At 41.5% G+C, this 133,431-nt stretch overlaps 3 protein-coding genes across 3 annotated transcripts; 2 read left to right on the forward strand and 1 right to left on the reverse strand.

Moving 5' to 3' along the window:
- Positions 1-2,296: 2,296 nt before the first annotated feature.
- Positions 2,297-83,386, forward strand: LOC142936662 (uncharacterized). Its single transcript, XM_076080083.1, is given in 8 exon segments — positions 2,297-2,862; positions 16,953-16,998; positions 17,001-17,054; positions 17,056-17,087; positions 35,099-35,214; positions 42,488-42,610; positions 73,870-73,986; positions 82,399-83,386. Coding segments are annotated over 8 exon segments (1,560 nt in total). The 3' UTR covers positions 82,905-83,386.
- A 29,016-nt stretch (positions 83,387-112,402) lies between these two features.
- desi1a (desumoylating isopeptidase 1a) lies at positions 112,403-118,118 on the reverse strand. The gene is made up of 6 exons (XM_076085281.1): positions 117,949-118,118; positions 117,580-117,601; positions 116,993-117,062; positions 116,176-116,285; positions 115,873-115,995; positions 112,403-115,404 (listed from the first exon to the last, which is right to left on the reverse strand). Exons 1-6 carry the CDS (start codon positions 118,100-118,102, stop codon positions 115,314-115,316), a joined length of 570 nt encoding a protein of 189 aa, XP_075941396.1. The 5' UTR covers positions 118,103-118,118; the 3' UTR covers positions 112,403-115,313.
- Positions 118,119-118,762: 644 nt separating this feature from the next.
- Positions 118,763-132,555, forward strand: flii (FLII actin remodeling protein). Its single transcript, XM_076085293.1, has 31 exons — positions 118,763-118,909; positions 120,082-120,192; positions 120,909-120,980; positions 121,145-121,225; positions 121,351-121,598; positions 121,745-121,848; positions 122,056-122,231; positions 122,542-122,699; positions 123,015-123,099; positions 123,600-123,747; positions 123,889-124,019; positions 124,128-124,235; positions 124,509-124,613; positions 124,748-124,927; positions 125,168-125,250; positions 125,537-125,611; positions 125,799-125,882; positions 126,021-126,192; positions 126,693-126,800; positions 126,931-127,122; positions 127,745-127,843; positions 128,091-128,180; positions 128,270-128,409; positions 128,525-128,759; positions 128,879-129,033; positions 129,151-129,211; positions 129,344-129,472; positions 129,600-129,706; positions 129,900-130,005; positions 130,131-130,196; positions 130,392-132,555. Exons 1-31 carry the CDS (start codon positions 118,847-118,849, stop codon positions 130,524-130,526), a joined length of 3,807 nt encoding a protein of 1,268 aa, XP_075941408.1. The 5' UTR covers positions 118,763-118,846; the 3' UTR covers positions 130,527-132,555.
- The last annotated feature ends 876 nt before the right edge of the window (positions 132,556-133,431 follow it).

Below are 133,431 nucleotides of genomic sequence, written 5' to 3' on the forward strand. Positions count from 1 at the left end.
TTTTTGTCCGTTTCTTTTTGCTCAGAGGTGGGGGGGCGGGGGGCAAAGACAAAAAAAATACATTGATGCAAATGGAAAATTTGGGAAAAAGGCAACCGAGTTGTTGAACAACAAAGAGCTTCTGCTCCAGGCAGTCCTATATTTCCAAGGGGGCTTCTTTTGAAAACAGGATATTTTTTGATTTGCCCTCATTGCCACACGGCTGTTTTTGGCTGTCGCATCTCCACTTGTCTCTGTCGTCCGAATGGGCCGGGAGAGTATTATTCCGATGGGGCTTTCACAAGTGCGACACTGAAAGTGCAGAGGGCAGTCCACGGGCTCTCTGACCCCACGCTGGTATTTCCTCAGCAACGACAAAAGCCCCGCACAGCCCGGCTCGAGCTGAGAGGAAAAGGGGGGAGGTAAGTTGTGGGGGAGAGAAAGAGGCAAAAAATATCAAAGGGAGTTTAAAGGGAGATTATGATCAGAGAGTAAACAAAGAGAGATAATCTAAAACTGAGCCAAGAGCAAATCAAGAAAGGAGAGAAAAATCCCATCAAATCCACGATCCATTACGTGGGACACTCTGGTCAAGTCATCCCAGCATCTCTTTTTACAGCTTCTCTTGAGTTGTGAATGCAGCAACACTAAGACATTAAGATCAGAGATTCAGTGTCACAACATCAGCCCCCCCCCCCCCCCCCCCCCCACCCCACCCCACCCCCTCCCCTCCCACCTCTCCCCTTTAGTCTTAGCACTTGTAGGGCAGGACTGAGCAGGCTGACAGATAGCGCACCCAGCTGGTGTCCCGGGTCTGTGAGAGACCCTGGGATCCGAGCAAAGGAGGGGTTCCGGTGGAGTGTGCAGCAGCAACAGGAGCCCCACACACGGCGAGGACAAAAAGCCCATTGGACTCCTTCTGTGTCGCTTAAAAGCTACAGACTGACACTGACAGAGCACTGTCACCAGGGGGATTTCAGCCGTTTTGTGATTGTGCGTGTGTGTGTGTGTGTGTGTGTTTGTGTGTGTGTGTGTGTGTGTGTGTGTGTGAGAGCGCGTGTGTATGTGTGTGTGCGTGAGAGAAAACACGCCTCAGGTGCAAGAGCTTTTGGACCGTAATCATCAAAGGATTTCAGCTTGACGAGAGCCTGGAGCAATGTTTTGAAGAACACTGCTCAGCTGCTGTTACCTGTTGGGTCTTTGGCTGGAAATAGGAAGGAAATATCCTGCGCAACCTTTTACAAAAATAAAAGCTCAATATTTAATATCGCTCATAAAGGCTGAATCTTCACATCTCACGGAGGGAGTAACATTCACCACAGTGGAGCAAGGTGGCGGCGAAAAAGATGCCCACCACAAAGATAAAAAAGCTCCCTTTGAACAGTGACATTGAGAGTAAGGGGATGATAGATGCAAGTTAAGCTCTGAGAGGGACCGACAATTCCCGAAGAGAACCCTGCACTCTGGTCAGAGTATTTCCAGGACATCAGAACTGATTTGACTCCAACGTTGAGCATTAGAGTTGTTATCCACTCAGGAATATGAGTCCGTCTCCAGAGTAAAAAAGCCTTTCATGTGAGGAGCCCGTGACTATCTGCAAGTCTGAGAGGAACCTGCCTTCTTTTTCTGCAAGCGCCGTCAGGAACCAAGAGTTCTCACTTTTCACGGATTATTCAGCCACTCAGCAGGGGAGCTTAGTGCAGGAAATGCCAGAGGCAAGTTCATTCGTAGGTAACAAGCCCTCCTAAACTAGATTGCCTCCAAGCCACCGGATTTGGATTTGTCTACAACCCCCGCTCTGCTGTCTGCTGGTGACGTATGGCTTTGTGAAAGGTGACTTTTCCTGAATTTTGGAATATTTATCTGCTTTGCTAAACACACACACCTACACACACATACTGTAAACAGCCAGGGTGGTGTGTCTGTGCATGTGAGTGCCTGCTCACAAGGAACTCATCCACTCCTGTTGAGATGTGAGATTGATTTCTTTCACTCTCTTGTTCCTCTGCCCCTTGAAGACAATTCAGCCCTCAGTAACTCTGTGCGTTAATAACTCCCACAGCGCTATGTGAATGCTCCCCCCCCCCCCCCTTCTCCCAGGCATGCATATGGGCTAAAACTTCTCTATTTATGGAAATTGCTCTCAATGATTTCTCATACCTGAAAAGCTCACATTTTCATTCAGTGACTATACTTTGAAGATCTGGATAAGAAGGATATATAACTCTCCATTTCTTTGTTGTTTTTTTAAAACCCAGAAGCTTTAAAACGTACACATCGGCATTGAGCCACCATGAGATACTGGAGTAAGTCTAAGATGGCCACCCCCGTGCATCCACTCTTGATTAGCTTCTCCCTGGCCATCCTGCTGGGGTTGACCTCTCTGGGTGGACTGAACTCTTGGCCGTCAGGTCAGGCTTCGGCCCAGGTCTCTACCGACAACCAGACGACGGAGCCCTCCATGATACCGGAGGCCGCGCTGGCAACCCCTACACCAGAAGCGGAGGACAAAACGGCTCCCTCTAACGGTAACCGTTGCTGGGGTTACTATGATGTCATGGGCCAGTGGGACCCGCCTTTCAACTGTAACGCAGGTATCTACCTGTTCTGCTGTGGCTCCTGCTTCTACCGCTTCTGCTGCCAGTTCAAAATCCACAGTTTGGACCAGACTTCCTGTTCCAACTATGACACACCCGTGTGGGCAAACACCGGGAAGCCGGAGAAACCCGTCACGGAGGTCCAAGAGGAACCGGACAAGGATCGGACCCACATGATCGTGTACATTATCTGTGGAGTGGTGGCCATCATGGTGTTGGTCGGGATTTTCACCAAGCTCGGCCTGGAGAAGAGTCAGGGAGGACAGACGGACATGACCAACTCCAGGTATGAACTGAGAAAGGTGGACGTATGGATGATGTTGGGCACAGAAGGGAGAGATGATTAATGTGTAGATGATAGATGTGGTAATGATTAGCAGGGGAATAGATGATGATGATGACAATGATAATGATGTTGATGTTGCCAACAGTCATTATGATATTGATGCATTTAGTTTCATAAGATTATCTTGAATTGGTTGCTGGCTTGCTGGATGGAAAAAAAGAGTCAATCGGCTCATTTAAAAATATGTGTAAGAAGCTTTCTATTTTAGTAAATGTCTAAATGTTTATATTAATTCCATACAATACATGTGTATTTACGTGTTTTACATTTTCTAGAATCAACGTTGTTGGGATGAGAGGATAAAACGAAGAGTTGCGAAGTGGCCATGGGGGAGTAAAGGTCCCATTCATTTGTACCATAGACAATGTTAATGTGACTCACTGTTTTGAGTTCTTCTATGGCTACAGCCTACCCGTTGGAGGCATTTACTGGCACACTTCTCTTTTAGTACATGCTAACGTCCTCCCCACACCTGCAGCCTCTGCACCAAGCTAACGCAGTTTCTCCAATGAGACAGTGCAGACTGAAGACAACTACTAATTGTAAGCATCACAGAATGGTCAAATGATTGTACATGGTGGCACTATTGGGCATTACTGATTGTACGTTGGACACAGAGCAAAAATTATGAAATCTTGTCTGTATATTGGTGTGTTTATGCTTGTACATGTACATGCGTAAATTCCTGCATGTCTGAATGGACGTGTGTGCGTCTGTCTACCCGTTTCTGCATATGTGTGAGAAGGTCACCAGCTGGGTAATGAATCAAGTGACTGAATCACAGAGTGATAATGGGTGTGATGTCTGTATGTAACCATGAGAGAGAGGGAGAGGGAGAGAGAGAGAGAGAGAGAGAGAGAGAGAGAGAGAGAGAGAGAGAGAGGGAGAGAGAGAGTAAGAGAGAGGGAGGTCAGACAGTGGATGGATGGAGATTCCTGTGGACTGATGTCGGGGGATAGCAGGGGAGCAGTTTGGGGGAAATTACCGTGCAGTTGTGTGGTGTTTTCTCTGTATCAGTGTAGCGGTTTCACATTGATGGGTGATTGATTGCTGTGACACAACTATGACTGTGGCAATGTGTGGCCTCCAGTGAACAATGAGATGGGAGAGGGTGGTTTTTTGGAAGGGTGGAATATTGAGCGGATCTGACTGGAGTGCAGCCAACGGCTAATTCTAGTGTAGAGAACAGGGTTGTGTGTGTGTTTGTTTGTGTGTGTGTGAGAGAGGGGGAGAGGTAGAGATGGAGACAGTGTGTGCTGGGTGTGACCGACCAGCCCATAGGGTGTTAAGAGTCGGGCCATGGGGTCTCCTTTAAAACCCTGTCATTACCAGACCTCCTCTCAACCTTCCAGGGGAGGATGAGAAAAGGAGGAGGAGGAGGATGAGGAGGATGAGGAAGAGGAGGATGAGGAGGAAGAGGAGGACAGCGGTGGACATCAGTGCTCATTAGTGTTATACTTCACTGAGCCACGCATGACACAATGAAGGCTGGCAGCTCTTGGCACGTTTTCTCCCCTGAATCAAACAATTATGTGTGACGCTCTGTACTAGAAACAAGAGGTAGTTTGGGGAGATATTTCTGAAATCTGGTTGGCTGTCTTCCCCACATGCAGGTCAAACACTGTCAAAAGATACTCGGCATCTTTCTCGAAGTTTTCTCAGAAGCGACATGTGAACGCCTCAAATCAGCAGGACAGATGTTGGCAAGCGTCCTGCTGAAGCGTCCTGGAGCAGGACGCTCTGCTCACTTCACCGTTTACTTTCACCTTCCTGGATGGAAACAGTTTTTTCCCCACAATGAAAATAAATAAGATAGCTGATTAAAATGTATTATTATTACCAGTCCTTAAAATCAAGCTGTTAGATAAGGAGCAATCATGCAGAGAACAATTTTATTTCAGCAATTAAAGCAACACATTTATCACTAATGTTATTTCCGTATTCGCAAATCCGAAATGACCTACCCCACTCCTCTTTTGTGACACACTGTTGTACGATAAAGAACATCTTTATTTTTTTGTGTATAGCCTTCATCAGGGTCATAAAACACATCACAATTAACAGTTGAATACGATGGGTATGAAGAAAACCCCTTTTTTTAAAAGGTAAAAAAATAAATAAGACAATCTTATACAAAAAACATGCATATCAGCCAACTGGGCACCCACACATAGATGGGATATTCGCAAACTGGCAGAGGGGCAAGGGGAGTTTGCCTCTGTGTTTAAACCACTGTGGCTCGGACCAATAAGCGTCCTGTGAGGCTCTACTGGCAGCTACAGGTGAAGTTTAGGTGTGTGCGAGAAGACACAGAGAGGCCACTGTTCATTCTAAACAACAATGGTTCAGCTCCAGAAGAGGTAAGCGTAGATGCTGCAAGAGATTTCCAAACTGGAGGGTTTTTCTTAATATAAAAGAAGAGCAAAGAACGGCACTAAAGGCTTTAATTGATGGAGATGATGTTTTTTTTTTTGCTCTTCTCCCAGCTTCGGCAAGAGTTTGATTGACGCCCAATCTGACTTATTTTTGCAACTAAGAGTTATCTGCCTTCTGTCTGCCTTGCAAAATTTCATACCCAAAATACAAAAGAAGTACTGTGACAAAAGCTGAATCGTTACGAAGGTGCCCCCTTTTTTCTTTTTTTTGTACCACCATGGCATAGTCCCATGGAAGTGCCTCATAACTCATAAGAGAGGACGGTATGAAGGGTCAGTGACAGAATAAAGCAAATGTGAAAAGTGAAAGACAGAACAGAGAAATGGGAGAAGGCTATGTTTGGGAAACAAAGCCAATGAGGACAGAGCTAACCACTGTGGTGATGTGGTATCCTGGACAGTCCACTGGAGCATGAGGAAGGGAGAAAGTTACAAAAGAGAGAAGGAGGTGCTGATGAGTGAAGGGCTTAGCTGTTGTAATTCTGCTGATTTGCCACTGAGAGCTGTGGATGACCGGTTAGCGTCGTGGCCAGGCTGCATGGATAATGATTGTCGATTCTTTCAAAACTTGCTTAGAAGACATTTTCACTCCCGAGGGCTTGTTTTAACACCTTCGGACTACTCTCGACTTCTTTTAGGATGAAACTTGGCTGGTTTTGTTTAAACTGCTGTGGTGTCTGGGTTATTAAATCTTATTAAAAGCCTATTTCGAGTTTTCTGAGCAGTCGTTGGAAGATTTCATCCTGTTCACTGCTTTGCAGATAATCAGTTTTCATAGGAGTTTGGTAATCCATCCGTGTTCTGTGGGTCTGGGGAAAAACAGGTCTGGGAAAGATTTTGGGGGATTATGGTGTGGGTAGACTGAGTGAGAAATGTGATTTCATGAATCGTTAGTTATTCCCATCATGATTGTCTTTTAAGAAAGAAACGTCACTGCAGCACAGTCTCCCTGACAGAAAGGGTGTGTTCAGCCTAAACACTTTGAAGAGGCAGCGCTTTGCACACAAAGTAGGTGAAACGACACAAGTGGAAGCAAATAGACATATGCTAACAGAATTGAAAATGTTTAAAATTAAGAAGAAAAGAAAATGTCATGAGCGTACTGAGACAAAAAGGAAAAGAGACGATGTTGGAGGAAAAAACAGAAAGAACAGAAACAGAAACCGCTGATTGTTAGTTGTCACCTAAAATGTAAATATCCCAAAAAATGCATTCCGTTTGAGACCCCGATTATGAAAAGTGAATTGATAATCTTGGATAGTGTTTCTGTTTCCCTGTGAGAAACAGAGACACTGTGCAGACCGGATGAGCCCATGCAGGTCAAATCATAAATCGTAAAAAAAACAGCCTCATTTTAAAATTCATTCTCAACCTGCATACGTTTGACAGCAAGACACTTCCACCCAGGTATGAGCGAGAAAGTGTAGTGGCTCTGCGTGTAAACGCGTGTGTGTGTGTGTGTGTGTGTGTGTGTGTGTGTGTGTTTGTGTATGTGTCTTGTGTGTGCACTGAACGCATAAATCCAGCCACAAAGCTGTTAAGGTGGTAATGCGCTGAAACCCTGGGTCAGGCAATCACAACAGGCAGCGGTGCAATGATGTATAGCACCAAACACACATGCACACATGTGCACACACACATGCGCGCACACACACACACACACACACACAACCACACACACACATAAACCTCTCATTATAAGACTACTGCCCCCCCCCCACACTGCTTCTCCTCCCATGCGGCTGTTTGTGTTTTTGTTTTGCTCTCACTCTGTCTGCTGCTGCGTCTGTTGTGTGGAAACTGCTGCAAAGCCAAATTAAAAATGAATCATATCCTTTGATAACGCGATTCAGCCGTGGGAATTATTAGGCCAGATCAAGCTTTTATTTTTTTTTTTAAATAACGACAGCTCATCATATTGTGGACTGTAGCTTCATTGAAGGTGAAGAGGGAATACAGAGGGAGGAAAAGGGATGAAGGACGTACAGGAGGACCTTTCAAGTAAATAAACAGGTTAATATCACCACAAATGCTTTAAAGCTGACACCTCACATCATTGAGGCAAATCGGTAGAAATCAGCTCGGCTAACATGTCGACAAGGTGCCAAAAAGCCCAGGGCAGCAACGTCCTGTCATGAGACCAACATGTAATCTGTAGCTGTAATAATCAGTTCCAGTGCAATTAAGGTGTTGGCCAATACATATCTGGCATATACACCTTCATAAAATCTAACTACAAAAAATACCCTTGTACAGCATAACTGAAAACACTGCTTCTGGTGCATTAAGCACTTTAAAGACAATAAAACAACACTTAACCGCCAACCGCATAAATAATCTAAATGCCAGGCAGGAATTAATGCCGGTGTTAGAAGCACCAAATAAGCACAGGCTGTCTTGTGCACAGTTTTAATAAATACATACAACCACCATATATCTGGGCAGTGGAAGAACTCATTTCTTACTCTTAAGGAAAAGTATCAATACCAAACGGTGAAAATACTCCACAACTCTCTGTCCGTGAGAACCACGTCTCTCTAAAGAAATCAGGAAACCCCTCTGTGTCAACAGGCAGCTTGTCCCAGAGATCAGGACCAGAGTACCTGAAGGCACCTGAATCTAATTCTGGGTTTAGCTCGAAGACGTCTGCCTGATGACCTGAAAAGGCCTGATCAGCTTTTAATCGGAGAGCAAGTCAGAAATGTGCTGAGGAGCCGAACCATCGAGAGCTTTATAGACTATTAGCAGGATTGTGAAAGTGATTCTGTGTTGTGCCAGAAGCCAGTGAAGTCATTTCAGTATCGGAGTAATATGTTTAAATGTCCATGTCGGTTTAAGGATTCTGTCATTTTGAATAATGCAAATCACACAGGAAAGGTGTGAAAATTTGTAATTTGAAAAGTAAAAAGTACAATATTTGCCTCCGAGATATCGGTAGAAGTTTAAAGTTGCATGAAATAAAAATACTCGCGTCATGTAAAACTACCTCAAATTTGTACTCAAGTCCAGTACTTGAGTAAATGTACTTTTTACTTTTCACCGCTGTGAATAGGTCATACTGTCTCCATGGGGGATGCATGTCTGTCACCAATGTAAACAAAATGATTTACTACACAGCAGAAAACCACTGTGCTTAATCAGATTAACCCTTATGAACTCACATAGCTAATCCTGCAAGCTCATGTGTTATGCACCGGCAAGTGCTGACAAGGAAGGATTACTCAAAACAAGCATTGTGTCCGTTACCTTCCTCAGTCACCGTGTTAACACGGCTGATCGCGTCCAGAATGTCACAGCGATTATGGCGACACATCACGCGGCTCAATTGCCTCTTGTGTTTTTGTTTTGGGGAAGAAGTGACCACTTGATACCTAGATCTGATGCACACACACACACACACACACACACACACACACACACACACACACACACACACACACAAACTCCCTTTATTACCATTGTACCACTTATCCTAAGTTATTCCACTGACAAGCCATGTGTTCAAGGGCACAGGCGATTGAATGACCCACTGGGGATCCGAACAACCATTTCCATCGGCCATTCTGTTCCTCTACTGTATTGTGTTTCATCAACAGCGCTTTCTATTTCCTTTATTGTTCAGCCGCAGTGGCGCTTTCCATCATCGGCTTTGACAGGTGTTTAGAGCCAAGAGATAAACGTGTGCACACGGCTCCGCTTTCCTGAAACTGTTGCGGGCAGTGGCCAGCCATTCATCTAGCATTTTAAAGTGAGGTGTGCAGTCCAAACTAAGTTTTTCGCGTCAAGGACTGTGGGGTCGTATAAATTGATGATGTGGGGTTTAGTTGCTTTTTCATTTAGACCAAACGCTTTCAGGTACCGCAAGCAAAAAAAATAATTTAAAAATCAATTAAAATATCAAATGGAAAATGACATGAAGCAGATCAAACAATTCTTCAAAAAAGACTTCACAATGAAAGTTGTCGTTGATGTAAAACGGGTCTTCAGGCTTCGGTGCTTGTGTCCCCTTTATTGTTGGAGCGATTTCTAAACTCGCCTTGCATGAAAAAGAGCTTGTGTGTTTTTTCTTTTTGCTAAAGCAGTGTGAGGCTTGTTAAGCACACGTACTCCTCCTCCTCCTCCTCCTCCTCCTCCTCCTCCTCCATGCTCGATCTGGACCCCGAAAATACCTCTTTCAGGCTTCAGCAGTATAAAATACAAACTTTGACCCGACCAAAGTGCACTCGAATAAACAAGGAATTATTGTTTCTGCATTTTATTAGCATCTGTGCACGCTGAGGGAAGAATAGTGAATATATAGTCAACCTAAACATTTCATTACTGACTTCACTTCATGCTTCCCTTGGCCAGTACATCTGCTCTTTAAAATGAAGGCCAGAGTGATCTTTGGCAGTTGTACTGCAAAAGTGATTACATTATTTTCAGCACTAAAACACAATCTTAGCTCTTAGCCGACTGCTGGCTTTCATGCACCAGCCTGACGTTTTCTTTGATGCATTTTACTCGTTGTGACTTCTTCTTCGAAATAAAGGGTTTAACCGGTTAAACCAGTGAAGTCGAGGTTAACAGCTCAGAGAAGCAGCGCAGCACTGGGGGATGACAGTTCAGTGTGTTTTATACATCCGACCAAACTAGCTTGTTCAATCCAAACAATGCGTTTCTGCTCTACTATGTTGCTATTCGGGGTACTCCAGCAAGTGCCCTGCTTTGAAATATATAAGTTTGTTTGGAGTTGTTGTCTTGACCTACATATCTTGTTCACCTATGATCAATAAAGTGCAGTAGTGCAGTGCCCGTTCATGGCTCGTGGACTCATTTAGATAGTCAGATATACAGTTAATGCAAGAAAGAAATGATAAATGATGGTAATCAGACACAATTTAATCCAGTCACTGGCTGTTTTAATAACTATTTTTATTTTTTTAGCAATACTCAGGATCAGATATTGAAAGAGAAATAAGAAAACCTTGTTAATGAGTTTTTTGCAGATGTATTTAATATTACATTAATATGTTGTGTCGGGCAGTGGTGGAATGTAACTAATTGCATTTCTAAGTACTGTAAGCAAGTACATTTATTTAAGTATCTCCTAATACAATTATTTCCATTTTATGCCACTTTATACCTCTACTGTACGACTTTACTTATCTGACTGCTACTTTGCAGATAAAGATGTTTGCTAGCACACTTATGATTAGTTTATAGAATGTGATGGATATCTGTATATTAAATTACCCAACAGTATGTAAATTCGTTACAATTACCTTAATCTTGACCAGGTACAACATAGCCAGTAATAATAATCCAATTATACCTCTGACCGGTGCTTTAATAACATCTGTACTTCTTCTTAAGTCAAATTATGAATGCAAGACTTCTCAATCTCAATACTTCCCCCCCCCCAGATGTATGCATACTGTGCTGTATTTCTGTGCATACAGACAGAGATGTGTCTCCACATGCATGTCCGATAGATGCTGCTGTGTCAGCTGTGTTACGATTGTAACTCCACACCACACCTCAGTGCAGCAGAGCCCAGAGAGACAGATTGCTGCAGAGCCCTGAAGTTGCTCAGCTCAACTGTTGCTGCAGTGACTCCACGACACGTTTTCTGTCTCCTGTCCAATTCGTGGGCAAATGGTCCATTTCGTCCTCTTTTCTCCCTCCTCCAGTCAACCAAGTTTACTTGTGTAGCACGCCTCCTCATCATCAATGTACGTCCATTAAATGTGCTTCTTTTAGCCACTGACAGGCTCAGACTGTTATCGTAAGCGTTTCGCAGCATTATGTAACGGACCAAACAGAGAAATAAAACCTTTTTCTTACCTTCTGTGGAGAAGTCTCCTTCTGAAATCTCGCTGAACATCCACGTTGTCGAAAATCAGCTTAATATTCAGCAATATTGAAAATCTTCTCGATAACACTGAGCTACGCTTTCTGTACTCCGACAAAACAAACTCGTACAACACCAGCACTGCTTGCTTCAACTCTCATTCAAGTTTTTAGTATTGTCATCCGGCAACAAGTCACATGACAAAAAAAACTAAGAAGAGAAAGTGAAAAGTAAGAAAAATGTTTTATTTCTCTGTGACACTAATAATATCAATTGGAGCCTGTCAGTTGCCCTACGTGATTACATTAGCGACTGCTGTCTGCAGTGGTTGTCCCCATTAGTTACTTAGACACAGAAACATGGGAAAATAGGGTCCAGCTAGGATTAGAGATGAAAAATAGCCTCTTGTCTAACTCTGGTGCATTTACAGCAATGTTGTATTAATGTGCACTGTCCCTAACCAAATAAACCAATAAATACATAAAGCTGGAAAAATACCAAAGTTACCCCATAACCTTTCCCACATCTTCCCTTTCTTCCCAGCCACTTACATAACGCATCAAAATTGCAAAAGCCCAGTTGCCTCCTCTCGTCTCCTCTCCTCTGCTCTCTGGTTTGCCTTTTAATTCAGTTACTTGCACTCGTCCTACTTATTCCGTGTGATATTTTCTTCAAAGCCAAATCACCCAAATTAGCCAAACCAGATATCTACCATAAGTTACGTAGTTTAAACACCACATGCCACTTTATGTTTGAAAAGATGACAAATTATAGATCAATGAAGTGTGAGGTTTATTTTTGATCAGGGCTGTGGGCTGTTGACAAGGATCTGTGTCCTTTTTTAACTTTCCGATCTGAAGGCATTGTAGGAGGTTAGTGGGAGGCTCCATTGTTAAAGTGTGTGAATATATCCCCGTCTACATTCAGTCGAACAATGTTTTGCGAACTCCTCAGAACTACAGACTGTATGTGTGTGTGTGTTACTGTGAGACTCTCTGTGACCGTGTACGTTTGTGTGTATAGTCCACATCGAGTTTGGGAACAGGCCGTCCAACATGGGCTCCATTTTCACTCCAGTGATCCCGGTAATGGTCTTGTCCCAGTGTGGATTGATGCTGGCTCCGAGTCGCCTTGACAGAAAATCAACTGCTTACGTGTAGTTGTTTGCTGAAGCGCGCACTGTAGCAAGCGTTATCGCTCCCTGTGCACTGTAGCTGGTCATCTCTCTTTCTCTTGCTCCTCTGTCTCACCACTGACTCAACATTTTCAAATCTATCTGTATATCTCTTTGTCCGTCCGTCCGTCTGTCCGGCTCATTATTATTCATCGCCATCTCACCGTTCTCGGCTACTATGCATTATCTTCATTTCTTTTGCAATCTGCCCTTCAACCTTCTGTTTCTTTCCCATCTTTTAATATCTTTCAGTCAGAGGAGAGACGAATACTGAACCATCTACCATCAGGTAGAAATACTGTTACCTGAACCACGTATACAAGTATCAAGTAAAGTAGCCTGCCGATCAAGTAATTAGTGTTCGTAAATAAATACAAATAGTCACAAGCTAATTAAAACACAAAACATTCATATTTATTTACAATGTGTCAATTACAAATGATTTGTAAATACATACATACATCCCCAGGCCAAAGCACTCGCCAACTGACAGCATATGTTAGCTTGGTCGCTAGCCAGTCAATACGTTTGCATTTTATTCAAAAGAAGTATTTGTACCATTGATTTATAACTGTCTTTTTGGAGCGGCTTATTACACTACAGAGGAGACTGCATACAAATGGTTGGTGTAACAGAAAGCTCGTTAGCTTTCTTAATTTTGGGCTCACTGATTATCGTCCATTCTTCTAAAGGGCAGCACTGTAACAATGGTCAGTGACGCAGGTCCGCGTGGCGAGGTTCACCAAAGTTGAACCTGGCGTGAAAATGTTTCACTGATCCATTGAAGTAAACAGATTTTGATGCAAAATTCCACCATTTCAAACCCTTCATAACTGATCCCTATTATACATCCTGTGTACGATCATCCAACACTTTCTATCGCTGTTCTCATCATCGTGTATCTGCAGATCATGACAGCACTCTTGCTAATGAGACACTACAGCTCTTATCTCTCGCAGTGTATGCAATCATTTCATACAGGTTGTTATTAGTGATGGACCTCAACCGATTTGCTTTGCTGCATGTAGCTGTACGTCTGTGTTGTTGTTGTTCTCCCTCTCTCCCTCTCTTTCCCACCCTTCCCCTCTCATCCTCTACCCATCGTGGCTCTTTGCTTTAGTAATCACATCTCAGCTCTAATCTCTAAACACCATCGCACCCACAGGAAAGCTTAAACTTAACCACAGAGATTAAACAAGAGAAAGAGCTCCATCCCCTTTGACATTCATCTCCCCCCCCCCCCCCCCCCCCCTCTTCTCTTCCTTCAGCCTTCACCATCCATCCCTATCCTCCCATCTCCAGCCATTCCCTTTCTTTATAGTCCAAAAAATAATTACCTGCTAGCTAGTATCGCCCAAAACCGCCGTACATCTTCAGCATTGCGCAGGGACGGGGATGAAACAAGAGTGTGGATGAGGGGGAAACTCAGAAGGGGGAACAGGATGGCGCAGCGAGGAGGATTTCACTTCATTACTTTGCTCTTTACTTTCATCTCTTACCATCATCCTCGTTCATGTTCTGTTTGCTTTTGATATTCATATGCTTGTGCTTGTCTCGTTCCCTGTTGGTCTCTCTTTGCCGCTAACATGCTCTGTCTCTCTCTTTTCTCTCTCTCTCTCTCTGTCTCTCTGTCTGTCTCTCTGTCTCTCTGTCTCACCATTCTTTCTCTTGTCCTCTCGCCCCATTTCTTTTCCAATGTTTTTTGTTGTGCTATGATAGGAGAACATACACGGTACAGTGTGTAGCACGTAAGATGCAGCCATTGTCAAATAATCAAATAAATGAGTGTTTTTTTCAGCATGTATCATTCATAATTGTCAAATTTTTCTAAACTAGCACCAGCAAGCGCACGCACACACACACACACACACACACACACACACACACACACACACACACACACACACACACACACACACACGCACACACATTTTTCACCTATACGCACAATACAGTAACACACAGAAACTTGTAGCGACAAGCTGCAGAGTGCAGTGCCTATATATGCTGAGACCAGTCTCAGCAGTCGTTTCTCACCTTTCGAACAAAAAGCTGCGTTATTCATCTTCTCATACCAGCCGATAGACGGAGAGAAAAGGAGACAGAGAGGGAAAGTAAAAGTTGAACAAGAAAGTTTCCATCTTTTTCCAGCTGGTTAAAATAGGAAGTTGACAAGCTACCCAGCACATATAAAATAAAATGATCACAACATTTACCAGCTGCAACGTTAGGGTGACATACACATCAATAATCATCATTTTGATGCTGTTATATTCATGCAGTGTTACTTAAATACAATTTGATATGCATGACTTTTACTTGTAAAAGAGCGTCCCTAAACTGTGGCACTGCTACTTTTACTTAAATGAAAGATTTGAGCACTTCTTCCACTGCTGTTCCTTATACATTCGGTTGAATATTTTAACCTTGTTTCAGAGAACCTTGTTCTTATTTGCTCAGTTTGTTTGTTTCTTGCAAAAGGGTCTAAATCAGTACCCATGACACGGAGAATAATACATCAGTGTAATTCCAATTGCTTTGTTGTTGCAGTCAGAAACAAAACACCACTATAGTTGCTGTACTCATCCAAAATTGACCCAGAATGCAAAACTGAACCAATTCAAACGGCTGAATGTATTACAGTGCGAGTATCCCACACATTACACCAGTTAATAAATAAATAGATAATTTACAGTCCTCGTTTTAAATGTGGATTATTACCATGTGTGTCTGGTTCAGGTAGGATTTGCCTTAAACAATATGTTACTGGCATTCCACGGCAGCTCGTTGGGGTTTTACTCTGTATGTTGTTGTGTGTAACATGTGTCACATGATTGATGACACCGTGGTGGGTTCAGGGTCTACAGTCGATACCACCACTTTATAATTTTGTCGTCTGCTCGCCTCCCTTGAATACCCCACCTCCGACCCACACACATGCTCATTCTCATACTAACACACACGGTAACATCCACAATAACTGCAACAACAACAACAACACAGAGCTGTGCTTAACATTTGCTATCTCGAAATAGAAGTTTTATGTTACACTCAAGGCAGCAGTTAGTTCAAATCAGACTAGGAGAGTACAACATAATAAATAATGTATCTGACACTTACTCGCCCTCACTTCCAGTATTGTATTATAGTAAAACATGCCACAAAAGCCGAGTGTATCTCTGCTATCTGTATACAGGATTGTGTTTGTTCTTTGCACTAGGGATTAATAACACAGTGCCTGAGCTATAATGAAAATCAATCATGATTCAGGCCTGCAGTTACAACACGTGATGACACTGTCATCATAGTACACAAGAGCCACCGTGCTGTCTGCAGAGTCAACAGCAAATATTGAATTCAATATTTTACCTGTGCCTCTCTAAGTACTTTGGAAGCATCCCATCATCACTGGAGATATGCCCGGTTTTCTAATACTCTTGACTGTCAACTCTTTCCAATTTTAATATTTCTTTCAGCTGGTCACACTGATGCCAGTGATGTGCCAAGTACTGTCTTCATTTATCGTTTTTTTTTTTGTAAGCCAGTGAATCATGCACTTTTGTAGTGTAATAATTGCACCAAATACTAATAACACCAGATTTTAGTGTGACAAAATATTGTTTTTTTTAAAACACCAGATGCAAGATTGCAACAAACAAAATGTTTATTAACTCGGGGGGACTATAATGCAATTGTAAAAAAGTCAGAGTTCCTCAAAACCTTTGCATCGTGATTGCTCTCAGGGTCATTAGTCTGAATTTGAGTCGTACTGCACACATGCCCAAACACACATACGCACACTCACATTTGGCAGCAGTGACACAGTCAATATGTGTTCTAATTATACCGATGCTCTATCAACGTTTTAAATGTCTTCATGATGCAACACTGACGCTACACGAGGGACAGAAAGAGAGAATAATAGCCGAATAGGTGGACAGGGGAGCAAGAGAGGAAAATAGAGTTTGATTTCCTGTCCTTGAGCTGCACTGAAAACAATATAGCATCCCCGATGGGCCACTGTGAAATAACAGAGTGGACAGAAAATGACAGGGGAAGTGAGATTCCTCATCTCTCTACATGACAGCAATGATGGTCAAAATGCAACTCATCTTATCCGTCCGCTCCTCCCTCTCTCCAGTCATCTCTCTTTCCATCATCTTCATCCCCATTTTTACGCTTCTTCCGCTGCTCTCCTTTCCCCTCCTCTGCTATCTTCCTCGTAAACTCCCCAGCCTGCCTGACCCCCTCTGGTTTCTAACCCCACATTACTTGCTAATATAACACTGAAGAGCTGCGATTCTGTTCAGTAATATTGATATCCAGCTGCAGCTGTAGAAACACCTGGTGTGTTTACGTCAATGGCCATATTGTGTCCTTGTCTTTCAAAAAATATACAGTCTGTGCTTGTCTAGATGCTAAATAAAAGAGTCTAATCCGCTGTATCCAGCTAGTTTGACTGATGACCCTGGTTATATAGAGAGACCACCCTTCAACAGATGATCGTCGGGCTCTGTTGCCCTCAGGCTCTCTGGCAGGTTGCTCTGAGGGGTGCAAACAGAGATATTAAATGCTCTTTCTACTGCAGATCCTGGCCTTCTAACATCCAAAAGGCCAACACTAGAGGACAGAATGGGTGCACCAGGAGCGTAATCTTGAAAAGAAAACAGCATGTCTGGGATATACTGAGGCTGCAGTGTGTTAAGCCATTTGAAAATAATTGGCAAGTAGAAAGGGAAAGGGTTTTTTCTGACATTTGCATGTGTGGGAATACCCTAAATATTCCCCTGTAGATACATGTTGATTTGGTAATCACCTTACATTAGTCCTGGTTTTCAAAGAGCCTTATAAATATTTATATTCCTACACGCCAGCGACAGCGACGAAGCATTTTATTTCCGTCCGTCTATTCTTGTGAATGCGATATCTCACAAACACCTGGAGGGATTTTCTTCAAATTTGGCAGAAAGCGTCCACTTGGACTCAGTGGTGAATTAATTAGATCCCGTCTCAGGAACAGTGCTTACAAGTTTTGTTCAGCGAGATAATCTTCACAAATGAACACCACTTTCAGATTTTTGAAGTGTAAATACAATCGCGACAAGGTTACTAATAACAAACTGCCCCACCGTCGCATGATGTCACCACCAGTAAGCTTAAGGTAACCCAGAGCTTATATCAGGCATCTAACCAAAAATACAATCCAAAAACCCCATCGACTATTAGACAAAGGAACCGGAAGTGCAAACATGTCACCTCATTTCCGGGCTTTAGGACTCATTCCTGCAGGACTCTACTCCGGTGTTTTTTTTACGTAACTTAACCGCACTTTCCTGTGTCGTTGTAAGTCACAGCATGCAGGTGTTTAGGGAAAAGCTCTGATAAATGCATTGACCCGGTTAGCACAACATTTCAAACAAACAGTAACCAAAGTGAGCAACTTTAAGAGGTGATGACATGTCAATGCTGTGTTTACAGTTTGTTGTGCTGCCCCCAAGTGGCCCCAAAAAACCTTTTGATATTAAAGCAGGTTGTTTAAGTCGTACGGCAAGTATAACCTCTATTACTTTCCACAGTGCCAACTGTTATCATAACCAATGTGTTATTAGCAACTTTCTTTCCTTTCTTGAATTTCTATTTACTGCCAGTAAAACAGAGAGCACCAATGCATTAGCAAGGACTAAACCCTGTAGGACGTTCTCTACTGTGATTATGGGAGAGCTGGCAGTGGTAACCACACTAAAGAATGTCCACTCAGGTACAATGGCAACAAAAGAGCCATTAATGTTAAGACTGTTCAGTCAAGTTACACAGTGGCTGATGTGAAACAAGCACTCTAGAGTTCATCTATTGCTCCAGGAAACAAAGTCACTTTGTGTACGCTTGTTCATTCCTGCTCTGTCCTCAGCGCAGGGATAAAAACACTGCTGAGTGTTTGGTCCCCATAAACCAACAAACCCAGCACTCTGTCCCAGTGCTCAGCTGCACTGTTTAACCACACAGAGTCCTTTTAATCTCCTTACCAAAGTGGAGCACTGAGGCACAGCAACATGGTTACATAACATAAGCCAACAGGTGCGAGATTTTGGGGAAAACACAGGCCGAAAGCTTCAGACGCAAATGGAGAACGCAAAGATAAAATAATGAGGTAGATGGGAAGAGAATGAGAGGAGAAGGGGGTAGGTTTGTAAAATATAGAAGGAAAGTGGAAAAGGGACATACATGGTTGATTCATTTTTACAATCCTGAACGGATGTTAATAAAGAGAGCCTCTGTCTTGAGTCTACATTAAGGCACAGCCAGCACTGACATCCAGACGGTGACAACGCTTTGTCACCAGGATCCCGAGACCAAAAAAAACCCCAGCCTGCCTTAATTATTGGTTTTTCTAGTAAATGAGACAGGTTGTGAATTGACAGAATGATTAATTCAGTAGAAGCATGAGAACGCAAACTAATGCGGGGATGCACATTTGATGACATTAGCCAAGAAGTCCTGCGCTCTAAATGAACAAAAAAGGTCATTTGTCATCCAGGAGAACAATCCACACCATTTTGACTCAATATTGTTGTTGACACCACATGATTCTGCCTTTATTTTAAAGTGGCAACATCATTTTCCTCATATATTTACCTGAAATATCCTCTATGTATCTCCAAATGTTTTAAGGAAGCATCCCTCAGATGTATACAGTAAATTCTAGCTACTTATTTTAGAGTACTCCTGAGTCCTTTCCCATCTATTTCTAATGTGTTTTTCCTCCATTTTCAGGCTGTATGGGCCCTATTATAGTTTAGAGTCAATTTAAAGGTCAAATCAACCCTTAATTACAGACGTATGCCCTACGAGATGTAATGTAAATGATCAAACGATGCAAGTAATGTTTGATTTGCAGCCAGCTGGGTCTCTGAGGAATCTTCCTCTTATTTTCTTTCTGTGCAGATGTAAATTTGTGAAAGACGCAACCCACAAAACCATAATTACACAATATGTATTCTTGACAGACTAACTCCCAGCAGCTGCAGCAACTTACACATTTCAGCCATTGGGAACACTGAGGAAGACTGAGGGCTGAAACGTGTATACGAAATCCTTTTTTTCCGTATGCATTAGGAGTAGAATATAAAAGACAGACACGGGGGAAGTTGTGGGACCTCCTCCTCTTGTTCTCTCATGATTTTTGATGAGCAGGCAGCCCTCCTGTGTCCTTCGCTTCTTGCTTTCAGTGTGACTCCCTTCCAGCCACGCTAGCTGTGTGAATCTCTTTGTTCTTTCCTCTCATTTCCTCTTTTATTACCTTCTTTTATCCTTTTTTTTACCTCCTCAGTCCACTCATTTGTCAGCCTCTCCTTCTCTCCTCCATTCGGTGTGTTTAGCGTTATGAACCACTGTGAAGTGAAATGTAAAGGGGACATTAACATTCCAGCCACACGCTTCCTCTCCTCCTTGCTTTTGTTCAAATGATGTGATAAATCTTAAGGGAGGGGAGGATCGCCATATATGCTGCATACATATTGTGGCAGAAAGGAACTAGATGGCAAACCAGATGTTGACTGGTTTCAGTTAGAAAACAATAGTAAACACTGCCAGCTGAGATAGCCACCTGATGCACCCACGACTCGTTTAATATCCTGTCATGCCATGAAAGTGAAAGAGGATGTTTGGAAATCTATTGGACAACCGACTGTTAGAAGTGACAGAAAAATTGGAGAGATGGAAGCAAATGGCATGCTACAAGGCTTCAAAGTCATTTGCCCGAGTTTAGCAAAAGGGATTTATGTTACCAAACATGTCTTTTTTTGGGGTTTATTCAACAAAAAATTCAAACACAAACTGCTTTAACCGTTCATAATGCATTAAGGCATGCATTTTGTTTAACACAACATGCCTTGTTCCCTCCATGTAAAAAAACAGAGCTAATATGCAATGAAATGATGAGAAGCATCAGGGGAAATATCCGAAATGACCAGTGAAGTAGATTAGTCAGGAGAGAGCAGGAAGTGCGACTAAAAAAAACGATGTATTGCAATTGTACTATTTAGCTTAGTTATGTTTATTCCTGCCTCTTATTCAGTCAGAGGGGAAATCAATAGACATCCTGAAATGATAAATAGAAACAAAGAAGGCTGTTTAAAGCAAGCATTTATATTGTGCCGGTATGTAATAATTGGTCAGTGTTTCGTTGAGCATTATCACCGTGACAAAGTGGAGACAATTTGTCATTGCAGAGCCCTGACGTCCCACAATACAAACTGACGTGGCTTTTCAGGCTACAATTGTCACCCCGCTCCCCGTCTGTTGCTTGCTGACTTGTCTTTTTACATTCCCTCGTCTTTCTTCCATCTCCAGCCGTGGAGGACACTCACAGAAGAGTTTCAGAAGCACTTCTGCCCTGTTGACAGCCCTCCGACACTCAAATAAAAGTCTGCATCACACTCAAAACACTACAGATTGTCAGCAGGAAAAACCTGTTGTTTAATGGCATGGTGGGATTTGTAGTTTTCCGTCACACTTTACTGTGCCCTAACGTTGTGCTTATGCTTCTGAATGTAGCAAACCACAACAGGAACCCAATCTAATCTCTCATCTCTCTCAACACGCATGAGGCTGTGTGTGTATATGCACACAATGTGTTTTGCTGAGGTAAACGTTTGTTTGTTTAGAAGAAACTCCACAGGGTACCTTTTAATCGGGACCACATGCATGTTTGTATTCATATGCACGCTTGTTCCTTTGTTGATGACCCATTTAGTCGTTTTTTATGGAAATCGTATTCGTTCACACGTTCATACTGTATCATCACAGATATGGATGAAAGGTTATTTTGTATGTTTCTCAACTTATCATAATTGTAAATATGCTCTTTTTTACCTTAATGTCTTCGCTGTTGTGTACAACAGAACCTGAAAGAATTACACACATATTTAGTTCTAATTATAGTTGTTGTTTAGTAATGGTCCATGTATTAGATAAAGAGAATATCTTGCTGCCAAATACATCTGAGAGTAGACAAGCGGCAAACTTTTGAATTTTGGTGATGGGCAACATTTTGTACGATTCAGTCCAGCCTCTGCGTGTCTGTATGCAGAGACCTCTGTGTGTGTGTGTGTGTGTGTGTGTGTGTGTGTGTGTGTGTGTGTGTGTGTTTAGCTTCATCAATATGTTTACAGGCCTTCATTTACATGCACATAAGCACTCAACATATAATAAACCACGCTTCCGCTGTTCTTATCCCCTCTTCGTCTGTCTGTGTCCCTCCCTCCATCCATCTCCACCTTCCTCTTCCCTCTAAGTGATGACTACCCCACCACCTTAGCTCATGCTAATATCTCCAGCCATTAAGTCGATTTATGGCCCTGCCTTTCTGTGAGCGCTATAGGACCCTTTCTAAGACTCCCGATCAATGGTCTTTCTCCCAGCATGTCTCCCTGTTTTCATGTTTTGTTTGTGCCGGCAACATGTCGCACGTACATAATCTAGATTCTTATCCAGATTGAATTTTTATGAGATATTCAGAGCATTAATATAGGCAAAAAAATATATATTTTATGTGAAGATATATTGGAGTATTGTTTACCTGAGCAGAGAATGAAGTCACTCTGTGTGTGTGTGTGTGTGTGTGTGTGTGTGCGCTGTTGTCCTAAGCTTCTCTGTGCTTTGTTGACATAGTTGGAGCGGCCTTGTGTGTCTTTTAATGCACATTAGTGCATGTGAGCGTGTCCCACTAGCTATCTGACTGACATTGCTCTGCGCTGCGCTTACATGGCAGTTACAACAAAGCTCCGGTTCCCCCCTCATGTCAACACTGTTAGCTCCGTCAGCGCTGTTGCCGTTGTTTCCACCGTTAACTGCAAGCCGCCGCATGGAGGCAATAGTTGTTGCTCTGAATTTTTTATTTATTACCTTTTCTAAGCCACCTGCGTAATGGTGTGTTAGACTGTAAAACCCACAAACCAGCTTCAAAACAGAGTTTGTACACTGGAAACAAACACGTTTGTATTTTTTTTTATGTTACTTGTGTCTCTATCGTCGCAAATCAAGCAGAAGCCGTTGCTGCATTTGGGGCATTTAGCTTGTTTTGTCGTGGATGGATAAAGAGCAGCTTCCACACAATCATCCACAGTACACACTCTTACAGCTTTAAAACGTGAGGTATGGTCTGTTGTTTGTAGTTAATTCAAAAGACAAATATATTAACAAAACTGCTTATGCAGTACATGAACATTTTTCACTTCAAATATCAGCCCATAGCAGACCATGACCTCTGTGCCTCTGAGGCCTTAGGACACCATGTTATTTACATAAAAACGTGGTGATTATGGTGTGTGTGTGTGTGTGTGTGTGTGTGTGTTATTGACTTAAAAAACAACTGCTCAGTAAACAGTTTTAGTTTACCATACTCATTCAGTGTCCTTATGACTTAAAGGGGTAGGCTACCCAAGAGACCTAGTGTTGTCCTTCCATTAGGTCACAGTCACTTGCAAAGTTGCGAGAGACAAACTCAAAGCAGCAGCCGCTGAGGTATCCTGACTTCTATTCCCTAGTACTGTATGTGTCAACCCACATACAGTACACCCATCCTGCCACATAAATTCACAGAGAGATAGACAGAGAGATAGATAGATAAGTACTTCATTTTTTGCTACAGCAGCATTTATGGTACAGGGAAACAGCAAAAAAAAAGCAATAAAAATAACAGAGTAAAAATATGAAATATGAAAATGCACAATATAAACAATAAAATAGAAATACAATGTGCCCAAAACACTTTTTTATCAAATTGCAATAAAGTGTTTGTATCATAACATAACTTTTTTCTCCCACAAAATTTGCCAAATATCATCTGAGATAATACACTCACTGTTACCACAAGCTGCATTTGTTGCTGTTTCTAGCTGAACATTGAGTGCACACGATCCAGGCACGCGTTTTGGTGTCTGTTTTCACACCTAGATAAATTGACCAATAGGCCAATTGGAAAAACCAAAAAACACCGTATATTCCTTTAAATTGTTTGTACGAAGACAGACCTCTGTGTAACTGCGAGCTAAAGCCATGCCTGTGCATCAACAAAGCAATAAGCCAGTCAAAGACACAGAGATAAGGAAAAGGATGGGGGGTGGGGGGATGTTTCTGAGAAGACGCTACAAGTGTGTGCGCTCATATATGTGTGTCTGTGTGTGTGTGTGTGTGTGTGTGTAAGTGAATCAGAGGGCAGTTTGTCATGTTGCTGCTCCACAGCCCTGATCCAAGCTGACAGGTGAAGCTAAGCGCAGCTAAACAGCACACGTAACAGAGAGAGAGAGAGAGAGAGAGAGAGAGAGAGAGACAGAGAGAGAGAGAGAGAGAGGCACCGGAGATAAGGAGAAACCAAAAAAAATAGAGAGTGGAAGGTGAGGAAAGAGCGATGGACATAAAATAAATGTAGAGGGATGGGAGATAGTCGTCAGTGTTAGAGAGCCATTAAAAAGAGAAACAAGCAGACGACAGAAGAAAACGGGGGCAGAAAGTGAGAGAGAGAGAATTTGAGCAAAATAGAAAGCTTGGGAAAAGAGATTGAGATGAACCAGTGAAATAGATCGGTTAATTGGCATTTTATCAAAAGAGTGGACTGAGCGAGTTCATTTTTTTTATACGATCACATTAATCTATTCTTCCCTCGTCTCTTCTCTCCACTTCCCCTGAAATGGCTGTTTGTCAGTATGGGACATCGAGGACACGGGAATTGATTTAATGTTTTTTTAGCATAAAAAAAAAAGAAAAGAGAAACATGATTTAAGTACAGTAAAATCAATGGGAATCAAGGTTATTGTCTGCTGAAGGAATATATGCAGCGGTTGTGGAGAAAGACAGGAGAAGCAGGGAGTGGTACAGATAGACATGTGGAAGAAAAGTCTTGGAAATGATCAACACCATCTAAGCAAAATGTCCAGCAAGCACCGATTGGAAATGCATCATTGTTAAAGCGAGGCAAGAGAAAACAAAACTCTCTCCTGGAAAGTTTGCTAAATGACTGAAAATGAAAATGATATCTAAACTTTCATAGGCGGTGGGGAAAAAAAGGACAAAGAGAGTCTGCCAAGTATGAAGAGAGAAACAATAGTTTGCTGGCTGAAAGAGTTCAAAAGTGAAAGTGGCACAAGTGAAATGGACCACTTCAACACTTGATGTCTCAAAGATGATGCGGAAGAAGACAGAGGTAGATGGGTCGTATAGAGACAGAGAAATAAACAGAGAGAGAGAGAGATATGTGTGTGTGGTAGGAATTAGAAGCAGTCAAGTGGGACAGGTTGATAGATTACAGTCATTGATATGACCCAGCCCGTAGGTACGCACTCACTCATGTCAAGGGAAAAGCCAAGATCGAACTTACTGTACACGTGTGTGAGTGTTTGATTTTAATGAAAAAATGAGGAGCAAAAATTGGCTGTCTGACTTGCTTATCCATTAGTGTATTATACCGCATTGTCAGAGTGTCCTTGCACTCTCTGTAAGTGTTTGTGTGTGTGTTTGTGTGTGTGTGTGTGTGTGTGTGTGTGTGTGTGTGTGACAAACTACATATTGCGCATATCTTTGATGTCAAGGCTGAACTTTGAGCTGAATGCAGTGTGACGGGAATATCCGTGCTTGAGCGAATACGTGTTATGAGCTAAACACAGGTTGACTCCTGGCTCCCACTTCTGTTGCGCTGCATTGCAAAGCTTTTTATAGTGCTGCTTTCTGTTACATTACATTGCATTGCATCAATTTTATTGTACTGCGTCAAACAGATTAGCAATGAGTTGTTTTTGTTTCAGCTGTGTGAACAATACAGCTACAGCGATCAGACAAAGTTGGGTTCGTCTTTGGAGATTAAGGGCAACAACAAAGAAAAGATAACACAGGGTTATAACCACAGACTGTTTAAATATGGAGGACAAGACAGCTCCCCGAAAAGTGAAGACAAAACATCTCGATCAACCACTGGTGGCTGGCTGCAGTATGAGACTGCTGTTAAACCTCTGATGTTAAGTGCATGCTTTCTGGGGTAAAGTATCCAAAACCTTTTAAATAATAATATTAGAAACAATCTTTACTGATGTGGCTGGAATTCTAAACTGTCAGCTAGTTCTTACCAGGATGTATAAAGATTGTTGAAAAATATACACATTTCGAAGGGCTGTTTTAAAAGATTATTTTTGGGTATAAGCTTATTCACTTTCTTGAGGAAAGTTAATAATAACCGTCCGCCAAATGTGAAGCTACAGCCAGCAGCAGGGGAGATTAGCTTAGCATAAAGCCTGGAAACAGCTAGCCTGGCTCCGTCGGAAAAAAACAAGATTCACCTATAAGCTTACTGATTAACCTTTGTTTGGAGTCTTTTTTTGTTTTTAACATTTGGATGGAGTCAGGCATGTTCGTCTACCCTCGTTTCCAGACTTTATGCTCAGCAAAGCTAACCAGCTGCTGCCTGTAGCTTCCTATTTAGCTCACCGACATGTGAGTGGTATTGATAGAGTTTGAGAGTGTTCTATGTTCACATATTGATTTTATATAGGGCCTACATCAATTCAACACCACTAAAAAAAAAAAAAAAAAAGTTATTGAATCATTAATCTGACATGATGAACTAACATGAACCTGAAATAGGATCTGTAGATGTGTACTCATGCATCACAGTGTCTACTCAAACTGTTTGCATGTCCATTGATGGTTCACATTGCTGGCTGACCAGCTGCATCCCCTCATCCACTAATAGCACCCATCAGGGAGACGCAGAGCTGCCAATTGCTCATGTAAACTGCATCCAAATTGAGCACAGTTAAGATCTTCCATTCATCCATCCATCCTGTAGTTTCTTTTGAATTGTGCATGTCTGTGTGTGTGTGTGTGTGTGTGTGTGTCTCACCTTCCAGAATCGAGCAAACAGCTCCCTGAGCGAATGAACACCGCACTGGCCATGGCAGCGCCATGTGTCAGCGCCTGCGGTCGTAATCCAAGGTCACTTAACTCTGCCGTTCACACACCACTAACGCCATTTACCAGAGCCTGTCCCAGTGCACTGATGACAGAGTGCTGTGGTATTGCTAATTCATCAACGCTGCCCTGACCATAACCTGATATTATGGCATGTACAGGTTGTGTGTTCGGCCCACATGGGTGCGTCCATAGCACGCGTAAAAAAGGGTGAATTGATCCCATTGTCCGTGTCAAAAGGATGGCCGGTTGGGATGTCGATCTCACTGGCTGCATCAAATGTTAGGATGAAGGAACTGTTATATTTAGCCCCATAATAAATTGAATTCAAGATGCAGAGTCTACCACCATAAATTATGGAAAACTCTTTCCAACATACAAAATAATGTCCGCTTCAGCACATGTATGCCTAAATAGTCTCAATTTGAATTATGACAAAAAGTCAAAACAGCCACATGCTGGTTGAAATAATGGCAGATTAGTAAAAAATTGCATAAATCTACTGTATCTATTCTATTTGATGGACCCCTATGTGGGCTTTCCTAATGAGTGGTTCAGACATTGATAGATATCTGATAAAACAGATCAATAACATTCCGGTCTATCTCAGTGTAATGATGGACGAGGGTGGGATCACAGCGCACTGAGTACCTGCGCATCACCAATACTCTCAAAGGCTGCACACAGGATGATAAATATTCTGCTGACAAATGTGTGTCTGAGTGTAGGTGTATTCATGCGTGGGTTATGTGTGCGTCACACTGATGAATGTTTGAGAACAAATCCCTTGAGGAGAGTGAATCTTTGCGTGTGCGTGTGCGTGTGTGTTTTGTTGTTTCTAAAATAAAGACGGCCCAAATATAATGAGTGCAGGCAGTGACTCAGAGGTTGACATATGGTATTTTCTGTGACATCATCTTTAGCAACACACAGCGCTGAGATCCTGCCAGCAACTGGTTCATGCCGCCTCCAGCATGCTGGCTTTGAATTCGTTCATTTTATTATTATTTTACTGCTAAAATCCAGGCACCGTGGTCTATAAATCTACGTAGCAAAATTCTTGTGAATCAAACTCGGCCAGGATCTTTGTCGTCCCTGTAACATTTTCGGATGTTTATGAAATGGAGATGAGAGGAGGGCTAATGACGGACAACATACGGTGACCTTATTAATTCAGGCTTCTCCTTATCAGACACGACGAACAAAGTAAAAACTGCGTTTGTATAGAACGTTTCAAGTCCTTGAAGGCATAATATTGATACATACTTCTCATTTTTAAAAGCTACTGCTTTCATCATGGTGTTGATTGACTGCTCCACTGGGATTGTTTTCTGTTGACCCAGCATGAGCCGTGCTGATCTATTAAAAAACGTTTCTGCCTCTTAACTGGGGCTGAAATCAACACTTTGCCGTAACACATATTTTAGGTAGTATATCTCTATTTGTGAATATTAAGGCACCACTTTTGGTTCAAAAAGCTCTTCCGGCGTGAGGTTATACACACGTAAACACACTCGTGAAAGTGGATGAGAGGCTAGTATGCATGAACACAAACCGGCCCTGGCATGGCAGGCGCTCAGCCATGCCAAGGGACATTATTTGGCAGCTGTCAGCTCTAATAGGGGTATAGCAGGGTGGGAGACAGATCCAGGCTCTGTACCAAGCCTACAAGGGTGCACTATCTGGCAGCCACAACATATCTGTGTGTGTGTGTGTGTGTGTGTGTGTGTGCGCACACACAAACGTACACGTACGTACAAGTATGCAAATGTTTGTGTGTCTGAGGGACTGGTGTAACAGACCCCCTTTGAGAAAATACATGCTTCCACTTGTGCCGCTACAGTGTCCATTTAGCCTATTATCTGCGTGTGGGAATCTGGCTGTGTGTGCGTGTGTGTGTGTGTGTGTGTGTGTGTGTATTGCCTCCCTCTGATAGCAGTGGTGGGATATAGTGCAGTGAATTACTGATGAAGAGTGTTTGCTCCATCACTTCATGACATCATAAGACAAAAAGAAGGAGGGAGAGATGAAGAGACTCCCACACACACACACACACACACACACACACACACACACACACACACACACACACACACACACACACACGCACACTGTGCTACATGTGAATATATCTTGCTGCCTCTCCTCTTACATACAAAAGGCTTCATTTGTCATTCTAGTTCAAACTGCCCATTTAGAGGCAACAGTTTTGGAAGAATGACTGTGAACTTTAATTTAATTTACATAACAATCACACTCTTCAAAAAAGCTGCTCATCGCAATTAACATGAAGAAGAATGGATGCCAACTTCATTGTATCATTGGTGAAGTAGAAAAACAAAACACTCAGGCGCAGTATGTAATATTGCAACAAGTAGGTGGAAAATCAGATCATTCGGTCATAATGAAGAAGGCCTTTTTTTTTGTTTATTTGTTTAGTGTTATGGGGGTCTCACATATCTAATTAATAGTGAAATACGAGAGACGGGACAGAGAAAATACAGCCCCCACATGGGTCATAAACTCTTATTCATCCTCCTAGCTTGCTCATTCGCTAATTTTATAATTCCCTTGCCCTGCCTCAGAGGATTCAACATGAAATCATTGTTAACCACTACAAACACACACACACACACACACACACACACACACACACACACACACACACACACACACACACACACACACACACACACACACAACAATTCCCTCCCACTGTAACCCTTCTAGTTTACCACCAAAGAGAATGAAAGGTGAGTCACTTAACTCCCTCTACGCACAACTGTAGGTAGGACGCCCGCAGCTGTGTGTGTGTGTGTGTGTGTGTGTGTGTGTCTGAAGCTTCCGTTCAGCGTGCATGTGCGGGTGTGTGAGCACGATCTGTGTCTTTGTGTTTGTGTGTCGGTTGGTCGGGTGGGGAGCCGCGTCACAAACAATTATACACCGCCCCCTGTTTGGAAACAGCAGGGTTGTATCTCCATGCTCGGTCCCATGCTAGGTTACAGGGCCCTGGAATCATCTATGGGGGGCCTTGTAATATAAACTAACCTGCTGTGACAGTGAAGAGTGATTCAGCTACAAAATGCTGTGCTACAGACCCAGGGGAGTAAATGTGTTTGTATGCAGAACAATACTGAATGTCTTATTACATGACCGTGGGGCGTTTTTCTCACTTTATTTTTAGAACGAAACGCACTTTGACAATTGAAAGCAATAGTGCACATTTAGTTATACAACCAGGACCGGGGCCACTGCAAGACTGCGCTACACCGACGAACGCAAAGTGATTCGGTTTCAGCATTGATTTGCAAATTTGACCGTGAAAAAATAGTTGCCCTCTCCTCTCGTCTGGAGTTGGCAAAATGTGTTTGGGCCAAACGTTACAAAATGTGTTTCTTTATTACTTGCAGATTGAATTCTTTCACAATCCACTCACTCAACTGACATTGCATTTGCAAATTTGCATGCAGCAGAGTGTGCGAACAAAGTGAGCGAGTGACTTATGCTGGAACCCTTAATCACCGTTTTGAGTTTATTGTTATTTCACAACAACAGAACAATGAGCGCTTACATGAGCTCATGACGTTAGCCTTTAGCTGCTCTCGTGGAGTACTTACTGATGACAGAACAGCGTTCAACATTCACAGCCACGTCTCGTGCTTTCAGATGATTAGATTATTTGTTCTTTTGATAATGGTATCTAATGAAGCAGTTTGACATACAACACATTACACAATTTATCACAATTATCAGTTTTTTTAATACTCTGATTTTGTATTTAATTGCATTAGCTCAAGTGTACAGTAACTAATGAACTGAGTGTAAATGATATTTATATCATGAAGACTGCTGCTCAGTTTATTATGTGATTTCAAGCCATGTTAGCGGTAAGGCCCTGGAGATGACAATGTTGGTGTGTGGGACGATAGAGATCCGCATCTTTGTTCCAGATCCTCCCTATACTATTTTTACAGAAGACACGTAAATATGGGGAATCAAACAGCACTCATGCTCACCCTTTCATGGGAACTTTAAGCTTGTCAGACTGCCCGGATATGTTTCTGTGGAGTTTTCCAGAAGTTCCAACAAACCACACAGGATTAAAACTCTCTGTGGCGGAGCATTTTACAGCCTTTGGCTGAATCATTTTTGTTTATGACTTTTTTGAAAAATACAGTCCCTGTACATCTGTTCATTATTCAATTCATCTCCTCTTGCATGAAATACATTTTTCAAAGTAATTTAACAGGAAATTAGGCTCATCTGGTATTGTGTGAATGCAAACCTCATGAAACTAATTAACAATACTTAATCTAGAAAACAACGCTCCATAAAATGTAACAGTTGAGAGTTTTCCATATGAAGAAAGTTGACACATTTTTTTGCAAAATAGCCTGTTTTTACTGTATAAACATGAGAAAGATGTTATAAGTGAATAAAGTAAGTTGTATTATGATTTAAAAAAAAGATTGCAATATGGGCAAAAAGTAAGAGCCCCTGTTTTAAAAGTCATAATGAAATTCAATGTGAAAAACTGACTTATACAAAGATCGCATTACTGTAGTCTGACTTTGGGGTGTGAAACTACATAGTGGGCTGTCCCAGCATGCACTGCATGGTGAGAGGCAGGGTACATCCTGGACTGGTGCTGTTTAGAGGCCAGCTGTTGTTTGACTTAATGTAGGTGTTTGGGGCACAATGACATTGTACCAATTACGCATAATAAAAATACACCTATATACAGGGTTAAGCAAAATTAGATACAAATAATAAATTCCTAGAACGTAGTAGCCATAAATCTGTCAGACGCCACTAATAAATACTTTGTGCTTGTACATCCTTCCAGCATAATCTTCTCACTCCCATGAAGCTGGGCTATTTATAAGAGACAGATTTTAAAACAATGGTTCAAACTAAAGCAACACAGGTGGAGATATCCTGTTTTTTAGTCGCTGCTATAGAGTGCTGCAGGGATGATGTATTTGTGTTTCTAACCCCAGAAGTTGGATTTTGGATAAGTGCAGAAAATAAGCTCTATGGCAAACACAAATTCATGACACATTTTGCTCAGCAACATTATCTTCGCAAATGAATACCACTTTTATGAATTTTGAAGCGTGAATGCAATTGTCAGAAATAAACAAGTTAACGTAAACAAACTGGCATGAGTGTACACAACAAGGCTGTGAAGCCGTGATGACGTGTTGTACCTTAGAAACTGCCTTTTTAAAGACACTTAAGAAGCTTCAAAATTCACTCAATATTCATTCACTATTTTTTTTAGAAAAAAACGTTAAAACCTAATATTATTTTAACCACAGATGCCTCTTAGAAAAAAAAACCTTCAACTACGGTAACTCATTGACTTCAAGACTAACTCAATTCCGGATTGTATGACTCATTCCTGCAGCACTCTATGGCCAAGCTGCAAAATCAATAAATCCTACATTTACCTTAATGCAACCAATAGCATAATTTCCCTTCAGGGATATTTTCAAAAGCTTGACAAAGGCCATCATAAAACTGTTTTCAAAGATTAAAATGCCAGTAACATCAGCTCAACCACAACAGCCTAGTTTCAAGTCCAGAGGCTGTGCAACTACTTGACACTTTTTTTTTAAAGAGAAGCATCTTATAACATGCCCATCTTTTAGAAAAAAAGACAGCATTTGAATACAAGTTCTTCCAGAATTTAGAGGGCCTGTGGTGTATACTGAACGCATTGCTGTGTGTGGGCCTGTGCTAGAAGTGTGTGTTGTGTGAAGTGCTGCGTGTCAACCTCACGGAAGAGCCAGACATCCTCGGCATATACACTGGGTGGATGCTATTCTGAAGTGGGGTACACGCAGTGTCTGAATTTCTCCACAACGTAAGCGGCCATTTGTCAGAACGATGTGGTGAAGAGCTGGTAGAGATGAAAGCTGTTGCTATATGCATGCCATTACTTTATTATTTATCATATTCTGGAGTCATTTATTGATTATGTTTGTGTGTGTGTGTGTGTGTGTGTGTTTGTGTGTGTGCACCAACATGGGGGCTTTGATGTCCTCATATCACTCTGTATTATTTCATGAGTGCTAATATTGCAAAGTTAAAATAGTTTATGTGACAGTTTCCTCTGGGAGGGGGAAAGAAACGAGGGAGGAAGGGCTGAGAATACTAAAGGGGACGAGAGAAAGAGAGAAGAGGGAGGACAGAGAAACTGGGCCAAAGGGTGAGACGGACCAGGCGCAACGACGCGACCGTGCAAGAGCGTCAGAATGAAAGGGCTAAGAGGAGATGAAAGAGAGACGGAGGGTCGAGGAAGCGATACAGGGAGACTGTAGCGACGAAGAAGGGGGGCAAAGATAAGAGAAGGGGAATGGAGTCAGACGCAGGACGTTGAGAAGATAAGACAGACGGGATTAGAAGAGGAGAAAAAGAAAGAGAAGATGTTTCCGGGGAGATTGAGGGTGTAGAGAACAACAGGCACTGAACAATAGCGCTCTTGAGCATTCTCGAGGGGACAAAAGCAAGACGGCGAGAGAGTGACGAGGGATACGGCCTACAGAATGGGGGGCTGGGGGAGTGGAAGACAAATGAAGTAATGCAATGTAAGTGGACAGATATTAATGAGACGGGAGAGAGAGAGAGAATGGATTAGCTGGCAAGCAGAAACTGCAAAAGGGCAACTGAGATGCATGTGTGGGTACAGCATATGTGTTCCTGTGGCACATACTGCCCATGCTATACAGTACGAGGACACATTTTATGGGTACTTATCGCCCTTGCATGTCCCATTAATGCACTAATTTCCAAATGGAAATCGTTAAAAGTTTCATTGTATCCTTCAAACCTCAAATGTTGCGGTTTCAAGAATAAACTCCAATACTAAGCGTGTACGTATATACACAGCATTTGCCAGAGGAGAGAGGACTTGTCACGTCAGCATGGAGTGTAATATCAAACTTCAAACTTTTCTCCTGACGTTAATTTATTTAAGTTTTTGCTGAACCGTTTTTTTTGTTTGTTTTTTCACATGCACACCAGGGATCTGCCCAGTACAACCACAGTCCACTGGAGAAGCTGAGGATTGCTTCATAGCGCCTCAGCAGTGAGAAGAATGTCAAGGGAGTGGAAAGAAATACCAATTTAATTTCAGATTTCTCCTGCCTGATGCTTCTGATTCGGGGCTGTGCTCTCAACAGCATCAGTGAGCATTTCGTTGGTGTTTCGTATGAAATTGATTTGTACCGTCTAATTTCCTGAGCCAAGGAGAGCATGTTTCTATACCCTGTCAGGTAATTTGTTAGCTTTCGCCTCGGTGGATTTTTTTCAAGAGCTCCTGAATTGATTGCTTCTCATATTTGGTGGATAAATAGCCCATAAAGATAAAAACAGCTGATCGTTTTCATGTTATCTTGTCGCTTCATTTGGGATCAAATTACACAAACATGCAAAAAAAAAAAAAAGAAACTTTCACTCTGGCACCTTGTACTAAGTGCCTATTGCAAGTCGACTGTGTTGAATTACATTATAAAGTACAGGGGTTCATGTGTTTATGCATACTGCTCCCAATGACCACAGGCAATCATCTCACAGCGGGCTAATACAAAGACATTTGCTCTGCTGCATTTTAGGAGGCTGCGTTCGGGGTTTCAACAGTGAGATTAACAGTGAGGAAATATTTATGGGTCTCTTGATAGCTAACTCTCAGGTCACAGCTGATTTGTTGACTATGTTGCTGTAATTTCCTTCGTCAATGGCTGCATGTTGACGCTGAGCGTTCCCCTGTTTTTAGTCCTTGTTGTTGTGAGCAAATACTGGAAAGTTTTAAAAACTAATTAACGAGGTCAAAGAGGAGGGAATAGAATCCAGCTTTTTATACGAGTGACCTATTTACAGCAGGTTTTTGATGTGTGTTCTTTTTTTCATTGCTTTATTAAAAAAAAACATTTGGTAGCTGACTCCCAAAAAAGGGCATTTGATATCCTTTCGGTTTCCACCAGTGTTGGTGCAATCACTCATGTGACAGTGATGCAGCTTTGTACGAGACACACTTTGACGAATCAGATTACTTGGCTGAAACCACCACTTGTAAAAAAAACAACAACAACAACACCTTTTCCTCTTCCATCTTGCACAGAACAGACAAAATAATCTGTCCAGAATAAAATCGACCAAACTACTTTTTGTCTGATTAACAAAAGCACTGCACTACTGCAGGTTGTGTTTGCTCTGCATGTCGGAAGGCTGTTTCCTGCCTGTGTTCCAGTTTTGAGGACGCATCAGAACTTGTTCAAAGGCATCAAACAATAGAAGATGGCAAGGGGGAGTTGTTTTATTTATTTTTTTATATATAAATGATTGATGCTCCCTGTTGGCAAACATCCAGAGACTCGTGCTTTTCATCCTCGATTCCACTTTCTTGAATTTCATTCCGAGCGGTTTCTGTTTGGGTTAGTTCTTATAGACGTGAACAATCTGCCTCAAACTTGTCTTTGTCCTCAGGTAGAGCTATTAAGCTGTTTGGCTACTTTTACTAATGGCTTTTCACATTATGTCTCATGAACATGTGTTTCTTTTTCCAATCTTTTATCATCTTTCTCATTCTGTTCCATCACATCTCTTTAAACACTAATTGCGTCTCACAGGGTCTCTCATCTACCAGACAGCACTCTCTCTCTCTCTTCTCTCCCTGCCTTTCCTTTTGTGAGGACACTTGTTATTACTATTCTGTTTGTACGCAGGATGATTTTGTAAGTGAGCAAATGTGTGTTTTTCCTTCCTTCCCTCCAGGACTCTGACAGAGCTTATGAAGCAGCCAGGGGAGGCAGGACTGGTGGATGGAGCAGGGGTTCATCATCCTATAGGGACCAACGGCATCTCCACCAGATCACTACGCTCCAACAACGGTCAGTCCTCTGTGTGTGTGTGTGTGTGTGTGTGTGTGTGTGTGTGCGCGTGTGTGTGTGTGTGTCTGTGCATTTGAATGGGTTTGCATTAGGACAAGGTACTGTTTAAAAAATGACACCTGCAGTATATCAGTACCCACAATTATGATACTGATACCAAGAGAGTACTTTTATTTGTTATGCTTTTGTACTTCAATCGATACCCATTGTATGTATGGAAGCATGCACTTGCATAAAATGCCACCACCACCACGTTTGTTTATGTCAGTCGCCACAGGCGTTTAGTACAGCCATACATCTCTAACTTAATGCTGAACTGAACTGAAAATGGATGCTTTGTCTGGTCTTCAGGACAACAAGCAAATTATTTTACAATGCTTGTTTTTTTTTACTGGAGTCTGGATCGATCAGTGCATTGTACATTATTGATGCCCCATCAAAATGATTTCACCTAGGCATAAATATGGCAGCAACCTTACTGTTAGTACCATAGACACTCCATGTTTTAGACACATATATTTATTCACAGAGTTTCGTCTGGTCTCTGTACAATGTATGAGGTACTATGGGTGCCCACAGATAGCTACAATATGTTTTCTCTCTATTTCTGATTCAACAAACATCAGGGCATCAGTTACAACAGGAGGATAATCTCAATACTGATAGGCCCTGAAATATGGCAAATATGCTAATAACGCAAATAAGTAATTCGCATTTTTGCATTGACTTTGTATGTGTTTTTTTTTTTTAGATCTACATCATTATGTAGTCTTTTGTCATCCTTTTTATCTGTATATTGCAATTACATCACATTATTTTGGGTTTTGTACCGATGTAGTAAACCAGCAAACATCTTCTTTGTGTTGGCCTCAGTTATTAGTTTCGGCAAGGACCGCGTTAGGTTCGAACACACTATTAGAGCGACCCTCAAAGCCGAGAGCAATTCAGAAACAAGGGGATGGATGAATTGAGAGGACCGGGACAAACCTTTAACATCCACCGAGACACAAAACAACACATCAGCACTGAGCTCATTGAACAGTGAAGACGCCACAGACACATTAAATGCACATATATGTTTACAATTCTGCACCGGAACCCCCTTGTACCCGTTTATATTGAAACACTTATTAGGTCTCACTCTCTATTGCTCTCTGTCTTACACATGTGTGCAAACAGCAGGGACAGACAGGTCATTTTTAATTAAGATGTAATTAGCTGTGTTCCAGCTCCGAACCCACAGAGGGAACACTGTCTGACCCATCTGTCTCCCTCTTTGTCTTTTGACCACACACACACACACACACACACACACACACACACACACACACACACACACACACACACAAACACATACATGCTCAAAAAAAACAACCTGTGCTTCTTCAGTGCATTGAGACTCAAATTAGTGGGCATGTTTCCTGGGGGCTAATTTGTGACAAGAGTGATGGCATGTTTTAAAGGACAAAGGTCCCTGTTGCCTCACAATGCTGTCCTCGTCATCAGGCGCAGCACAGCGAATGAGAGCCGTCCAGTCGTTCTCTAGTATCCACACTGACCTGTTTAAATGTGTGAGCTAAATGTCTTTATTGTACACCGCTGAAGTCTGGTGGAAATCTACACTCACGCATGAAGCCGTATAATATCAGTAAACGTGATATAGGTACTTTTTCCAACATACATGCACAGATAAAAACAGTGGTACCAGATGTTTCATATGCTCTGGTTCATGTGGTAATTATCATAGTGGAAGGTCTTCTTGTTTCACACTATCACAAATGCGCACACTTACACATGCAGTATTTTCACACATACAGACAAAAAGAAAATGCTGAGGCTTCTCCCTGACTTTCATCTTCCCACCATTGCAATAAACAAGTTGTTGGCCTCTTTTTCACCCACTGCGCTTATTAGCAATTTACTTTCTTCTGTCTCGCTTTGCCTCGCTTCTGCCATTGCTTTCTTCCCCTGCTATTAAATCTCCCCTTTTTTACCTCTTTTGCTTTCTCACGTTATGTTGTCTTGGTATTTTTTAGTAGCCTTCAACATCATTGTCTAATCAGCCTTTCAGCATCACGCACACGCATTTTAGTACCTACAGCAGGTAGTGTACTATTTACTCTATGTGATATCATTTTTGTTTGACTTTAAGATTTATTGTGTCTGATATATAGTTATCTTTTGATTATTGCTTATTATCTCTGATGGATCAGGGGGAAGCACACTTTGAAAAAAAACAAAAATGAACCTGAGTCTGAACTGGAGCTCCATTTTATACTTAAAGATAATATTTACTGTAGTTCGCAGCATTTTGTTGTGTTTATCAAAGTTTTACATCTTATTTTTCTCTCATCTTTCTGCTCATGCTATACCGGCATGATTCAATGTAATGACACATATATAAATATATAACGAAAGAAGCAAAAGACAAAAGAGGGAGAATCAATTCTGCAGATTAAAAAAAACAAGGAAATGACAGACAGAAGGCTGTGAGAGGTGTAAGGAAGAGGAGGGGGGTAAACAGGGCGGACTTACGGAGGAAAGAGTGTGTATTTGAGTGTGTGTGTGTGTGTGTGTGTGTTTAAGGGTTGAATCGGGACACAGGGTGATGACAGTAGGGCGATGGAATGAAGCCATGGCGATCCCTTTTGTGTCAGCCGTCTACACATAATCACCTCTTAATTATACACATTTAATCCTTCAGGCCACTTAGACAGAGAGAGAGAAGAAGATGATGTGAGGAAGTGAAAGACACAGAGAGAAAAGGAGAGAGGACGGTAGAAAGTCGAATATAAATGTGGATGAGATGCATATCACTTCACAGGTTTGAGTAAAAGTACTTTTCAAAGGAGGTTGGCGATTGCAAAAAAAACCCGTTTCTCCCGCTCCACGATACAAATTTTAGGGCTCATCCAAAAGACATCTACGCAGTATGAAAAACGATGTTTCACCACTTTATACATGACCTACAGCAAAATGGCACACTTCTAATGAAAACATTATTGCCTTTCAATGGAAAAAGCTCTTAAAATTGAATGTCTACATCATTTTGAATGTTCTCTTGGAATAGATTCCGCAGCAGTTTTTTAGCCGCACCAGAGGCCAGACTCTAAAAGACAACGTCTGTGTCTGTGAGTGATTCTCCCAACTTTGGTCCGGACTGAAAAAGCTCAGCAACTGTTAGCTTAAATGTAAAGACATTCATGGTCCCCAAAGGATGAATCCTATTGACTTTGACAATCCCCTAATATTTCTCTTTAGCACCACCTTAAGGTTGGCAAGTTTGCCTCAGTGTCAAATGTCCCCCCAACTATTGGATTGGATATTTGGTACACACATCATGTCCCCCTAAGAATTAATTACTTTGGTGACCCTCCACTTAATCTAATCAAGTCAAAATTTCAATTTCTCCAATACTATAGTTTAGGAACTAATAGCTTGAAAGCTAATGACGTTCCCACCAGCCTCAGCTCGACTGCTAATTAGCAAATGTTAGCATGCTAACATGACGCACGTGGTAAATACTATACCTGCTAAACATCAGCATGTTAGTATTGTTATCATTTAGCTCAAACTACTGCTTTTCCGAAGTACACTCTGACAGATATGGCTATAGACTCTTGTATGTAGTTTTATTGATGTATTTATTTTAATGATACTGATAGTCACATACAGCACCATGTACCCGTAAATACCTTGAATCTGACCTCCTTTCTGTCTTTCTCTCTTTACTGTGCATTTTGAAATTATAATTATTAATTGGCCTTTATTCTGTCCTTGTAGGTTGATACAATAGTGGTCCTCAACGTTTCTTATTTATCCACACCAGATTATGATCACTTTATTGCTTGTCCGTGCAACTTCTCAAAACTAGTTTTTTTAGAAGAAGTCGGCAGGCTGACGGATCAAAAACAAGGCAATTCTCATCAAGAATAAAAACGTAATAAAATCATAAATCTCACATTCACTGCTATTCTTATCACTCTACGTGTATATCAATAAACCACTGTGTGCGTCAATGCACTGTGGCTTGCAATAGACTTTAGCTGCACACGTTGGAGTGCAGTGAGAACAGGATGGAAATACACTGAACAAGTTCTGAGCCCTTTCCCTAATGAAGACAGCAGCAAAATCCTCATGTTTCCTCTCTGAGAAAAGAATGATCTCCTTATCTGACTTCCACTCTTCTCCTGCTCACCCGTGCTCATTTTCAAGGAAGATGTGTTTTTTAATACCATGTAAGAGATGAACTAAAGGGATAAAAGTGTCAGGATGTAAAGTCTATGGCTGGCATATTTAACAGAAAGAGAGGAGAGGGGAACACGAAAAACACAAGGAGGAAAAGTATTGAGGTCATGCGACGGTTACAATTACTGAATCAGTGAAACAGGAAGACGGAGAGGTTATTTTGTGTGGTTACAAAAGACGGCTGATGTGATGGAGAGAAAAGGGTTTGAACAAAGTCAAAGAACAAGGCGATGGGGAGTGGAGAGAGGGAGGAGAGGAGAATTAGATGAGGTTAAAAGAGACATACCTTAACAATAACACTAGTGAGGCGTGCAATGGGAGAAACGGCTTGAGATGGAGGGGAGGAGAGGGGGAGGGAAGGTAAAAGTAAAGAAAGAAAAAGACAAGGAGGTGAAAGGGGGCTGATGACGATGATGAGCGCTGGGCGTGAAAGAGACTGGAATTTAAAAAAAGGAGGGCCAAGGTGAGAGTGAGAGACATGTGTGAGAGAGCTGGAGCGCAAAGCAGCGAGTGAGGGAAAGAAAGAATAAAGGAGTGTGAGAAAGAGTCGGATACAACTAAAAGAGAGGGTGAGGCAGAGATGGAGAGAATAGATAGAAGAGACAACATGCTGCTAGCTGCGAGCGGGACAGCTGGTCAGCTGCTGCTCTGCTCTGTTCTGGTGTGGAGAGCTGCCCTAAGGACAGTCACCCTGCGCTGCACTCTCTCTCTCTCACACACACACACACACACACAAGCAGAAGGTTGCATGTATACATATAAACAAATTACACACAATACAGACTGGGTTACACAGCCTAACACACATTTTGTTGCGTTTTACTGTACACGTAGAGTGCAGAGATCAGGGGGGTTCAAGGAGACGGTACATGAGGTGTGGAAGAAAGTAAAGAAATGATGGGTGAGATAAAAGCAAAGATACGAAAGAAAGGGCAGATGGAAGGAAAAGGAGGAGAGGAAAGCAGACTAGAGCGGAGGAAAAAAAACATACGGTGCAAAGAAGTGAGACGGCGAGTTATTATATAAAAGTGAGAGTGAGAGAAGGAGCGGGTATAAGGCAATGGGATGTAAATAAGAAAGTGTGGCAGGGGAAGAGGAGAACAGATGGCGGGGAAGAAGAGCAAGAAGAACGATGGGAAGCTGGGAATGCGAGAACGCTCCCAGATTACTTATAGCTAATGTCAGCCGTGCCAGCATTGCCTCTAATTGTAGCTCTGAATGCAGCAGTAGAGGAGAACAATTCTCCTGTCTTTACATACAGTGTGTGCGTGCAGCACCATGGACAGCTCCCTTGAAAACAGACGGGACTCTATTAGGTTTTCTTCAACTGGCTAAACAAGAACTTCCTTGTAATACATTATAAGAGTAAACAAATATTAAACCAAGTTCTTGCACCACAAGAAAAATCCCCTGAAGCATCTAATATCATCATGTGATGTATACAATTTTAATCTGAATTGAGATCAGTGCTGCAGCTACCATTTAGGAGTGGGCATGTTTATGTTATGTGGGGCAACTTTGCAATCTACAAATAAAATAAACAATGTATATAATACAGCACACAGTGGGTATTTCATCGAATGATTTCAGTATGTATTGACTGAAAATACTTTAATTTATACCTTTAGTACTTGGACCTGACCCGTCTAATGACTTTAGTGATCCCCTGACTTTCCCTCTAGCACCACCACGATGTCCACATTTATGGTTTTGAGGGAAATGTCTCGACAGCTGTTGGATGCACTGACATTAAATTTGGTCTCATGTTACCTTCAGGATGAATTGTCATAACTTGTGTGATCCCTTTACTTAGAAACCAAATTTGTCGGACTGCTGAGTTGAAATAACTTAAAGTGTACTATAGCATAGGGTATTTTCTTGTTTCCAAATCGGGGGGGGAAAGGAAATGCATCATGCACATAGGATTGCGGGTGTTTTATGAGCGCTGAGATTACACACATGCATCCTTGAAAATCCTCCAAACTGTTTTCTCGGGCATTATTCAAAGGATCCTAGGCATTTGAACAATCCTACGGAATTCAATGACGTAGCATCCTTGAAATTCACTCCGTTGAAGGAACCTGCTGTGGGTTTTCAGGAGCAGCCCTCTGTCTTGTTTGAGACTGTGCTCCTCACAAAATCTAATCAAATGCTAGCTGTCTTCCTCCGTTTCTTAAGCACAACGATGCAGAAATGTCATTGAGCGAATGGAACCATTACGTGATTCTTTTTTTTTTAGCTACGTAACTATATTGTTACACATAAACCAATACAACAATGATGCCCTACATGAGTTTAAATGATTGTACCAATGATTCAATTACCAAAACATGAATATAAACCATTGGACCCTGTGCCCTAGTTGTTTTAGCCACTTCCATTTAAAACACATTGAATAATGATGCCTTGGACTGTCTCAATACTGCACATGCACACATGTGCTGCTTTATTCAGCAGTTCTCAGAGGTCACCTTCAAACAAGAGACGCCCGTCGGTTATGGAAGGAAAGGACTTCAGTGGGGCATATCCGAGCTGGGCGGACTCCTCGTGTCCACTGGGGGTCTCTTCTCAGATAGGATTTGCATTTTGTGGGGCATAATTTGCATGTTGCTGGCCTGCGAGAGAGATAGAGAGAGAGAAATATAAACATCAGAGTGAGATGGGGAGGAAAGGAGGTGGAGATGGAAGGAGGGAATATTGAAAGAGGTAGAGCGGGAGGAAAAGGCGAGAGAAGCGGCGTTCGTTTGATGCAGGAAGAGAGGGAGAGCAGTGGACGGGGGGGGGGGGGAGATAGGATCGGTGTGACATTGAAATCAAAACACGGAAATGAGTATCATGGGAGCCTGCAGGATGGGTGTTAAGTGAAAAGACGTACTATAGGCAGGGGGCTTGTGTGTGTGTGTGTGTGTGTGTGTGTGTGTGTGTGTGTGTGTGTGTGTGGTTGTGTGTGCAGGAGTGTGTCAGCATCTGTGAGAGAGGGAGAGTGTTTGTTTACATCTGTGCGCCCTTGATTTCTTCACTACAGTGCCACATGGGGCCAGTGCCAATTATATCCGCACTGAGCTCGTCAACGACACCCCACCAGAGAGACAGAGAGAGAGAGACGGAGGGAAGGGAGTCAAACAGAGCAAATATGCTTTAAGAATATGTGAGTATATGTGTGTTCATACAAGCATGACAACATGCTCTCATGCATGAACGTATCGTACAGTTTGCACATCAGGTGGCCAACTTGTCTTCTAATGCAGTTACATTCCCACCATTATGTCTGAATGACTGACAGGAGCCCAGGTCTCCAATCTGTTTGCTGCTTTGTGGGAGTTTTTTTTATATCCTCATTAGCATCTGACAGGGATGCGCTTGTCAGTCAGAAATGACTGATCCTGACCGTGCTGGCCTTGTGATGGCTACTGTGGCCGAAAGCAACCGGATTAAATATTGCAAAACTGAACACATTTTATGGAATCACAGGAATACAGGAATGTGTTTTACCAGACTTGGCAGCTGTAATACATCAACACAAATGTCAGTGCGTATATGTATTTTAATATAACTGTAAACAACCAGAAATCCACAAGTTATATAGATGTCAACTATTTTTTTTAGTAAGTGTAGACTCACAGTTGATAATCTAGTGTAGCTCCAGGGATGGCAATGTACCATTTTCATCCAGACTGAAATATCTCAACAACGTTGGGTGCATTGCCGTAAAATAAGCTTTTCCCGTTCAAATCTGCCCACATTTTGATGCTAAGCTTTCTGTTTCTTTTACCAGTGACTGGTGATTTCTTCTGTTCTTATTGAACTGTTTCTCAGAGGGATCATTGTCTATTTCTGCCCTTTCAGTTGTCAGTCGGGTTGAACCATTCTACGGCGTTTTGTTCTCCGCGTACACAACAAACCCTTCGTACTAAATGGTCTATTTGTAAAAAGGACTTTCTACAACTAATATTTGACTTTGAAACTTGAGATTGTTGAACACACCAGCTGGTGTGGTTCTTTGATAAGACAAGCACACTAAATATATTTCTAGTTGGCCGTATGTAATACCCTTTTTAGAATAGACTAAATCCTCTTCTCCCAATCTCAGTTGACCTTTGTGTGTTCTTTCCCTGTTGTCTCCTCCCGGATCTTTGTTTCTTTCTCTCGATCTTGCAATTTTTGCCTGACTTGGAGAGGAGAAATATCAGTCTGCATTTCTCTTCTCTTTGTCAACTAACTTTTCTCTGTCTCTATCTCTCTCACACACACTTTTTCTCCCCCCCCTCAGGCCAAACTATTTGTATCTCTCCTTCCACCAAAACCACACCGACACAGCAAAAACTACTGAATATCCCAAAAATTTTCTTAGTTACATATTTCTCTCACTTGAAGGTATTTTCATGAATTTCGTTGGCTTTCATTGTCTCCTATTTGGACGAGTCTGCAATTACGATCTTGGCCGTTAAGTGATATGTATCTGTCTCTGACTCATTTAGGGCAGTAAAGATTTAACTCATGAAGCCGTCACACTACCAGATCTACAGTAGGATTGAGATATCCCCCCTGACTTTAGGGTTGGTAAATCAGGTGTAAATCCGGCTGATAATCCTCTGGTGCATCGCTTGCTTTACTCTCCCACTATCTCTTTTCCCGTCTCAGCTTTTCCAGCTCCCTCTCATTAGCCGCCAATCTTCTCTCATCCTCCGCCTTTTGGGGTTGCAGGGACAAAACCTAGAGGCAACGTGATGAAAATATAGAGAAAAACGAAGATTAAAACGATTAAAAGATAATGAGTTAGTTGAAAAGAAAAGCTTGTGTCATGGAAAATAAAGAGAGACATCTAAATCGGACGATGTAAATAAAATGAGAATAAATACCATACTGCACTAGAAAACTGAAAAAATGCAGAAAATGAAATGATTCAAGAAGCAAGTGTGGACATGGATGGTGCCGCTCTATTCATCCTAGTTCTGTGAAGATCTGTCGCTGAAAGTCAACCAACTCACAGGGGAGGAATATCCAGAATAGGCTTATTAATAAGCCATGGCAGCGACAGATTACGGATTTAGTGAGCCGCCAAAACAATGACTGAGACTGACAAACAGAGAGACACAGTCAGACAGACAGAAGGTCAGCGACTGATTGGACGTATTAGCTGATCAACAGTGTGACCCGAAGAAGAACGTCACGTCAAAACGTTGGAAATTTGTTTATCCGTTTTTGCATTATGGCTACAAGTGTTAAACTACTGTATCTTTCTTCACATCTGCTCTCTCTCTCTCTCTCTCTCTCTCTCTCTCTCTCTCTCTCTCTCTCTTTCTCTCTCTCTCTTTCTCTTTCATCCTGATAAACAGTAGACTCATGAATGCAAACTTCCAGGTAAGAACACAGGAATACTGACAGACACACCAACTGACGGACCAACCGAGACGCAGGCCTTTAGAAAGACATGATCGGATATAGTCTGCTGAAATGAACTCTTTACTTAATTAGGTTGAATGGTAGGTCCATTATTAGTATTATTATATTATTTATTTATTTGTATTAGGTTTTTATATCATTCTGTGGCTTCCCAGTGGTGATCCTTGTGTATTCAAATCCGAACATTCAAATTCTGGACAAAGTTCATATGTTTTAGCATCAGAATGCTATTTCCCCAAGCCTTTCTGAAAACGTCTTCATACATGACCTGACTGACATGATAACATTGCTACATACACACACATATATCCTTGACCATAGTCTGTCCCTAATAACTGAAGTGAATTAGACGGCTGTTGGCATACTCCCAGTTTGGAGTACCAGCACGGAAGCTAAGCAATGAACTACGCAACATTAGTTCCAAACTTCCCACAGCTACCGTTGACTCATTTAGTGCTAGTGTTCACATTATTCACAACCTTATTGATCAGCTTACTTTGGTTACATAAGTCAATGCTGTTTGCTATCCATTGAGTGACCGTTTCCATTTGAAAAACCTCAATAAAGAACACAGATGGAACACAGAGTCGACCTTTAAACTAGATCATTCAGCCTCGTCTTCTAAAACACTTTTTGCAGTTTTGATTTTTGACTCTAGACACTTCTTATCTTTATTGTGTTCGTCAGTTATACATTATTGTGAATGTCGTTAGTTCTGCAGCTATTCTGTCAAAGACAAAGTTTTGGATTAATGAACATTATCACCTGATGTTGGTGTTATATGGGAAGTTAAGGATTCACCAAAGTGATCCTGAGTGGGTCATGATGGATCCCATATTTCCTGATACATTTCACTCTAAACTACTTACATGGACCTCATGGTGGTACAAGTGGAAAAGTCAGGGCATCATCTTCTGGGTAATATGAAAGTTTGTAGAACATTCTGCGGCAATCCATTCGATTGTTGAGGTGTTTCAGTTTGAACCAAAGTGGCCGATTGCCTGACAGAGCGACATTGCTGTAGAGCCCCACACCTCTTGCAGGGCTGAAACCCTACACATGATGGGCAATGTAGCCGCTGATTCCAGCATTAGTTGAAAATGGCAATCTATTTTTATTCTTAGCAGTGTCCCTGCCTTTAGACGTACATGTTGGGAAATATTATTTCACAGAAAATATAATTGAACTGTTAATTGAATAGATACAGGGGGTGCTTGAACTTATTGTCTTCACTAGACACTCCTACTGTCCTCCTGCAAAGCACTCAGGAAATGTGCTCGGAGCTTTTATTTATTTATTTTATCTTGTACAAGGAGTATTCAAGAAGATTCCAACTGCAGATACACAGACATATTGATGAACAGCATCAGGCAGACTGTCAACGACCTATTTTCTATTGATTGATCTTAAATTGATCTTAATTTATGGATTTGACGATTTAGTTCCGGTTTATCCTGGATAATATCATGTGGATCTCGGTGCTCTAGTTAGGGTGATGTTAATACAGCTGCTATGGATGTGTTTATAATTTATACAGCGTGTATAAGGGACAGTAGAGTATCTTCTGGCATATCTGTTCTGCTATTATATATACGTGTGCATGATGAGGAAAGATGCTTGTGTATGAGTGTGTTTGTGTGCTTGTGTGTGTGTGTGTGTGCGTGCATTGATCCAGTGAGGTGCAAGGGATGTTTTCTCTCAGTCATTTGAAGGACATCAGTCCCCCGCTCAGCAGCCCTACGCGTCATGACAGCCCCCTAAATACACACACACACACACACACACACACACACACACACACACACACACACACACACACACACAATCGCACAGCAATGACAACAATCGTGGATAGCACGGAAAGACGACTTCTTAAATTGCCGCTCAATAGAGACAAATGCCGCCACACATTGTCTCATTGTGTGGTGTCTTGATGAGCGGGGGTTGTGTATTACGCACATAAATGAATGTGTGTTCGTTTATTTGTGTGTTTTGGAGTTGGCGAGAGTAACTGAGGGAGGCTTTGTTGTGTCTGTCACCTCCTCTGCCTCCAGCCATCCCTCGGGTCAAACATTATGGATTGACACATTTATACACATTTTGACCTTAAAAAAAAAAAAAAAAAAAAAATGTGAGAGCGAGCAGAAGTATGTGCAGCAATACGAGTGCATTTACAGTAGTTCTGTGCAGCTGTTTTTTATTTGTTTTAACCTGTTTGTGTCACTAAGATATAAGATCTCTAAGAGTTTTCATGAATATATCAGAACGAACTGCATAAAGCAAAAGAGGCACCAGTCTATTATTCCTGTCCGGGTGTTCAATGACACATTTCCATGCATTCAAAGGCACTTAGCTGTGCTGCATGTGCAAGTAGAGGGTGGCATTTATATGTGTAAGGAGCAATGAGTGGCAGTTCAAAGGGAGAATATGGATTTCCACGGATGTGAAGAGTGTGTAAATGTGTATATACGTGTATGTGTGTGTGTCTGTTGGATACTGATATGAGCCGCCGTTGAGCCCCTGAGTGAGGTGCAGTGCGTGGCTATACATTAAATGGCTGGGATTAGCCCCGACTGCTACAGGCTCACCGATAGTATTACTGCTATGGAGCAGCTGGGAGGGATCGGGCTCCATTTTGGCTCTGTTATTCCGTCATAATGAGGCATAACCCCTCTCATAGAGGGCTCAATGGTTTCCTGGTTAATACATCGGGCCAAGGGTAGTACTTGTGCTGACTAGCAGGGAGGGAGATGAAGGAGGTGGGAGTGTGAGAGAGACCAGGGAGGACAGAAAATCTGCCAGCAGAATAGTACATTTACCGGACGAAACAGACTGTTCATTAGAATGTCATTTCTACAAAGTCTGACTGCCTGATAATATTTAAGTTAGATTATTATAACAATCAGTATTGTAATACACAATTGGTTTCTGTCATTCAGTGCATACACAAAACATTAATTGGTTAAAGAATTACCCAGTTTATGTTAATATAGCACGAATGCAATACTGGGTTAAAGTATAGTAACGGTTGTTTTTACAGTGTGTGAAACACACGACAAGCTTAAGTTTGACCTAAAAACGGACCCAAATTCATTGTTAGTTGTACAAAACAATCTCGTAAATAGCACCTTTAACAATCAGTAATAAATCGTGAAATGTAAGTTTAAAAAGTGCTTAAGTAGATTATAATAGTTTCCATTCGATTCAACAGTAATATGAAAATAACACCAACACTGGGTCAGGACAACACCTTGTTTTGGGTTGTTTACTACCCAAGGGTGCTGCTTGGTGCTATATTGTCCCAAATTGGGTTCGTTTTTAGCCAGAGATTTTTTGTGTGTAAGATAAATGTTATAAAGTACAGACCATCAAACACAAAAACATGTTTTATTGTGACTATGATGGTGATGCAGCTCTGTATGACCATGCTTTCTGGGATTCTTCAGTCGGACCACAGGCCGATCTACCCATGTGTCATCCAGTCTATACCACTTTGAGAATCTGTACATGTGGTCTGTCATGTTCAACTAGAGCGATTTCTTACAATCAAACCAGCAATCTTGTTCAAGCTCAGTCCTGTGATTACAAGCTTAAAGATTATATCAGATGAAGGGAAAGTGTATTCTGGAAACCTCATATCTCCACGAGAGGACTAAAGTCACACAATGCTTGTTTTTAATAGCTTTTCTTTCAATTCAGGCAATTCAGTGACAGGAATATAAACTGTTGTAGGAAGATTGAAGGTGCCAGGTTTTCACAGGACATCACTGATTCATGAACACAACTTCATGAGTAAAACCAATGAGAGGAAACAGAGGAGGATGTGTCCTTCTGTCTGTGAAGGTTGCTCCTACTGTGAGCTTAAATTGATGTAGTTATCACTAAAGAAACAGTAGCTGAGCTGGGCTCTGCTTGCTTATGCGTGTGTGTGTGTGTGTGAGAGTGTGTGTATGTGTGTAAGTGTGTTTAAATGTGTGTGTGTCTCTAAGCTAAGCCACACGACGCTGTAACATATCTGATTGAAATCAGTCTCACATCAGAAAGCCAGAGCTCCAGGTAAGCAGCATGGTAGTCCTTGGCGCACACACACACACACACACACACACACACACACACACACATCAAAGAACAAGGAACAATAATGAGCAGCACACACCTTAAGAATCTTAGAACACACGTGAGCACTGCACATAAAAGTTACAACACATGAAAATGGCACACTCTCTCTCTCTTTCTCCAGCACACACACACACACACACACACACACACACACACACACAACACACAATGCCACATCACATCATGTCATGTCAGAGAGCGTGTTTAACCTAATCACACTCAAACATGCGTGATCCTCAGAGGGGGAGTCAGGTCTGTTATGACAGTAGATGTGCTGTGTGACGGCCACAGGGTTGAGAGAGCACCGACCAGCACCTTTCAATACTCACACACACTTTAAACACACATGACTAAGACGTGTGCAGGACGACAGGAGAGGCAAACATTTGGACTGACAGAGCAGGAAGCCAAACAGACAAGACAGACAAGATAGCAGGGACAAATGAGTGACTAATTCTGTGATTCATTTCCATATCATTAACCTTTGAGCGGACACACATCCGGCCACGGCTCCGACGTCCGATTAGATTTGCTCCATGAAATCTCACCGGGAGATGTTTAGTTTACTGTAACAGTGGTTGCAGTGATTCAGTGCTTACCTGTGGGGAGATAATAGTGGTGAGGCGACAACCTAATGCACGAGTAGGAGAGTCATAGTTGCCATGTTAAGAATGAACACAGTCATCTCTGTTACAGTAACACAGAGCCTCCTATATTCTTCCCTACGAAGCCAAAATGCCGTAACTACATAGTTGAACTAACTGAGTGAAGAGTCAGACTTTTGCGCATTACCATAAAAACATTGTATCCTAGAAAATATAGTGAAAATGTCTCAAATATGATGAAAAATCTGACTGCAGTGATATAGTTTTCCGATTTGTCTGCTAAAAACAGCTGCGACAGATAATTTAAGGAATTAGAATAGACTGAACTAAAGTAAAGTTGTGGGCCAGACTGCTCAACAGAGCGCTGGAAATCGCAAAAAAAAGAACTACAAAGCCAAGGAAAGCCGTCGATTAAGGTGATGAGTCCCTAAGGTTGCCAACTGTCTCATGAAATAAGGAATCATCCGATGATTGTAAACTAAAAGGGGAGCTCTGTATGGAACTGAAAAGGGATGCGCTTTGTTCTTTATTTTTGAGAATCAAAACATAACGGAAAAGTAACACCAGATAAACTAGTCATGTTTCTGTACCACTCTCTGCCTTTATAAGGGTTCAGTAGTGTCATAGATACTACAATAGTTACAATCCATCACTGGAACCAATAGAAACAGACCTTCACTGTGTGTGCGCGTGCGTGTGTGTGCGCGTGTGTGTGTGTATGACAGACAAGGTGAGATTATCATATAACAAAGTGAAGCCATACACCACTGCCAGTATACTGCTGTGCAAGTGACAGATATCATTTATCTAACAGCAGTGGAACAAGAGAAGGGCTCTCTCTCTCTCTTTTAACACACACACACACTTCATCTTTCGTTATCATTAAAAACAAATATCTCTCTTAATTGAATCATTAATCCGCACACATTTACTTAATCTCACATTGGATGCCATTCAAACTTCCCCCTTCCCACTGACTGTCACTCTCTCACGGTGTTCATCCTCGTCCCAACACTCTCGCCATATGTCAAAACACACTGCTGCGATCGCTGCCTGCCAATTACCAATCTGCAACAGGGATCGAAGGACGAATCAACACATTGTTCGTACCTCACATTAAACAGTGATCTGCATCTGGAAAATCATTAATTCCGACAGTGTCCTTGTAGTCACACCTGGAAATGATGCACACACGTACTGCAATGTCGCCACTCTGTCAATGTTGTGATTGATTCTCATCAGTCATAAATACTCTTGAAGCCAGATGGGGAAGTAGCAAGTCTTTAAAAACAAGCTTCCCGGGTAGAGGTGACGTCATTGCTTGGACATTAATCACACAGATATTAAATCACAAGCGAATCTAATCTGCTAATAAAATAGAATAGACATAGAAGTTGTATTTTGTTTTTGTCCTTCTTTGTCAAGGTGATTCATGAAAATATATGTTTGGATGGAAATCTATAGACTCTCCTTTTGTGTCAAGTTGACACCATGTGTGTGCATTCTTATACACCGTATCTGGGCTTACATGTGCTGTAGGCCAACTTTAAAAGAGCTAAATGTCTGGCTGAAATTATCAAGACAATAAACATAGTGCTAACTTTGTGCTTCAGCTTTTTTGGTCTATGCCACAGTTTGATATAGTTTTATACAAACTGGCCTTGTGGTTCTTTTTTTCTTTTTTTTTTAAATGGATGGTTAAATGGATTACAGTGTCTGTCTGACAATGAGTTGGTCCACTACTTCCAGACCAGACGGACGTATCAAACATTTAATACAGATATTCATGCCCTCCTCAGGATGAATTGTTTTCAATTTTGGGGATATCTTAAATTTTCATCAGTTTGTTTTGTCCAATACTTTAGTTTCTGACCAAATACCTGCAGACTGCATTTGAAACGTCTGTCTCCCTTTGCTCGTTTGCATTTTGAACAGCGAAGATAATGCTTACCAATCTCTTACAATGAGGACCCTGTAAAGCCTCGCAGAGCTGCTTCTTACATGACTGTAGACTCTTAGTCTTGTTTTGAAGACAATAGGCAATAGACAGGTTGATTACACACTTTAATATATGTCACCTGTTGCTCTATTGTATCTCTGAAATCCCACTTCACAGCTACAAATACTGGCTAATGTAACAATATCCACTAACTACAATGGCCAATTTCTGTCCTGGCACTTTCTCTGTGTTTGCTGAAAATGAGAAACTCAGTGTCAATTTATCATTGTCTGGTTGCAGAAAGTGGTTCATGTCAGTCTGGCCTTTTTTTTTTTTTGTGGACACAAAATCAAATTTCTGAAGTGCCAAGAAATTGCAATGTGCAGTTTATTTTCAAAAGTGGTCAAATTCAGAGCAAATCCAATTTCTCTTTGTATATACAAGATGGTAATGGTTGGGGGGGGGGGGGGGTACCTGTAAACACAAGCGTAGGGGGCAAATTGAACTCTGAAATGGTTGCACTGACCTTCCACTGACAGGATTTGTTAACTTTTTACAACACAACCATATTTAATGTGCAGTGAGGCGTTCCTGCCTGTGCGTGTGTGGCAGGGAAGAGTGGGAAGCAGAAAGAAAAAGACAATAAATAAATCACAAAAAGCAAGGTTGACGAGATAGCGAGAGAAGGCACCGTGCGGGGTGGAAAGGGTTGTGAGAAGTGACAGAGAGATAACATAGAGGTGGAGAAAAAGAAAAGGGATGGTGAGGAATAGTGAGAGAATGAGATAATCAGACAGACGGAGAGGCGGAGAGAGACCAACAGAGAAAACAGTTCCCTGGTGAGACTGTGCTATTGATCTTAGCTTGTTGCTTAGACATAGTCTCTCTGAGATCAGCCTGAGTGCTGACACAGCCATCACAATGCATTATGGGGGATCAAAGGGAGGCCAGTGTTGGCCACCATGCAGGAGCAGACGCCTAAGGGGTAGGGGAGAGAGAGAGAGGAGGAGAAAAGAAGGGGGAGAAGGAGCGGGAGAGGAGAAACGGAGGAGAAGGAAACACACTCAGCTAAACAGGATTTTCAATCACAGCCTGTCCTTTGCCGTGGCATCTCAATCGTTCACCATCGCGCAGGACAGACGAAGGGGACGGAGCATTAGAGGTGGAGGAGAGGGGGAGGCGAGGGGCAAAAACATGAGAGAGGAAAGAAAAGTAGAGCGCGAGGGAGGAAGCAAAGGAGTGAAAGCCGAGATGCCAAAAATAAAGAGATATTGGAGAGAAACTGCAATGTGGCAGCGCGTGCGTGCGTGACAGATGGAGGCAATAGGGTGACGATGAGGTGAGAAACATGGTGGGACTCGGGGAGCGAAACTTGAAAGAGAAAGTGAGAAGGATGAGGGGAGGCAAGAAAGACTGGATCCAATAAGGAATAGCATGCTTGTGTGTGTGTGTGTGTGGTAATAAAACCTGTTTGAACCTCTTCAAAACACTCTTCTGTTTCCCGTTACTGCACACACGTTTATTTCCTGGTTTACATCTTTATTTTGTCGTCTGTCTCTGTCCATCCCTCCACCCAGTGTGTGACATGTCACAGGACAGCCTGCATATGCTGTCTGCAGAAATGTCAAGCATGGTAAAACCGCTGACGTATTTCATTGTGTGTGCGTATGTGAGTTCTATATTAAGTGCCCTTGTGTGTGTCATGCTGCTGCAAGACTAGAGGCGCGTTAACATGCAGCATGTATGAGAACTATTGGCTTGGCTTTGAGATCAGAATTAGGACTGTGTCAGGTTGAAAGGGTTAAAGCCAAGTAGCAGAGACAGTTACTGCGCTGATTTAGAGTTTTTTTTTTTTTTTTAATCAGTCAGAATTCCTCACATACATATTATTGTGTTTGCATGTGTGTAAGCCTAAGCTTAGCGCAGCCATGTGGCTCGGTGTGAGAGTGTTTTTTATAACATACCCTGAGGGGGTACACTTCACCCAGCCCGTCTCCATCAATAACAAGCTGAATCTCAATGTTACAAATGTCACAGTCCTGACATATGAAGTCACAGCTGTTCCTTATAGACTCGTTGTGATATTTTGTTTCTTGTTTGAAGCAAAAATGAAATGAAACAAGTGGGACAGTCGTAGCTCAGAGAAGATTGGAACCAGAAACCTTGAGACCAGTGGGGAGAATTAGGCCAGTGAAAGTATTGTTGTTGTGGAGAAACTCAAGTCACTCAACCTCTGCTTGTTCCAGTGGAGCCGATCTATGGCCACACAGTGTGTGCTGGGAAGGAGTGACTGTACGAAACGCTATGAATGAAAATGAGCAAAAACACTGGAGAAGACGGTTACAAATGCCCCAGGGCAAATAAAGGCCATGAAAAGGCCAACAATGTCAGGCACAGGCCGCTGAGCTCAATTTGTGTCATCTGCTAGTTGGATTGCGTCGACACGGTTCGACATTGAGGCTAATACAATTCATGGGTTTTTACTGGTAACAACTTAGATATATTTCCAAACAACAATGATATTGTTATGATGTGCATATGCTGCATCAATGGGATGAGGCTTACTGGGCCAAAAGAGTGGAACAAAGCCATTGTTCATGTTATTAATTGCACCTGTGCTTTTCCTGCTATGAAAACGTTTGCTGTGAAGATATCTATTAACGCTTTAAGTGGATAGATATGAAGAAAGAGCTGCTTAGGTAAAAGGTAATAAATCTGGATCGATGCCGTTTCCTCATGTTGTTTAAATGGTAGGGGGTCCAGAGTGTGGCCCTTTTGGTGCGTGAAACCTCACCCTGCACTCTTCCTCGAGCGACATCATAACCCTAAAACCGACTGGTAATTCAAAATAAAGAGAACTATTGATCGTTTTTTCGTCAAGACAAATACTACGATGCCTGTTACACAGTCCCCGGCCCTGAGAGGCCCGGCCCAGACCCCACATCATCGGCGGAGGTGACCTCTCCACCAGCTGTCTCCCCTGTCCCCTGTAACATGCCTAATCCTGACCAGCAGCGTTGGATTCAGTTCAGAAGTGGGGAAGGTGGAGCAAAAAGTGTGTGTGTGTGTGTGTGTGTGTGTGTGTGAGTGTGTGTGAGTGTGAATGAGGGATCAACACTGTACATTAGATAACACAAGACAACTTAACCACATATTTCTTCTCTGCTTCAGTCAGAATGAGCCTGAGCGCATCCACTCTCTCTGTCGCTCGACCACACACTCGCTCGCACACATTACGCTACTCTTATACCAATGTTATAAGTAAAAGTGTATCGCACTTAAATCCGGCCTTGGCCATTTACACATGCTAGCACTGTGAGCATCAAAGCTTGGGGAGGTATTTGACACGTTGTTTTCTTTATTTACTCTCATTCACAAAGCGGGACCCTTGGACCTCCTACTTCCAGCGCCTTTGTCACCCAACATCTTGCCGGAGATGGCCTTATCTGACTCCAAAAACATCTGTCTGCACCTTTATTCCTTTTTACAATCATTTACACAGGAAAGTGTTAGTTACCAATGTGTATGGGAACTGACAACAAAGGCACCTTATCTCTATAGACAGATTCTGCATTTATATGCTCAGATTTTGGTCACGGAAGCGTTCTGGTTTCCGTGTGTTTCCTTTGAGTAGTATAGACCAATCATGTTTGAGCAGGCTTGGTTCAATGCAGTGTCGAGAGCAAAAGATGTCGAACACGTTTGCGAAAATGGCATCTCGGCACCCACCAGCTATTGTCTGACGACTACATGACTTTTTATTGGATAAAAATGAGCTTGTAAACTGGTTACTTGTGAAAGAATCCGGTCTTACACGTCGTCTATCAGCTCTAACTCCAGTCTAACCAATGTCAGTTAGTTATAATAAGCCCTGTGATATGAAGACCAGAAAAAATTAAATATGAAGGTTTATTATTTTTAACAAGTGCACAGACGGGTCCAATTTTAGCTGATATGATGACCTTTCTTTGGGAATTTTTAACATGTTATAGCAGGAAAAAGCACAGGTGTAATTAGTATCATTTAAAATGGGTGAAATCCTTCAAGGTGTGTAATTGCCAGGTCTCCATTGTGCACACTGGCTCACTAGCATTGCTTACTGGCTGCTCCAATGGAAAATACACATTAGTAATGTAATTAGGTGCACCTGTTCCTGATATGACAAAGTCTATTGTTTATATGTCAAAAAGTCAGCCGTTTTGACTTGTCACAGTGGGAAAAGCACAGGTGTTACAGTACTGATAACATTAATGATGGCTGTGCTCTCTTCAAATGTGCAGTAAATGCGCCTTCAGACTGTTTGACAACAACAAGCCTGAACTTTATTCGAAAATAGCGCCTACAAAATGCCACGTCAACCAGTGTATAGGCCCCTTTCACTGCAGCCATTTTGACATGTCATAGCAGGGTAAACGCAGGTGTAACGGATCAAAGTAATTATGGTCCCAATTCTACTGAGTGCGTCACATCTATTCCAGTGAGCAGGCATGCACAATACCAGGGCCTGAATGAAACAGGGCCATCATAAATTACACCTGCGTGCTCACCCTGCAAGGACATGCCAAAATGGCTACTGTGAAAAAAAGGCCTATTCTGCTTCATTTCATGTTGTCATCTGATTGGTTTGGTTCATATATAGCAGCAGTCACATTGTGAGAATTTGGTCCTAAATCTCTTACACAATTGTGACATATTTTCCAATCTTGCAGCAGGATTTCTTTGGATGCCAAAGCTCCAAATCAGAAAGCACAAAACAGCACAATGTAAACCAGCATTCACAATACCAGCACCCTGAAACTGTGGCAGCTAAATGGCATTCAGCCGTCGTTAATTATATTATTTATGTGTTTTTCCTGCTGTGATATGTTAAAACCTCTATGAAAAGGTATGTTTCTACATTTGTTGTTAACGAGACACATTGTGAACCTACAATAAACAACAATAAAGAATTGCCACAAAAATTAACTCCAATTAGATGGATGTGATGATCGTCGTATTTAAAACAGGACCACTGACCCACGCGCGCTCAAATGAACCCGACATGCTTCAAACTGATTGTAAATTTGGAGCAATCGTCAGACATCTGGGGGTGCGGCATGTTAGTCCAGATTTCCATCAATGCTACATCTACAAGCTTGGTATGAGCAGCCAAGTCAATCTATCATCTGCTTAATCCAAAACCACAGCACAACAACAATACTGCACAAAGCCCTGCCGACCCTCAACCTGAGCGGAGGTCTGATCAGCAAGAGTTAAACACCTGTGTGAGGGTTTGGAAGTGGACCTGGTCTTTTTAAGAATGGGGGAGTCGTTGAGAGCAAACCATCTCAGCAGTCCAGATTATTTTTAGTCTGGTAGCGTACATTTCACACTACCTAAAGGATGACAGCGCATGGAGAGAGGGGACATGTAATTATTCGGAGGTGGCTAGACTCTTATTTCCTCTCGTCCTCCCTTTTCTCTCTGTCGCCGTCTCCTTCTCTTCTCTCTCTCTAAGGGGGGGGGGGGGGGGGGGGGGGGGGGTGACAGGCAGAGGATCCAGCTGCCAGAGTATGACAGAATCCACAAATCACTGCCTTGGGGGAGCAGAAAGTGGGGTAGAGGCAGAGGGGGGAGGGGGGAGGTATGTAGGGCTGTATGGGCAGATTGCTGAGTGATAAGGGAGTATTTTTAAAAAGAAAGAAAAAATTAGAATATAATCGGAAGCACGTCAGAGCGGCTGGAATGACGATTATCCATGGAGCGATTTCTAACTTTCTACAGAGATGAGTGAACGAGTTCATGACATTCCTGAAAACATGCGTACAACATTAAAAAAGTGGGCAGATTGCTTCTCTGCGAGACAACACCACTGCTGGATGGAGCGATGCAGCATTCTGCTCCTTTGTCACTCTCGTATCATCCGTTTCCCTTTTCGAAGCCATCTGCTCCCTCTGTTTCTCTTCATGAGGCGCTTCGGTCCCCCTTTATCTTTCTGTCTCCCCCATCCCATCACACCTCTATATCCCAGGACGTATCACGGGCTCTCTCCCTCTCTCTCCCTCCACTCTCTGCTACTGTCCATCATGTCCTCCCACTTTTTCCTCCATCCTGTCCTCCCTTTGTTCCTCCCCCTCCGCAGGGTATATAGCCGCCAATTAGCAGTCTGTGCAGGATAAGCTAACAACCCCCCCCCCCCCCCCCCCCCCTCCCCACCCTCAGGTGGCCTTTGCAGTACTGAACTCTCTTCCATGTAAATCGGTCAGAACATACCAAGATGGAAGCACAAATAGGGAGGTTGGGAGGTGGTGGTGGGTTGTTTGGATGGGATGGTGATTTGAAGGTCAAAAACAGCCATGCACGTGCACACACACACACACACACACACACCCACGCTCACACACAGGGTCTGTCTGAGAGTCTGTGGAGCATCAATCACTGTTAGACATGGCGTGTGGGCACACTAGCAAGAGATTCACGCTTAAGGAAACACGGAGAGGAGCTGGCTCCTGATCCGACGAGACAAAGGGACAGAGGGGAGGACTAGCTCAGTGCGTGCGTGTGTGTTTGTGAATGACCACACAGTACGTGTTGGTGTGTTCTAGTGCAAGTTGTGCGTTTGTACGCGGCCCTCGTGGGCAGTCCACGTGACCGAGGTGTGTGTGTGAGTGTCTTCTAAAGGATGTGGCAGAGGAGTAAAACCCGCCGCATGAAAGGGAGCTCGTTGAAGCGCAAAGCATCTCTCAAAACAGTGGCTGTGTGCATTCTGTTGTTTCCTGTTGTGAGGTTTTAGCTTCAAATCTTTTTGAATAATATTCATAAGATACTGTTATGTTCTTATTTTACGTTCGTCCTCTGTTTCCACTTCCTTACTTCTAATTGACCCCCTTAATCACAAACGGAGCATCTGGTCAGTAATTACATACCATCTATTTGTGGACAATACAGATTCCCATGAAGTATTATAGCAGCAACAGAGCAAATACAGCATGTCAAATGTTTATGATAATGAAGCAAGACATCACCGGGGAGGACACATTGGGTGACATTACAGGATTAATAGGACTATTTTAGGGTTCCTGTGAGTGTGTATGTGAGTGCAGAGGAGCCATGAGGGGGAGTGGTTCTAAAGCAAGGAAAAAAAGAGACCGTGGAGAATAAATGGAGTTTGCTTGGCGGTGGTAAATGATATCACATGGACTAACCATTTTATGATATTTTGTTTCGTGTTCATCTGCAATATTTTGAATTTATTTTCCAAACACATTTGAGTTTCTGCTGTGTGAGGCAGTGGTTACTCCACCATTAGCCCTGGGGAGGCCATTGGGAAAGAGCCTGTTAATGTGTGGAGATATCATTTCTATTTTTTATTCAGGCTACCGCAGCCACGAAACAGGGAAAGTAAAGGATAAATAAATTCATGACGCACTTGACGGAGTGCAGGTAAGATTGTGATGAAGAGAATGATTAATCCGAGGGAGATAACGGGGCGTTGCTGGTGTACTGTAATTCTATTATGATCTGTTTGTATACATCTCACAGGGAAGTGTTTACAAATTGATGACACGTGACATTGAGACATTTCCATATGAAGTTTATGAAAAATGGCATCCTTAATTTGTATTAACATTGTTGTGATTCAGCTTTAATCAGGCATGGTACTTTACTCAGATCACAAAAACATTGGTAACCATACAGATAGTTTTAAAGGAATAGTTTGGTTTCAGGTTGTTTATGTGCCAGACTATTAATTATAAGTAAGATTGTAAAAATGTGTTTGAAATGAATAGAGAGTGTTTGAGATTTTTGTGTCTGTGCTAGTGTCATTATTCACCCTTAGTTCAATCAGTCCGTGTCACCATCTACTGACACGACTGCCAAAAGAAGACATTTTTGAAAACCACTTATTTTAGCTCCCTACGTCAACTACACAAAACATTAGGTATTTCAGGACTACGTCAATCCATCTTTGGGTGTTTGAGTAGCTGAAATGCATCAAGGTCTATAACATGCACTTCCCAGGGTAAATGCTGGAGAAACATGGACGACAGGTGCAGCATAAATGCTGGGTAGGTGGCTATGCGTGGATGATTGCCTCTGTGGAGGATTTTGAAAAGCTATTCACATGATTTAGCTCTCCATGAAGAGATGAAAACCTTGTCTTTTTTTTGTTACCTTCATGGGTATAATTCTAAGATGCTGTATGAGCTTTTTTCTCCACCGTAGGTTTGCAGTTAACATTCTTAATCAGTCGTCCCTTGCCAAGTGTTGTAGTGGGAGCCATAGAGTGACGGACAAGGCCTACTGGCTGCTGGGTTTTTATGGTGCTGCGTGAAGTAAGGGAGCTGAGCGATTCCACCACTACCACCACTACCACCACCACCGCCGCCGCCGCTGCCGCCTGTATATGGATGAGATCATTTCTGCAGACGCACACACACAGACAGTACACATAAAAAGACTCAACCACCCAAACGAAAGGGCTCGGAATTAACACGATAGGGTATGTGTGCCTGTGTTGTTAGAGAGAGTAGAGAGGCCTATCGCCTCTACGATCAACAAACATACAAATGCACACACATGTATAGATAGATGTATTTACACATACATGCAAACTGGGACTGGGTCTACAATACACACTCGCACACAAAATGTATGACAGGTAAATGTAGTCGCACTTTGTACAAGCTGACATGATAGCTGTATTGAATGGACTATCAATTCAGGGCTTGAAAGAAATATGAATATGTCTATTATATATATTTATTATTAATTGATTAACGAGTCAGTCAAAACATAAGGCAATTATATGTTTATAAAGCCAAAAGGGACATCTTCAGAGTCTGGTTTTGTCCAACCAACAGTCTAAAACCCAAAGATATTCAACTTACAATGATAACGAAAAAGCAGTTCATCCTCACATTCTGAGAAAGCTTGATATGAAATGCAGGATATCTGTTTTTTCCTCAAAGGAACTGTGTGGCGCATTCAGGGGGATCTTTTGTCATGGAATATTAATAGTTATGTTTTCTTTAGTGTATAATCGTCTGAAAAAAGGAATCTTTGTTTTAGTCATTGCTCTGCACGCTTGGCACACACGAGCAGTTTCAGTTTGTTGCAATCTGCAACAAACTGCGAGATGCTGACAAACCCTAAACACGGCACGTCTTTAAAAGACAACTTAAACAAGTATTTGTTAAGCAAAATACATGAATGTATATTAGTATTTAACCTTATTGTTGAAACACACACAGTCAATGAACAGTCATATATCGCCTCTTCTCTTTCTCGCTCTGTTTTTCTCTCTTTTCCTCTGATTGCACTCTGATTTCACATAAAATACTGCAGATCTTGACTGTAGAACAGTCTGACTCACCATGCTACTGAATTTACATTTCTTACTATCATTAATTATTAACCACAAGTGCATGTAAGTCTGTCTTTGGGTGGATGGCTGATGGAGTTGTGCATATATGTATATATCAGGCATCCATGTGTGTGGCCATGTAGCTGTGCGTGTATGAATCGACTTGGATGGTTGTCCAGTAAACGGGGAGTATCCCGCTGACATGCCGAGGAGCTCGTGAACCAACACACAGCCGCACGTACACACATTATTGTGTAGCACTGTCATCCCCCATTATACATCAAATTACAACACAAGAGATTGGGCCCACTTCAGAGGCCAAACTATTAAAGTGACACTAAGGGTGGGCAGCTCTTGTGTAATGATAGGCTTGTAGCATGTACAACATCCACACACACACACACACACACATTCTCTTCTCTCCAGCTCCAATTCCTTATAACCAAGTCAGCAATGTTTCCCCCTTTTCTTTCACTTTACTCTCTCACTGTAATCTATCCTCATTTTTTCCAGCAAACTTTTTAGACTATTCATCATATCTCGGACTTTCTGTCTTTCTCTCCATGCTCCCTTTCTCCTCCATTTCCCTCCCTATCTCCCTCTATATCTCCTCTCCTCTCACCTTTATTATATTCCTTAGGCTGCATCAAAGGTCTATTCAGTAATATTTCATAGAGAAACTAATACGCACACCTCGTGCCCTTTCTTCCTGTCTGGATGCATGCATACATAATTAAGTCCATGCTTGATGATCTCCTTTCACACAACCTGGCAATGGTTGGAAGGGGAGAGTGTGTGTCCATGTATTATATGTTTGTGTGTTCTCACTGACCTTGACCATGTGCATCTGCTTTTTGAACCTCAGTTACAAGTCATTTTTGCATGCCCGTTTCACCCACACTCACCAGCAAACATTAAACATCAAGATTTCATATTTATTGTTTCTTCCGGCTGACATTCATCGAGTATTAATTCTTCGTACTCTTTAAACAATATGCAATATCCATATAAACAAATTATTCTTTAAACCAAGCCTAATTATGGTATTGTGACCGTGATATAGACACAAATGACATCCTTGTTTTATTATTCTCCCTGCTGGATTTTTCATTTTCATGTGCCCTGGTCACACCTCATATTGCTGATAATGTTGGTACCCTGCAGCTCAGGTTCAACCGTTTTTACGGTCCTTGGACAGCTACTAAATCAGTTAAAGAAGACATGGCCCTAACTCTGACAGACACACGAAAGAAATTCGATTTAATGAACAATATGTATCAATTATTTTCTTCCCTCACCTCTTTTATGGGTGCAACATTAGCCCCCGGTCACAACTTGAATGGGTTTTTGGATGAGGAGGAATAGGCCTCTAAATCTCTAATGCCAGACTTGACGTTTACTCTGGTACAAAAGATCACAGAACAATAAATAGTAAGGACGCGTCTGCGTTTTGGCACACCAAGCAAAGAATCTGATCTGGCCGGTTTTTTTAAACAACTGTGAGCTACCTGGCCAGAGAAAGGTTTAATATGATCACTGGTATCGTCGTCTCTCTGGGAAAATACACAAGATCACAGGTACTGTACCAGAGATAAATTCATGTGTGTTTTACAGGTTGCTTCCATTCATTGCTAATAAAATGTTGATACATGTTTTCAGATTATCTTGGTGGGGCAACAGGATGGATGTCAGGGATTTATATTAACTAAAACCCAATTAAACTTTTTAATCTATATATTATTTACATAAGAAATGGGGTCAAATCATCCGACACAACTCTCAACGAAAAGCGTGCAGACCAGGACACTGAGACAACAGCTGAATAAGAACTAAACAGATGGTTTTATGTCGTAAAAACAATACAATACAATCAAATACATTTGTGCAAGGCGTCTGACAGGTGGACTCATGAAGGTCAACCCGAAAGAGCACCGCACAGGAAAAGCAAGCAGAAAAACTGCACTTAGATACAAAAAAAACTAAACTAAATGTTAGTTTAACTATTCACTTTTATGTTCCAGCCGATGGTAGAGTAGAGGGAGGGCAGACTAAAAGACGCTCAGACAAGTTGGTGTGGAGTGAATCATTGTAATATAATAAGTTTAAAAAATATTTGAAAGTAAAAAAAAAAATATTTGAAAGTATCTAAGAGAAAGTTTTTTCAACCTAAAACCCTATCAAACTAGTGCTTTGCAAGGCCATAAGGTTATATAGTAAAATAAATTTGTTCGTGCTCGTTAACACTCATGCTGTGCGGCAGCAATCACGTAATGAAATCAACTTTTCTGAAAAATGAATCCACGCTGAAGGAATTTCTCTTGTGACTTGAAATGGTCTGACCCTCTTGAAGCAAGTCTTTGAGTTCACTTCCAGAGATTTGTGAGAGTAAAGTGAAGCCCCGGGGGGCTGCTTGGTCTCTGTGATGAAAGGGCCTGTTCATCACTGGGATTAGCTCAATAATTCACTGGTTCTCTAAGTAAGTAAGCAGGAAAGAGTGCACCTGTATGCACCCACTGCAGTGGCACACATGTGTACTTACACAAACAAAAACACACACAAACACAGATCTACCAGACTGGTTATCATTAATTCATTAGTTCTACAGGTAGAGTCAATAGGAAAGCCTGCAAGACTAAATATCCGTACCCATCACAAAGATTTAGAAAGTTATATCTGTAACGACAATTTAGAAAACGGAATAGTAGAAAAAGAGAAGGCTGTAAGGGAAGCAGAGCTTCTTAAAGGTTGTATATACAGCAGGGATTGCCGTATAGCTGTGTTTGATGTTTGCTCTTAAAGATCAACACTCTTCCAAGATGTTTTATCTCTTCTACTGAGAGTTGTGTACATTTAAACCTCTAAGGGGCTGTTCACATCCAGACCTTAGATTGCCCTTTCAATGGCAAAAATGCAATGCAGGGCCATTAAGTCCGCCCCACATGCTAGAAAGCTTTCTGCATGCAGCTGGTGCCCTTTCTTTTTTCTTTTCTTTTTGCCTCGGCCCCTCGGACCCCTACCAGTGGACCGACTAACCAACCAACCGATTCAATGAGCTGAAACAATAAGTCAACAGCTAGATCCAGCGCTTTATTGGGGTAGTGATACAAAAAACAACCAACCGGAGAATAGATAGGAGTCATATTTGACACGTTGTGCATTATTGGGGTAGTGAACCAAAGACCAACCAAAAACCAACCAACCCACCAAAAAACAACAAACCTACCAATCAAAAAACAACTAAAAACAAACTGACAAACCAAATCCAACCAACCAACCAACTCAACTAACAAATAGGTCAACAGATATTGTAACAGATTAACAGTTAGCTAGAACACAATAGGCCATCTCAATGATTTTTAACATATAAATATTCTATATTCACATCTTCCTAACTGTAGAACCACATTTTTACATTATGATGTATGTGGATATGATTCATGAAACAGTGATCTTGAGGGGAGTGTGCCACAAAAAAATATGTTCTTTCATGCAAATATGAAAACAAATCATGATTCTGTTGAGAATACATTCTGTGGAAGAAATACGAGCAAAATAAAATGAGATAATGCTAAAATAAGTTTTGAGTAAATCATGAAATATTCAGAAATAAAATGCATAACACTCAAAGATATAAAACAGTCGTTCACTCTGCTCACTTTTGAGCTTTTTGTTGTGCATCAGAGGGTTAAACAAGTTCATATCGAGAGTTCATGACAATAAGAGAGAGACACTGGTTGTTTTAGATCCGTCCTCAATAAGCTGAGAGATGCAAATGACCCTCACTTGATCTCTGTCGTGCACAAACCCTAAGGAGTCCGAGGCAATTGATGTGAGATGTTTTCATGAAAGATTAGTTCAGGCAAATTAGCTTAATGCAAGAGACCCGAATTGAGTCCTGTTTCATAACGAGGATTTTTTTTTTTACCTCTGCAAATATCTGCAGCTGTTAGAGGGAGCTGGAGATGGTTATGCAACACACACACACACACACACACACACACACACAAACACAGTAAATCTGATGCACACACAAGGTTACAAGATTGCTTACAAACAGACATAGAAAAAAAGAAACAAGAACACGGAGAACATCAGTGAGCGTCTGTGGGTTAGCGAGTGAGTTTTAGATGACTGTGCAGTACAATTACCTCTTTTGAATAATTGAATCCTCAGAAGTTAAGAAGCGGTGGCCAGGGGTTTGCTTTGTTGTTCCTTGAAGAACAATTAGAGAGAGAAGGGGAGAGGGAGAGAGAGAAGAGTGGGGGAGGGAATGAGTCATAGTGACTTTGAGGGGGGGGGGGGGGGGGGGCCCTGTGGGACTTCAGATGCCTGTCAGAGTTAGAGAAGCTCTTTGTAGATAATGAAAAAGAAATAATGGAATAAAGAGATTCACTCGCACCGTTTGCTTTACTGTTGCATAACATGCGCATGCAAGCACAAAAGAATGCATACACCGTCATGCACGCATACGCCGACTTCATTATAAAACACATCATGACTACAGCGATACAGAGAGTCTTTAAGTGTTTGTGTGTGCAAAGGAACTTAATATTCTACTGCATTTACCCGTCGCTGCGCATTTCTTAAGTTATGCCTGGCAGGTTAACCAGCCAGACTATGAAATCTAGATGAACAAGGATCTAATGTGCTGCAACCAGACAGTTTATTTGAGGGACAGGAAACAGGTGAAGGGACCGAAGGAAGGAAAAAGAGACAGAAGCAAGACAAGGGAGTGTGAGGAAAAAATGGATGCAGAAAAAAGACCATGAATTAAAATGATTGTGAAAAGGAACAGCCTCTCCCTACATCGCTCTTTACTGTCCATTTAAGTCAAAGGAGTAATGGGTGTAGATGTGGTTTGGTATTGAGGCTAATGACGCTGTCTGCGGTGCTGAAATGAAACAGTTGAGGTCTCAGTGGGACACTTGATTGCTCTCCCCATGGCGTTGAAAACATCTGATCTATATTCTGCCAAAGATGAAAACCGAGATGGACATCCTCAGCTCTTTTGTGTCCTCTTTCTTTCTCTTTTATATGTTTTATACGTCTCCCATCTGTTCATCGCTCACTCCCCTTCATCAGCTTTTACGACTCCCATCTTTCATTTCTACTTTTGTGACACATCATTAACAACATTTACATAGACTACAGTAATCTACCACATTGATCTATCTTTATTTCTTCTTAGATAGTAATACATTTACCTAAAGCTGCACTCATCAATATTTTTATATTAACAATGGATCAAATGACCGATAATAATACATAACTCTCTGCATTGCATAACTCTGCAGTTTCCTTCAGCTCAGCCAGTTACTTTAGTGTCTTTCTTTTGGGTTAGTTTCACCACTCATATTATCCTTGAGTCCAACCTCGGAATTAAAAGAGTGAATATTGGAAATACATTCATCAGGTGCCCAGAAATATGACTCCAAATAAATGCTAATGTGTGGCTACATGTCTCCTGTATGTGCAAACAGGGAACTGTTTGTTAACATGTTATCATTTCAACTTTACATGCCTGTTATACGTTCATCAATGCGCTTTTTAAAGCTACTAGTTTTGTTTCGCTGCTCAAAAGTGGCCAAAATAATAAATGATTGCAGGTTTAAGCATTCTTTGTATGTTAATATTGCCATTCTTGATTTTTGACTATTCATGATCTTTCAATATACTTCCAGTAGTGTTTACCTTTATTCCTTTCTGCCTTATGTCCTTCCTTCATTTACTCTGCTAACTCCCTTTATTAGTCTGTTTCTATTCCACTTCTCTCTGCCTTCCCAACTAGGGTGCTCAAAGTAAAAGGCGTAGTCCATCCCCGTGTTCATCACCAACCCGGTGTATGAGTATGTGTGTGTCTCTGCCTGTGTAGATGTATAGCGGTCCACTGCATTACGTAGAGTGCTGAGCAGACAGACAGTCAAAGTTCAATGCATCCAATGTGTGGGCTGAAGTCAGAAAATAATGGTGTTATCCTGGGATAAGCCCTTGTTTACCCTGCAAATAGAGTGGGGGACGGAAGAAGAAGGGAGGGGTGATGACGGACAGACTTCCTCATTCGACTCCGTGTACTGAAATGACTCAATTTAACACACTTAAACTAAAGAAAGTAGGAGAGAGGCATGGAATGAGTGGGTAGGCGATGGGTGCAACAACTCTTTCTAGTCATTTCATCACTGTCTTTATGTGCCAGTTGTCATTGCAACGTGTAAACCTTCTGTCAAGACAGCCAGCAGGGCACATTTTACTGCTAAATGTTAAATGTAGCAATTGAGAAAACTATAACTTCAGTGTCTCACTGGTGATTTCTGAGAAAACACAGTGCAAATAAACCACAGAGTCAAAATCAACCATTTTCATGCTGGTTTGCACGTCTATCAATTATAATAAAAGTGATGGTCTACGTTTTAAAAAATGACAGGTGGATGAGTGCTCCCCACACGTTGCTTTTATTGCTTCATTGCAAGACAACAGATGGCCTGCCTCACAATCACGGAGAGGGAATAAATGAGTATGATAAGAAGAACTATGGGAATAACAGGTTAGGGAGGGAGGGAGGGAAAGGGGAAAAGACATGAGCGGAAGAGGCATACGACAGGAAATGTAACAGAGAAAAACTAGGTGATACACAGAAAGAGAGAGAGATAAAGATAAAAAGACACATGGTGAGAGGATAGGAGAAAGGAAGGAAGAGGACAGGAGGAGAGCTCAGCTAAGCAGCATCTGCTCATACGCTAAAGATGTTTTCTTTGCATGATTTAAAGTAACTACAGCACGATATACTTCACACGTGTGTTTTTTCAAGCACACTAGAGAAACATTAATGACGGAGGCCCATATGTTACGCACATGCCACCCAATGAAAGCATTGACATGCAAAGAGTGCAGTTATCTAACATGGTCCTGGTTAAGGTTGTACTTTCTTTACATTTTGTAGCAGCAGCAGCAGCTGACAGCATTTATGAATAAATTCACGCTAAAATAGTTGATATATGATTTACAACATAGATACATTAGTGCTGTAACGCTGGCTGAGAAATGGAAATATGTGCACATTATACACAGTTAATATTTTCTAAGATGCTGTAGATTAATGTTACATTTAGCCCAAAATAACTCATATGCTAAACGAATGCTAAATGATTTGAGGTGTGCAATCATGCATTCACCTGCCGTGGGCAGCAAAGTTGTTTTGGAATCACTTTTCATGTACACGTTCAGCTACCAGAGCAAATCCTTATATTTAAAGAAATAGTTTTAGGCATTTTAGTCGAGAGTTAGACGAGGACATCAGCACCACTCTCATGATATTGCAGTGGTGCACTGGCCATTTGGCACACCAGGATTCGTCCCGGTGTGCCACCTCATTAATGGGCCATCCGACCCCGACGGTCTCTTTACCAGCCCCCTCTGTGTGCCTGTCATGAGAGCGCGCTGCATGCGTGTTCCGGGTCTGGGCTCACTGGACAATTACAACCAAGTTAGTTAAACTTATAAACTTAAACTCACAAGCTCCACTGTAGCCATACTCTACTGTTACTGTCGGTACTGTTGCAGCTGTAAAACGGTGGATACATTGTTTTTGTGCGCGAAATGACTCTAGAAGAGCCACACGACTAAATTATTTAACATCATCAGCATTGTAATTATTTATCTTTTCATTTGTTGTCAGTAAGGAAGAATCAGTAGGAATCTAAGATTTGTGCCGTCTTATTTGCTTTAATATTATCTATATTGTTAGAGTATGTTTTTGTGTAGGTTATGCAATAAGTACGTGTGTATTATCCTTCATGCTAAGCTAAGCTAACCAGACGCTTCTTCACATTTAGCGTACAGATATGAAAGTGGCATTTATTTTCTCATCGAACACTCGGCCAGAAAGCAAACAAGTTAATCACCCAAAATGTTCTTTATGTTATTTAACTATTCCTTTTCTTCCTTTTTTTGTTTGCAGCAAAATCTTTAGGTTTTCTACAAATGATAGTTTTCAAATGTGTGAGATAACGCTGGTTGCAAGCAGCGGATGAGGACACGTGGATGATTTTGTAGCTTCTGCTCTAATAATTTGATGTGCACATTGGCCAACGTGCACGGCCAGTCCCCTAAACAGCTGGTTCATTACTCGAGGAACATTCTTTGTACTCTTTGTCACACACTCCTATGGAAAATGTGCTATCCCTTGTGCAATCCAAGGATGAATTTTTCAACATGTGTCATAAAGTAAAGTTCTCCTTCGTGGCCTCCTTTGACCTGTCCAGCCCTCTCAGTCCTTGTTTTTCCTCTTTCCCTCTCCTTCTCTGATACACTTACATGAAACGATGTGACATATACGCCACTTGGCTGTTCATCCAGTGTGCCCTGCAGTTCTATAAGTGCACTCATCTTAGCCGGCGTGGCTGGCCGGAGTCAAACTCTCTCCTTGTGAGTTTTATGCACAATGCATTAAACAACACAGGAGTCTCCTCTCTTTCTCCCTTCTTGCTACCCATGCCACTCCCTCCTCCCTCCATCTATTTTCCTCTTTTCCTTCCATCTCTCCCTTTTTCTATGTGTGACAGTAGTCATGTCAGAGCAAGGCTGGCTGAAGCCCTTGCAGCAGTCTGCCTCTTTGATGTTGAGCCCTGCTGAATTAGGCCATCACCCAGCGGTGCTCTGCTGCCTACTGCACACACACACACAGTACTCTTGCAAGCGCACACAAACAAACACAAACAAATGGATGCTGGTAGCAAAGCATGCACATGCGGAAAAAAAACACGACAACAACACACGCACAAGCCATGCAGGTCTCACACTACCTTAATAATATGCTCCAAACCATGTCTAAACATTATTATTCTCACTCACACACATTGCGAGTTCCATTCATATATTCTCCAAGTCCTCATTTCCTTCTCTGCTTTTCTTTAATAAACATAAATTTGAATTCTTATGAGTGCTTCTCCTCTGAGGCCTCCATACTATAGTACATCAAAGAATGCACACACACTCATGAACACACACACACACACACACACACACACACACACACACAGGGAAAATGTAGGACAATCAGAGACAATTTATTCAAGAATACGGAGTACAGGGAAGAATGTATTCCCTTTCAATCTGCTCCCTCTCGCTCTTACATTATGGTCGTATGAATAGTAGAAAAGTGACTAAAGCAGGAAGCCATACGCAATTACGCATGAAAACTGGCAGCTGACCTGAGAGCTCATAAAGTGAACATGACGTGTTAAAATGGAAATTCACTCTGTTCGCAAAGAGAAATTCAATTCAGTTGCAAAAAGATGGGACTTTGGTATCCCATGTGCAGTTCCCAAATCATATGAAGAAAAATATTTGACATCCCTGAGTGAGCTTATCACGTCCACTGAACCTAATCCAGACAATGAAGCTGCAGTAGTTGATATTCCTATTGTACCATTACATAAAATGATTATGTGTATTGTGAAAGGTGAGAATCCCATAGATAACTACGCAGCCCCCTCAGTTCTACGCAGCTTGTTAGCTTCTTTCAGCTCATTGTTTACATTCTACGGCCCACTACTAGACTATGCACGACCACTTAGTAAAACCTACAGTACGCTACCTGCTCTAACAACAGACACACATAGTTCGAAACATGCCGGTGGACGTAGTGGAGCATTAACAAGCTTAAGAACCAGATATTTCAATGAAGAGCTGGAGGAGATCAAACATTGAGCTAAAAGAAGAGTGAAAATGTGATGTATGTTCATCAGGTGGACAGAAATGGACAAATGAATGCTAATATGTCTTCGTATCTGCTTGAAGTGTAAATAGGCCACAGTGTTACACGCTAATTTTGCTGCACCCAAGTGGAAGAATTCAATTTATGCAGACTTATTTAAAATGCCAAGTCCCTAATTTTAATTAGGAATACTGTAGGAGTGTTACTAATTAATTAGTATCACTCCTACAGCGGCAAAATGGCATTTGTATGTGTGATATTTGTTGTTTTATTTATTATATAAAATATAAATTATTTTATGGGCACAGATACTTATTTTCTGAACTGTTCTACCCTGCTGTAGCATTAATGGAGAAATGGCCTTTTCGCTTTTCACTGTGTCGTGTTCATAATAACTTTTATAATTACCTTTTCACTCTGAATAAAAATAGAGAAATCGGTAAGTTGTTTGAGACAGTTCAGCAGTTTCCATCTTTACAGAACTAATAAATGGTCGCACAGCGTCTCTTGTTAATCCCATATACCTTATCACATCCCATGCCTTATTGGCATGACTGTTATTTTGTACAGTATTGTCAAAGCAGGCTATACAGGATATACAATGGTACATCTCTCTCTTTCTCTCTCTCTCTCTCTCTATCTCTCTCTCTCGCTCTCTCTGGTGGCCAGGAACAGCCCTGTGGTCAAACTGGAGACCGGCCAGGGAGTTTTCCATCAATTAGTTGATTTTTTTCGCCGTCAACTCTCTCTGTATCTTTCTGTTATCCTCTCTCTCTCTCTCTCTCTCTCTCTCTCTCTCTCGTTATTTCCACTGTTGTTGGCTCGGTAGAAGAATGCTTGAAATCATGAATGTAGGACACTTAAAGAGCAAAAGCTGTTCTTTTAAATGTTGTTGTTAAAGGCAGAACGAGCAGGATTTGTCGGTTGCACACTTTTTTTGGAAGAAACTTTGTCCACTTGGCATTTTGCCACGCTATATTAGCGTTTCTTTTTCAACGCTGTGGCCACCATTTTAGTAGCTTCCCTTTATATGTGCGCGAAACGTCCCGATGACAGAGAAATACGAATAAAATAAGAAAATACAATCAGATACAAACACCGCCACTGAGCTCCCACAGCGGTTACCACTGATAACACTGTCACAACCCACCGCGTCGTAGCGTGTTGTTTAGACGTAGTGTTCGTGCTGTTAGCAACGTTTGCTGCTAGCCGCCAGCTCAGCTGTCGCCATGGTAAGAGCCATGTGAAGGCAAACCCCTAAATCTGCAAACCGCTAAATATGCTCTGAATTTGGGATTTAGCAAGTTTACGCGATGACCTAAAATGTTCCTAAAAAACTTTTTTTTATATTGCTTGTATTTGTGTTAATTTGCTTGGGTGTCATGCACCTTTAAATTTCTATTTTTGAAGAGTTGGCAGATGAATGAGTTAGAAGAGCATGTGGTAGCCTACCAGCAGTTCACATAAGACAATAACAACTCACATTTTACACACACACACACAGCTGCACACGCATTAAATTACAACACACACTCATGCATCGCTGCCCTCCATGCCGCACACAGCGTGTCATCACTGCATATCTATTACACGGAGAAGTGAAGATCTATTTCTAATTCAATCAGTCAGCGCTGGTGTCACATCCCTCGCTCCCTGGCTTTCTCCCTGCCTCGCCCGCTCTCTCTCCGCCTCGCTCTCCTTTTTCCCCCTTCGCTCCATTCTCACTGATGCATCCCAGTCATCATGGGGCTGGTGGACGTGGGTCTCAGGTTTGTGGCTTTGTTTAGGCGTGTGTGTGTGTGCGCGAGGGTTTTTCTAACCTAGTGGGAATCAGTTGAAGTTTTAGAGTTGAAAGTGTCGACATTTTCGGAATTCGAATCAGAATCAGCTTTATTGGCCGAGCATGTGTACACAAACAGAATTTGATTCGTTATTTGAAACTTCGTTTAATTCATGTTTTTCAAATATCATCACTGCTGTCACTACGTTTACTAATTTAACTTACATTAATCAATTTAGCAGCAGCTGTTAAATGTACCTCCAATGTTCACTCTCCTTTTAGATCTGTTTTGGTCTCCACCAACACCAGAGGGGAAAATAAATCTGGCTCTTAAGCTACTAAATGCTCCACTGCGTTCACCAGCTAGTGACTAACTTTGTCTGTCTGTACTAACTTTTTATAGGTTCGCTCATCAAATTGTCAATACATCTCAAGTGCCATATAAAAACACACAGGATCACATGAAACATGTCATTATTTAATTATTCATTGATGAACCCAACACAAAAACGACAACAAAAATCAGCTTGTTTGTCATACTTTGGATTTTATTCTCAAGTAAAAAAAAAAAAAGAATTATGAAAAAAACAGGATGACTCATTTGTATCCTGCACTTGATAAACTTGCAGCAAATGCACTTTGGTGATGGTAGCTTTAATGTAATGAATATGTAAACATCAACATACGTTTTTTGAAAATTAGTTGTCAGTACATTCAATGGCACACAGCAAAACATAAATTTTCCAAAGTGTAAACAAATATAGAACAGAGCTCAGATTGCTGCCCACAGTGAAGACATAGATATCAAAATGAAATTCAGTCCCTGGCCCATCTTTTAATTTCCTGTTTTTGACTTGCATAAACTTGCATAACGTTTCATTATTATTATTTTTTTTTTTTCGATTTTGGATTCGGATTTTGGACAATGATACAAAGATTTAAACTCTGTGAATCATATAGTCATAATTTCTCATAAAGAAAGCACACTAAGGAGACATGTATATGTTTACATTACAGGTTTGTTATTTTGCTCGTCAGCTGTCCATGTGTGCATTTTAACGGTAGGCCTACATACATTAAGTCTCTTTCTTATGCAACCTGCACAGCTAAAGGCCTTATAAATACATGTATTCATATAATACTGCTCATATAAGCAGAAACAGTATGTAATGAGGGCTGATAGAATGCGCAAAATGTTAGCTTCAGCTAACCATGACATCCATTCTCCAAAAGAAAGACATTTATGTCACATTTGGGATACTGTGTGCAAACATTGTGTTTAGAGGACGACAACATTAATGTCATCTTAAGTCAGAATCAATCTTAAAAGGCCCTGATCTACAGAGGACTTGTAATATTGTTACTCCCTCTTGAGAATATTCTCAAAACGCTAGTTGATGGAATCATCGACTGATTTGCATTTCCTCTGGCTGACACCTCAGAAATGTATTTTGTTTTTTATGTGCACAAGATTGAAATGGAAACTTTCTCTCTCTCCCTCAGATCATAACCATTTGAACAACGCAGCCTTGTCTCCCCTGGGCCCAGCCATGGCCTTGTCTCACCCTCACAACAACCTGGGAATTGGCTTCAACAAGTACACCTCGCTCAAGGCCGTGGGTGAGTAGGATTACACACACACACACACACACACACACACACACAAACACACACACACACACACAGCGACTAGATAGATATACAAAGGATAAATCGAATGGTGTGTATCAAGAGGGACACAGAGCACATACTTACTTTAAAGAGGCCAGTGAGCTCAAATACTGTAGAGTATAAACAAACTTGAAGTAGGATGAGGAAAAACTCTAAATGTCCCCATATTGGTACACACACTGAGTGGGAAAGTGGTGAAGGGAGAGCAAGCACCAATTAGGATAATGATTTTGTAATGAGACTGACTTCTGTGGCTGATTTAAGATTTCTCCATGTTTAACTATTAGAATATCTATTTTTGTGCATAATGTCCACGACCACGTGTCCTAACTTTTCCGTGAGCTGGCTGGAGGGACATCTCCATGAGATCACCTGAACGCTTCCTATACTTGCCATTGTGGTGTCCTCATAGGACTTGGGCCGATGGTGACACGGCCACTGACAAGCGGAGAGCATGAACAGTCCACTCACAAGACAACACCACAACCTGATTTCAATAATGTCACTTCCCCAAATCTTTGTTTGCCCCAACAGTGGGAATGTATTTAATATTTGAAGAATATTTGAAGAAACAAACTCCAGTGAGTTGAGGCACAAATGGAAAAACAAACGTCTTTGTTGAGTTGGAAGAAAAAGCTGTTTGCAAAGCTCTGTGCGGTGAAATGAACAGCACAAGTACAAGACTGTAAACTTAAGTCAGGCTCACGGTGAAGCACAGGATCAATGTAACCTCTTATTCTGTCCTCTGCAGCTGAACATCACACACCTCACTGAGAAGCTGTCACTGCTGAACCGGAGATTAGCAGGTCGATGGAGATTAAAAACACAGCAGCTGTGCCTTTTTGCGCTAAAACCAATGGACTACACAAACCAACAGACAGAACTAAACAGTGTACAATATGTATGGACAGTATATTTATATGAGTGGCTGCATGCTGTTTACTTCGAACTGAGGACATAATCTGTTTTATAATACGTTATGAAACTGGGGAATTCCTTTATTGAACAAAGCAAATATGAGGATAATTGTATTGCATGACAAAAATCACTTTGTTTCAGTTTGTTATTGGCGAGTTGGTCATCTGCCTAAAGCGCAGCCACTGTACGGCTGACAGTTATTGACAGCTCGCCTTTCTGTTAATGGTTACTGTGAACCAGCTGTGGAAAACAAGTTATGATGATGGTATAAATTTACTGCTGATGATGACATAACTAATGCTGGACTGGGAACTCAACTGGTTCGCAATTTAAAAGAAAGGATACAATGCACACACAACATTAGTAATGCAGCAGCAGTTTGAAACGGCTGGTTAGAGGCCTCAAGTTTAGCTTCTGCCTTTTGCCTTCCCGCTCTCTTTCTCCCTCACACGCAGAAACACAATGGCACTGAGAAAATACCCACATGAATGTACACATCACAATGGCAGATGTACTAATATTTTAATTGGTCCTTGACTTCCGACAGTGGTAGACAAAGCAGGCTTCTGATTTCTAGCCAGCGACAACACAGTGGATGAGCTAGTCATGAGCAGGGCCATTTATGCCTCAGGAATGCCTGGAGGGAATGACTTCATATTTGGACTCAGAGATGAACTGTTTATAATTTGGAGGTTCAAAGATCAAGGTCACTGTGAAGTCACAACATATGTTTTTGCCCATTGCTCAAGACTTCATATGCTAATTATATACATTTCACACACATTGGGTAATTGGGTAATAAGAGGAAGTGGTGACATTTTGTAAAATGCAACTTGACTGGTTGGAGGAAGCATACAGCCACGAGGCATAAAGCATGAGTTACCTGTTTACACATGATTTGTGACCTTTTAAACAAGAAAAAACAAAGACAGAAGACATTGGTTGTGTTGGTTCAGCAGGCTGTTCAGTCTATTATTAAACACAATTGTTTCTTTTTCTCTTCATCAAAATCCTTTTCCTTTAACTCTTAATGTGCCCTCCGCCATCATAAGAAGAAAGAGACAGTTCATTTCTCAATGTATACATTTCAATTACCCTCATTAATTAAAACAGTTTAAGGCACCTTTCTCCTCTATTTATCGATTGAAACACTATCCGCTGCTCTTTTTATATTCTCACCGTCTCTTAGTCAATAGCTAAGAAAGGCCTTTATGTTGTACCGTCTAATCAGTTGAGACAGTAAGAAGGAAAAAGATGGCAAAATGAGTGTGAAAAGTAACCGAAGAGAAGAAGAGCAGAAGAGGGAAAATCTCATCTCATTATTCTGCTCAGTGAGTGAGAAACAAAAGCCGATTGCAGCAGCAGCAACCCCCCCCCCCCCCCCCCCCCCCACCACTCAGTGATGAGTGTGAGAAGTCAGCCACATTTCACTGAAAACTACGCCAAATAACAAATCCTTCACACACTGAGGTGCAGTGCTCCTTTCTCACCTCTCTCTCTCTCGACGTCTCCGTATTCAGTTCTGTCTCTGTTTGATGACACACAGACAATGAACCGCTCCTCTTTGTGCACATCTGTTTTACAGTTTTTGTCTCTCTCTCTCTCTGTCATAGACACACACACACGCGCGCACACACACACACACACACACACACACACACACACACACATATATGCATCTTCTGTATTCATTCTTCTTTTATAGTTCTTGTGTGTTGTACTTTCTGCTATCAGAAACAATGATCCTTTGAATCTGTGGGTCCACGTGCTCTGAATGATGCACCTAACAGCAAACACAAAACATGTACAACACACACACACACACACACACACACACACACACACACACACATCCAGCATTGTTATACATTGGATACACTCAGACACACTCTTAACTTGTCTTTTTCTTTTATTGTCTCTGTTGTTTTCCGTTTCTCGCCGCCGTCATTCGTGCTTACACCCACGTGCATTATGCAACATAGGTTCACACAATATTAGATTACAAATTATGAAAATGGCATGAAAACAAACAAAAATATCAAAAGTAAAATAGGGACTTTTATGCCCAGAATGTTGCCTCTCAGGCTACATGCAGTCTGCATCATCTTCTTACTGGAGGTTAATGGGGCACGTTGTATACAGTCAGTGGAGGACTGCACAGACTACTTAGGGCTAGGTCCTCTGCTTTAATTTGGGTAAAAATAAATAAGAATATTTCAGTCATATTTTTATTTAAAGTGTTTATTTGGCATCTCTAAAAATTACACTAGAATTGAGTATCAATCAAATAAATTATCTATAAATGAAACTAAAAGTGGTTTTAAATAAGGTTAGTGCACCTCTAACATTACAGAGGTTTACACAGCATTTCCATTTCTATTGTTGTTAGTTGTACCTCAAGCTTTGTTTTTTTTATCATTATTTGTTCTCATTGTGTCCTTAGAATGCGCTCACATGGAGAGAAACGTGAACGCACACACAGTCCAATCATCTTTTCACACATACTTATCAGTTCCCTTGCTGGGGAATAAACAAGGAACCAGGTCCAGAGACCCTGCTGTGTGGACAAAGTCATGGCTAGGACACACAACAGTTTGGGTGGGATAGCCGGCCATTTGTCAGCTGAAACAGAAGGTACCTGGACCAAGCTGCTTTAAAAACTTCATTAACACGTTGGCGCTTAATGCAGCTGTTGACACGTTTGTTCTCTAAAACATCTTGTGCCAGGCAAGACGCAAGAGGTGAAATGTGACAAAAGGAAGCAGTAAGTACAAAAGGGGGCAATAAAAAAGAAGAAGGGCATAACAGGTCAAAGATGCCAGGACTCTCTGACAGCGACCTGTGCCAGGTGTAGCAGCAGGACTCCGGCTCAAGCAGCTCTGATATATCTGTCTTCATTAAAGCAGGACAGGTGGACCGACAGGCTGAGAAAAATGTTGGATAAAGATGCGAAAGGTTAGAGTGTGAAAGAGAGAGAGAGAGGACGTGAATGAAATGAACAAGGAGAGTGAAGCGAGAGGAGGAAGAGATCAACTTACATTGTAGACTTTAGATTCCCTGGTTTGGTCTTAAGGAAGCAAATATTAACAATCACTGTATGTGTGAACCATAGAGCTCCACTCAGTTGAGTGTCGGGTTCCAGGAAGAGAAAAGAAAACATAAGAAAGGTCGATGGATATTCTCGAAGAGGGTGCGAAAGACTGTTTGCTAGGACGCTCGGACTCCACCTTCTGGGATTCAATTTTTAGATATTTCTATAAGATATGTTTGCAGTGCGTTTGCTGCATTTTTTAGCATGCGCTTCAGGTCACATAATGGGAAAAAATAAGTTTGGGGATTTCCTTCATGACTACATGAACTGGAGTGATCTCATGTCCCCTAAAAGATAGCTTTGAAGTAGAAGGAACTCCACTGGTTCAAAGTTGTTGTTTTTATGTTTTGCACTTCAAGATAGGGTATCTTTACTGTGGAGTACCTGTGGAGACCAGTGAGGACATTTTAACATTTTCTTCACTATATTTTATGAGGTGGAATGGAGATCTCAAAGTGAAGTACTAAATATGTCAGTCTGAATTATATTGAAATCTGCATTAAGTAGTGCAAACGTCATTGAATGTTTCTATTTGAGGTAGTGGTGCAGCCATGAGAGCATTAGCATCTGGGGTTTAAATATTTCACTCAGTAAAAGACATCATATAGCTGCAATGAAGTGTAGAACAGGTACAGGACACTGTCATGGAAAATGTGGAAAAGGAGGAAATATAAGAGTGCTCAGCGTAATTGAATGGCACTCAAAATAGACCAAATATAATATCAGTGTGCTGTCAAACTCCGTTAGAGGGCCCACCTTCTGCAGTTATAATGTGGTGGCCCAGATTGGGCCCACGGGCCTCGCTTTAGGCTTCTGCTGGATCGAGAGCAGAAGCTGATGTTGTTGAAGAGTACGGAATAAATGAAATACAGATGGAAAGATTGGATAACAAGAGAAGCGAGAGAAAGAATGAGCAGATGGAGAGTCTGTGAAATGGAGAGGAAGGCACACAATACTGTCACAGAGGACCCTGCTGTCAGGTGCTCCTCCTGGCAACATGTGTGGAAACACTCTAATGGACAGCAACAGCAGTTGTTGTGGGAAGGAAGGCTGTGTTTAATTCATTGTTTTTGTGCCGTCCCAGATTCTCCCGCCCTGTCCAGAGATTTGAACCAATTTTCTCTCAAATTCAGCTGCAGTATATTACACCAAAAACAGAGTCACCAGGTCCATAATGAATAACTGACACAAAACTGAAAAACAACAATACAACTGCACAAAACATATCTATTTACATATATTCAAAACCTTGTAGAACACTCTGCGTATAAAACCTGCATTTGTAGCAACAGTACCAACGTCAAACATGCATCTTCACGCCATCGTGACAAACAGGCAGCTGGTAAAAGCTGCCAAAACCACATGATGCACTTTGCTGCACAGACGCATACACATCAAGCGGCTTATTCCCTCTTCAATGTGCAAATGATGTATGTAAATGGGTTCTTTGTTACCCGACCATATTTGCACACACATGTACGTAAATATAGGAACCCACAGACACAAATACACAATAATCCCGAACACGTTCATCACTGTTTTGCAAAATTTTAATTAAAGCATAGCAATTTTTCTGTTCATTCTCCTAATTCTTAGACATCAATAATGTGATACTTAATTATGCCTCCTAAATCTCTGTCGTTTAAACAATTAAAGTGACACAGTTAATTGTTCTTTCTCCGTCTCTCATAACTGTCCAAAGGTTGATCTACTTGTTGTGGCACAGAAGTGCTTCTCGGTTCAAAGAGTAACGTAAAAGTTTCAAGTTTCTTTCACCTCAGCATCACTGCTCACTGAGTTCGGTTAGCTTTGTAACCACACCCAGTGATGTCACAGTGTACTGACACACCGGGGAGTACACTTCTACATCACTGCAGCAAGGCGATGTCAAAACACTGGAGGTCGGCAAATATATGTTTGTCAGTTTTGTAATAATCCTTTATAATCCTTAGGACCATGGTACCACCAAGTGCATTTTAATGTGACAGCAAACACTATTTTGTCAGAAACACAACAGATGAACAGCTGGTGTATCTGTTTACGGCCAAACAAATTCTCATTTCAATGAAGAATTCAGTCAAAAATAATTGCAACTATGTGATCATCTTGTTCCATTACTCGCTGCTATATTTAAAAATGTCCTGCCATCAAAAAAATGCAGCAAATGACCATTGCCTTGTTGTCAGTGCTAACAGATCGTTAAAACGCTGACCAATCAGAGCATACTGGTTTTTTTCTGGTAGGAGGGGCTTAAAGAGACAGGAGTGTTTCAGACAGAGGGTGAATACAGGTATATTCAGACAGACCGTATGAGATAAATAAAGTCTTTTTTGAACATTAAAGCATGTAATCATGTTCAAGTAGAAACCCAAAATACAAGTACGAATCTGAAAATGAGCATGATATGTCTCCTTTAAAATGTTTAACATCTTTCATCAATAAACCAGTTATTATCGATAAACCAAATTGTTAAAGTTCAAGTTAAACGCAGGCGGCTTTGTCATGTTATGAGAATGGATATGCAGACATCCTTTGAGATAAACAACTATTTAAATAGTTGCAATGCCACTTGCTTTATTTGATGGTACACTGAGAAAAGATGGATTGTATTTAAATCTTTGGACCGGCTTGGAGAATTTTACTGAATGATTGCTGGTGACTCTGTCGCCTTCATCAACAGCTCCTGTTGAAGTGCCCTGGAGTTATACAATGGACCCACATTTGAAGTGTTCAATAAGCAATTACCAGACAGTGATAGCAGTGGACAGTTTCTTGACTTAAGGGAATGTGAGATTAGTCCTCGAGGTGTTTTCTGAAAATACAAATATAAGAATAAATGTTCTCAGTCATCTTGGCTGAGTGAATCAAGAGCAGTGGCTACAGAGGACAACACAGGCCTCTGCTAAGCTTTTCTAACAAATAAATCTAGCCAATGGATGAATTATTTTGTTGTTGTTTAAATGAATATTGTCCAAAGACTCTCCTTGCAAAGCTCTATTTTCTTGAAACCGCATGCAGAAAACTCAGAGCTTAAGCAGTCCAGTGGTGCAAATATACAGCACGCCAAATATGCTCAGAACGAATGTCTCAGAACACCGTGAGATGTATGTGTGTAAGTGTCTCTCTGTCACACACGCATGCGTTAACACTAAGGCACATTCATCGACATTCATTACAACAGATTAAACTCAACAGGTCATACATCTTCAGACCAGACAATTGACACAGTCATATTATTATGTTCCTGTTTGGAGTGTAATAATGATAAGATCCGACCCGCAGGCACACAAACAGATTAAAAAAAAACAGACAGATGTACTTTGTCATAAACATGTAGTACAAGCTGATAGCAGCTGCATCCTGTTATCATATGAGGAAGACAGATGTTAAGAAATTGAAAGATAGCAAGTCTAAGAGGCAGTATGATTCAGAGCAATAAGTGTTTGCAAGAACGAAAAAAGACCCAAATAAAAATCATCATAGAGAAGAATGTTTTTATTTCTCTCCAGGAAAAACGGACCAATAAAGCAGGGCTAAGCAAACAAGGTTGTTAGTATCTTTAGGGCAGTGTGTGTAGGGTGTGTGGGGGGGGCAGTGGTGATGAACAGCAGAGTTGAGTTCCACTCAGGGAGCTCAGACTAATCTGACTCGACACGCTGAACCCACTCTATTTTTACTCCCAACAAATCTCCCATTTTGTCCGACACTCACTTACTCACCCTCCTTTTTCTCCCGTTTTGTCGACTATTTTCTTGATTCTCAGTCTCGCTCCCTTTATTCCTTTCTCCCTGGTGCTGTGTTGGTGTTTTTGACTCCCCTGTGTGTGTGTGTAGACATTTCAGAGCTCAAATACATAATATATGGTACAAACACTCGCATCTCCATGGACACACACACATGTACACCCTGCAGGATTCATCGTGTTTGCCTTGGCTTATTTTGTATGTGCTTACCTGACAGATTTGCCAGATGTGTGTGTGTGTGTGTGTGTGTGTGTGTGTGTGTGTGTGTGTGTGTGTGTGTGTGTGTGTGTGTGTGTGTGTGTGTGTGTGTGTGTGTGTGTATGTGTGTGGATATACAATACAATATGTGTTTGTGATTTGATGTGTCTGTGTGACTTTAACCAGATGAGATGTCCAACTATGTTCAGGGTCACAATGTGATAAATGCCACACACACACAGACACACACACACAAAACATACACTGTTAAATTAGTCAGATGATATAGCTGTGAGGTGAAGGTGACGTTCACCACTGATTGCTTTTATTTTTTACTGTCTTAACTTTTCATTATTCTAATTTAACCTCTGCCTTAATTTTTCGACCTCTACTGTCTCCCCCATCCTCCAGACACGACTGCTGCAAGAGACTACTACAAGAGCTACCCAATGGTGGATTACACCCACCGCCAGTCCCCTCCCACGTTCCAGCCAATCAACTTCCACCCCAAGGACAAGCCCTTCCTCCCGCCGCCCGACATCCACGCGCCACTGGCCATCACAATCAACGCCTCCCAGATCCCCAAGCCCAAGATCTCCAAGACAAACACCCACCCCCTCACCTCCAGCTCGGCCTTCAAAGCATGGGACCCCAGTAAGAGTCACATCCAGCACCCGGTGGCCACCCACATGACCCTCCAGGGGCAGCAGCACCACCCCATCCAGATCCAGCAGCAGCACCACCAGCCGCTGCACCAGCAGAACAGCCGGCGTCTGGCCTACTCCAACAAAAGGCAGTTCAGCATCGAGACGCTGCCCGAGCTCTTCTCGCAGCCAATGGGCTACAGCCACTCGCCGCATGTGCACCCCAAGCACAAGGGACTGCCCACCAACAGCAAGACGGAGGTCACTGTCTGAACATGGGGATGAATGGGTGAATAGACAGAAGAGGAAACCAAGTGGAGTTGTAAGCAACTTTCAAAGAAATGCTCAGATATCTGTTATATCCAAAGCCGTAATGGCGAGAGGAGAGAAAGCAAATATCGTGTATAATCAGATTATTTTTTTTTTTTTTACATTTTCCTCATCATTGTTGACAACAATAATAATAATAATAATGTCAGTGATATTTGTGTTCTTTTATGACCACTGGATCAAAACAAAAGGTGGTGGATCGGCAGGTGCTGGCTGTGACTCTTTGAATCTGGCCGCTCCTCTAAATAATTGAGTGGGCTCTCAGTGTGTTGGCACAGCTCTCCCCTTCTTCTGCTCTCAACCCCTTTGCACCTCAATGACACTCTGCACAGCTCTGTAGCACCACTCCACCACGCACAAACGTTCAAATCCCGCATACACACACTATTTACCCCCACAAACTACCCATCTGCTACTTCAGCACCACGGACAGCACCATGGATTTATCATAACACAGCACAGTGATAGCGGCTTTTGGGACGCTCCTGAAACACACTGCAGCGGGGTCTGGTGGAATCACAAAATGGAATCAAGTCTAGAGTGGCCACGATCAGCTCCGGCGCCGGCGGCACAGCCGGAATGTGGCGCAGCCGCGCCCGGTGGAGGCTACTGTTATTTCAGAGCCATAAGGTCGGGGCCGTGGATTCTAACTTGCACAAACCTCAGTGAGATAAAGGAGTAAGGCAGACTAGACTAACATATTCAACTAAACAACCCCTCTGCCACTGCACTCTCTCTGCTACTACGAGATGGAGAGGGGTGATGTCAGGTTAACAAGGGGGATGCATTTTGGTCATTTTGCTAACAAGGGGGATGGCATCCCCAGTAAAAATCGCCTGCTGTTTTTTCGGAAACTGTCAGAGAGGCTGGTAGGAGGGAGTGTTTCCCTTAAGACTTTGACTCCCCATCACCAGAGACAATGCCATTGTGTTGTCAGCTCCCATTGCCCTCCAGCACCTCCAGAGAGTGAGATATCAAGATATCAGCCTGGCAATTCATACCAGCGGGATCGCGCGGGGGGGGGTGGTTATTCATCTCATTCCAGGGGCAAATGAGATGAGAAGGATCTGAACCGTGTACACACACACACACACACTACACACTTGTCAAAAACTACAGACTGTTCCCAGCAGTCTCAGAGACCACAGGCACCTCCCAGTGACACACAAAGGGAAGCACACTTGTCTCTCCACAAACTGATCTTCTGAAACTGGCAGAGTGATTTAGCAAGCGCTCTGTTGGTATTAGTATTGGTTTTTTGAGCTGCTCACTTCAGTCACTATCTCTTGTGTTACTGTTGATGTTAACCTCTAAAGAAAACCCACGATGGGTCACGATCCAGAGAAAGGGAGCTAACGAGTCCATGTATCCTGATAGGTTGTTATGAAGTCATTGCGTTCTCTCCTCCTTCTCTGCTCCACACTAGTTTAAAAAATGAGGCTGGGTTTGTTTCAGAGAAATGTCAGCCAATGCTGCATATTGGTACAAACATTTAGTGGTACCAGGAAGTGAAATTATGGTCTCTGAATATAGATCATGTACATCCGTTTTTGCATTTCACTCTATTCAGCAGACGGATCCACAAGTTTGCAGAGACATGATTTCATAATCAAACACTTCATGATTAACATCATGAAGTGTTTATGGATGTAGGAAGAAAAAAAGCAGCGATGCGTTACTTTTCACAGTATGGCTATTCCTAAACGCAGCTGTTTGATGCATGTGTTTACTGCTGCAATGCTAACATAATCTGAGCGGCTGAAACCACTTGTCAGTGCACTGCAATTTACTTCAATCCCTGTAATGCTGTCCTTTTGCATCCAGTGAACGAAAAGTGATTTAATTCCTGCTTTTAATGCTTTCAAACACAGTAAACACATCTAGTTTTTTTTGGCATGGAAATTACCAGATTGTAAATTTTGATGCTTTTATGCTATTTACATGTTGCGTCTTCTTTGCTGGCTCGCTAGCGTTAGCCACATTCAGGACTCAGCTGCTTTTGTTCAAGGCTGAAGGGTGTATGAACCCCAAAGCTTCATCGTGTGGACTTCTGGAGAGCTGCGTGCAGTCACCGGGGCTAACGTTAAGCTAGCTGTTGATGGTCAGTAAATACCTCCAAACTCTAGGCTGGCTATTTGATAAACCAAAATCTATTTCTTCTATCTCTACTTAATTAAATACAGAAATTATGACGTGTTGTTTTTTCAAGGAAAATTCTGGTATATTTCAACCTGGCGCATTTTCCAGGACAGCAGTTACACCACATGTTTCCTGAAGTATGTCTTTCAGGACAGCTCAGTTCTCTTTCTTTCTTCCATTTGATTTAGCTCCTCGTCTGATGTGTGCGGTTCCATTTAATCAAAGTGAAATGACCTGTAATAATCCTTATAATAATAGCAATAATAATAAATGATGCCTCGGATGTAGATCCCTATACAGTTAGCCACAATGGCCGCTCCAGGTGGCTTCTTTTAGTCAGACTCCGCCACAACCGTTTGAAAGAGTGGAGGTGGCGAGTGCAAAGTTTGCATGACCTGTAGAGTCACATCTATGGGAAACACGTTGAAACATACCGGAATTTCTCTTTGGATGATCAAATTAATGGAGCAAATAGTGTAACGATTAACTTGCTTCTGAGTGATTGGTAAAGTCATTACTGTTTATTGTAATATATTTGACATTATATTACGTTTTTCAAGTAACTTGCTTGCTTCAGCTGCTTTTCAACCTTCAAAATCTCCACACCAGCTCCACACCACATGTTCTCCCCTCCTCCTCCACCGTTCAGAACAGCCCAACAGCCAGCCTGACTCGCTGATTGAATTCACCTTCATTTGTTATCGTGAGGACACCAGCTATGCCGCAGTGCATATGCCTGGCACATGCTATAGCACATCAGACAGGTGGTGGAACCTAATCAAACGGCAGCGCTTACCAGAAGTCACACACTATTTAGCACTTTCTCTCGCTCCCTCTCTCTTTCGGTCTCTCTTCTGTCGCTCTCTCTCTCTCTCTTTTTCCACTTCCTGGCAGCCTCCTGACAGACTGTCTTCTACCCCCCCCCGGACCTCGCTCTGTGCATCCATGTCCATGAAAGTTGAGCGATGGATACCAAGCACTTGTCTGGTGTTTGGTACCCAGTGCTCCAAGCTGTTGTAAAGCATGGTATTCTCACTGGGTTCTCAGAGCATGCAGGGGGGGGGCAGCACCAAACTATTATTAATGACAGAGTCAGTCACAGGGCAGACTCCAGATTTACTCCCTCATACACCCTCATGCTCACACGCACATGCAAGCAAACCTCAAGCTCTCACACTCTAAAGAAAACACTCACACACTGGCATCCACAAACACAGACATGAATGACCAGATGCTTTACAATACATTATTCACATCTGGAGCTTTGCTGGTGCCGACCTGCTACCTTAAAACGTTCATGTAAAAGAGATATACATTTTTGAATCCATTGATTTTTCTCCCAAGCAGAAATGTCTGTCAGCCAAATTCCTCATTTTCTCATCTCAATTTAATGGAGCCGTGGATGTACACAAGCAAATAAAGCGAGCGACGGAATACAACTTCAACTGGAGAGAATAAATTCGCAATATAATGCGTGTTTGTAATGCTGCAATGGCTTCTCCAGTGTACCTCTCCAAGATGTGAAAAACCTGCAAAGCGAGGAGGAGTGGTGCTTGGAGCTGCCGGCAATGCTTTTGTAATAAGGGATCAGCACAGAGTGGGGATCATGAATACAAAAGCATGGATGGGATATGCATGTTGTGAATATGCATCAAACACATCTGCGCTTATGCTCTCGCCAGCACTGCACTGTATGTAATGTACCATGTTGCAGCAGGTCTCTTCTCCACGGCTTCCCTTTCTCTTTGACTTTCATTGGGTGCCACACTTTAAGTGGGTCACTCCATAGATATGAAAAGTTTTCTGGCCTCTAACAGCCCTACCAAAATATTCTGTGGGGTCTGTCCTTAATCCCTCGGAATGCATTGGAAGTTGAGAACAAACGAGGAATGACAGCGAGTAAACAAGCAATATGCGTCGGTAAAGCAATAAGCGCCCAGCCGTCCTCACCCTATCCTTATCTCTCTCTCTATGTCTTTCTGTCTGGAGTCCTCCTCGGAGTTTAAAGGGTGAGCGCTAATGAGGGTGTGGGTGCGTTCAAACCGAGCGGAGAGCTGAGCAAAAGATTGGGCGGTGTTGCATGGACTCAGCTGATATGGCGATGGTTGTTTTTCATTTGGATTTGTTTGGGTCGTCTAAAAAACATTAATTCTGGGTTTTATCTCTCTGATGTACTCAAACAACCAGCTTTCAAACGCATGGTGTGACTGTAGCTGAAAGGGGGGAAGTCGGTCTTTACTTACTGAATTGCACAATTTCCGCATCATAGCTATTGTTGTGCTTGGGTCTTGGAAGACATGGACCCTTTCATTCTCTGGCTGACTTAACAAACAGCACTGGAGGTTTGACACAAAGGCAACACTTGCTCCAGGATTTACAATAACAGGAGTCTACAGTAAGTCCTTCAGGACAAACAGAGCCTGAGGACAGGCTACCAGCAAGCGTCTTCTCAACTTTCCTCAAGTTTCGTTGGCTGACATTGCTCTGATTTTCCCGACAGAGTTTAAACAACAAGCACTGTGAACGGCAGATTCTTCATTATCTTCTTGGTCTTTGGGAGATGTGCATCAGACGTGCCACAATCACAAGAAACACTCTTGCTGATGTGCTGGAAAAACACCTTTTAGTGTTAATTTCCCTGTTGCCAGGATGCAGACTTTTTTTCTCCATGCTGAATGGACTCAATGACTCCCTTCAGGCAAAGGACTGCCCGGAAAAGCAGTTGGTAAAGCTGAATAAATTAGACCGAAACAGCTTCTGATGAGCCACAGTTTTGCCTCTGTTGTAGACAATGTAAATACTGGAACACATGCAAAAACATACACGCACACATACATACACACGAAACAAGACACAAGAGCCACAGTAATTATATATCTTCCATACGATGTCCACAACTTTGTGGTACGCAACAGGACCAAAAGCCTTGAATCAGGGGAAACTGAGTACACCTAACTGATGCTTAAACATCCAACACAGTGAGAATGCTGAGACTGTTTGGATCATCAGTTTAGAGTGCGCTTACTCAATCTCTCCTGATTAACGACAGACTATGGCGCCACTCGCTCATCTCAGAGCTAACTGACTGTTGTTTGTAAAACTTTCTCTCTATAAAAGAAACAATGCAAGTATTCTACCACGGGTTATCCGAATGCAACCTGGTAGACATACTTGGGCTCCGTGATCCCTAGCAATATATAGATTATGGTGTATGGTTCAATTGTTTCTTTGTTTTCTGTCAGTTTGGTTTTTTGTAATGTGTTTTTTCAAGGATTAATCTCCTGTCAAAAACAAAAAAAAAGCTCATTTGACCAATGGAAAGTGCTTCCAGATGTTAGACTCACGGCTGCGCACCCTTCAACCCTCCCCCTACTCACCTTCCTTTACCACCAGAGGAAGTCATATGTTTGAAGCTTGTGATCTTTTGAGTTACATTGTATGGTATACATGCACTCATGTATTTAATGTTAAAAGATATTGCATAGTATCCAAGTGCTTTGCCAACACATTAGCTGAAAGATGAAAGGAAGAGTCAGTGATTTCTTGTACAGCTTTTTGCATCTGCAAAAAAATGACAAAAAAAAATAATTCATGCAACGTTTCATGATAATTTGTAATGGGCAGCAATAGGCTGCCTTGGATTGCTATGTACTACTTGTGTATATATGTATGCTGTACCACTTGTCTGCTGTGAAATTTGTTGACTACTCAGCTTATATAAGGGCTTTTTATAGATATAAAAAACAGACTGGGCAATCACTCTCTGTAACTCAAGACAAATTTCTCTAGAGGTTTTTTTTTTTTTTTAGGGATGACGGGATGTGAACAGAATTTTCATGCATACAAAATGCTCTATAAATAAAGTTTTGACTGACAAACTGGCTGAACTGTCTATAGGCAAACATACGACGTTGGCCCATGTGTCCTGTTTGAATAAATCTTTCGAGAAATATACCATTCATTTGTTAATCGTACATGTGTGAACTGGCTGTTTCTGTTCAGGAGGAGCAATATTTTAAATAAATGCTAACATAAAGACCTTTTTGTGACAGCCTAAACTAGATCATTAAAAGTACAGTTTGACATTTTGGGTAATACGCTTGTTCGCTTTCTTGCTGAGTCGTGCTGTGTCTCAATTCAGAAACTTTGGTTGGTACACTTTCATGTAGACTATGTACCGTATTTTCCGCACTATAAGGCGCACTTAAAAGCCTTTAATTTTCTCAAAAAACGACAGTGCGCCTTGTAATCCGGAGCGCCTTATATATGGATCAATTGGTTAATTGGTTGATCCATACTGGTTGTACACGGCGCTCTGTCAAAATGTTTCAGTACGACTGGTAAACTACAAAGCCGCACCGCGGTAAACACCGGTACTGTGCTTACTCCTAGTCCAACACCACTTGTGTGTATAAAGACCCCAAAATGGCACCTTTCAAGAGACACGCTTACGACGCTATTCTATTCTATGCGCCTTATAATCCGCTGCGCCCTATATATAAAAACAGTTCTAAAATAGGCCATTCATTGAAGGTGCGCTTTATAGTGCGGAAAATACGGTACTACACTGGATTTAAGGGTAGTGTTATCTCAAATAGAACATGGCTGTTGTGCACTTACCAGAAATGACGAATTCTTCTTCTTCTTTTTATCGAAAATTGCAAGATGGCAACCATTAAAGGTGAGAAGTTTCCACACTCAACTCTTTGTTAAGAGTATACTATCCGGGTACTAATAGTGCACTGTATTTTGCCATACATGTCAGTGTGAACGCACTTATGCACTCAAAATAGCAAGTGTAACTACGTGAAAACACAAATTGAGATCCGGCATTAGATACTATATGCCGAAAAACACACCAGAGCAGTGGCGAAGTGTGGCATGTGGTGAGCTGCCATGCAATGTCTGCGGAAAGCTGCGCCGGCTACTTTGAGCTCAGTTTGGATTACGCCATGATGTGCAGCCAGAGAGTACCTGCAGCCAATCAGTAAACAGAGTCTTCTGACTCCTGTGACATGTTGACCTTTGTCACAAAAATTCCTCCCCGCCTTAAACACATGAACACACCTCCCCAAGAAATGTAATTATCGCAAGCAAGCAACGTATGCATCCGCGTACTGGAAATTTGTGCCAGGCTAGCTTTTTCCCCCTTTTTCCAGTCAGTATGCTAAGCTAAGCTAGGCTAAGTGCTGACTGTAGCTGAGACATTTTCAGGGAATCAACAAGTAAGTGTAATAGTTCAAATATTTTTAAGCATCAATAGCAAACATCCGTTTTTGGCAACATGTCATGACTTATTTTCTACACTTTTTCACGGGATTAAACTCAACGCAGAAAAGGAAATATACCAACAGTTGCCAGAACAGATTTTGCAGACATTACAGGTAAAAGCTCCATCTGATATTCACCAAGTTCAGGCTTGTTGGAGCTTGTCAAAAAAATATTCAGGGAAATACAAGAAGATAAATATCTTAAATGAGTGGGTTCCAGCTGGGTAAATTATGACACTTCATCACAAAATAACCCCCAAAAGCACTGACTCTCATTGACTGATGATAGAAACCTAATTAAATGGTCGTGACAACAACATTCGTGGTAGTGCTAGAATAGGAACTGCCGCCTCCTACAAGCTTCAGCCCAAAAGATCTGCTTCAAGCTTTCATTTGACCCAGTTAGAGAGTTCCCAAGCTCGACGCCCGACACAATATGCTTTCAGGTTTGCTGCTAAGTGCCGCACATTGAAACAGAAAGGACAGAAAGTCACAACATTTAACAAAACGATAGACAGGCATACCAAAAGGTTAGAATATGAGGAACTGAGAAAAGGGAATGCCAGTTTCCTCATCCTCTAACATCACCTGTTTTCAGCTGGACAAGGGAGGGAAAGATAACATCTCTCTCTTTCTTTCCTCTTCTCTTTTCTCTTCCTGTGTCTTTGTAACACACAGCCTAAAGTCTGGATATCCCAAAGAGGCTTGTGGCCTCTTAATTTGTTCTGACATCATCATGGGATTTGACTCGATGTGTTTCCCTTGGGTTTCGAGCGAGCTGGCAGCATGTGTTTTAGAGCCCTTAAGTGTGTGATGTCATCCGACAGCGCGTTAAAAAATCCTTTTGCGTCGTCTTGTTTCCTGCAGCCTGTCAGAAGACCAATCCCTTCTGCCCACACATGACAGAGGTAAAGTTCAATCCTAATGCATTAAGAACAGTTTTGTTAAATAGTGATTGGTGAGAGAGACCATACACAATTCATCAGGCGTGGTATCTAATTGACCGACTGTAACTAATTATGTCTTACTAAGTGCAGCAACATCCTCACGGCCGGATCAATAGACTAATCCAGTTATGAATGTCTGCACAGTCATCTGACTCAATTTATTTTCAACCTGCAGCGTACATTTAACATCTTTAAGATGAGTTCGTTAATTGGTTCTGACACTGATAATATGACTGCCCATTTATCCTGCAATAAAGACATGCTGTGAACTAGACATTGTATTGCTTTTGACCTGCAGAAATGTCAGTGTGCAGCGAGAGCAGGAGGGAGACAAAGAGAATAAAGAAAGCATTGCAACATAGGGTGAGTTAGAGACAGAGATTTGACCTCAAATATTATTGTGTTGTTTTTCTTTGTAAAAAAACAAGCATTTGAATCGCTTATGCTGTCTTTTATGCACATGGCTGAGAGAAATAGAGCAAAATAAGCATATCTAATGTGCACAAAGTAAGTAATGTGTAAAAGACAGAGGAGTAACAGATGTTCACACATGAACACACATCGCTGCAGAACAATGTAGAAAACAGTGTCGTGTCAATAAACAACCCAGCCAAGAGGTTAAACAGGATGCGTGTCCCTGGAGGCCCGTGGCCTTAGAAACACAGAGCGGAAAGGCACTTTTCGACTTTGGTTTTATTAACATAGCATTCTTCATAATGACACAGCTTTCACTGCCAGCGGGGCTCAAAGAAAAATTCACAGCGTTTTTTGCATATATTTTAATTCAAAGTGCTCTTAAATTCTGAAAAAGATGCAAGTATAGAATAAACCTCCACTTTAGCCCCCAAGCCCTTGCCCCACACTAATAGTCATGCAAGTGTTTCAACCCGTTGTAATAATTGTTCACATTCACAATTGCAAGAAAATGACAACACAATAATATTAATTATAATAGTACACATGGCACATACATTAGATACTCAGTAGAAATATAATCCATATATGAGTAATAGCTTCATTAATCTAAGAAACTGGAAACAGTTGTCCAAGGATGCAACACACTGGGCTGTGTGTGTGTGTGTGTGTGTGTGTGTGTGTGTGTGTGTGTGTGTGTGTGTGTGTGTGTGTGTGTGTGTGTCTGTGTGTGTGTGTGTGAGAGCAGGCAGGGCAGTGGGCATCATCTCCAGCTGTCATAAATGTCACAGTTCATTTGTGTGTCTCAAGGGTTTGGACCAAATCCATCACAGAGAGCAAAAAAACCTTTCTCTCTCTTTCTCCATCTCTTTCTCCCACTCTCTCTCTCTCTCTCTCTCCCTCCCTCCTTCTCTCTCGCCCATGGCGAGGATCCTGGGGCTCGGTACCAGTGTGTAAATGTTGTTATTCAGGTCAGAGGACACTGGAATATTGCATTACCATTACTTATTCAGCCATCTCGCCAATACTAATGCAGGAACTCTGCATTTTAGTGGCAATATAAAAACAAACCTTTGAGAAAGCAATATAATTGTTATCAAGGAATGTATCATATAAAACAATTCTGCATCCAATCAATAGGCCCTTTTTCTCTGCAGAAAATTGTACTTGTCATATGAGAATCAAACAAGCTAGATATTATCCTCCGGAGGTAGAGACAAAACAGAGCTAAAGGGAGTGTGAGTATTGGACTTACATTCATCAGGTAGCCTGAAACATGACTCCAAAAGAATGCTAATGGCAAAAATAATTTGGACTGTTTAATGGTATCGGTTAAACGGTTAAAAGAAATTAAAAATGAAGGGAGAACAGCTGGTCCACCTTAGAGGTCGGCCCACCTTAAGAGAGCTTGAGCCTCTGTTGTCACGATAGCTTCGAGGCCAACCTTCAATTCAATCAGCAGGTGGCTGGAGAGCAAGACATGCGAACATGGCTTGGGTGTTGAGGAGTTGTTGCATATATTCACTGACAAATAAACTGTACACAAGCTGCACTGCTACATTCGCAGCTTCAGCGTTACTGCGTACTCCATACTCCATCGTCTCACACACGCTCTCGCTCTCAACTCGCTAACAACAGCTGAAAACCTTGCAGCTAAAGTAATTGATTCGGTGGAGACTAAAGTGGTTGTATTGGAGAAGATTGACGATTACGAGTATGAATACATGAGCACAGTATCGGTGCATCCCTAGATGAGAAGCATTTTGGAACGCCTTTATTCGTGGCACATCACCGCAACGTGCTTTGATTGATTCTAACCTTGGGGCATTTGTTGTATAATAATAATTACTTTATTTTTACAGCACCTTTTAAAAACAGAGTTCACAAAGTGCTTTGACAGTGTGTCATACCGCATTTCCATTATCTGCCTTTAAAACTGTAAAATAAAGATATAAATGCCAAAACAAAATGTTAAAAGTTAAGGATACAGAACAAGCACAGTAACAACATCAAATCCAACTAATTCCCTCCATTGTTCCACTGATGGTTAGATAAACAGAGAGAGAAGAGGAGGAAATCAAGACACATTGGGGCCATACAGTGTCCAGCTAAAGAAATGTTCCTCCCATTGCAGTGTGGAGGCAGCGCTGGCATTTTACCAGCCCACCTTTGTGCATCCTAGCGCTGAATGGATTTTAACCGGCACCTGACAGAACCAGATAAGACAGGAACTGCCACACAAAGCCACTCACTGCAGTCGATAATGACAGGGCAGAGAACCAAATGAATGAGGAACAAAAAAAAAAAAAGACCAAAAAGCCAGACGAGGAGGAGGGGAGGGAGGGGGAAATGGGAGGAAATATCCCTGCTCTAAAGAAATATTGTCAAAAAAAAAGAATGATCGCAAGAATGAGACTGAGATAGATAATACCAGGAGAAGAAAGGAAGAACAAAGGATATCTGGGAGAAAAGGGAGATGACATTTCCAGCAGCACAGGGAGAGAGAAGCGAGAGGCGTGCGTTTGCCGCAGAACTAACAGAATTTAACATAAGCTGTGGAGAGAGAAAGAGAGCTAGATGGGCAAAGGCAGGAAGAACCAAAGGACAGCTTTGAGTCTGGTGCTGCAGGAGGAAGACAGACAACCAGAGTGTGCCTGGAGGTTAATCCAGCTAATGCTGCAGTTGACTGAAGAGTTCGCAGCTGGAAACTGGGCCATGGAGAGCTGCGGAAGTGCTTAGCCTGGTGGTTTGATGGGCTAAGTGACATGGAGGGCCATAAGCATGTGGGTTTTACTGGTTTTCATTTCCAACCAGAGGCCAGTCCACTGAGCCATTACAAACAAAGACCCTTACTTTTTTTCAGTTTTAGCCATGCTAGATGCTGCTGAGATGGTATTTTCCGGACTAAATTTGGTCCAGATTGAGATATCTCAACAACTAGTGGAACTGGATGGATTTCCGTGAAATTTGGCACCGTAATTCATGGTCCCCAGAGGATCAATCCTCCCCGACTGCCTCAGTAACTGCTGATTGGATTGCCATAAATTTAGCTACAGACATTCAAGCCCCCTCAGAATGAATTGTAATCATTTTGGTGGTCTCCTGACTTTTCATCTAGCGCCACCATCTGGTCAAATTTGTCCAATACAATGCAATGGTTTATCACATTCCCATCGGCCTCAGCAGTACTTTGTGTTTGTTGCTAATTAGCAAATGTTAGCATGCTAACACGCTAATCTAAAATAGACTCTCAGTCTTGTTTTTTTAAAGAATATCTCTGTCGAGACACAAAATATTCTTTCCTCTTAGTTTAGTAATTACATTTTCACTCTGTAACAACTTTTGTATTTTCAGTTTGAGGAATGTTTTTGTCCTTTCTTTTCCCCTCTTTCTTTTGTCTGTTTATATATTTGTATCCTAGTCTTCACTGCTTTGTCAGATCAGGTGTATTTATAAGTATTCTGTTCAGTATTGCCTAAGCAACCTTAATTAGTTAATAAGCTGCTTGTCAGGAAGGCACTCGATAGAACTGAAATGGTTAAATAAGAGTAAATAAGAAGCATTGAGGCATTAAGGTGTGTATTGTTATAATCACAGTGACACTGAACATCATCAGGAACAGAAGGAGACTGTTCAATTCATGTGTACATGGAAAGAAGAGCACTCACTGGTGCACATTAACATTCATACACATATTCACTCTCTGCTCTTTTATTCATACGTATTCATGAGCATATCATTTCCCCTCTTTCACATCGCTCTGCATCCCAAAGACGTCTCCCTCTCTCTTTCTTGTGCTCTAATCTTCAATCAATAAATTTCCTCTCATACAAGCACACACACACAGCCAGCCAGCCACACACACACACACACACACATGCAAATCTGCAACTCTGCAGGCCTGGCCAGCGACAGCTTCATCAATCCGGTCAGCTCTCTGTCTGCAACCAGCTGTCAACACACATTCAGAAGTGTAACAGGCTGACAAAACAGATTTAGGTGTGTGTGTGTGTGTGTGTGTGTGTGTGCGTGTGTGTGCATGCATGCATGGGTGTGTAATTGTGTCGCTTATTTCAAATAAACAACATTTTAGATCACAGTCTACAAATAACTGTATAGTTATTAAGTTTATAGTGTATAAATAAAATACCCAACAGGCATATCACAGAGACAGGGGAATAAGGGGGTAAAAATGTGTGTTTATGAGGAATTCCAGCTGAGGAAATGAACATAATGCATGAGGGGAAATGAAGTGCTTTAAAGAGCAAAAAGCATTGAAAATGTGAAAACTTCTTTATTTTAAGTTCTGGGTGTGCCTGCTTGAAAATAAAGATTTTTGAAAGCAGATGAAACAGATGAATAAAAATTCATCTATGTTTTAAGGTAATTACCAAAACAAAGTATTTTCTAGACTGTAATGTGTAGCCTCACTTCTATTTATATTTTATATTTACACAGTACCAGAGGTGGAAAGTACATTAATAGTGTACTTAAATTTAAGTTCGAAGTACATGTTTACATGAGTATTTTCTTTTTATGCAACTTTACGCTTTACTACTACATCTCAGAGGCAAATATTGTACTTTTTACTCCACTACGATTGTCTGACAGCTTTAGTTACTTTCAGAATTTAACTTTTAATATCATTCCTGTCCTGTAGAAACCATGTATCTCCAAATTTCATGATCTTCAATTAGAATTGAACTGAAGGATTGACTTCAGGGTTTTGCCTCGCCTCTTAAACTTTTTCTTTACAATCAAATTCAAGCAGTTTTTAACCTTCAAATCACCAAATCAATGTTTACTGACATTGATTTACAATCTGAGGACCTCCAGGGTCTCTCCTGAACTCTCTACTCCTAACTCATTAAACTCTCTGCTGCTTACGAGAACAGCTACTGCGATCGGAATGATTGCCGCTCCACTTAACTCCGCCTGTTGTCAGCAATATTTCAACATGATTAATGAAATCTAGTATGATTTGTTTGCGTTTGATTATTTTGATTTTACTGTTTGCAAAGTGAACTTTCATTTGACATCAACGTCTTAGATAATAAAAATATATATTACATAAAATTACAATAATATCATAGAAGATGTAGAGGGAGCTTCTGACAATACAGGCTAAAGCAGAGATGGAGGCGTGTCATAAGAATAAAGAGGTAAAGATGTAACTGAAGAGATGACTGAGAACGGAAAGGAGGTAAAAGATAAATAAATTGAGATGGTGGAGACTGTAAAGTGGGGAATGTGTGTGTGAAGGATCTGGCCATACAGCATGAAAGTGTGTGTGTGAGAGTGACGAGAAGAGGGCAGAAAGAAAGATCTAAAAACGAGGAGAAAAACACAAAGAACAAAAGAGGGAGGGAGACGGAAAGAAGCAGGACAGTAAGTGAGATGAATAGAGGAAGTATAAAGGGGAAAAGGGAGTAAAAGGCCCAGGTGAAAGATGCAGAGCGGGTAAGAAGAGAGTCCACAGACATCATGGTGCTATTAGATGGATATCCTCCATCAATCTGCTCCGTCCACTGCTTCATAAACTCAATTAAACTGCAGGCCTCCTGAGGAAGAACACTCTCCTTCTCCATCCATCTATCTGAATCTCACTCTCCATCCCTCCCCCTCTAATCTGGCCTGCCAGATTAGACACCCTGCCTCTATTGTCAGAGGCAATATAACAAAGGAAATTAAAAAATAGCACTACTGTCCATAGATCATTTACTTAACACCTTTTGTTGCCCTCATTTATCACGACTTTATCTTATCATATCTTATCTGATTCTTGAATCCTTAATATATTTGCTAAATTTTACAGTTTATGTAAAGGGAACGCTGTTTATATTATTGCACCGACAAGTCAAATTCCACTTGCTTTTAGCGCCAGAACAACAGGGTTATAAAGAAAAGAAAAACAGATAAAAGCACTCCGGACTACTTCAGAAAGCGACGACAAGCGCCAATCAATACCTCTGCTTTAAAGGGGAAATGATGGGAGATGGAGAGGTGGGCGGCAAACAGCACATAAAACCTGATGGATAGATAGAGCCGAGACCTACTGCACAAAATTAATTAAACTTAAGGAAATTCATGGTGATTGGACACATCTATAATTACTCTGGCTTGATCGTGTGTGTGTGTGTGTGTGTGTGTGTGTGTGTGTGTGTGTGTGTGTGTGTGTGTGTTTGGAAGGGAAGTACCTCACTCCCAGTGAGTAAACCAGTCATTCATCAGGTAGCAGGCGACCCAGTCAGTCGGAAGTCCTTCTGACCAGAAATCGATCACAATGAATCAGTGAGTGTCTGCTGGGAACGTTTCCTCCCAAATGTTCCCCAGCACAGCTTTGCTGAGTATGCTCCTGCAGCACCATCTTCCTTCACTTCCTTACTGTGCCGCTAACTGCTGTTGCCCGCCGACCAGCTGGGAGTTCAGCGTGTTGCTTAAAGGAAGAGAGATAGACACACAAACCTCATTCAGTTTTCCATCCTGCATGGGAATTGAATCTGCAATCTCCCAGTTGCAAACCTGAGTGGCTGACCTCTTACTTCACACGTTTTTTTAACCCATTTTAGCCATGATAGTGGTGCGCATGGCTCTAAGGACGGCAATGTCGGTTTGTCTGTTGGTCGGCCCAGACTGAAATATCTCAACAACTATTGAACATGAAATTATGCACGGATATTCTGCAGACAGACAGACCTTTCCTCGTGAGCCATCAGTGAGTCAAAATTTTGATTTGTCATTTATGACCAAATATGTACAATATATACATTCTGCAAAATGAATCCTGGTAAACCTGCTGTTTTTGTTAAACTATTGGTTTTCCTATCATTCTTTTTCAATGCAAACAAACCCACAGAGCTACTAAATGCAGTACAAATGATTAGTAAGCAATCAAACAGTGGTTATGACTGAATCTTCTCATTGTCCATCACTACTCCCTGTGTCACTTTGTAGTAATCTACCTCAGCACCACTACAGTCTCTCGCCATTGCAGGAGCTGCAATTGTTCTACTCAATTACCAGCATTAATCTGCTTCATGTGAAGCTTTGATGTTCCCTCTCCACAATAACTAACCTGTCTCCCAAAGCAGTTCAGTCAAGCAGCACTTTTATAGTAAAGAGCTAAACAGTCAACAGAACATATGGCACATGGTATCAGAAACTCGGACGGGGTATGTACAAAACGATCGGATTTAGATCGGAAGTTAAATCCATAACTTGTCAAGTTCAGACTGACATTATTGGAAAAGCACTCAAGGCCCCGCACACCCACAGATGTCTTCGATTACTCCTGCTGATTAGATGTTTTTTAAGGCCGACTGTTGTGTTGAGCTTTGTTGGAAGTTTGCTGAGGCCTCCCAATTCTAGTTGTACTCAAAATATATTGCCATTAGGCTAATAATGAGGAAACGTGAAAGAGGACTTCAGACTTAAAGCTGCACCAATCCCAATCATCATTTTTATGTATCAACACTAGATCAACTGACTATGTAATAATTCCTTCGCCCAGCAACAAAGGACAAAGTTGACTACTTGCTGGTGAACAAAGTGGAGCAGCGAAAGAGATTTCCCTCAACAAGGCATAATAAGCTTAATAAGGCATTTTTTGGCCCATAAAGCTTGGAATTGTATTTAGTATTTTGTGATCAAGTGTAACAATGCTGGGAGATTCAGGAGAAGGGAGTGAGACATGGTATGTACAGGCCCGCGTAGTCCTGAACAGACGTCTAATCAGCAAAACACTTGCATGTAATGGTGTGTGTGGGGGAATCGGTGCTAATTGACACATTGCATCTTGCATTGGTGGTGGTGTCTTTCCATATCAGAAATCAGAAAACAATTCAAGTCTCAGTAACTGTAGACACAGCTGCCTTTATCATATTGGAAGAGCGGTACTCTTGGGGAGGGAGAGAAACCCAGGTGTTCACGAACACATCGCCGATTTCACCGTTCTGGGTGAGGAAGAAGGTATAGCAGCATTGTTTTCTTCAGTTATCTTCATTCTCATTTTTTTTGTCACCTGGAAGAAGGTGCAGTCACTTTTCACTAAGTATGCACAAGGCAAACATTGTGAGAAATGTACAAAAACAGTAACTTAGTTCGGGATACACAGTAGCTTTGGCTGCATAGATAAGTGGGTACAGTTAAATGACAAAGGGAGAATTTCACATCACAACCGAAATACAGTTTAACAGAATCCCATTTCCTGTAAGATTACAGAACACTAGTTAAAAGTTCAATTACTCTCGGCACGCCGGCCCATGATAAGCCAACTTCCACATTTCTTCCACACATTTTCCATTCAAAAATAGTCTCTTTTATTTAACAATATGTCAGACTAGATTTGCATTTAGATTTGCATAGCACCATTGTTCTGATTGCCCATGCAGGTCCCCACCTTTTTAATCAGCCACACTCGGCAATGCATTTGGCACCTGTAAGCAGCCGAATTAATTTATCACACTCCGCTTGCAGTTAGTTCCCTCTGTGCCACAATGAACGTTTCGATCCCATTCACTTGAGTTTAACTCAGACTGTCTTTGTGATCGCTGAATTAGAAGCAATAATGCCAAGGCAATCGAGCACATAATCAACATTGTTTTAGAGGCTAAATGAATCCCATCCCCTCTCGTAGCGGAGGATTAGAGATTAAAGCATGCAATCGTGCAGAGTATTCGGACTCCTTATCACTCCAATGTTCGAAACTAGTAAATAAATAACATGGTTAATTTTAGATAATCATTATCAGTGGAGATTGACAGTAATATGGAGTGGAGGTAATACATGAATACCATGAAATGTAGCCACAATCTTGTCAGCTCGCAACACATAAAGTTCTCAAAACAAAATCCATTGAAATAGTTATGATTGCATTTAACTCTATTACGGTATGTAGACCTGTTTCTCATTGCATTTCTCTGTTGTTTTACTTCTCTGCTATCCTGTCTACGTCTGTCGCTGTGTGCCTCTCTGTGTGTGTTGGGTGAGTATCTGTTGTTCTGGGGTCAGGTTGAGAGGATCTGACTGCTGTGTTGAGCTGAGTTTTGGCTCCAATTAAAACAACAACACTTGACAGCAGCAGAATACAAAGTGAGAGATACTGCAGCTCAGTGGCCTGTATACTCCCTGCTAACCAATTCTCTCTCTGTTTTTACTTTCCCGCCCCTCTGTCTCGCTGTGATGAGATCAATCTTTCATGATCGCGGTTGGGAGGAAAATGCCACATTGCAGCGGCAAGTAGCAAAAGGCTACAAAGACAAAAGTGAAAATAAGATTGGTATGAATAAAAGAATGGTATGAATTTCAATGCAGAAATGTATGAAATATATTTAAAAAAAAGGTGGCCAAGCAAGGCCCTGTGAAGGTGTGACAAATAGCAAACAGGAAATGGATCAAAATGACGAGGCAATGTGAAAATGTGCACCCTAAAATGTGTGGAAAGCATAGCATGAATGCAGATAGAGAGAGATAGTTAGCATAAGAGCATAACGATTTTAATCTCTGCAATACTGGCTGTGTTTATTTATGGATGCCCCTCCCCTCAGGCCCGTTTCTTTGTGTGTCTCCTCTATCTAATTCTGTTTGTGTCCCCTTCCTCTCATTCTCTTGACTCAGCCCTCTGTTGTGTTTTTTTTCTCTGTGTGGCTTCATATCTTTTGTTCGCTGCGCTGTCACTTAGTTGCTCAGGGCTACTTGTTCCAGCTCCGCAGTAAAGTCAACTATACAGTGCAGGGCTCTGCTCCCTGCAGCTCTCCGGCTCTTTACTCACATCTGAGAAAACATCCAAACTTTCTATAGACCCACCTTCTAATTGTATCCACCCTGAGCAACTGCACCACAGTTTGAATGATTTTACGCAGCGTGATATGCAGTATTATTGCAGTATTATTTATTTTTTGGCAAATTGTTTCATTATCTTGATTTTAGTGTGATATAAATATGCTATTTTATATGCTTATTTATTATTATTCAGTATATTGTTGCGTCTTAAAGAACATGCAGTGAATCAAGTTTTAGAACTAATTAAATACTTGTTTATTGTTAAAATGCAGAAATGAAGCGCAACGTTTTTCAGCTGAGATTCTTTGGTTGCGTCTGGTTGCTATGACACGTCACATCCGCAAAACTCAAAGTGTCGGCACGAGGTAGAGTGTTTGCTTTGGATTAGGGGAAGGCTGAGGCAAGTAGGGAGAGGACGGACCCACTGGTCTGTGTATTGATATTTCTTCCATTGTTGTTGTTCAGCACTTGTTGCATACATGTTCCGGTTGGTCTTTGTGGTATTTGTCCCACACATACTCCGTTGTGATTGGACAACTGGGTAAAAAAGTGACAGTGACAGGTGCAACGTTCTATCCAAAAGTTGAACATTTCTCGACTATCGGAGACCAAAAAAAAAAAACACCAAATATGGAGCAATCGGTGCAGAATAGACGCTCAGTGCCTTGTCACGCTGGTGGCTTGTTCAGCATACTGTAAATACACTGCGCTCCCATCTCAAAGAATGCATGAACAGAGCAGTTGTGGCGGTTGCTTGCCATCCCCTGTGATTGGTTTGTCAATACTGTTGCCATTATTGGGAAAGAATCAGACAGAATATCACTGTAAACTTCATGGGATTAGTGAAGGGTCAATTATCTGACTTGCGCATGACAAATACTGTTTGGTTGCACAATAAAAAATGTTTTTTGTTTTTTCAGTTTAAAAAAAGGTGTGATTGGGAGCGTGGAAATATATTCATCAGAAGTGAAGGAAAATGTCTCCAGAAAGACATTTCTCTCTCTCTCTCTCTCTCTCTCTCTCTCTCTCTCTCTCAGAATGGCTGTGAGATCATCACTCATTCATGTTTGCTGGAAGTCTTTTTGAGACTCTTTCAAAAGATATCGTTTGGATAAATGATCGTGTGGTTTACTGTGGCAGCAGGATTGTGGCTTGCTTGAAAAAAGGACAATATTTTAGGCAACAGTTAAGACTCTAACTAATGTCACTTTCCCAACCACACTTTTGGAGGGGACATATCCTGAGGTTACATTAAAGAAATTCAGCAAAAGAATGTCGACTATTCAAAGGGGACAGAGGTTCACGACAGTTGTTTAACATTGTAACTTGTCAGTTCGCTAGTTCCTGTGCACCCTTCAACTGCTAGAGCTTCCCTGTGTCTTCCTTTTGCTCTTTTTTATTCTTTATTCCTTGTCATCTGCAGGGGACACTCCTTTATCACATCTGACAATCTGCAGTTTTTATTGATGTTCTTTGACTGACTTTCCACTTCTTTGTGACAGTAGTCTGTCATTGTCCCCATGTGTGACACCTGGTCTTCCTCATAATTTGTCTCCTCTGCACTTCTCTCCTATGTCTCCTTGAGGTATTACTCCAGATTTTTTCCAAAGGCCTTTAGCTTTTCAGCTTGACGTCCAAAGTTACTCCATATAATCACTTCTTTTATTTTGTAACTATACACCATTTCTTCTGAAATCTAATCTGAAATAAGACAAATTGTCTCATGAATGTGATTTTAAGCTAGCTCATTTCCTCTTCAAGGTTGAAAAACAAAGCTTGCTAGGGTATTCAAATACTGCACTTTGTCGTTACCTTTGGTCCTAACTCGGGGTGTGTGTGTGTGTGTGTGTGTGTGTGTGTGTGTGTGTGTGTGTGTGTGTGTGTGTGTGTGTGTGCGTGCGTGCGTGCGCGCTCTAACAAAATCTGCCTATCAACACTAAAGTTCACTAATTAAAATGTTATAGTTGGTTTAATTCGTACAAAAACAAAAAGGTAAAAACAAGGTTTTCCAGTGTAGTTATTTCTTAGCCAGAAGCAGGAATTCTGTTCCCAAACGGTTGCTCTAGGACTCGTTTTAGGGTTAAGGTTAGAATCTAGTTTAGGGTTAGATATTTGATTGTGATGTCAGGGTTAGAGGCAATGGATTGCATGAGATAAATGAGTCCTCAAATATAGATTTACAGACGTGTGTGCGTGCACACGTTCTTTACTCTTGAGTGTTATGTATGTATAGAACCCTTTGGGATTATGATTCCTGTATACAGCTTAATGTGATTGGTGGATTAAAAACATTTAAAATGTACATCTATGTGTAGCTGTCTTTATGGATGTATACATCTTTAGAATGAAGATAGCTAGAGAACATTAGTATTAACGTTAGAAATAACCAATCCAGACTGCCAGGTTGGCATTAGTGCCAATACTTTTGGATCAGCACATACATCCCTATTAGGGTTTAGGGTTTATGTAATGAATAGAGTCATCCAGGTGTCATATTGAAGTCGTAGTTTCCCACCAGTGAAACGGTCAGAGAAGTGATTTCCTAGGATCAACACAAGGGAGTTAATTAGAAGAATGCTGTTTTTTTTGTCATGTGAAGGAGATGTCAAATCTCATAAATGTTTGATATAACAAAAAAAGATACATACTGATAATAGCACGCACACAATAGTTACTGGTAAGAGTAGTTCAGTGCATACATATGTGTACTTTTTAAAAATGACTTGTGAAAATGTGCTCTATTGTTTACAACAGATGTGCTGTGTATATATATTTTTTTTTTATTCTCTGTGTTACGGTGTATTTGGTGACCCACTCAGGTTCTGTGACCTAATTTTGAAGTAGAGCTATATTGCCGCAACAGATGTCTTTATAATGGCCCTACACTGTATGTTGACAGCTAAAAGTGGGAGAATTAGCATTATAGCCATCAGAATACAAACCAACTTTATTCCTAAAAGAAAGGATCTAAAAGGTTCCGTGCTGTTTCTCATAAGTGTATATGTGCTCATGCTGGTGCCTCTCACCCAACAAACTGTTGTAATTACAGCTGACTTGGCAGCTCTCTAAATTGGAGCGTTTTGGTAGCCAGTGTTTCTCGTTGATCTCGCAGGACCAAAGAGAATAGAGGGTACCGTTGTGGGTACTGATTCCATTTCCTGTGGCTTTTTATTTTATTTTTTTAACAACCCTAAAGGTTTTCTCTGAGGAGACATTTGTGGGACACGGAGAATTGCCTTCGTAAGGACTGCCAGCTGGCTTGAACCTCTCTCTCTAAAATGTCCCAGCAGATTCTGTCCACTCTCTGGTAGCGCCTTTCTGTCAGAGATCTGATAGTCTACCAGTGGCTTTCTTAGCCTGTCTGCATCAAGCCTCACCTCAGGAAACATCATCTACAAATTGAATTTAACTTTTTAGAAACATCCCACTGCAGCTGTCAGAGTGGAAGCCTGACAAATACATAGGCATTTAGACAGACGTGTGTGACGTGCATTCAGTATTCAGTTTTTGTCTCCTAACACACTCGTATCAGAGACGAAGGTATTAATAGCATCGTACTGTTGTATTAGATTGTACAAACTGTACAATAATGAACTTAGTGTAAATAATACAAACATTAACTGGCAACAGTGTTCTCCTCAGTTACTTCTCTTTCCACTGGACTTCGGTCTAACATTCCTACCGTCGGTGTGCCTCTACTCCCGACAAATAAAGCGTCTTCACAGCTAACACTCCAGTGTGCACTTATCTGAAGCATTGAAGTGGACGCTCCAGTGCCACGTCTTTACACATGGTCTACAATTCGTAGTGACACATCCTAGTTACAGGTTTCATGAGTGCAAAGACATTTCTCTCACCGCCTCCACATCAGTGAGCACATGGTGTGTGCATGCTGTAGATGAGTCTGCTTGTGCAGTTTTCCTTTCAAATGTGACGAACTAAAGGTCGTAAAAAAACACAACACAATTTGAAATCCTCGTCAGAATTTTTTTGTAAATACATCTCATAGGTATTAGAGTGTTTTTGGGTCTCCAGCATTATAAAATAAAACAGAAATGTGCTGCGTTGGTGTCTTGTCTCTTATGCAAGATTGTGATGTCTTACATTGGGCATCATGTTAAGAAAACCCAAACAACATTTAAAAAAAGTCCTTGGGTCTTATTATACCTTCCAGACAAACAAGCGTGTTCAGCTGGAACCATCATAACAGCTGCATATTACTGCTGACGGATGTGTTCTGAGCTGGTGCCATCAAGTGGAAAATGTGAGTAATGCAAAATTACAAAAGCAGCTCTGTTGCTACTGAGGAATTTAAAGCTTCCAGGCTTGTTCTAATTTTAGTGAGCTATATCCCAGTCTGAATCTGTACCATGCCAACATGAGTGAGACAACCTCGATATGACGTCTAGGAGTTCCGTTTTGAAAATGTGCAGCTTGTATATTTAAGAGGGTGGCCCCGTGTGCAGAAAGACTTTTTATCTGGTCAACATAAAAGCAGGTCTAATTGTTGCAACAGCCAATGTGTCCATTAAAGACCATTCAATCCTTAGTTCTCAGGTAATAAGTGTTCCCCTCTCTTACCTCCTTTTCTCCTCTCCATCTCTCATCACTCTTCTTCTCTGTCCCCCATTCCCCACTCTACGTCTGCAGGTCTGCAGGCACCAGATCAGGTCCCTGTAGACTCCGACACCACAGCTCTGCAACTACACACTTCTCCTAATGAGGGACAAAATGAGTTTGCAACCCCGATTCAACTGTAGCATTGGCTCTATAGTGGTTACGACAGTACATCGATTGAGGTGTAGACGTGTGTGTGCGTGTGTGTGTGTGCGCGTGTGTGTGTGCGAGCGTGTGTGTGTGTGTGTGTGTGTGTGTGTGTGTATGTATAGGTACACAAAGGCAATTTCCTGTCCGGGGCTACATGGTTACAATGCTTTTGGATTGTTTGAACCACACAGGATATTTTCCAAAATAAAAGTGTGATTCATGGTTTATGCTTTTGGTGTGCATGCAGTCAGTGTATAGTATTGGTAATAGTGCAAAAAGGCACTCAAAACACTAACTTTGCGTTTTCATGCTTTGGTTTTTGCACGGATTAAATAAGGAGATATCATTTATTATTAAATTAGTGAGCTTTAGAGGTGCTGGCCAGTGGATTTTGTTACCTTTTGGACAGAGCGAGGCCAGCTGTTTCTCTCGGTCTCCAGTCTTAATGCTAAGCTAAACTAGCCGACTGCAAGTGTGAGCTTCATATTGAACAGACACATGAGAGTGGTATCAATGTTCTCATGTAGCTCTTGGCAATAAAGCAAAGACGCGTATGTCCCAAAATGTCAAACTATTCCTAAGTGATCCCGCGATGATCAAAAGTGGAGGCCACTTAAAGGTCAAAATAGAATGGGCACACAGGCCCAGATAAGTTGTCCCTTTCACACACATGTAGGCGGTGGATACACGCGAGGGCATTCCCAAGGGCATTCCGATGAGGGCATTCCCAAGGGCATTCCAGGAAACGGCTGCAAAGGGTGACTGATGCGACAGACGGTCTCGAGGACAGTTAACATGTCTCCATATATTTATGCATCTATGTAATTATGCAAGGGTATGGCACTTATTCTGGCCTTGGCTTGACACAGACATGGAGAACACAGCAGCTGTTGACCCAAGTGATTCCAAAACGGTGACCTGTCCAGCTGGTTGGCCGTCCCCAGTTGGTTGCCTGTGGAGGGAGCTGACAAGTTGGGGTAAACAAAGCAAGGAGATGGAGTTGGTCTGAAGGAACAGATAGACAAACAGTATCAGAGCGGGAAGAAGGAAAAAGCAAAGATTTCACACTCTTGTCATCTTGCTTTCCTCTGCAAATTAGCATTACATACTGGCTATGTTCTTCCATTAAAGTCTTAATCTAACACCCTTAAGCAATCGGTTTCCGCATGAGATGAAAACGGAGTAAACGCAAGTCATACATAACTCAGAAATTAATTCACTGTTTGGGAGTGTGTTTGCAACGTGCGGAAAAACAAAAAAACGTGACATGTATTGTTTATATGCTTTTACTTTGCATGAGTGCATTTTTCTTTTAGTCGTCTTAAGAAACTTTTACTTTGTAATAGCTGCAAAGTCTAAGCCCATTACAACTAGAGAGCGAAATGGATGATCGAAAATGATAGGGGTTAAGGAACAAGGTCAAGAAAGTAGGAGGAGGAGGCAAGGAAAGAAATGAGAGGAGGCCTGAAAAGCCGAGGGAGTGCAGCCAAGCATAAACTCCCAGGGTAATTATGGCTTTTGAGAAAGGGGGGGCTGCAAAGGAAGGATATAGGGGTCTGAGAGAGGAAAAGATTAGCAGAGAAAAGAGATCTGATGGGAAACAGGTGATAAATCAACAGAAAGGGAGAAGGTAGGCATATTTGGTAGTGGTGAAAGTGTAAAAGAGGACAAATATACAAGGAATGAGCAAATGACAGATGAGCTGAGGTAGAAGAGGGAGATGGAGCACGGAAAAGAGGGAGAGAGTTAAAGGGTGCAAAGGAGGATCTCCTCGTACATGCTAAAAGAGACGGCCGGGACCAATTGACAGTCATTCAAACTGACATCTACAGCAGAGATGAAACCATGTCGGAGCAGGCATGATTGGACAAGAATAATTATCACATTTACTGATGTGGCTTACAACATTTATCCAGACTGTGAGACTGAACTTAATTAAATATGGAGGCAATTGCCGTGGCAACGCAAGAAAGTCTGTGATGGCGAGCGATACATATTTCAACACATTATTATAGCATCAGCAAAGTTTATGTAGTGTTTGTAAAATGGGTAGCTCAAATGAAGCAATGTGATTGGTTCATAGCCATTACAATACCCACATACAACTGCTATGACGTCTAATTCCATCACACTTTCATTATCACGTGTCTGAAAAACAAACTAATGACTAATCTACTGGCATATATATATATATATATATATATATATATATATATATATATACATAAATGAGATTACGGGATGTCTCCCTGCAAAACATCAGCTGCAGGAAACATGACAAATTGCAGATATTCTGTGACCTAAAACTAAGAACCTGACACTCTGCTACTGTGCAGCGCAAACTTTAATTATTCCGTGCTCAAAGTGCCAGGGTAACCTTCAAAAATGGTACATGAATCCCTTAATTATGCATATCAGTGCTGAATGAAACATTAAGCAGTGGGAATGCAGTTCTTCCAGTAAAACCTTCAGGACAGCCGACGGAAAACATTCGGCTTTCAAACACTTACCTGTTAAAAGCATCCATCTTTTCTCTGTCTCTCACCTTCTCTCACACCCACACACATCAACACACACTTTGAGGTCACTGCGTATTAAGAAACACAAATCTGAATCTTTTGATGGAACTGGAGCTGCCATTAAATCTACATTTTTATTCATTTGCAACAACACAATCCTTTTAGTGTTGATGCCTGAATTCTGACCAGCTGCCTCTTAGTATTTTCACTGTGAAGGTGTGTACTATTTTTCTGATTCACAACTTTACCTCTCTAACCAATATGTTTAGCCATGCAAGCTGTAAAGCTCTATGGGTGGTTATTGTGGTCAGTTGGTCCATCACTCTGGTCCAGAATGATATTTCAACGTTGCAATCGCCAAAATATATTGGATTGATTGGTGCATAAGTTTAATGTAGTTCAACTAACCTTTGTGTTGTGTGTGCTAATTTGCAAATGCTCTCATTCAAACTAAGATGTTGAACTTGGACACATTACCTGCCTTACATTAGCATATTAGCGTTGTCATTGTTAGCATGCTCTAGGATTTAACTGCTAGCATTTTCAACAGATAAGCTCGGGTAAACCAAATACACTGCCCTGCACAAATCAGCAGACGGACAAAGATGGCAACCAATTTTATGGAACATTTAGCAGCTAAAGAGCCAGATATTTCCCTGAGGAGTTGGTGGAGACCAAAAACCAGAGAAGAAATGGGAGATTTCGAATTGGAATTTAAATGTTGCTCCGAATCTGCTGTGGCGGCAACATGGGGTATTTTAACATATATTAAATAAATAATAATATTAAGACATTTGTATTCCAAAACTGAAGAGGTACTGAATGTTTGGAAGAAAAATGAATAATTACACACACAGTTTAGACATGTAATTGTGACCTGCACGAACTACATGACAGTGTGAAAGAGAAAGAGAAGAGAAAGCAAACAGTGAGAGAGAATTTGACTGCCTTACTTCTTCATCGTTGTAGAGACATACTTTGGCAACTCCACTCCCTTTTTGAACATCATCCCATTCCTTCTGGTTTGCGGTTCTACAGTTGACTCTATAATAGCTCAAATAAACACAGTTAGGTAACCAACGTTACATCTTCACACTGTAATTGGTGATTAACTTTACAATTTAACGTTGCAGAGCTTGCTTTGCCAACTTTAGCAACCTGATGTAATGAAACAGACCAAATGGGATTGTAAGATTGTAAATCCACCGTAAATTGACAGCTGTTCATTCCAGTATAGGCTTCTCATATTCCAACTTGTTTACATCAAAGTAAGATGAACTTACAGCTAAAGCAGAGCCTATAGGAAGAGAAGTCCAAGTCACCCTTATGTGTCATGGAAGGATTTGTCACCGCAGCAGGAGGGTCGGTGTGACTCACTGGGTTTTGTCACGGAGGTACTGCAGCGCTAACAACTTAGGCCAGACTGACAGTATACCCTTGTAGTTGGAGAGAAGGTTAACGTTTGTCAAACGTCACATGGACACTCATAATTGTGCCACTAACTGAGCTGATTCAGCTACTCCGCTGCAGGGAGCAAGGACAGGCTAGGTCTGTCTGCATTTATTATCCTCTCTCTCTAAGGACGGGTGCTGATCTAAAGGCCATGGACCAAGTACGCTTCACATCTGTCTGCAAAGCATTTCTGCTGCACGGCGAGATATCCACCATCTGGAAAAGTTACCTTCTCTGCTATCATGGTTTAATACCAAAGAGTTTAGTTGACAAAATAATGTAGACTTGATCTGATAATTGCAAGTATTGTTGTGAACTAATACCATAAGTGAAATTGTCTGTGTTGCTTTCTACTTATCCCCACAGAGTGCTGCAGGGATGATGTGTTTTTATAGGCCGACCTGACAATCTGTGTAGGCCATCCCTCGACAAAAAGCCATTTGGATTTTAAATTATTGGAAAAAATAAGCTCTGTTGCAAACAAACATTCATGATACTTAGGGTTTTGTTCAGCAACATCATATTCACAAATGAACACCACTTTACATATATATAAACAAACTGCACCTCGTCGCATGACTTTATGTCACCACCACGTAGCTAAAGGCGGACTAGTGTTCGGCATGATGACGTTGAGTCAATTAGCCACTTGTAATTGCCTTTTTCAAGACACGTAAAAGCTACAGTATTCACAAGTGGGATATTTACTGATGTCCCATGTCGTTATGTCGTATAACCAAACGTTAAAATCGCTTAAGCTTGCGTTAACCACAGACCTTATTCCAGGCATCTAACCAAAAACCCATTTAATAAAAACAACCATTGACTTAGAGACGAGGGAGCCAGAAATGTAAAAGTACCGACTCATTTCCATGTTTTAGGGCTCATTCCTGCGACATTCTACAGAAGAATTTGGTTTTAAAGGACAAGTAAAGTGAAAAATTAGAGATTCGGGGCCTCAGTACACTGCCGTCATTTGTCTTATTATGCTCTTTCATTCAGCTCATTTGTTTTTGTTTTTTAAATACATCAAAACTAGATGAAAGTATTCGCTCCCATTTTTATTTTCACTGCATTTCCTTTTCCTATTAACTTTTTGCTTTTTCCAGAGACCACCCAGTTTTGCTGAGCATTCACTTCCTCAGCACAACGTCAGCCTTTTATTCCTGATTGGTGCTCAATGGAGCAATTAGCAGGTTAACTGCCTTCCTCATAGGGAAACAAAAGCATTATAGATTCATTTGTTGAAACGGTTGATGTTTAGTGCCGGGTAGTTTTGAAACTGCAAACTTCTGATCAGAATCCATCGCTGCCCTTAAGATGCATCTCAAACTACAGACATAACAACACTGTCTCTTTGTGGATGCTCGGTGAACTTCAGTGAGGCTATTAGCAGCCTAGAGGTAGTGATCACAATAACGCTTATTGGATCTACTCCATCATCACCTTGTCCCCTGACGGTTTAAATGAGGACGTTGATATTAAGCCTTTGTTGTAGGCATATCTTCTATAGGATTAGTATCCCCCTTGGATCTATATGTACACATAGCATGACAACAACCTGCATATATAAAAATATGTCTAATATGCCACTTATTCTATTTATATTAACAGTTCTTGAGTCATTGTATCTTGTTATATGGCTCACAATGTATTACTTAATTGAAGTGAGCGTTTGACATTGTTATTGAATCTTGTGTGTATTGATTGATATGTTTTCCTCGTAACAAAGATATTTTTACCCATATGATTATAATTGGATGATTATGTGATTGGTCATTTTGCAATATACATAGTGAATTACTCATTTCCTTCCTGTGGGTATCTACTTGAGGACCTATAGTGGGTGGTTCCAAATGGGGCTATATTATTTGTATTGCAATCTTATAGATTTTTCTTCATCCAGCACCGATCCCTCGGAGATGTTGTGTATGTGCACACAACTACTCAACCATTAGACCCCTTCTTCGTTCTGCCATTGGTTAGTTTTTACAGTTAAATGATCAAAGTCTTCACCAGACTTCACACGTTCGCATTTTTTTAAAACGGTGCACTTATTTAGTCCTTAAAATGCAATTCCATAAATGTGTGAGTTTGTGCAAATGACACTTTGCGATCAGAAATGGTCAAAAATAACACCAGATATTGTCAAATTTGCAGTCAATGGCTTTATATGTCGGTAGATTTACAAAAACAAACTATTACACAAACAATACAAACAATATGCATAAACACATCGACTAGATTAAATAGGTAATACTATCCATCACTATCTGTTGCAATTTCACATTACAGGTAGCAGCCAGCATCAACACATACAGTACCAGAGCAACAAAGGGGGACTTGTGCAGTAATACAGTTCACTGGTCTGGTTTAGCACTTAGTCACTTAGTTGGTTAGCAGAAGGCAAGAATAACAGAACCCAGATTCACCTGAGCCTTGTAGCTTCTTTAAGGGAAATCAACCTAAAATAGCCAAATACTAACAAATATTGGGTTTGAAAATAAAGTTAAAAATAGATTACACATCCAATATTTATGTGCAGGTGCATGAGACATGCGACGGTGACTGCTTGGAAGGTAAAATGTATGCAAGGGTTATTTATTGCAGGAGAACACAATGAAAGTTAATGCTGGTTTAGTCTTTCCTTTGAGAGTTCTTGTTTTTCAGTGCTTCTTTGATCCTTCATTCAGTTCAGGCCTGTGAGGTTCATGTGTGTAACACTGTCATAATCAGATAAACATGGATACATGTCATCTATGCATTATCTTGAAACTAGACAGAGTATGTGTTCTTTCTGATGGCAGAGTGTATAGTGTGTAATGCACCGAGATTATAGGCTGTGAGTGTTACTGGATCCAGATGTTTCATCTGGTATATTTTCAACTGCTTATGTTAACTACAGTTTCCTACAGAGTTTGGTTGAGGGTTCTTTACTACTTCTTACCCGTTTCACCTCATTTGTGTATAATTTGGACCTTCACACAATAAACTAACTAGCAGATTTGAATGCAGACTGCACAGGGAGTTACCATCTGTGCTATACGATATGCCAACTCCCAACAGTGTGACTGTAGCCAAGCAGGGAAATGAAGGCACAGAGGTGTATTGTATATCCAACACACTCTGGTGGCTGTTAAAGGACTCGAGCAGGTTGTTATTAAGATGATAGTACAGTTATGGTCACATCTACATTAAAGAAAATGGGTGAGCAGTTGTTTAGAATAATCCACATGGCAACAAAAGCTGTATAATATAGTATAATGTATGATCAGCATCTCCCTGTGAAGCTGGTGACACAGGCCAAGAGGCAAGACGTCATATAACAGGGCTGTGGTGCAGTTCACTTTCAGTTATAGCAGAGAGAAGACGTAACTACATTCTTGGTTTTTTTTCTGACACAGAAAACTGTTTTAAAACCTTTAAAGCAGGATTGTTTGGGGAAATGTAGACTTTTGAAGTCAACCATTAACAATGTCAACCAGGGTTTACTTTCACATACATAGGAACGACTGAATTAACTATGAACTGATCCCAGTGCTGCTATACAGACATACACAACATGTTTTTATACCACCTCTAATCTTATAACCTCAGTGTGGGTTAGGCATCAATCACCTGCTCTATGTCATATCACCAATGATGTGAACATTGAAATGATAATGTCAAGTAGAGTTGAATTCAACAGAAATCGTTAAGACAAATGTTAAAGGTATAAAGGGATCACTGATGGGAATTTAACTATAGGCTAGCATATAAAAAAAAGAAAAGTGCAAAATTAAAATATGATTGACATTGAAAGACTCTCCAAACATCTTGCTCTTATTTTCCATCACCCGGCATCCATAGACTTGAATATATTAAACGTATCTCTATATCTAAAAGTGCACACTCGGATTAATTCCATTGTAGTCAACGGCAGATGATTTTTACTGCAGAAACCATGTGGAACACCTAATATATTGGTAATAACGTCAAAAAACTTAATTCCTTCGTCAATAACTGAACTGAAGAAATGAAATCTATATTAGATAAACATTGCAACACCAAAATGGATTTGTACCGTGTGCCTAAGTACAAAAGCTAAAGCACTAAATAAGCTGAATGCACTAATGTGCAAGAGGTATTTTAATGTTGTAGGTGGTTAAATGACAGCCATCAGGTACAGTAGTGGAGTAAAAAGTGCAATATGCCTATGTTGAGAAGTAAAAGTATAAATCTTGCAAAGTGTAAATTAGAGTTGTTGCGATATTCCGGTATTAAAGATAACCGTAATATTTAAATTGAACTATTGATATCATGTTAATAATACAAATATGATATCGTGTTAATAATCCAGCACCTCTTAAATCATTTTATATATACAGGTATGGTGACAGACTCTCTCTCCACCTCCTTACACTCATATTTGCCAAAAAAGAAGACAAAACGCATAATAAACCAAGTTAAATTTGAATTTGACCACTAGCATTATTATTAATATTTTATTTTTTCAAATGTTCTGTAGATAACGGAATAATATCGTCCTTTTGGCCTTAACTTAATAATCACGTGGTGTAAATCTGATATCCTGGCTGCCCTAATGTAAATGGTAAATCACTTTGCAGTGCCACAAATCTAAATAAACTTAGTTACATTTCACTTCGAAAAAAGCTTAATTGGAAATTGGACTTTCCATAGATGTATTCGTGAGAAGGCGACAATGCTGAAAATCAGCTTTTAGTGTTGGAAAGTAACTGTTTTGATATACGGCTATGTTGCTAAACCCAAACATGTGTTTTGTAAGTACTTTGCGGTGTATTGAATTCGATGCCATGAAGAGGGCTCTGAGTTCCCCCGAAGTAGTAGTCATGAACCAACTCGGTTTCCAGGAGGAAATTAAATGTAGATGATGATTTTTAAGGATTTACTGGTCAGTTATCAGTTATAGCTTACAAAATGGCCCTTAGCTTAAATGCTAGTGTGTAGCTTATTTACAGAAAGAAAGAAAGACGTTTAGTTTGACTGTCTGACTACAATAAAAGTGACCTGGTGAGCACTCGGTAACTCTGCTGCTCTCTCAGATTACATGTTTCTTCCGCCGTTGATGACGTTACCTCCTGGAGGGGCGATGTGGATGGAGTCCAGAATGGGCCGCAGTATCTGGCCAAACGGTCTGGAGATGCAAAAAAGAGATTTGATTGTTTTAGACTGAAACATTACATAATAATTGCACTTTTATTCATGCCTAAACCAAACATGTAAACCCTACTCATATGTGCGTAACTGCATATTAACAGACTGTATTCACTGTTGTTTCCAGTTGGGTTAACAAAGTGTTTTATATCATGTCTTTTCCAAGAAATGCACTTTGTATTTTGCTCTCTAAACAAGTTTGAAATTTGTGCAACTTCATTCAAGATTGCACGACAGCAAATTGACATATGAACACAGAATAGATAGTTCACATGTCACAATAAACCATACGTTCTCAGAGTACCTGAGGGTAGAGAAGCATATAATGAACATTTTAGCTGTTACTTTTTAAGTGGAAGGACAGCATTACAAAAATTGGAAACAGGCAAAGACGACAGACTTGATTGAAGACATTGGCAGCTGACAGACTGCGAGTTTTCACACTCACGTGGAGAGGACTTCCGATGGAAGGTCGGTGATGTAGGACGGGATGGACCCGCCCGTCAGGAACTGAGCCACCTCGTTGGTGAAGGTGTTGCAGTTGTGCTCAAACAGACGATACCTTTCACCTCTGAACAGAGGAGAGAATGGAAGAGAGTTAATGCATCAGGTAACAGCTTTCATATATTGTGACTATAGTAACAAGTATGGTTAGACGCGTGAATTTAGCCACACGGTAGGATTAACAAACTTATTGGGAGTCCCAATTATTATTATTGGGAATTCTTCGGCTGGATAACAGCTACTCGACCTGTATGTGCCTTCTCCCAGGGAAGAGAGGTAATCCATGAAGATCTCCTCAGACACTTCTGTCTCGACCAGCTCTACCACTGTGTCTGGAGGCCCCAGCATCGTCCCACCCTGACAAACACACAGCAGGGAAATGGAAAACGTTCACCACATTCACACATTTTATGAGAGCTGTTGAAAAGTGGTCCGATAGTTAAAGGAACAGATACTCTAGGCCCATTGTGTTCGATGGTGTTTCTCTGATTTGCATGGATAACTGCTAAAAGATAGATTAAATCAAGGGTAGATATATGAGGCTAGCGATATTCTGTATTTTTAGATTTTATCCATTTGTATATGTTAATTATTTATATATTTTTATGTTCGATATTTATCCTATAATAAGTGTTGTCTGTGTAGCCAAAGCAATGAGCCACACTGCCGCACTGAGTGACAAATTCCTTCATTACAATGAACTTTGGGAGCTGAAGTTTACTTTGAGTCAATCCCACATACTTGCTGCCAGAAATAATCACTACAAACCAAACTACACTGGGCAGTGTAGTTTGATAAAAACTACACAGCCCAGCTGGTTAGGAAATAACTTCTTCTTCTTTTTTTTAAATGAAACTAAAGATAGCTTTAGATGAAAACATAAAACAGTGGGCGTTTTAGCTTACAGTCCAAAAGAACACTGATATTAACACTCATTGGTCCACACCCATTCAAAGCAGTATAGAATCAGCCTGTGGCTGTAACTCTTGGTTTGCAGGCATTCCCTTCATGAGCTTGTTAAATGAAACTTGTGAAAGGAGTCAGTCCGCTTCTTACAGACTTACCGGCAAACAGCTAGAGATCCCCTCCCCTCCATAGAAGAACTCATCACCGTACACCACTATGGAGGTGTGCCTGAGAAAAGTACAAAAAGAACACGGAACTAAATTCAGATCAGAACAATATTACCTGGATTTATTTAGAAATTGTAAGTCAGAGCCTTTTTTACCAAATAACAAGCCAGACAACCTAATGACTCACTTATTACACAGTAATGACAGAAAATCTAGCCTTAGATAGACCCATGCTTGATTATTAATGTGAGATTAGTTGTTTTGGGTCTAATTATACTTCACTTTATGATTTCCTACATTTTCTGAAATTACTTTATTCAAAACAAAACAAATAAAAGCATCACTTAGTATCAAAATGAGAAAATCATTAGACACATTGTCAGTAGCTGTTTTCAGCAGGTTTATATGATTTATCAGGGATTCTAATGCCTATCTGCTCTGGGGTCATAGATAGGTTACTGGTCTACACCTGATGGATCCACACATTACATGAGAAGCAATGCTTTCATGATTTAGAAGGTCAATATTTTAGATCCCAAGCAAGCCTGCTGTCAGAGTAACAGAAAGAAGCAGCGTACCATATACCATCCAGTTGCTTTCCTGTAACAAAAAGGGAAACAGTAGTGAGGTAGATGATCTTCTCTGCAAGCAGCTCCGTGGAGCTGTAGATTACACGTGTATAGTTTGACGTCAACAGCCAATTAACGAACCATTCCTGAGGATGAACATAAATCACTCACGCTTTACAATATATTTTCAAAATAAATGTATTAAAAAATAGCTAGACCTTGATAAGTTAATCAAAGATCGGTACACTGCACGGCAACAGCTACATGCAAGCAACGTAACTATGCAAGCCACAGGAAGCATCTCCACCGGGTGTTATTATCACTTATTAGTCCCCAAGGCCCGGCCGGCTGCATCGGATTTTTTATCTGCATACTTACCTAACATGATGGGGCTGAGGCTGCGAGCCATCCCTCTCGATAGATCATAAATATATAGTTGTACATTGTATCGCGTAGCATTCTTGTCCATAATGTAAACCCCAAAATAGCTTTTTGATTTTTGATTTTCGTTGAATTGCCAAGCGCCGGACATATAACGGCACAGCTGACTGTGAGGTTTCCTGAATTATGTCATCACGTTTAAGGATACGTGAAACTCTTCCGATTCCACTGCTTTCAAAATAAAATATTTATGAAGAAACGTCCTCAACAACACATTGTAAACTTGAGCGGAAGTTGTCTTATTTTGAAATCAAATGGTATCTTTTCCGGCTTTACACTTGCTCCCACGAAATGACTTAACATTTAGCTGTGCACAGCAGTGTTTGTTGCATTATGTGCCACGATCAAAGAGCTTGTCACGAAGAAATGAGCAACTCATCCCTTCCCTTCAGCTAACATAGACAAATCCCTGAGACTTTAATTGTAATGTAATGCCCCACACTTCAGTCCAGTAGAAAAAGAATAAGAAGAAAATGAAGACGTTCCTTTGAATAAAGGACATATTATAGAAACGTATTTCCTTCAAACAGAGACTGCTGTCTCGGCTTTTAAATAGTATGGCGTATTGATCAACTAGCAAGTCCTCATAGATATTGGGACACCCACGCGACCCTGATTGTGTCGTAATCCCTGATGACCACTGGAGGGCGCTGAACACAAACTATTTTAATCTATGGTACACATTCCGAAGCAGAGGGGGGCGATAATGCACCCGAAACTGTGGTTGTCAACCACCACTAGAAATCAAAAGAAGAAGAGTAGTTTGCCACAACGCCTCATTACCCTGGACCAAAATAGACAGTCGAGGGCTGAGCAGCTGTGACATAAACCAGAAATGGCTTCCACCGGAGTGCTTCCCTTCATTAGAGGGGTAGACCTCAGTGGAAACGACTTCAAAGTAAGCAATATTCAATCATTTTTAAAGCCACCGGTGTTGAGCAACTAACACGTTTAGCTAGCTGACGTTATCTCACAACAAACGGTTTACGGGTGAGCTCGCTAAACACTAGCTTAGCTTAACGTTACTAGCGTTGGGCGTTAGCCAGTTGACCGATTTTTGACATGGACAACATAGCAGTCTGGTGTCGGTCATAAGCGTCCTGTGGTTTACAGTTGTCTGTTAAGGGGAATGGGTTAGTTAAGGTAACATAGCGCTACTTCTTTACTTTGTACGCGGTTATCTACATACTTCTGGGTAGTTTGTGATAACGTAGCTAGCTCTTGTTTCCAACGTCACGATAGCTAGCTAATTTAGCTCTACTGTTGGCTAACTCTGGCTGTCTGGATTAGAAGCACAACCTTCGTGTCACAACATGTCAGCTTTCTCAGCGTTTAAATTAGACAAGTATAAGGCCACAAACAATGACGTTAGCTACCGTTTTAGAGTGACTCAATGTCGTCATACTTGTTTGGTTTTGGCACACTTTGCGAGCTCAGTTTGGTAGACTGAAAAAGCAGCAGTGACAGCTGAGATCATCTGGCACGTATTTGAAACATTTTGCGTAATGTTGCTTAACGCTACCGTCCATGCTGGTATGGAAGGTAGCGTTAGTACAGATAAGCTGTATAAATAACTGGTTTATCTATCAGTTAGTGAATGGCTGATGTTCTGATTTAAGGTAGTGTAGAATGACATCATATCCTCATACAAGTTGTGCCCAAGATCATATCGGCTGTTACATCTCAGCTTTTTTATCCTGACTGTAGAAGATAATATAGACTGAACATCACAGTGTCTATTGCACTTACTCATGTAGTTATTTGTACTGACTCATAATGATGATGAAAATAATAAGGATGATGTCAACTTCTAATTTTGTATGTAGACACGCATGCATTCAATTTACTGTTCTCAGTCTTCTGTAGTCTTCACATGGTAAATATGCAGTGTTTGATACATTTGGGCAATGACTTGGAAATGATGTTGAACTCTCTCCACCAACTCTATCACAATTGGACATTACAAAGACATGTCATTCCTCCAATAAAGTCAATACCAGTATTACTGATGTCATTCTCTCTCCTCTTCATGTGTGTCTCCTACCTCTCTCCCGTATCTGTCCTCTGCAGGGCGGGTACTTTCCAGAGCATGTCAAGTGTATGAGCAGTCTGCGATGGCTGAAACTGAACAGGACGGGGCTGTGCTACCTCCCAGAGGAGCTGGCCTCTCTGCAGAAGCTGGTGAGACATTTAGGGCTGTTTGCTGGTTGTATTGGCTTATCCTCACATCTGTAAATATAAAGGCATTGACTCATATCATTTGTGTTTCTGTTCTGTCCTCGAATCAGTCTTCATTATAATGAATGGACACCCTTTAATTCCCCTTTTTTGTTATTGTTTTGTTTTTACCGCTGCCACAATGGTAGTAGTGTATTGTATGTATTTGTGAAATGTTATTTTAAATGCACTGTTTGTTTTTGTCTCAACCTATATTCATCTACTTTGATGGGCCATTTATTCCTGCATTGTTGATAAAACACCTTCTTTACTTGATGTATGGGTAACAAAGGACATCGCATCAGCACATTGGTGCATTTTAACAGCACCTCATTAAGAACACACACAGCCATACTTTAATGCCCAATATCTTTGATAGGATTATCTTATCTAAACCTCCGAAGCTGCAATCAGCCGGCCACTGTTAAAAGCTGATCAGGTGTAAGTACATAAGATTAGTCTGTTATCGTGGCTATGAGTCACAGTGTCTGGGGTTTGTTTATCTGCCTTGATTTTATCCTGTTTGCAGTTAAATCATTTTATTTGGAGACAAATGGGCATTAGTGCAAGAAGTATATTGCACAGCAGTGACCGGGGCACCGTGTAGTGTTTTTATGGGGTTTTAAATAATGCTTTGTTTTGTGTCTGTAAACAAAACCTCTTGTTTTTCTCTTTTTTAGGAGCATCTTTCAGTGAGTCACAACAGCCTGACCACTTTGCATGGAGAACTGTCCAGCTTACCAAACCTCCGGGTAAGTGACACCCACACATGCATAAAGAAAATACACATTGAGCACATGCCGATTTCTACCACGAGCAATAAGAATACGCACTGCCAATCTAATGCTCTGACTATGGCCTGTTTCTACTTGTACCAATGTGTAGTTATGATAGAGGTGTTTCACTATGTGTGCAGGCGGTGGTAGCCCGAGCCAACAACCTGAAAAACTCTGGAGTCCCTGATGACATCTTTCAGCTCGATGACCTCTCTGTGCTGGTACATAATAATATCCCCCCCCCCCCCCCCCCCCCCCCTCTCTGCTTATCAAACACTTGAATAGCTTTACACCTATTACCTTCGCTCTTTTTCAATTAATCACAATAACGATACATTTCCTCCAGGACCTGAGTTACAATCAGCTGTCAGAGATCCCCCGGGACCTGGAGAACAGCAGGAACATGCTGGTGCTGAATCTGAGCCACAACAGCATCGACTCCATCCCCAACCAGCTCTTTATCAACCTGACAGACCTGCTGTATCTGGACCTGAGCGACAACAAGCTGGACAGCCTGCCACCGCAGATGAGACGCCTGGTTCACCTGCAGACACTCACACTGAACAACAACCCCTTGATGCATGCACAGTTGCGGTAAGAGGAAATTATTTAGTTTATTTTGTGTTACCTCTGTCCCTAATCCTAAATTCATAGGCCTCATGTTATGCCTAAATTGTTGTGGTACGTTTATTTAGAAAACAAAAATAGGCATTCATTTAATTCTCTGTTTGTCTGAGCAGCCAACTGCCAGCCATGGTGGCATTACAGACTCTCCATCTGAGGAACACCCAGAGGACCCAGAGCAACATGCCGACCAGCCTGGAGGGTCTGACACATTTAGCAGGTATCTCTCTCTCACACACACACACACACACACCACTCTCTTGTTTCTTCCACATATTTAGGGACATTTTCCTTCTTACATTGACTGAGCAATGTTGAACATTTTTCACAAATGTGTCGCTTTGTGTATATATCGTCCTACTCTCTGTCTGGGGAAACAAACTTTTTACGAGCATGTGTTCCCTTCTGTCTCTTCCGTCTCTCCCAGATGTTGACCTGTCATGTAACGACCTGACTCGGTTGCCAGAGTGCCTCTATTCACTGAGCAGTTTGAAGAGACTCAACCTGAGCACTAATCAGATCTCAGAACTGTCCCTCTGCATTGACCAGTGGACTCAGCTGGAGACGCTTAACCTGAGCCGCAACCAGCTCACCTCACTGCCCGTAAGGACAATAATAGTTCTACGTCTTTCTCGAGAAGCCATGCTGTTTTTACTACCAGTGTTTAAAAAAAAAAAGCTGTGTAGATGGAGTTGTTTCAATATTAAACCACACATTAAATTTGATTCTGTTTGGGTGGTGATCGGTGCAAACTGTCTGTATGGCTGGCTACAGAGAAACATGTGAATGTGGGTGAACCAACCCTTTAGAGAGCGATCTATAATTTAGTTTGAGTAGTATTTATATGCATTTCCTTTTGTAATTTGTTTAAAATGTTTTAACGGTTTAAGTTTGCTTGCGTGTCTTCATCCAGTCTGCAATCTGTAAGCTGGCCAAACTGAAGAAGCTGTATGTAAACTCTAACAAACTGGACTTTGATGGGGTTCCGCCAGGCGTGGGCAAACTGTCCAGCCTCACCGAGTTCATGGCCGCCAACAACAACCTGGAACTCATCCCAGAGGGCCTCTGCAGGTGAGTTCGACAAATAGTTTCAGGGTGCTGTGATTGATGAGCCACCAGTTGAAATCATGCTATTTTCATTCTGCATTGCTCGACTGCCATTTTTTTATGATCGGCTGATACACGGCAACTTAATATTTGTAATCTCGATTCAGACTCTAACATGTTTCCCTTAAAGGCTGAGTCTTTATGAAGAGCCATTCAAAGTTAATTTTATAAGCCAAATTGAACAGCTTTGTAAAAGTATCTTGGTCATCTGTACGCGACACATTTTGTCACCACACAAGAATATGCGGTTATGTGAACATGTGGTTTTGTGTTGTCTAGGTGTGGCAAGCTGAAGAAGCTGGTGCTGAATAAAAACCGCCTAGTAACACTGCCTGAGGCCATCCACTTCTTGACTGATTTAGAGGTACAATACTAAAGCCACTCGTAAAGTAACCAAATAATACTGTACTATTGGGTCAATGGCGGATTAATGCGGGTTTGATTACTTTGTAACGTGACTGTGACCTCCCTCATTACTGGAGAGAAAAACATTGGACATGTTTTCATACTTTAGACTAAAAGTATGTCACGATAGATGTAAGAAAGAAGTAGGATACAGTTGGGTAAATGTAATATTATGTGACATACAATAATAACATCATGAGAATTTTTTTTTAATGATTACTGTATAGTGATGTTATAAATTAGATGAAATAATAATAACACAATAAAATCATATAACAGTACAAATCAAGTTTGTTTAGGAAGATTTTTAAAAGATTATATACTGGACGTATATAAAACGTACTGCTCTGTAACGTCACAACGCTGTCGTCTAATACATATATTTCATTGAATATTACTATATCTCCACAAACTCTTATTGTTAAAAGAAAAGAGTAACACAAATGTATATCTCTGTAGATTCTGGATGTACGTGAGAACCCCAACCTGGTGATGCCTCCCAAACCAGTCGACAGAGCAGCAGAGTGGTACAACATTGACTTCTCCCTGCCGAACCAGCTCCGGCTGGCCGGGGCCTCACCTGCTACTGTAGCAGCTGCTGGAGGAGGTACGTGTATTTATACATCTATAACTGTACGCAGAGTAGGCACATGAATGCGTACAGTGTCTGTGCCTTTTGTTCTTCTGGCAGTAAAACAGGTTTTGTTTCGAAAGGCTTAAATCTCTCTCTGTGTGTACACGTGTCCAGGAGCCAGCCCCCGAGATCCCCTGGCGAGGAAGATGAGGCTAAGGAGGAGGAAGGACAGTTCTCAGGACGATCAGGCAAAGCAGGTGCTGAAGGGCATGAGTGACGTTGCACAAGACAAGAAGAACATGGAGGTAAGGCAAAAGATGAAGAAGGATGTCAACACAGCTCGCAGGAACAATAATAAACACAATATAATTCATTTACATTTTATTTACTAAGAAATCTGCTAATTTTTGCAGGAGAACGGGGATTTGAAATATGATGATCTAAAGGTCCGGCGCTGGGACAAGAGTCTAGCGAAACCTCATCTGGACTACTCTGAGTTCTATTTGGAGGATGTGGGGCAGGTAATCTCTCTCTCTCTGTGTGTGTGTGTGTGTGTGTGTGTGTGTGTGTGTGTGTGTGTGTGTGTGTGTGTGTGTGTGTGTGTGTGTGTGTGTGTGTGTGTGTGTGTGTGTGTGTGTGTGTGTGTGTGTGTGTGTGTGTGTGTGTGTGCTCTCTCATTGCTTAGCTACAACCCACCAAAGTGCCTCGGAATGTGCCGAATTAGATTGTTCTTCTTTGCATTGTTCGGGTTATTTTATCAGTGTACGTATCGCCTCTGTTTCCTCGTCCTACAGGTTCCAGGTGTATCTGTGTGGCAGATAGAGAACTTTATTCCGATGCTAGCGGACGAAGCTTTCCATGGCAAGTTCTACGAGGCTGATTGCTACATCATCCTCAAGGTAACGCATCAAATCTGCCGTCATTTACAGGCGATACGTGTCAGCAGATTGTACGGACTGCCATTACTTTGATTATCATCAGACAGATTGGAGTAATCAAACGACACGGGACGTCTTTCTTTTGCGATTTGTAGACTTTCCTGGATGACAACGGCGCTTTGAACTGGCACATCTACTACTGGATCGGCCAGGAAGCCACGCTTGACAAGAAGGCCGGCTCTGCCATCCACGCCGTCAACCTCCGAAATTTCCTTGGAGCAGAGTGCAGGACGATACGGGAGGAGATGGGAGATGAGAGCGAGGAGTTCAGCGCTGTATGTATAAACATAGTGTGCATACAGTGCTAGTGTATCAGGGGGCACATAGAGATATACACAAATAACTAGCAAGAAACTTCTGATCAATCAAAGCTTAGCTTCAGGTGAAATCCTTGTGCTTCACAGTTAAACATTTAATCTAACTTCATTATTTTTCTTTTATTGGATACGGTACAGTGACTCTCTCTATATCAGCATGAATAACCAACCACTGCGTGCTTTTTGTCTCATGTGCAGGTGTTTAACAATGAGATCTCCTACATTGAGGGAGGAACAGCCAGCGGATTCTACACTGTGGAGGACACGCACTATTCTGTCAAGTAAGCTAGAAGGATGTTTTTTCAGAAAACTCATCTTGCATCATTTCTGTCTGTATTTATTTTTTTTTTTGCAGAGTTGTGTCAAATGTATAGTATTATTAATCTTTTGCTTTTATTTATTGTAATTCTGTCTGAAAAGCTGCTCAAAATCAAGTTTATTTGGAGTCTGAATTCTTTTTGTCAGCTTATATCTTTCACATTCAGCTGTAACTAATTTAAATAAGATGCTCTTTTGTCTGGAAATATATTTTTAAACCAGGTTTTAATCATTTTGTGTGTCCATCAGGTTGTACAGAGTTTACGGGAAGAAAAACATCCGGCTGGAGTCTGTACCTGTGAAGGCCTCCTCCCTCGACCCACGGTAACTCTCGCCGCCCTTTCGGCCTTGTACACACAACGTACACATGTATAGTTTGCTACGCGCTCCCTGCTTTCTAATACTTTGACATAATCACTGCATTTACGGTAAAACCTGCAGTTCATTAGTTCATTTTTTTTCCTGCTGCTTTATTGTGCCCATGACATCGTGTCTGTTTTCTTTTTGGCAGGTATGTCTTCCTGTCGGACACGGGGCTGGACATCTTTATCTGGAGAGGAGCCAACGCTACTCTCAACAACACCACCAAGGCGAGGTAGGACACAAATCAATAAGTGACACAAACGTATTAACACTTCTAATGAAAATCTCAAGCTGGTTTCCATGTTACGCTCACAATCTAACATGAAAAAAAAACTTGTGAAGCAAAGTGTGCGTTGTGTTCATCTTTCAGGTTATTTGCAGAAAAGATCAATAAGAATGAGCGCAAGGGGAAGGCAGAGATCACAACCCTCATGCAGAACCAGGAGCCTCCGGGGTTCTGGGAGGTACTGGGAGGACAACCAGAGGAGATCAAGAAACACGTACCAGATGACTTTTCTCCTGTTAGACCTAAACTATACAAGGTAAGTCTTCATACAGTACTACTCTCCATGACTGACTTCATCCTGTTAACGTGGTCTACAGTAGAAGTATACATGCAGTATTAAGGGAGGGTAGGCGTAAGGCCAACCGGTCAGTGTCGTAGGAGGTGTTTATGGTTCGCTGTTGAGCTTTCTGCTTCATCACAGGCTTGAAGTCATGGTAACTGTGCTTTTTGTTGCTGGCCCATGATGTGCAGTACGTGGGATATGCCAAATACCAAAAATGCTAAATTGAAATGAACTAATGGGGGAACTGGAAGTGAATATTCTATTGTTTTGGGGATTTATTAGACTGAATTTGGGGGTTTATCTGGAAGAAATCCTCTTCTCTTGTATTTTCTTTGCCTGCAGAGGTGCTTCAGTAACAAAATGTCTGTGTGCAATGACAGCGGGAGCTCCCCTACATGTCATAACAGACGGCATTGAAAGAGAGGAAATTCAAAACACAATTCTCTGATGTTTTCTCTATCATTGTCCTGTAGGTGGGCTTGGGTCTGGGCTACCTGGAGCTGCCACAGATCAACTACAAACTGTCAGTCGAGCACAAAGACCACAAGATCAAACTGGACACTTCGCCAGAGATGAGACTGGTATGTTCATCTGCTGCATATTCACTAGAAGGCATGATTATACGACTGAAATAATGCCTCAAAATGTATTTTTCCTACTTCACTTTTTTTTTTTTTACGTCTTCTTCCATATTTCCATCCCTCTCCTCAGGTGCAATCTCTGCTGGACACAAAAGGCGTGTACATCCTGGACTGCTGGTCTGACGTCTTCATCTGGATCGGGAGGAAGTCTCCACGTCTCGTCCGAGCCGCTGCCTTAAAACTGGCTCAGGAGATCTGCTCCATGCTGCATCGGCCCAAACATGCCTGCGTCACCCGCAACCTGGAGGGCACCGAGTGCCAGGTAATACCGCACCACTGCAAACACTGCTGCTGCACACTCGAGGCTGTGGGAAGTAAACGTGTTATGATAGCAAAATCAATAACATCCACTTGCTTTACCTGCTTTTTTGGTCTAGCAGTTTATAAATACACCTTACTGGCTACTTATAGTATAATAAGTGGATGATCAGTCCTGTGCAATTCTGCAAGAAGGAAGAAAGTGTCTTAAATGTGACGTTTTGCTCTTTAAGAGGTTTATTTACACCCTTTGAAATACGTTTAGTTCATTTGAGAGAAGGGACAGTGCAAATTATTAAATACACATGGTATAAAATAATAATAAATACATTTAATTAAATAATATATATATATAGAACAACACTAGAAACAAGCGGGGCATATAGATAGGCGCAGCAAAAAGAGTGTAGTGCTGAGTTAGCATTAATTATCCATTGTTTTCATTTGTTACTGACATCTATAGCTGGAAGGTATTTTATGTTTAGACTGAACATGAGTAGAATGTGAAGTACTACCTGCATGTTGTTATTGTGCATATCAAATCCTGTACATCGGTTAAAAGCTGTTATTAAGTGTATCTTATATTCTGCATATGGTATCATTTAATGTTAGTTGCTCTTCTTCAGATGTTTAAGTCCAAGTTTAAGAACTGGGATGATGTGTTGAAAGTGGACTACACCAGAGCAGCTGAGACTGTACAAAAGAAGGACAACCTACAGGGCAAGGTCAGTGATACATACTGTGTGTGTGTGTGTGTGTGTGTGTGTGTGTGTGTGTGTGTGTGTGTGTGTGTGTGTGTGTGTGTGTGTGTGTGTGTGTGTGTGTGTGTGTGTGTGTGTGTGTGTGTGTGTGTGTGTGTGTGTGTGTGTGTGTGTGTGTGTGTGTGTGTGTGTGTGTGTGTGTGTGTGTGTGTGTGTGTGTGTCCTCCACATTGAGCTGCTTGCACTGTAAGTGTTTATGTGTCTCTCTCAGGTGAAGAAGGACGCGGAGCAGAAAGACCAGATGAAAGCTGACCTCACAGCCCTCTTCCTTCCCAGGCAGCCAGCCATGCCCCTTACTGAGGTAACAACACACTCATGGTTATTATTTTCACTATTGATTGGTGAATAAAGCAAACCTCCACTTCATACATATTCATCTTTTGTGTCTAGGCTGAACAACTGATGGAGGAATGGAATGAGGATCTAGATGGCATGGAAGGATTTGTGTTGGAGGGGAAGAAGTTTGCTCGCCTGCCCGAGGAGGAGTTTGGCCACTTCCACACCCAGGACTGCTACGTCTTCCTCTGCCGGTAGGGATGAGCAAGGATGTCCAGAATACATGCAAAGAGAACATGCTCCACTGGCTTGAAACTGTACTGTCAAAGTGAGTCATTGTCCTGCACTAATCTCATTCTGCTTGTGTAGATACTGGGTGCCTGTGGAGTACGAAGACGAGGAGAAGGAGAAGAAGGAGGGGGAAGGCGGTGAAGGAAGAAGAGCAGCAGCAGCAGCAGAGGAGGAAGATGACAAACAGCCCGAGGAGGACTTCCAGTGTGTTGTGTATTTCTGGCAGGGCAGGCAGGCCTCCAACATGGGCTGGCTCACTTTCACCTTCTCGCTGCAGAAGAAGTTTGAGAGTCTTTTCCCTGGAAAACTGAAGGTATCTGGATAGATTTGTACACATTCTTTGACATTGTCACGCTTAAAATCAAACTTTTAGCGTAAAATGTTTTACAATTTTGTGCTGAATTGATGACCATAGCCTTTCTTGCGGTTTAGGTGGTGCGTATGACGCAGCAGCAGGAGAACCTCAAGTTCCTGTCCCATTTCAAGAGGAAGTTCATCATCCACAAAGGGAAGAGGAAACAGAAGACTGACTCTGCTCAGCCCTCCCTCTACCACGTACGCACCAATGGCAGCGCACTTTGCAGCAGGTAGACGTAGTGATATTATCACCATTTATTACCAGCACTGTCACTCGAGCTTCCTCCAGAGAAGTCTGGTTTACGAGTTCACAGAAGAGTTTTTTTTTTTTCTAATCTCTCTCTTAGGACCATCCAGATTGGAACAGATTCCAGCAATCTCAACTCAGAGTTCTGCTTCATTCTCAAGGTTGTGATCTTACAATAATGGCAATAAAACAATAATTTGTATCAAGTTCCACCAGAGATGTCGCCTGTGTGTCCTTCTACTTTTGTACTTAAAGACCAAAAATGTCTGATTAACGGTATTTGTTTTCTGCAGGTTCCGTTTGAGAGCACGGACAATCAGGGCATCGTGTACACCTGGGTGGGACGAGCTGCTGACCCTGACGAAGCCAAACTGGCCGAGGACATCATGAACTGCATGTTTGATGAAACGTACAGCAAACAGGTAAATGAGTATGTGCACATGTGTACCTTAGTTGAGAGAAATACTTTAGCTTTTGTGAAGTGTCTTTCTGTATTTAGATTCTGCATGAAAGCGTATTTTGTCAAATTTCAATAAGTGTGTCTCGTAGGTAATTAATGAGGGGGAGGAGCCGGAGAACTTCTTCTGGGTGGGGATTGGCTCTCAGAAGGAGTACGATGAAGATGCAGACTATATGAAATACGCTCGGCTCTTCAGGTGGGTGAACATTATCTGTTGGTAATATGAAGTCATTATAGTTGAAAGAAGTGCGTTTAGAATGACAACTTAATATGCAATACTAACTTCTCTCCTTTCCGTATCCGTCTCCCCTCTCTCTCTCACATCACTCTCCTTTCCTTCGATTGTTATTTCCCCACTGTCTCTATCTCCTCTCCGCTCCCTCCCTCAGGTGTTCGAATGAGAAGGGTTATTTTTCCGTGTCGGAGAAGTGCTCCGACTTTTGTCAGGACGACCTGGCCGATGACGATATCATGTTGCTGGACAACGGCAAAGAGGTAACAATTGATCATCGATTTATCTGAACGTCCACAGTGAAATCAGTTGGATTTCATCATTTCATGTATTACTGGGTTATTGTTTGTTTTTATTCATTTTTCCTAATTTCCTTGTTTCCCATCAGGTGTACATGTGGGTCGGTACTCAGACCAGCCAGGTGGAGATCAAACTTAGTCTCAAAGCCTGCCAGGTTAGTGACAAACTGCCGTTTGTGTTGATTGATTGTGTTGATTAATGAAAACATTCTTGGCAAATGCTTTCGCTTTACATTTTTTTGTTTGTGTGTGTGTGTGTGTGTGTGTGTGTGTGTGTGTATACATGTGTTCAAACACGTTTTGGTGTTATACAGCCATATCCACATCTTACTAATCCTTTTCCTCTCTAGGTTTACATCCAGCACATGCGCTCTAAGGACACTGAACACCCCAGGAAGCTGCGACTGGTGCGAAAGGGGAACGAGCCCCACTGCTTCAGCCGCTGCTTCCACGCCTGGGGAGCGTTCAAAACCACCCTCGCATAGACGAACACATGCACAGAAGCTCTCATACATGCGTCAGATTTATTCGCTGCCATGTCATCTTTGTACCAGTAGGATGAAGATCGTGATGAGGATGATGTCTATGCCTAACTCTAGCTTTGCCTGAGCTCTGATTGCTTCCCCCCCCCCCTCCTGCTCAGCGCTGCTGTTTAACAGCCTCTCAACCAACATGTTACAATCCGAGTCCGCCTACAAAATAAATGGTTCAAGTTTAGCACAACATCCCAATCAGGGAACATTCTTCTGGTCAAGAAGCTGTTGGCTGTTTCCCCGTCTTTGGAACAAACGGCTAAATATCACTCTTTTTCTACAAGCTTTTTTAGCAGCAAGTCTGAATACTGTTGTTAAATGAAAGAAGAGAATTATGTTTTGAGATAATAAAAATAAATATGTCTACGGTGTACAGAGGCTTTATATAAACTTAAGGGAGTTGAATGCCCTAACATATCAATCTGTTCTGCTGCTTTCACTTGGCTCCTGCTGCATGGTCAACAGTTTTCAGTGGAGGGTTTAAATGGTCACTCTGGTATTTACTATCCCGGACCCTTTTTTTCCCCTGACTGACTAATAGGGACAACAATTTCTGAAACTGGTCTAGTATTGAGGGAATGCCATTTTAAGTGTCTTGCCATTTTGGAAAGAGTCTCACTCGAGGAGAAGTCTCGTTCTGAATTGTTGCCTGATCTGTTACAGCAGTAGTACCAGATCAATTTCAGAAAGTGTTGCCCCCATTAGCCACTTGGACCCAAAAACATGGGAAAATAGGGTCCAGGTTTAAAAATAGCAAAATGACCCTTTAAGTGCTGGTTACTGCAGGAGTCCCTCCTCCATGCTTGGCTCCGTCTTGTGCTGCTCATTTGAGGAAGTTTAAAGCAGATACAAGTTGAATATTTACAGTTTTATTTTTGTTTTCATCATTTAGGGACTAAACAGAAAAACGCACTATAATACATTTTCTGAATGTCTGTTTCTACATATATTTTCCTGTTTGTGCGGACTATACAGCACATGGTGTGTTTGTGTCGTTACCCTGTGCGCCTTCACTGAATTAGGAAACGGGCCCTTTTCCCCCAGAGTCTGATGCTCTCACCTTGTCTAACTTGTCCACTGAACTGCGAAACCTTTCTGTGTGTTTCAACCTATAGGAAAATGTAACTTTTTTTTAATGTAAAGATGCTCTGGACGGTCATTTGTTAAACAGTTACATTTATCTGGCCAAAGAAGTCTCGAGCAGAGGTGCGGGTCCAAGTTATCGTGTGAGACGGAGCTTTAAGGACAGATGTTAAAACATGGAATCAGTAGAACCAGGAGATACTGAAACTAAACTAAATGATACTGTATTCAACTTGTCTTGTATGTTTGTTTGTTTTCCTCTTTGGGAAAGGGGAGGGCAAAAACAGCTGAAGACTTTATTTCCAAAATGTAAATGCCTGTAATTTGTTTTTAAAAACTACAGCCATCATGTTTAAAATTCGCCAGGATTAGAAATTTTAGTCACATTTTTTTCATCTTTTTTTTTTAATATGTTTCTCATTTTGGAACAAAAGACTATTTTGTTTTTTGGCAGATTTGAATGGGAGTTGTTATGCACCATATGAGAGATATATCTTAGTAAATATAGTGACTTCTCCTTCCACTGATCTCAAATCAGTCGTTTGATTGTATGGTTAACAGATGAGTTCTGGTCGGTTTAACTACTTCTGGATCAGTGCCTCCAGGGTCAACTTTTAAGTACAGAACTGCTGCAGTGCTTCTTGTTGTCATGTGACCTTTGTAGTGTGCAGGCATTGGTCCAAGCAAGATCTGTCTATGTACCATATTCTCAAATGGCTGCAACTACCATCATTTGGTTTCTTTATACTTGATTTTGTGGGGTGAATTGTGTGCCTGATGGTGTGTTTGAGTCCGACACATATAGTATGTGTGTTTATGAATATGTGCACATGCTCCTGATGCCACCTGCAGATGCTTTATTTATGTATTTTATATTAAAATAAAATCTCACATCACATAGTTTGTCCTCTTGCCTTCTTATTGCACAAAGTTTAACAATGACATTTCACCATTTTACGAGGGATGTACCAAATACTTCTTTGTCTGAGACTAGTAACTTACTGCAGTCTCGGCAGTCAAGGAAAGAAAAGATTGTATTTGTATGGATTAAAACAAATCTTGTCATTAGTAGCTTTAATGATGTATTATAAGCTGCTTAGAGCTCGTGTAAACAGCTCATAATAATATCTATTTATGTTGCTGTGAAAACATATTCAAACAACTGGATTTATTAAGTTTCTCACCAACACTACATTTTACAAGATTTCATGTTAACACATCAAAACACCTTATAATTTACATTTGCCCAATACTCATTTTCACTGAACAGGACCTGAACGCATCATAATGTAACCTTTTGACCATTAGCGGTGCCACGGTTACTAGCTCTTCTCCTGTCAATTTAAACTTAATTTAAGTGGCTCACTAGGTTAAGAGTCTGGTAACCGCAGGGTCAACGGTTCGATCCTTGACTGGGACGTGTCGAAGTGTCCCTGAGCGAGACACTGAACCCCCGGCTCCCCGGGCGCCTGTCATTGGCAGCCCACTGCTCACTATATACAGGGATGGGTGAAATGCAGAGACAAATTTCCCCTTCCGGGATCAATATAGTATAATAAATTTAAAATTAAAAAATTAAATAAACACCGATTGGTTGTTTACAATGTAATCAGCTACTAAAGCATAAATACGATATCCTGATCGCAGGACATATTTTGACTGAATATTGGTGGATAATGATTGCCAGTAAAACTATACTTCACATTGTGATGATTAATGTTACACTGTGTAGGTAGTCCGTGGTTTACATGCGTGCCGAACTTTGAGGGGGATC

This window comes from Anarhichas minor, unplaced genomic scaffold, assembly GCF_050575085.1.
Source record: "Anarhichas minor isolate MPS153535 unplaced genomic scaffold, ASM5057508v1 ptg000007l, whole genome shotgun sequence".
Taxonomy (NCBI): domain Eukaryota; kingdom Metazoa; phylum Chordata; class Actinopteri; order Perciformes; family Anarhichadidae; genus Anarhichas; species Anarhichas minor.

Bases quoted from the DNA above. Each gene is read 5' to 3' on its own strand.
- desi1a (XM_076085281.1), bottom strand. From the start codon at position 118,102: ATGTCCGGCGCTTGGCAATTCAACGAAAATCAAAAATCAAAAAGCTAT. The intron at 117,063-117,579 runs GTACGCTGCTTC...TACTTTTCTCAG, and splicing joins AAGCAACTGGATGGTATATG to GCACACCTCCATAGTGGTGT. The intron at 115,996-116,175 runs GTCGAGTAGCTG...TCCTCTGTTCAG, and splicing joins CTGGGAGAAGGCACATACAG to AGGTGAAAGGTATCGTCTGT.
- flii (XM_076085293.1), top strand. From the start codon at position 118,847: ATGGCTTCCACCGGAGTGCTTCCCTTCATTAGAGGGGTAGACCTCAGT. The intron at 124,928-125,167 runs GTATGTATAAAC...TCTCATGTGCAG, and splicing joins AGAGCGAGGAGTTCAGCGCT to GTGTTTAACAATGAGATCTC. The intron at 126,801-126,930 runs GTATGTTCATCT...CCCTCTCCTCAG, and splicing joins CTTCGCCAGAGATGAGACTG to GTGCAATCTCTGCTGGACAC.